The sequence below is a fragment of the Erythranthe guttata genome, chromosome 4 (genome assembly GCF_056151865.1).
Source record: "Erythranthe guttata isolate IM_541 chromosome 4, IM_541, whole genome shotgun sequence".
Lineage (NCBI taxonomy): Eukaryota > Viridiplantae > Streptophyta > Magnoliopsida > Lamiales > Phrymaceae > Erythranthe > Erythranthe guttata.
The window spans coordinates 7,296,244-7,417,047 of NC_142536.1; the positions used below are offsets into that span (position 1 = coordinate 7,296,244).

At 36.3% G+C, this 120,804-nt stretch overlaps 11 protein-coding genes and 1 long non-coding RNA gene across 17 annotated transcripts; 7 read left to right on the plus strand and 5 right to left on the minus strand.

Annotated features, from left to right (window-relative positions):
• The first annotated feature begins 17,474 nt into the window (after nt 1-17,474).
• LOC105966227 (uncharacterized) lies at nt 17,475-19,196 on the plus strand. Its single transcript, XR_016030790.1, has 4 exons — nt 17,475-17,585; nt 17,777-17,826; nt 17,894-18,028; nt 18,742-19,196. It is a non-coding gene; the product is annotated as an uncharacterized LOC105966227 (long non-coding RNA).
• Nucleotides 19,197-20,584: 1,388 nt separating this feature from the next.
• LOC105951689 (transcription factor GTE9) lies at nt 20,585-27,918 on the plus strand. 2 transcript variants are annotated; one of them, XM_012975138.2, is made up of 11 exons: nt 20,585-20,817; nt 21,420-22,821; nt 22,943-22,991; nt 23,089-23,256; nt 26,070-26,131; nt 26,251-26,311; nt 26,400-26,474; nt 26,563-26,678; nt 26,872-26,938; nt 27,067-27,197; nt 27,291-27,918. In XM_012975138.2, the coding sequence occupies exons 2-11, from the start codon at nt 21,478-21,480 to the stop codon at nt 27,606-27,608; spliced, it is 2,391 nt and encodes a 796-aa protein (XP_012830592.2). In that variant the 5' UTR covers nt 20,585-20,817; nt 21,420-21,477; the 3' UTR covers nt 27,609-27,918. The 2 variants fall into 2 exon arrangements, with proteins under 2 accessions (XP_012830592.2, XP_012830591.2); XM_012975137.2 differs by having other exon boundaries at nt 20,800-21,086.
• A 69-nt stretch (nt 27,919-27,987) lies between these two features.
• On the minus strand, nt 27,988-31,275 carry LOC105951690 (uncharacterized). Of its 2 annotated transcripts, none has more exons than XM_012975141.2 (8): nt 30,552-31,275; nt 30,044-30,211; nt 29,759-29,857; nt 29,522-29,623; nt 29,322-29,405; nt 29,034-29,174; nt 28,598-28,942; nt 27,988-28,440 (listed from the first exon to the last, which is right to left on the minus strand). In XM_012975141.2, exons 1-8 carry the CDS (start codon nt 31,086-31,088, stop codon nt 28,189-28,191), a joined length of 1,728 nt encoding a protein of 575 aa, XP_012830595.2. In that variant the 5' UTR covers nt 31,089-31,275; the 3' UTR covers nt 27,988-28,188. The 2 variants fall into 2 exon arrangements, with proteins under 2 accessions (XP_012830595.2, XP_012830594.2); XM_012975140.2 differs by having other exon boundaries at nt 29,504-29,623.
• A 7,368-nt stretch (nt 31,276-38,643) lies between these two features.
• On the plus strand, nt 38,644-41,692 carry LOC105951654 (limonoid 7-O-acetyltransferse). The gene is made up of 2 exons (XM_012975104.2): nt 38,644-39,066; nt 40,482-41,692. Exons 1-2 carry the CDS (start codon nt 38,662-38,664, stop codon nt 41,382-41,384), a joined length of 1,308 nt encoding a protein of 435 aa, XP_012830558.2. The 5' UTR covers nt 38,644-38,661; the 3' UTR covers nt 41,385-41,692.
• Nucleotides 41,693-45,839: 4,147 nt separating this feature from the next.
• On the minus strand, nt 45,840-47,515 carry LOC105951655 (GRAS family protein RAD1). Its single transcript, XM_012975106.2, has one exon. The coding sequence runs from the start codon at nt 47,487-47,489 to the stop codon at nt 45,966-45,968; it is 1,524 nt and encodes a 507-aa protein (XP_012830560.2). The 5' UTR covers nt 47,490-47,515; the 3' UTR covers nt 45,840-45,965.
• A 3,238-nt stretch (nt 47,516-50,753) lies between these two features.
• Nucleotides 50,754-52,187, minus strand: LOC105951656 (uncharacterized). The gene is made up of 2 exons (XM_012975107.2): nt 51,709-52,187; nt 50,754-50,868 (listed from the first exon to the last, which is right to left on the minus strand). The coding sequence occupies exons 1-2, from the start codon at nt 52,185-52,187 to the stop codon at nt 50,754-50,756; spliced, it is 594 nt and encodes a 197-aa protein (XP_012830561.2).
• Nucleotides 52,188-53,921: 1,734 nt separating this feature from the next.
• Nucleotides 53,922-55,381, plus strand: LOC148771031 (protein FAR1-RELATED SEQUENCE 5-like). The gene is made up of 2 exons (XM_088817451.1): nt 53,922-54,611; nt 54,697-55,381. Exons 1-2 carry the CDS (start codon nt 53,932-53,934, stop codon nt 55,379-55,381), a joined length of 1,365 nt encoding a protein of 454 aa, XP_088673577.1. The 5' UTR covers nt 53,922-53,931.
• A 114-nt stretch (nt 55,382-55,495) lies between these two features.
• LOC148771032 (uncharacterized) lies at nt 55,496-56,068 on the plus strand. The gene has a single exon (XM_088817452.1). It carries the CDS (start codon nt 55,496-55,498, stop codon nt 56,066-56,068), a length of 573 nt encoding a protein of 190 aa, XP_088673578.1.
• A 216-nt stretch (nt 56,069-56,284) lies between these two features.
• On the minus strand, nt 56,285-59,574 carry LOC148771033 (uncharacterized). The gene is made up of 3 exons (XM_088817453.1): nt 59,504-59,574; nt 56,835-57,378; nt 56,285-56,749 (listed from the first exon to the last, which is right to left on the minus strand). Exons 1-3 carry the CDS (start codon nt 59,572-59,574, stop codon nt 56,285-56,287), a joined length of 1,080 nt encoding a protein of 359 aa, XP_088673579.1.
• A 7,436-nt stretch (nt 59,575-67,010) lies between these two features.
• LOC105967773 (uncharacterized) lies at nt 67,011-70,891 on the minus strand. 2 transcript variants are annotated; one of them, XM_088816752.1, is made up of 7 exons: nt 70,711-70,891; nt 69,847-70,011; nt 68,416-69,313; nt 68,220-68,297; nt 68,067-68,138; nt 67,713-67,834; nt 67,011-67,495 (listed from the first exon to the last, which is right to left on the minus strand). In XM_088816752.1, the coding sequence occupies exons 2-7, from the start codon at nt 69,979-69,981 to the stop codon at nt 67,247-67,249; spliced, it is 1,554 nt and encodes a 517-aa protein (XP_088672878.1). In that variant the 5' UTR covers nt 69,982-70,011; nt 70,711-70,891; the 3' UTR covers nt 67,011-67,246. The 2 variants fall into 2 exon arrangements, with proteins under 2 accessions (XP_088672878.1, XP_088672879.1); XM_088816753.1 differs by lacking the exon at nt 70,711-70,891 and adding an exon at nt 70,230-70,669.
• Nucleotides 70,892-77,583: 6,692 nt separating this feature from the next.
• Nucleotides 77,584-79,399, plus strand: LOC148771034 (uncharacterized). Its single transcript, XM_088817454.1, has 2 exons — nt 77,584-77,802; nt 77,915-79,399. The coding sequence occupies exons 1-2, from the start codon at nt 77,584-77,586 to the stop codon at nt 79,397-79,399; spliced, it is 1,704 nt and encodes a 567-aa protein (XP_088673580.1).
• A 17,811-nt stretch (nt 79,400-97,210) lies between these two features.
• On the plus strand, nt 97,211-101,570 carry LOC105967772 (putative late blight resistance protein homolog R1A-3). 3 transcript variants are annotated; one of them, XM_012992386.2, is made up of 3 exons: nt 97,211-100,085; nt 100,253-100,348; nt 100,978-101,570. In XM_012992386.2, exons 1-3 carry the CDS (start codon nt 97,374-97,376, stop codon nt 101,242-101,244), a joined length of 3,075 nt encoding a protein of 1,024 aa, XP_012847840.2. In that variant the 5' UTR covers nt 97,211-97,373; the 3' UTR covers nt 101,245-101,570. The 3 variants fall into 3 exon arrangements, with proteins under 3 accessions (XP_012847840.2, XP_088672880.1, XP_088672881.1); XM_088816754.1 differs by having other exon boundaries at nt 97,264-100,088; XM_088816755.1 differs by having other exon boundaries at nt 97,265-100,085; nt 100,256-100,348.
• Nucleotides 101,571-120,804: the final 19,234 nt, after the last annotated feature.

A 120,804-nucleotide genomic window follows, 5' to 3' on the forward strand; every position in this document is an offset into this window, starting at 1 on the left:
AAAGTTCGCCTCTATTTGTTATCTTACCAATGAGATAATCATGATTCAGTATATGCTTGGATTTCTTATGAGGTCTTTTGAAAATACACACTCAACACTTGAATGTAATTTCGAATCCAAACTGCTACATTTGCGTCATTTAATGCCGCAATATATTAAGCTTCGGAGGTGGAATCCTCCGTCATGTTTCACTTGGAACTCATAAGGCACCTCGTTAGTAAGAATGAATATAAATCCCGACGTCCTTTTTGAGTCGTCCACTTCCGATTGAAACACTAAAGTCGCCGAACGACTTTATTTGCGATTCGGAAGCCCCATGGACTATATATGAACAAGTTCTTAGTAATTCACAAGTATTTAAGAATTTGTTTCATAGCTATCCAACTAATTTGGGTGGGGTTAGACTGATATCTACTGTGACGCTTCACTGCATACATTATATCATGTCTATAATATGAATTGGGATAGCTAAACTGTTGGGTTTCAGGCACGTGTACGCAGCGGTAAACAAAAATTTTATGCGATTTAAACAACTTTAAAAAACATAAACACATGCCCATTAAATGAAACCAATTAATTGTGTACATTTGCGCTTCCAGTAGCGAAATTAAAAACAACATACATGCTCAATAATTTAACCGGATTTAAATCAATTAGCATGCTCGCGTTTAAATCAAATAACATGCTCGTTACATATAATTCAATTCCATGTATTTACATAAAATCATACAAGAACGAACATGCACATATTAATTTAAACGTCACCGAATCGAATGACAATAGATTCGAAACATTACCTCTTGAAGCGTGAGGTAGGCGCACTAAGCAAGACGAGATTGCTACGGAAACCAATCCGTACAATCCGGGGCAGCAGCGGTGGAGCGGCAGCAGCGGTGGAGCGGCAGCAGCGGCGAGACGGCCACGGCGGCGCGTGTAACTCACACGCGGTCTTCGGGCGGCGCGTGGGGTTGCGTGCGGCTTCGGCTCGTGTGCTGCTCCTCGATTCCTCGATCTTCGATCTTCCTCCTCTCGGATTTCACCTCGTATACTTCGATCTACTTAACACGTGGCACTAGACACGTAATAGTTAGAAATAACGGAAGAAAAGAAAGAGGAAAAAGAATACCGAATGTAATCGGCCAATGAATGGCCGTTTCCGGCAAAGCGGCGACGGCGACGGCGGTGGTGGCCGTGGGAGAGGGTGGCCGAGAGAGAGAGAGAGTGACGGCTAAGGTTAGGGTTTTGTTGTTGTGTATGTGCAAGAACTATAAATCTTGTATTTATAGGGCCTTGCATAAAACCCAAGCGGGCTAAAGTTGGACCGGGCCCAACAGCTTAAGTTCGCTAGTACTTTTACTTGCTCGTCTCTCTCAATTCAATGACCGAAAAATTGCAACGATTACATTTTCGGAATCATTATAAAGTCCTCGTCATTACGAGTGCCAATTCTCAATTCCCAACTTTCCAAAAGTGGAAACCCTAATTCAGTGCACTTTCTAAATTTGGAAACTTCCCGATTTAGAAAGTCCACTACAATGTTCGCCTATTCTTTTCCCTTTTCTTATTCTCATTCGTAATTCCAAATTACGAATGTTGGACCCAATCGTATTGACTTCCAATCATGCAAAGATAAACTATTTTATCTCTGACCGTTTATTCAAAGATCTCATGTGCACGAGCAGTGTGACCCTCGATGGTTAAGGTGTAAGCTAGCCGTGGGCCCACAACTCTTTGTGGTCAAAACTCGTCCCTTAGAGTTACGATTAAGATGAAACTCTTTTCACCTTAATCACCCAACGAATCAAGATTGGCGTCTAGCAACTACGCGTCATGATTCCCTAGATACAAATGAAGTGCCTGCAAGAACCTTCAGATATAGTTAACGTACAGTACGGTCTCTTCGATTCATATGTCCCGATTGAACTAGAGGCATTGGTTCATCGAGACCTCTCTATATGTTCAATGACGGTGCGATCGTTCTAAGTGTTGTAATCGTTGCGTGCATGAGTTAGAGAATCGAATTCTCTAATCATCACTTAGTCAGCTCTGGCCAGAGACTTAGAATGATTACAACCTTTCAGAACACACATGACATCCAAGACTATTCTAGCGATCGAATCCCCGACTACAATGCACAGACCTCCCACTAGATTTCGGACTGCACGAACACTGGCCCTTGGGATGGTCCTCGGTGGAACTCAGGGACAGGTCACAATACAGCTGGTCCTCTAGTGAAGTCACGGTGATGTCTAGGTCATAAGGACTAATGGTGTACAACTATACCATAGATATCTCTACTCGATTATTGGGAACCACTTAGAGATTTCTAGGGTGAGGGAGTTCAGTGAACTCGTCAACTTACGAGCACCCACTTGTGCATGCCGATATCACTACCGTTTACTTATGAGATGCAATACACATACATTAAGTGCTAGTCTCTTAATGGGAAAGGCCGATATCTTCATTGGTGGCGTAACCCTTCGACTAGGAACACGTTTAACAGTTATAATACTTAAGTAAATATCTCACGATCCTAACGATCAATTACTAGTACTTGTAATAACTGTAAGGGCTATATCTATGCTTGTGACAAAGGGACAAAGATATAGAATGCCAAGGTCTTTTATCATTGATACGAATAAAGGTTCGTTTATTACAATAATAAATACGAAAGACCACAGCCACATGTTGGCTTGTTGGTCACCTACTCTAACATAAACGACCTCTTATATTTATCTTTGTAGATACGTATCCTCTAATACGTAGGAAGCTTATCCCAAATTCATTTGTTGAGAAATGTGTGGACCATTGTACTTTAGTTGATTGTAGCATCCCTACACCATTCCGCATGAGTAGGATGCGATCAACACAAAGTACTGGGAAATGTAATGGCACGCCTACTAACCTTCTTGTAAACTTAAGGCTCTTTCGAATTCGTTACTAAATCAATTGTTGATTTTGTGTCGAACTAAACATTCTAATTTATGGGATGCTAGGTTCAATCCATAAATGGATCGCTGGAATTTTCCAAACCTTTTGCTAATTTCCGGAAGATATGAAGCCTTTCGGCTACACCACCCTAATTTCATCAATCTTGCCACTGAGGAATGTGATCTTCATATCCATTCTCCATATCTCGTAGTCATACTATGCAGAAATGGCTAGCAAAATCCTAATGGAATTACAGCATAGTGTTTGGTGAAAAATTATTTCACAGACAACACCTTGTCATAGAGTATAACTCCTTTTCACGTATCTAGCTTTATAGGTTGATACCTTTCCATGTATTCCAACTTAAAGATTATAGATCCACCTACATCCAACGGGAAAGATTCCCTCAGGTGGATCCATCAAGTTCCATGCCTTGTTGGAGTACATGGAATCCATTTTGGATTTCAAGGCGTTAAGCGAGTGTCCCTTATATGCATCAAATGCAACCTCATTGAAGGTTCTTGGATCACATCCCTCGTCAAAATCACTTTGACTACCTTCGATGAGGATTAGCCTATAGAGTTCTGTACGGATCCTTTCGAATCTCCACATAGATGGTTGATAAGGTACATTAATGGGTGATTTGATTTAGGTTGGCTCTGGTCCTATTTATGGTGTTGGAACTTCAATTCGTGGTTCTCAAATTTCTTTGAGTTCTACTATACACCTATTCTATCGCATAGAACCTTCTTCTTTAAGAATGTGACATCGGCTCCGGTGTTATCACAGTACAGCGGTAATGGATCATTAGCATTAGGAACGACACCCAACTCCTGGATGAACTTCCTTATCCAAGTCTCTTTTTTTGCAGCTTCGGACGCTGCAATGTATTCCGCTTCGGTAGTGGAATCGGCCGTCGTGCTTTGCTTGGAACTCTTCCAACACACGGCACCACCATTAAGCGTGAATATAAATCCCGAATTCGACTTTGAGTCGTCCACATCCGATTGAAAACTAGAGTCGGTAAAGCCCTCTAATTTCAACTCGGCACCCCCATACACCAAAAATATAGCCTTAGTTCTTACTTGAGGATATCTTTCACGGCTTTCCAATGAGCCGGGCCGGGGTTAGACTGATATCTGCTTGTGACACTCACAGCATACGCAATATCAGGTCTCGTACACGGCATGCCATACATTATGCTTCCTATGGCAGAAGCATAAGGCGTCATTTTCATCTCCTCGATTTCACTAGGTGTTTGAGGGCACATAGATTTCGAGAGACGAACCCCATGGGACATTGGCAAGAATCCTTTCTTCGATTCTTCCATGCTAAACCGTTTCATAACGGTGTCTATGTACAGGCTTTGGGATAATCCAAGCATCTTCCTTGCTCTATCTCTATAGATGCGTATTCCTAATACATAAGATGCTTCTCCCAAATCCTTTATTGAGAAACGTGTGGACAACCATGCTTTCGTTTGTTGCAACATTCCTACGTCATTCCCAATGAGTAGAATGTCATCAACGTAAAGCACTAAAAATATCACTGCCCTCCCACTAACCTTCTTGTATACACAAGGTTCCTCCGGATTCTTCTCAAAATCAAACTCTTTAATAGTTGAGTCGAACCTAATATTCCAACTTCGGGATGCTTGTTTCAATCCATAAATGGATCGCTGGAGCTTGCAAACCTTTTGCTCACTTCCAGAAGATATGAAGCCTTCCGGCTGCGCCATGTAAATTTCTTCCTCAATGTCTCCATTAAGGAAGGCGGTCTTCACATCCATTTGCAATATCTAGTAGTCGTACCACGCAGCTATGGCCAGCAAAATCCTAATGGACTTCAGCATCGCGACTGGCGAAAAGGTTTCCTCATAGTCAACACCTTGTCTTTGAGTGTATCCTTTCGCTACCAATCTAGCTTTATAGGTCGATACCTTTCCATCCACTCCAATTTTCTTCTTATAGATCCACTTGCAGCATATAGGAACAATTCCCTTAGGTGAATCTACCAAGGTCCACACCTTGTTGGAGTACATGGAGTCCATTTCGGATTTCATGGCAGTTAGCCAATGTCCCATGTCCGCATCCGATACGGCCTCATTGTATGTTCTTGGATCTTGTCCAAGATCAACATGATCTTCATCATTCTCGAGAAGGAATAACCTATCCGGTATTTTCCGAACTCTTTCGGATCTACGTACCGTAGGTTCAGGAGGTATATTAGTGGTTTGTTGTATTGGTTCGATTACTTGTTCTTGCGCTTGAACTTCACTTTATGGTTCTTGAACTACTTCAAGTTCTATCATGCTGCCTTTTCTATCCGATAGAAACTTCCTTTCCAAAAATGTGGCATTTCTCGAAACAAACGTTTTTGCTTCCTTGACATAGTAGAACTCGTATCCCATTGAGTCTTCGGGATACCCCACAAAATAGCACAAGTCGGATTTACTATCCAACTTGTCTCCCACTAATCGCTTCACATAAGCGGGACAACCCCATATCCTTATATGTTTGTAGTTGGGTTTCCGGGAATGCCAAAGTTCATAAGGTGTGGATTTAACTGCTTTGGTGTTAACTCTATTCACCAAATACGCGGTAGTACGAAGTGCGTGACCCCATAAGTATGCCGGTAACTTCGTGAACCCCATCATTGATCGAACCATATCCAATAAAGTTCGATTCCGACGTTCGGAGACTCCATTAAGTTGAGGAGTTCCAGGTGGAGTCCTTTGAGATTGTATTCCATTCTCTTTTAGATAGTCAATGAACTCGATGCTCAAGTATTCTCCACCACGATCGGATCGCAGCTTCTTAATACTTCGTCCGAGTTGCCTTTCTACTTCGTGTCTAAAATCTTTGAACCTTTCAAAAGTTTCAGACTTGTACTTCATCAAGTACACATACCCATACCTAGAGTAATCGTCGGTAAAGGTAGCGAAGTAGTTGTATCCACCCTTTGCACTAACACTTAGTGGACCACATACATCTGTATGGATCAAATCCAAAAGACCCTCGGCTCGTTCCATTTTTCCTTTGTAGGGTGACTTGGTCATTTTCCCTTTAAGGCAGGATTCACAAGTTTGTAGTGATTTCACGTCCTCTAAAGAGAACAATCATTCACTAACAAATTCGTTCATCCTTCTTAAAGAGACATGACCTAATCTAGCGTGCCAAAGTTGTGCGGGGTTTTGATCTATCTCCTTACGTTTTGCTGATATAACATTAATGGGTATTTCATTTGGATTTAGTTCATACAAGTTGTTTAATAGTCGTCCTTTGAAAATCAAATTCTCATTCTTTTGTATAATGCAAATCGAATTTCCAAAAACAAAAGTAAAACCTTCAATATCTAATACAGGAATAGAAATAAGGTTTCTAATGAGGGACGGAACAAATAAACAATCGTTCAAAACAATAGGAAAACTAGAATCCAAAACATTTAAATAAATCGTGCCAATGGCTTCAGCAGCAACTCTTGCTCCATTCCCCATCCTTAGGTAGGTCTCACCCGCTGTAAGCTTCCGACTTCTTGTCATTAGCTGCAAATCATTGCACAAATGTGAGCCACAACCCGTATACAATACCCAAGAAGAAGAATTGGCAGACAAATTTACGTCAATGAAATACGTACCCTTTTCAGAACTTTTCTGCTTTAGGTAAGCCTTGCAGTTACGGCGCCAATGTCCTTTCTTTCCACAATGACGGCAAGCATCATCAACTTGCTTACTGACATTTGCCTTGGGGCCCCCACTACCTTCACCCACTTCGAACTTGCTGTTTGGGAAGGGAACTCTTTCATTTCTCTTCTTTTGGGAAGAACTCTTATTTCCAGAAGTAGCAGCAATGAGAATAGATTTCTCTTTCTTAATGGTGGACTCGAAACTGACCAACATGTTCATCAACTCATCCAAGGGAGGATCTAGTTTGTTCATGTTGAAGTTCACTATGAACGATTCATAGGAACTAGGAAGAGACAATAGGATCAAATCCAACGAGAGCTCGGCCGGGAGGGTGACATCGAGATTTACTAGCTTTTCAAGGAGAGTGATCATTTTGAGACAGTGCTCGTGGACCGAAGTCCCTTCGCGCAGTCTCGCCGTGATCAACTCCTTTGTAGCAGCGTACCTCGATGCCCTAATATTCTCACTATACATGCTATCGAGATGAGCCTTTATATCGAAAGCTTGCATGTGAGACTCATATTTCCTCGCAAGCGCGGGCTCCATGGCGGCTATCATATAGCACCTAGCATGAGTGTCATCTTTCTTCCAAGCTTCATAAGTTTCCTTTTCAGCATCAGTCGCTGTGGCAGGTATAGTGGCGGGAAGTCTCTCGTTCAAAACATAGAGACGCCACTCAACGGTTAGCACAAGCTTAAGACTACGCAACCAATCTAGGTAATTAGGGCCATTGAGTTTATTGTCGAGGATTGACATTATGGGATTCTTATACATGATTATCTGAGAGGTATAGAGAAGAGGATTATTAGAGATTCGCGTTAAATGATTGTTACAATTAAATGTTTGGACTTATGTTATTTAATTGTTCTCCCACTAATTTTATCGAGTTCCACTTCCCTCTAGTAGACAAACGAGAAAACTGATTTTTCTTAATGGGCTTTAGGTCCAATAGACAAATATAACCCATAGTTAATCTAGCCCGATTATATTTGCCCAAAGGTAGATCACAATCAATCATATCCACAATATGACCCTAAATTAATTTTCCTCACACTTGATAATGACCTAAGTTAATCTCGCGAATATCAAAATCGTCGTGTGTCAAGTCTAACCTACCAATCCAAGATGCTGATAGAACTTGATTATGCCAAACTAATGCAGTCCCTAGTTAATCTAGCCGACCACGTTAATCCAACATAACCCTTTTCTATGGCTACCTTCATCGTTATGTCAATTGAATTACAGCTTACTCCACCATAGCACTCCCCGCTAATACGGCTTACTGCACTACCGTGAAGGGCTACACATAATCCAACCGTTGGCAGAAGGAAAGAAATAACTCAACAGATTGGGTTTTTCTTTATAGCTTGAAATGATTCTTAATTAGATTAAGAATGAGGGATTTTTATTAAAAGTTTTATCTCATCAGAAGGTTCGGATAGGTCTATGTGATTCCTACATCTATGTTCTCTAAAGGTATATGAAAACGCATATTGTCCTAAGAGGAACATATGACCTAACTACATAATTAATTACATTAATTAATTATCGGGTTTTTTCAAAATAATTATAGAACCTCAACTTAGCATCATAAATCATTCAAATAATGTTGAGGTACTACTAATTAAGTTGAACTTATAATCAATATTATATATGTGTTCTATTAATTGAAATCAATTTAACAATTTAAATTAATTTAATTAATCGAACACCTATTTACTAAAATAGATGATTGTTGACTCGATTATCTAATTGGGATTAATTGAAAATAACTTTCCAAAAATTAAAATCAATTTGTTTTAAGTTTAATTTTAGAAATCTGATTTTTTTTTTTTTTTCAGTGAACCGGTTCGGCCGACCGGTCTGACCGGTTCTGCCCGGTCCAGTTGACCCAAATCAGTGGGCCGGGTCAGTCTGACCGACCCGAATCCACGTGGATTCGGTCGATTGGATCGTGCATAACCATCGAACCGGCCGGTCCGACCGGTTCGATCCGAACAATTAAAAACCGATGTTTTAAAAACAATTTCAGATCCGATTTTCCAATTTTAAACAATTTTCAAGCTGGAAAAATTCTAAATAATATTTCAAAAATATTTTAAACTTACGAAAACTCCCAATTACGTAATACAACAATCACTACTTTAATAAATCGAACATGCATAAAATCATAGCATATTAAAACGAACGCAATTAATTGCGCAACCCGGCTCTGATACCACTGTTGGGTTTCGGGCACGTGTACGCAGCGGAAATTTTTTTTTTTAGCGAGTTAAACAACTTTAAAACACATAAACACATGCCCATTAAATGAAACCAATTAATTGCGTACCTTTGCGCTTCCAGCGAAATTAAAAACAACATACATGCTCAATAATTTAACCGAATTTAAATCAATTAGCATGCATGCTCGCGTTTAAATCAAATAACATGCTCGTTACATATAATTCAATTCCATGTATTCACATAAAATCATACAAGAACGAACATGCACATATTAATTTAAAGGTCACCGAATCGAATGACAATAGATTCGAAACATTACTTCTTGAAGCGTGAGGTAGGCGCACTAAGCAAGACGAGATTGCTACGGAAACCAATCCGTACAATCCGGGGCAGCAGCGGTGGAGCGGCAGCAGCGGCAAGACGGCCACGGCGGCGCGTGTAACTCACGCGTGGTCTTCGGGCGGCGCGTGGGGTTGCGTGCGGCTTCGGCTCGTGTGCTGCTCCTCGATTCCTCAATCTTCGATCTTCCTTCTCTCGGATTTCACCTCGTATACTTCGATCTACTAAACACGTGGCACTAGACACGTAATAGTTAGAAATAACGGAAGAAAAGAAAGAGGGAAAAGAATACCGAATGTAATCGGCCAATGAATGGCCGTTTCCGGCAAAGCGGCGACGACGACGGCGGTGGTGGCCGTGGGAGAGGGTGGCCGAGAGAGAGAGAGTGACGGCTAGGGTTAGAGTTTTGTTGTTGTGTATGTGCAAGACCTATAAATCTTGTATTTATAGTGCCTTGCATAAAACCCTAGCGGGCTTAAGTTGGACCGGGCCCAACAGTTTAAGTTCGCTAGTACTTTTACTTGCTCGTCTCTCTCAATTTAATGACCGAAAAATTGCAACGATTACATTCCCGGAATCATTATAAAGTCCTCGTCATTACGAGTGCCAATTCTCAATTTCCAACTTTCCAAAAGTGGAAACCCTAGTTCAGTGCACTTTCTAAATTTGGAAACTTACCGATTTAGAAAGTCCACTACAATGTTCGCCTATTCTTTTCCTTTTTCTTATTCTAATTCGTAATTCCAAATTACGAATGTTGGACCCAATCGTATTGACTTCCAATCATGCAAAGATAAACTATTTTATCTCTGACCATTTATTCAAAGATCTCATGTGCACGAGCAGTGTGACCCTCGATGGTTCAGGTGTAAGCTAGCCGTGGGCCCACAACTCTTTGTGGTCAAAACTCGTCCCTTAGAGTTACGATTAAGATGAAACTCGTTTCACCTTAATCACCCAACGAATCAAGATTGGCGTCTAGCAACTACGCGTCATGATTCCCTAGATACAAATGAAATGCCTGCAAGAACCTTTAGATATATTTAACGTACAGTACGGTCCCTTCGATTCATATGTCCCGATTGAACTAGAGGCATTGGTTCATCGAGACCTCTCTATATGTTCAATGATGGTGCGATCGTTCTAAGTGTTGTAATCGTTGCGTGCATGACTTAGAGAATCGAATTCTCTAATCATCACTTAGTCAGCTCTGGCCAGAGACTTAGAATGATTACAACCTTTCAGAACACATAGGACATCCAAGACTATTCTAGCGATCGAATCCCCGACTACAATGCACAGACCTCCCACTAGATTTCAGACTGCACGAACACTGGCCCTTGGGATGGTCCTCGGTGGAACTCAGGGACAGGTCACGATACAGCTGGTCCTCTAGTGAAGTCACGGTGATGTCTAGGTCATAAGGACTAATGGTGTACAACTATACCATAGATATCTCTACTGGATTATTGGGAACCACTTAGAGATTTCTAGGGTGAGGGAGTTCAGTGAACTTGTCAACTTACGAGCACCCACTTATGCATGCCGATATCACAATACCGTTTACTGATGAGATGCAGTACACATACATTAAGTGCTAGTCTCTTAATGGGAAAGGCCGATATCCTCATTGGTGGCGTAACCCTTCAACTAGGAACACGTTTAACAGTTATAATACTTAAGTAAATATCTCACGATCTTAACGATCAATTACTAGTACTTGTAATAACTGTAAGGACTATATCTATGCTTGTGACAAAGGGACAAAGATATAGAATGCCAAGGTCTTTTATCATTGATACGAATAAAGGTTCGTTTATTACAATAATAAATACGAAAGACCACATCCACATGTTGGCTTGTTGGTCACCTACTCTAACATAAACGACCTCTTATATTTATCTTTGTAGATACGTATCCTCTAATACGTAGGAAGCTTATCCCAAATTCATTTGTTGAGAAATGTGTGGACCATTGTACTTTAGTTGATTGTAGCATCCCTACACCATTCCCAATGAGTAGGATGCGATCAACACAAAGTACTGGGAAACGTAATGGCACTCCTACTAACCTTCTTGTAAACATAAGGCTCTTTTGACTTCATTACTAAATCAATTGTTGATTTTGTGTCGAACCAAACATTCTAATTTATGGGATGCTAGGTTCAATCCATAAATGGATCGCTGGAATTTTCCAAACCTTTTGCTAATTTCCAGAAGATATGAAGCCTTTCGGCTACACCACCCTAATTTCCTCAATCTTGCCATTGAGGAATGTGATCTTCATATCCATTCTCCATATCTCGTAGTCATACTATGCAGAAATGGCTAGCAAAATCCTAATGGAATTACAGCATAGTGTTTGGTGAAAAATTATTTCACAGACAACACTTTGTCATAGAGTATAACTCATTTTCACGTATCTAGCTTTATAGGTTGATACCTTTCCATGTATTCCAACTTAAAGATTATAGATCCACCTACATCCAACGGGAAAGATTCCCTCAGGTGGATCCATCAAGTTCCATGCCTTGTTAGAGTACATGGAATCCATTTTGGATTTCAAGGCGTTAAGCGAGTGTCCCTTATATGCATCAAATGCAACCTCATTGAAGGTTCTTGGATCACATCCCTCGTCAAAATCAATTTGACTACCTTCGATGAGGATTAGCCTATAGAGTTCTCTACGGATCCTTTCGAATCTCCACATAGATGGTTGAGAAGGTACATTAATGGGTGATTTGATTTAGGTTGGCTTTGGTCCTATTTATGATGTTGGAACTTCAATTCGTGGTTCTCAAATTTCTTTGAGTTCTACTATACACCTATTATATCGCATAGAACCTTCTTCTTTAAGAATGTGACATTCCCCGAGACAAACACTTTTGTTTTATTGGATAGTAGAATAAGTATCTAAAACCTATGCTGCACGGACACGGCAATACGCGGATACGGACACGGTGATACAGCATTTCCAAGAAACTAGGATACGAACACGCGGGGGATACGCGTAAGTATAAAAAAATGTAGGGATATATTTATAAATAATAAAAATATAGAGGTACATTTATAAATTGTAAAGAATATGTATAAGACGTCATCGCATAAGAGAACCGCTCACCCTTGTTGCCCGTGTTCTTGGTTGCCGTCGCATGCTAAACTTTTGGAGTTTTGGGTGGACTCACAAAGAAAATTGAAGAAATGTGTATTACAGAGAAAAGAAAATGCGCATTTTTTTATTAGGGCTCTCTCTTAAAACGTAAGAGAAGTGTCCCAACTTTTTTAAAATTGTGGACACTGCCCGACACGGGTGTCCTACTTTTAGCAAAATTACGACACGACCCGACACGGGTGTCCGAGAAGTGTCCAGGTGTCGGATACGAGGACTCTTCGCCTTCTAGAAGTGTCCGTGCAGCATAGTCTAAAACAATTTTTGAGATACCCCACAAAATGGCATAAGTTGGATCGACTATTCAACTCGTCTACCACTAGCCACTTGTAAGTGGATTATCGGCAATGTCAAAGTTCATATGGTGTGGAACTAACTGCTTTGGTGTTAATCCTATTCAACAAATACGTGGTGGTATGGAGTGCATGACCCTATAAGTACGTCGGTAACTTAGTGAATTACGTTCTATATGAGATAGTCGATAAACTCACCATTTAAGTATTTTCCACTACGATCGGATTGTAGTTTCTTAATACTTCGTCTGAGTTGCTTTTCTACTTCATTTCTGAAATCTTTAAACATTTCATAGATTTCAAATTTGTACTTCATCTAGTTTACGTAACCATACCTTGAGTAATTGTCAGTAAATGTTGCGAAGTACTTAAAACCACCCGTGGCACTAACACTTAGTGGACCACACACGTACGTTTGTATAGATAAAATCCAGTAGACCTTCAACGTTCCATTTGTCCCTTAAATGGCAATTTGGACATTTTATTTAAACAAAATTTACAAGCCCACGGTGAGTTCATATCATCCAGTTGTGAATAATCGCTCACGTGCAAACTCATTCATTCGTCTTAAAGAAATATGTCCTAATCTAGTGTGACGAAGTAGTGTAGGGTTATCTTCTATATCGAGTTCAGGTTAAAAATTTCATTGTTTTTACTTCACATAATTTCAATGAAAAACGTATCTTTCTCAGAATGTTTCTGATCAAGATACTTCGTGCAATTTACAGAGCCCAATGGTCTGTCTTTCCACATTGAAAGCAAGCATCAATTATATGCTTGTTTTCCTTAGCCTTGCGAGTACTCGGCCCCTAGTCTATCGTTTGCTCGACTGGAAACTATTTCCCTTTTACTCTCTTCTTCGACTTCGAACTATTCTTAGTAAAAAATACAGAAAGTGCCGAAGGCAAAACATATTTGTCTTCCTTTATAACCGACTCGTATTTCAACATTTTGACCAACTCCTTCAAAAGGAGAATCAACCATATTCTTGTTGAAATTAATTGTGAACGTTTCATAAGAGGTAGTTAGTGATGGAATCATGAGATTCACCAAAAACTCTGGTGGGAGATAGACATTGTGGTCACACAAGTTCTATGGGAGCGAGTCATCTTAAAACCATGCTCATGGACCGAAGTCCTTTCGCTTAACCTAAGAGACATCAACTCTTTAGTTGTCAGAAACATCATTGTCGTAATGCTCTCACTATACACGATCTCGAGGTGAGCCTTTGTGTTAACAACATAAAGGTCATTCTCATAATTCATCGCTAACTTGGGCGACTAGGTGCTATCATATAACACTTCGTCAAAACTGACACCCTTCTTCCACTTCTAATTTGTGGTGGTCTCCTACTAAGTCGAGTTATCATGAAGTTTGGTCAGGGTATATTTGAGTATGCACAATTGCTCTTGGAGCAAAAACACCAAAAGAATGTTTATTGAGCTAATCAAGGTTATTATTGCCATTAAGTATTGTTGGTATCGAGAATTGACGATAAATGATTCTTAGCATTTATACTGAAAAAGTTGAAGTAGACTTATAAAAGATAATTCATTATTAATGATTGCAATTAAAGATTTGGACTTTTATCATTAATTGTATTTCCACTAAGAGCCTGTTTGGCTAAGCTTATAAGCTCCTAAAAATATCTTATAAGATGTTTAAGAAATTATAAGTTGTTTAAAAGTGTTTGGTAAAAAAATTAGAAAGGATCTTTTTTTTTTCAAAAAATAAGCTATTAGGGAGCTTATAGGATGTTTTTTAAAAAAATACATCCACCCCACTTTTTTTCCTTTAAGATCTGATTTGATTATTTACTAAAACACTCAAAATACAAAACTATCCTCAAATATTTTATTATATTACATGAATACTAATAACGTTTATATTTTTTCAAAACAACGTATTCTTGTAATCAAGATTAATTATTAGTTAAAATATAATTATCATAATAATTGTAAAAACGATTGTTCTCTATTTACATTTTATATGTATATAAAACACTCGAATATTCTTATTATCTCAATAATAAATTATATTTTATTTTATCTATCAAAAAATTACATTTTTTACAACCTTTATTTTATATTATCATACTAATTTTATATTATTATTTTTATTTGAAAATTTAATTTGTAAATATTATAATAATATTTTAGGATCAAAAGTATTTGAGTCAAAATAAGTTTAACAATTATAATGGCGTCATGTACTTTTCTGTCATTATAGCGATAATCAGACTTTTTATTTCCAAACACCTGAACAACTTATAAAAACTAAAAGTAACTTATAAGCCACATATCCAAACACCTTTAAAAATAAATTTTAAAATAAGATTTAACAGTTTATCAGCTATGTAGGAGCTTATAAGATGTTTTAAATAAGCTTAGCCAAACGGGCTCTAAATTTTATCGAATTCTACCACCCTCTAGCAGAAAAACGAGAAAACATATTTTTCTTTAATGGGCTTTAGGTCCAATAGGCAAATGTAACAAGTAGTTAATCTAGCTCGATTACATTTGTCCATTGGTAGATGTCCATCAATCATATCGTTATATGACTCTAAAGATTTATTTACCTCACACTTGATACTGACCTAAGTTAATCTCACAAATTAAAATCTTCGTGCGTCAAGTCTAACCTACCAATCAAAGATCCTCATATAACTAATTATACCAAACTAATGCAGCCCCTAGTTAATCTAGCCGACCACGTTAATCTAGCATAACCCTTTCTATGACTACCTTCATCATTATGTCAATTAAATAATAGCTTACCCTACAATAGCACTCCCCGCTAACATGGCTTACTGCACTGTTGCAAGGGGCTACACATAATTTAACCGTTGGTAGAAGGAAATAAAAATTCAACACATTGGTTTTTCTTTATATATAACTTGAAATGATTCTTAATGAATTAAAAATAAGGGATTTATTATTATTTTGTTGTTATCTCATCAGAATTATTGGATATATCGATTGGATTCCTACAACTATGTTCTCTAAAGGTATATGGAAACTCCATAATCTAGTATGCCTTCCCACAGACGGCGCCATAATGATGATTCTAAAGTTATATCACCTTAAGTAATTAAGGTAAGATGAGTTGGGAGAGCAAAGTGGATCACTGGCTCACGAGCTAGATTGTCCTGGGTACCTACGTTCAGAGAACTCGTGAACTAGGTGGGGGTTGATCCGGCGGAAACCACTCCGACGCTCAAGTCAGACGTACAAATAGTAGAAGTAGTTGAGATAATACAAATTGTAGTATTGCTTAGATAATATGGCGTACCTTAACAAATGAGTTATAACATTTATTTATACCTCGTTGATTGGGTTGGAGTTGGTTAATTGAGATTATCGGACCCAAACCTTATCTGAAGGTGATTGGGCATTCGATGTAGTGAGCTTCAAACTTGGGCTCGTGACCCAGTAGGTTAAGAAATTATAGGCCCATTGGTTTGGTCCAATTAGGCATATCAGCAACGATAACAATGGTAAGATTAGATGTACTATAATGGACGTTTCTACCCTCAAGAATCTCACATGCCACTCATGTGTAAGGGATTCCGGCTAAAATTGAACGAAAATTCAGAAATTAGGGCACCGCGCAACCAATTATTGAGTTCAGGTAAAAATTTGCACAAATTTGTAATTCAGGGGGAAGGTGCAAACGGGTGATAGTTTGGGTGGCAAAGTGCCATTAACCCTATTCTAAATGAATTCTCATTATCCTGGGTAAAATTCATTTTGCACTCATGTATTATGCGAAATGTATCTTTTACTCCCTGAAGTATAGAAAACATCAACCACCCCTTCCCGTTAGCATTTTTCCTAATTCCGTTAGTCAAACCCTTTGACTGACTATTGCAAAGAAATGTTGGCTTTTTTTTTTTTTTTTTTTTTACGAAAATACCCCAAAAAAATTATACATATAGGTTGCTTAGTTTTCACAAATGTTCACCAGATTTTTTCGTTTTTTTCAGTCGTTTTTTTTTTCACTTTATTCAGTCATTTTTATTTTACTATTTTCAACTATTTTCTTTATAAAAAAACTGAAAGGCAAATAAATAAGAATGAAGCTTTGCAAATTATGAATGTAAAACCTATAGAGAAGAAAAACTAAAAGCCCTGAAAACTAAAAGAAACCCTAAAATTGGAATAAAACCGGATGAAAGAATTGCAAATTAAAAACAAAGCTTTTCATATTATAATGGAAAAATCCTCAAAAAAGAAATCTGAAAATCCCTAAAATCAAATACTAAAAATCTACAAATAGCGCTAATTTGAACGAACGCTAAAAATCGTCAACAATCCACAAAAGATACTCCTAAAAAAATTAAGGATTATATCAGACATAAAGCATGGCAACAGAGTCATTGGCTCAATGCACACTCAAATTTAACACCGTTAAAAGTTTGACCATTGACTGTTAAAAATATGGGGGGTTTTGATGTTTTCTATATATCAGGGGGTAAATGATACATTTCAAATAGTACAAGGGTGCAAAATGAATTTTTATTATTTTTTCATAATGTCTATCTATATGTGGCAATCCAAAATTATTACATGGGAAGAAGTAGGGCCCAGTTTGGTTGGGCTGATCCGGGTGGATAGTTCCTCTAATCCACTCGGATCTCAGCTTTGGTTCGGCCCAATTGGGTTCTGGATTGCACTTGGGCCCGGGTCCGGATCTTGGATTTCCTGGATCTCCCATCAGACTAAAGGAGGTGAGATTGGGTAATCTCATCCACTCTCAACCCAATCAAGCTCAGTATATTACCTTTATGCCCTGAATATTTATTTCTAATTACAAGACTACCCCATATATATAGGAATTACCCCAAAAATTATTGAGTTAGCCCTAGAATTTTACCGACATGGCAATACACGCCGTTCTTCGTTCTGCTTTTCTCCACTGTGGTCGGTAGTTTTTTCACCGAGGTAATTTTTCCGATAATCAACTCATCTAGGTTCTCTAACACGCTTCTTTCTTCGTATTTTAGGCCCCCTAAACCGGTTGAAGAATAATCAACTCATCATAGATTGATTTCTTATTTTTCATACTTCACTAGTTTTTTCTTTTTTTTATTTGGTTTTTCCGATAATCAACTCATCACAGATTGATTTCACAGATTTCTTCAAACGCATCCGAGTATTGCTGAAGAAGTTTGGGTTCATATGGGTATCGATTTTTTTTATTGTTCTAATTATCCATTCCTTCATCTCGTAATTAAATTTCCGTTTCGCAGGTGATTTTCGATTTTGGTTTCGAAGTAGTTCGTAGTTTGGCCGGGCTGATTCTGTTCCGGCCGAACGATTCCGGTGTTGCAGCTGGTTGACAGTTGGCTGTCGATTATCCCGGTTCTGCTACACGACGATTTAAGGTGAGTTCTCCAATGGGTTTAAGCTCGTCTTTTAGATTACAGATTAAGGATTGAGAAAGGTAGCATTTATTTGGAAAAAATATTGTATCTTTTTTTTTTGGGAAAAAATAGTACATTAGTGAAATAATATATGGTGTTACTCAGTATAAATTGTTTGGCCTTAATATTGTTTGGCATAAACAGTATATAAAGAATGCAATTAAGTTGTTTTTTTTGTAATAGTTTACGATAGTTATTTCATCTTTGCTTGCTCTAGGAGTTGGTTTATATGTTTCATATGTTTGAGAGAGGTTACAGGGTCTGGAATGTGAAATTTAGTTGTGAATGTGTTTGAGAGAGGTTGCATGGTCTGGAATGTGAAATTTAGTTGTCAACGATCCAACGGTCTTTAACTCTATACTCGATGAAATCGCCGCCGAAATGCGACTCACTACGGTGAGACCTTTACGAATGACGTTGTTAAACGTCGGACCTTCCTACTAAAAAATCGTTTCAATGCATTTGTCAAATTCATTGGACTACCCGGTGTCAACTACAACCGTAGGACCGAACGTGTATCGGTTGACCGGACGTATGTCACGAGTCCAAAGAACAAAGTATGTAAACCTATTTTTATTGCATAAAATGCACGGTAAAATTTTTGTTGTCTTATTCTATGAATATGCAAATCATTTAATTGTGTATGACCCTATACTTTTCCCTTTCACAATTAGAAAAAAACGGAACATGCATTGCACAACTATTTCGCTGCTAACGGGTTTCCCTACTACGACACTTTTGAGTTGGTATTTGTGGAGAAAGAAGCAGGGACGATAGAGTTTAGTGATAAACAAGGGTTCGTAAAAGATGACCCAATCACAATTGACGAAGGAACTCGACCGGGTGTTGAGGGTGTGAACGATGAATACGCTATTGTGCCGTATGAGGGTGTGAACGATGTTGTGCCCGTGGGTTACTATACCGGCGAGACCGACGGGTTCTCGGGGCGTATAGATGGTTGACAGCGAGTCAACTAGCTTGGTCATTGTGATTTCTGATATTTTTATGACTTTATTCTCCGTTTACCGTATTTTTCATCGTTGTAATTGTTTTATTGTCTTCGTGTTTTTTTATTTTATTTCATAGTAATTGGTTTATGCAATTGCGAAAGTATCGTTGTGCTCGGTCATTGGTTATAGTGTGATCAATTATTCAATTATAACTTTAAATTCTATATGAACAAACATCTGTATCAACAAATTTAAACAAACAATGTTAAATATATAAATGTGTATTAACTAAGAAAAACAGTAGTGTGAACAAAATGTAAACAAACAATATTAATATATATTATCGCCCATGGGTACGAAACATGAAAATTAAAATTACAAACCAAAATACAAAGTCAGGAAAATCAAATACTAATACCGAAAATCTTGCCGACTACATGGAAGTGGGAAAATAATACGGGAAATACCAATAATAATAATACGGAAAATATTAGGAAAAACTAGCCGAGATAATGGAGATTGGAAAATTTGAACTTCCATTGATCAATGGAGTCAGTACAACACATGCGTCAAAGTATGACCTAGTAATCGTTTTCCCCGTCGATTGGCCCCTTGCCGTTACACATATTCGAGGGACGGTTTGACCCGGACGAACTCAATCCAAACAAATTTGCAATATTGCGGGGCCTCGGCATTGATTTATCTTTCGGCTTCAAAGGTGATGGGCCCGAAACCGGACGCCGAACTCTCGAATTAGCGGTGCTACCCTCGGTGTTTAACGAACCCTCGGAATCCGAAAAGTGATTGAGGTAGTCCCACACATTGAAGTGTGTGCTACTAGAATCCGAGGAAATATTGACCACCGTTGTTGGTGGCATCGGGTTACCGAAACCAAGAGTGTTGTCGTTGCCTCGAAGATCAACCATGCTTGGAATCGGCACCGGCGGAGCCGCTTCATCGTCGTCCGATGACAAAACAATCACCTCATCGCCCGGTTTTTGTTCGACGACACGGGGTGCAAATATAGTCTTTAGTTCCTCCCATTCGCTATCCCCATATGTCCGATATGCGAAAGCGAATGTGTGTGCCTAAGAAAGGAATGGAAATGTAATTATACGAAAATGTTAGGGCTGATTTTGTAATTAAAAGTGAATGGGAGGAAAAGAATGGGTGCAACATGTAATATTGTAAAAAATACTGGGGTAATATAATAATAAAAAGGGATTATGAGGGGTGGAAATGTAATTATCCGAAAATGTTAGGGCTGATTTTATAATTACAGGAAAATGAGAGGAAATAATAAGTGCAGTTGGCAATAATTTAAAAATTTCAGATGTATAAACTAATAATAAAAATACCTTCTAAGGGGTGGTAATGTAATTAACCAAATTATCCCACCCAATCCTCCCAACCATTCCTGAGATTGGCTCATTTGGATACAATCCCACAGATCCATATCCAACCAACCAAACCCAAGATACCATCCATACTTTACTAATCCACACAGTGTCATTTTCTAATTAAGCCCCAATCCCATCCCACCCCATCCCTCCAACCAAAAGGGGCCTAGGTGAATTTCCCGTGTGGATAAAAGTCAACAATAAAAGGCGTCTCGCATAAAAGAGTAGTACTACTACTCCTCACTCGTTCAAATCAGATCCGTGATCACTAAACCAATCAATCTGTAGCCGTTGGATTTTACGGCACAAAAAATCAACGGTCAGATTTGATGCAACTCCTTTGTCTTTAAATTACCGTGTTCCTGCACAGCACAGGCGCCTCAATGCGATTCCTAAACTCGTAAGTCTCTCTCTCTCTCTCCTCTCTCTCGCGCTCTCTATCCCTCCCCCGTTTCTCTCTCTCTCTCTCTCTCTCTCTCTAAGAGATGTATGTATATGTGTATTTACTTTTGTATCTATAGGATTATGCCATTTCCGGAAGATTTTCCACTTCCTTTTTTACATCTAGGGTTCATTTGAAATGGGTCGGACCATCCGATTCCGACTTTTCTCTCTTCTGGATCCAAGAATTTCATTGTGCTGTTGCTTGCGTGAATTTCCGTCCTTAGGGTTCGATTCCTCTCTGCTTCATGCTCTCAAATCGGACCAAAATGTGGAATTTTTTAGTTTGATTAGGGTTCGGAATGATTTTTCAAGTTTAGGTTTTCTTCAAATTTTAAGCCTTTTTCCCTTGTACTGTATTCGCATTAGTTCAATTGAAGTTTTTAATTATTTTGAGAAAAATGAAAATATTAGAATTCTAAACTGAATGAAGTAAACAAGGAAATATTTATAGATACTTCAATTTTGAGCATGTCATAGCGCTATTCATTGGTAAAAATTGGGGTGTTTAGTACGATTTTTTTAAAAGATTTTTAATTTTTTGTTTGTTGAAATGGCCAGAGGATACATTTTTTGGATGAGGAAGAGTTGATATGTGCAGAATTTCGGGGTTAAATATATGGCACCGACTATCCCTATAGATTACACAGGACAGAGGGAATCAAAACGGTTCTCAAAGACGGGATCTGGGGATATAATGGGGAAAACACGCAAAGTTTCCAAGGGTTTCTCCTCGGCGCCAGTGCCAGATTATAGGCTTTTATCAGACTCGATGGAAGCAGGAGGTTTTGGGAGCTCAGGCCGATTCGATGCAGGATTGACTGCTTCGCAAGACACTTTCGTTCCTAATAGGAAGTACATTAGCTTGGGTGGGGATGGTTACGATAGGTCGGTCGTGCCAGTTCAGCTCCTTCCACTATCGAAGATGTCGTCCTTTGAGAGGAGGGAGTCGGAGGTCAGGTTGAAGAGTGAGCTTGAACAAGTGAGGAAGCTTCAGAGGAAGATAGATTCTTTGACCTTTGATGCGATTGTCCGCCCCCCGTTGAATTCCGATGTTCACAGTTCTCAAAATGGGCCGAAGAGACCTGCTATGGTGGAAAGCTTGCCGGTTTCTACTAATAACGAGCCTGTGGCTTCAAGGAAGAAAAAAGGTCCTCCCGGAAGAAATGGGGCCCGCACTAAAGGCGGGCCTATGGTGAGTGGGCGCAGTGTTTCGGGGAAGCAGGGCCCGCCTCAGTCCAACAGTTCTGTTATGTTGATGAAACAGTGTGAGACCCTGTTAGCTCGTTTGATGGTGCATCAACATGCTCGGATGTTTAACGAGCCTGTTGATATCGTGAAGCATAAAATTCCGGATTATTTCATCATAATTAAGCATCCGATGGATTTAGGGACGATAAAAGATAAGTTGGCTTCGAATCAGTATTCCAGTCCAATGGAGTTTGCTGCGGATGTGAGACTCACCTTCAGAAATGCAATGACGTACAACCCTCCTAAACATGATGTTCATGTTATGGCGGATGTGCTTAGTAAATACTTTGAAATGAGATGGAAAGTAATCGAGAAGAAGATACCATCAACAACGGATGAATCCACGGCTTCGAAATCAAGTGTCGTTATAGAACCTGAAAACGTTAATGTGCCTCCTCCTGCTAAGAAGCAGAAAACTGTTTCATTGGAAACCAAGGCGGTCAAGCATGAACCAGAAAAGCGTGTAATGAGTGATATTGAAAAACAGAAACTGGGAGCAGAGTTGGAGGCGTCAGTGGCAGAACTCCCTGACCATATAATCATGTTCTTGAAAGAGAACACTTCGAATGGTAGTCAAGCGAGCGAAGATGAGATTGAAATTGATATCGACGTTCTTAGTGATGATACCCTATTAACGCTACGGAAACTTTTGGATGCTCATCTGTTGGAGAAGCAGAAAAGCCAAGTACCAGTAGAGCAACATGAAATTGAGGTAGATGTAGTATGTGTGTGTACGCTGCTCTTATACTTCGTATATGGATATAATTATCTCAGACATAATGCACGTTGTATGTATATCTGATGCATATTGTTTACGTATATACTCTGCGCAGATGCAAAAGGAACCCGGATTTAGCAATTTATCTTCCCAGCCTTGCAAAGGTAATCTTGGTTTTGTGCAGATAAATTTGCATTTGGACTTCAGTTGTCTTTATACCTTGTTTGATAGATCATTCGTTCGTTTTTTCACATTAATCAGACAACGATCCAGCTGATGAGGATGTGGATATTGGTGAAAATGATCCACCACATATATCAAGTTCTCCTCCAATAAAGATTGCAGAGGATGCCGACAGAAGGAACAGTAATTGTACTAGTTCAAGGAGCTCCGCCTCCACTAGTGGTGATTCAGGCTCGTCATCGACTGGTCAGTGTTGTTATGAACCTTTGATGCGTTTTTTCCACATTTATTTATCTTGTTTTCCATTTCTTTTTGTTCCGAAACACATTTCAGTTCATTATGTTTGGCATATAATTGACATAACCTGGATGTGAAGTTCTTTCGTAGTCTGGATATGTGTGACTGTATTTTTAGGACAGATCTGAATTTCACCAGTTTGAAAATTGATTGTTCTTTGTTCCTTTTGGCTACATTGTTGTGGCCATGAATATGCTTATTGTTTCAATTCAGTTAGTATTCTTGAACTTTTGGGAGTTATCTAGACCCATGCCCCGCCTTTGTTCTGCATGAATTTTGTAAGAACTATTTTGAAAGTTAAGTTCATATTGAATCGTATAGATATATGAATAGAATTATTCTAGCTAATTCTGGAAAAGATTGAAGCAAGGAACTGCTTACTAATTTGTTGAAGTAGGACCAGCCATGAGAAAGATTAGCTGCATGGATATTAGTGTAGTAAAACGATTGATTTTATAGGCTTTGAGTTACAATCATTGCTTTCCTTGGTTTAACAGTAATAAGCTTATTAAAATTATATCTGTTTAAAATGATGAAAATAAATTTTGAAAAAAATATGGAGCATTTGGAGCTTGTTAAATCTAATTCTTGTGCAGAAACAAGTATACCAATTATTTGTTGAAATTTTTATTATTTTGGTTATATTATTAGAAAAAAACGGTTATGTTGTTCTCTGGGAACTGTGGCCGGACAGTAAACCAATTCAATGTAATATCGAAGCAGTGCCAAACATCACTACATGATGAGCAACTCCATTGAACTTGTTGAGTTGAATGGTAACTTCATTCTTGATTACACGAGAATTAATGAAAGCCTTTCATTTGCTTCTCTTGGATGAAAGTATGATTTTCCCGGAATGTCTATGTTGCTATAACAATTGTAGGAAAACTTTACTGTGGATTAAGAGTGTAATTTGATCTTAATCACACTTCATACTCAATGCCAGTTATAAGCTCAGAATTTCGGACACGAGTATTCACGATTCTCATATATATTTGGTTGTCTCCACAGAAATAATAAGCAAATTTGTTTGCTGGACTTCCATATATACCATCTTATATGGCAGAAATATAGTTTGCATAAACATTTCATCTGCCTATATGCTTTTCCGGAGAGGATTAAGTGTTGAACTTCAAAATTTATACTACATGTAAATAATGAAATATGTACTTCATCCTTCTAACAAATCGTTCAGAATCTTGTAATATTTGACAAATCTGAAGTATTTTAGTTATGACTTGAGGTGTTGTATTTTTTTCCAAGTTGTCGGTTGTCCAATATCAGTTTTGTTGAATGTCTTGAACAGTCGATTTTTTCAACTTCAACAATGATGCTTCATATATTCTACTACTCAAGACTTATTGTATAGTCATGGATTATAGTTCGACACTTTTTATTACTTCTACTTATTAGTGATTCACTAATTGTGCCTTTCCCACCTAGTCTTATTAATTTTTACTTGCAGCATGTGTAGAGTTATTTCAGAATAATTGCATTACGCTAAGACTTGTCCATTGTTTTCATGAGGAAGTGAAGAAAATAAAACCCCGACTTTTTTTAGTTCAATTAATGTTGTTTATACTATTAATGAGCCACACATAAGGTGATCACTTCAGAATAATGCAAGATTTGAGGATTACCATATACAATTATTGGGTTTAATAATTTTCTCTCCGTTCCTTCTATTCCATATTTCCTCAAGAGGAGTGTCATGTTTAGCTTATAGGATAAAAGGTTGAAGTAGGACTCGTTTTATTGGTATTCATCATATGGCTGGCAAACTAAAGATGTCAAAGTAGCCATCAAACTGTCATTCGAGAAAACTGTAAAGCTCAATCTCACTTTGCTTCTAAATAGTTCAAAGTTATTTACTGTTCATGATTCAAATTGTTCTTTATTTTATTTGATTTTTGGGGGAAATATATAACTTCATTTTTTCTAGTCTGTTACCAAGGTTGATTTAGATATTTGTGTTTAGCAAATTTATAGTTAATTGCTTTATGCCAATGAATGTTATCTGTATTTCAGCATATGCGATGGTGTAGTGGATATTTTTTTTCCGTGCGGACGTGCCAAAAGTCTTAGCCTAATTTTCATCGTCTTGGCAGTTATGCTTGTTATTGGTTTGATTTTTTGTACTAGTGTTATTTGGAGGGTGTTATAGTCTAGCTACTTGACAACATACAGTCTATGGTTTTCTGTGCAATATTATTTCTTTTCCTTAGTTTCTCTCTTCCTTATGTTGATGCCATTGCTTCTTCTCCTTTCTCTAAAGGTCAAATATGCAGATGACACTTAAGGTTGCATGTATAAGAATCATGCTAAAATAAATTTATACTATTCTCGTTGAGAATACATTTGGTTCTCTGGGCAGTACTTCTTTTTGCTCGTCTCCTTTGTATGTCACTGTCGCCTTCTTCCCTTTCTTTAAAGAAGGGAAGATATGGAGATAACAAATGGAGACACATGTATAAGAATCATGCCATGAAATAAATTTATACTATTCTTTTGATTTCTGTGAAAGGAAAGAACTATGCCTTAAGTTATAACTTCTCAGTCTTATGAAGTTTGTTAAAAAACCATGTTAGGTGCATTGACATTTTTAACTGTGTAATCAATAACCTTCATTGTATAGCTTAATTCCTTAACGTGCATTGACATTTTTTTTATTCATCGTTGTTATTCCAAAAAGAGTAGAAAAAATAGCTACCTCAGCTGGCATCTTTTCTGTGATTTAATATTCTATATTCCATTTTTCTCAGATAGCGACTCTGACAACGAACAAGCCGGTACCAAGAACCCCGTTCCTGCAAATGCTGTGACTGTATGCTTTTGTTTTAAACATTTTTCCCCTTTTCTCTTTAAGTCTCTTTAAACTTTCCCTTCTTTAATGGTTTGTTTTTCTAGTACTGACATAAATTGCCTTAATTTGTACTACTCCAGGAAACTGCAGATACTAGAGCGGGGAGAACGGAAAGTGAGCTAGGCGATCCAAACATTGGAGGTGAGGCTCTTTTGCAGTTTGTGAGATATTTTGACAATGTTGTTACTCTTACATTTTAAGGTTGTAATATCTTTTGAATTATTTGTAGATTTTCGGAATGCGAAAGCTGAGCAAAATTCAGTCTCGAACTCATCTTCTATCGATCCAAATTGTGGCCAAGAGGGTAAGCAGTGATCCCATAATGCAGAAAAAATGTGTGTGCTATTAAAATGTACAGCATAATCTCACCAAACATGCTGTAAACATCTTAGGGGAGAGTGCTCCATCAGAAAGGCAAGTCTCCCCTGAAAAGCAGTACCGCGCAGCTTTGCTGAGAAGCCGATTTGCTGATATTATAATTAAAGCTCAAGAGAATACCATCGAAAAAGTATGTAACTCTGATTTACTAGTGAAATTGCTTCAATGTCGCCTCCCTCTCTCTCTCTCTCTCTCTCTCTCTCTCTCTCTCTCTCTCTCTCTCTCTCTCTATATATATATATATATATATATATATATATATATATACACACACACACACACACACTATGCGGTGTTTGATTGTCGCATTTGAAAACTTTCAGGGGGAAAAACCAGATCCTGAGAAACTGAAGCTCGAGAGGGAGGAGATTGAAAGGCGAAGAAGAGAAGGTTTGATAGAGTTAAAATGAAATGGAATAGTTCATAGTTGGCGAATTTGGTTTCAATTGTGTTTGTAAAAATTTGTTATGTAAGTCGAAGTTTCTCTCACTATGATGTTATCAACCTGTATTTAATAGAGAAAGCTCGATTACAAGCAGAAGCAAAAGCTGCAGAAGAGGCTAGGAAAAAAGCTGAAGCAGAAGCTGCAGCGGAAGCCAAAAGGAAAAGAGAACTCGAAAGAGAAGCCGCACGACAAGCTCTGCAAAAGGTAAAAAAAGAATATGATATATTTTCGTGGTATGGCAAAGAAATTTACTATTTTATACGCGTTTAGCTTAAAAGCATTACATTGTGAACGCAGATGGAGAAGACTGTGGATATAAACGAGAATAGCCAGTTCATGGAAGATTTAGAGCTGTTTAGGTCTGCTGGTCCAGATGAGCACTTACAGAACCTGCTCATAGAGCAAGCCAGCCCTGAAAATTCCGAAAATGCCCTTCTTGGTAGTTTCAAGTTTCAAGCAAGCAGTAATCCTCTGGAGCAACTTGGACTGTACATGAAGAACGACGAAGACGAAGAGGAAGAAGAAGTTGAGCCTCAAACTGTTCTAGAAACTTCCGATAATCCAGAAGAAGATCCAGATGAAGACGAAGATCCGGAAGAAGGGGAGATAGATTGATCGATCAATCAGCTTCCGATTTTCTCGTTTCATGTTCCTTGGTCTTTTCCTGTTGGAACATCGAATGTGGATTTTAAAGGTTGATTAGATGTGATTGCATCGTATGAAGTTGTACAAGAATTGATGCCCCGGCCTATGTTCTGTTTATTGTGAAATGATTTTGGTGTCGGACTTGGATTCAAAAGCGTATTATAAGGCTATTCCCATATTAGTCTTACTTGTGGATCCCTCCATATTATGAAAATTTGTAGCTATATAACTTGATTTGGTTGTATATGTTTCTTTTAAAAAATCCATGTTTTTAAGAAAAGCCTTAGGTTTATGTTTTCTAGATAAATACATCGAGCTCAATCTGGAAGTATCGACGAAGGGATCAAACTGGGCCACCCTTGCGGGTTTTTAAAATACCTTATTAAATGGGGATTTTATTGCAAATACATACTATGTAATGAACCCCCCATGCAAAACTAATTTCCACTGCTGCAATATAACAACCATGTGCTGCTGTTACTACTTACTTATTTTCAAACACTACTTAATAATCGATATTCAACGAGTCTTTACAGAAGCTTGGAAGTAATTAGTAGTGGATACCGCCACCACAAAGCAATAGACCGCCTGAATTGATTCTGTTCCGTTGTATATACATTTCAAACAACAATTCTTCACTGTTACGGAGTTTAACGTACTCATCCATGTCGAAGCTGGCGATTTGTCTAGTTTTGCTTGCGTCTTCTTTTTTATTCATCGGAGGACTATGGAAAATACCTGGGCTCCAACTACCATGACTGCTCATGGAATAACTACTCGGATCGTGTAACGGGACAATATCCTGAAAACAAGACACAAAGTTCATCGAAATCTAGGTATAAGAATAAGATCATCTAGGCAAAACAAGATCAAGAGACCTTAATTAAGACAAAAGCAACAAAAATCAAACGAAAACTCGGAATCATCATATTCAGACACTGGGAGTAAGAGAAGCTAACTTTTTCCGAGTCTTTCTTTAGAGATTTTGGAGTCACAGGACTATGTGCCCTGTTCTTTCCTAATGGAGAACCATCATGAATAGTTTCCCACTGCAACCATGGCAGAATAACACCATCCATTTCAACAGGGCGACATGTAGACCCTTTGCTAGTCTTGTTAGTTTCAGCTTCTCTTATTGCAGCATCTCTTGTCTTCTTCGTCCCTCCTAAAGTCGAACTCCCGTCACTTCTTTCCCCGTCGAAGGAAGATATGTCTGTATCTTCAACATTGGAAATGAAATCCTCAATGTATCTTTCTGCCTCCTCAACCAATCGTTTTGACACCCTATTTCTGTCGTTGCTTCTCTTTTAAAACCAAAAGGCAAGAGAGCATTGAATTAAAACCAAGAACTGAGATGTGAACAATTTATTTGAACACATGGAGAAGAAGGAACACCTTTCTTGCACGCAATGGCTTCTTCTCCACTGCAGCTGAATTTATTGAATTAGGAAGTTCTTCGACCATTTTGGAGGCCTCTCGACCTCCTTGCTCCTCAAGCAACATTTCAGTGAGAAGATCTTGCTTGTGCTTCTCCAACTAATATACAAGGTTATTCCATCTCATGAGAATCCCGGATAATTTTTCAACAAAGCTTTAAATAATTCATTAAATGGAACGTATGTTTCTGAGAATATCAAAAGATACGAAACATTAATTCTTGCATGCATGAAAGCAGAACATCACCTGTTCCAATTTTGATTCATATTTATCTCTGATTCTAGAATTTTCTGCACCACCAGTTGAATCTGTTTGATTTTTTCCCATGACCTGCACGCAGAAAAAGGTAGTCGAACATATAAAACCAACCATGTTTTACCACCATAAAGAACATTGAAAAGTATAAATCCATTATAGTTTCAGCAAACTGAATTGTTTTGGCGGACTTGATTTAGTTCAGTTCGGATTTCTTCAACAGCATATCTGAGTTCTTTCCGCATTGCTTCGTACAATCCACCATTTGCAGTATCTTCAGAAGGGTGTTCGGCCTGAAAGCAGTAATAAATAAATAGGAGAACATAAAAAGGGACAAATAGCTTTCATGGAGTGCCTTTTGAATAAAATGTTCATGCTATTATTGTAAAAAGATCTAAAAAAAAAGAAAATAAAGAAGACAAATTAACCTTCTTATTAGCATAAACTTCCCGGATTATCTTCTCAAATCCATTTTTTCCAAAGTGAGTATCCTTTGATTCGTCGTCAGTTAGAGCAGAAGAGTGGCTCTGAGAGATCCATATGTTAAAGTCATAAAAATGGTTTATATTTTAATTAATCATACTTGTTATTCACAATACTGTCAGCATCAGCTTTGTATATTTCCAAGAAAAAACTCAGAATGCCACAAATATAAGAATAAATAGAAGAAGAATGAAAAAATATAAAAATTTACAAAGATATTCGGATCTTACAGAATAACCATCGTGCAAAAGCGAGATGTCTTTGTGGCTTCGAGATCTTCCCAACCTCCGATTGCTTGAAGCTATTGCATTCGGCGCCAACGGCATTTGGCTGTTCCCACTTTTGGGAGTTTTCACAATAGCATGATTGCTTGAATTCCGAGAATGATCCACCTCACTCTGTAATTTGAACGCAAATTGACAGTTCATATTCTCCTGTTGGGATACATAACTACGCATACAGTTCCTAAACAATCTATTACGCGGATACTAATATTCTCTCTTATGAATGTGCACATCTAGTAATGATCCAATATAGATGTTTAATTTAATTAAATTTCTATATTCAAATAGCTTCTATCCTCAACTTAATGATTGCCATTTTAAGTTTCAATTATTATTTTCATCAAATATTTTAGATTGATATATTTTAAGTGGAACAACAAATTTGTTCTTCATCGAGATTATAGATACAACTATTTATTCACTACAGGAAAGTAAATTAGGGAAGAAAACCTACCTCAGAATCGCTAATTTGGTACCTCGCAACCGACAGGGACCTCCGCCGCCGCGAACCGGCATCAGACGAGATGATTTTTTTGGCCGTTGAGGCGGAGCTAATTGAAGCAACATCACCACCACGGCTCCTCGACACCGACCTCCCCTTTCTGCTAGACGACACCGTATCGCTCGCCCACCGCCCTATCTCCCCACGCCGCGAGACCGACCGCCCCCGTCTCTGCTTCAGCTCCGCCGCTCCTCCGTCGCTCTCGTTGTCATTCTTCGAGGAAGAAGAGGAGAAGAACTCGAGCGCCAGATCATCCAAGCTGATCTCCGGGAACGGCGACGCCGATCCCCTCGTAGTGTTCACGAACTTCCCCCTGGGCACGTTTTTGTTGTAGTCCGCCTCCGTCACCGGAGAATCCGGCGCCGTGGAATGGGAGAATCTGCTGTGGCTGCGGGAACGGCGGAGGGAGCGGCGGAGGGAATTGTCGGAGCTGGAGTTTCCGCCGATTGAGTCTCTCTTCGTGGTTGATCTGAAAGCCGAGGTAGCCATTAGTGAATTAATTGGTGGAATTAATCACAAATGAGTTTGAAAATTCAAGTGAAGAGGGAATTTGAATTGGGTGAGAATTCGAACATTTTTGCAGAGCTACAGAGGTTTATCGGAAGAGAGATATATATCTAGAGAGAGAGAGAGAGAGAGAGAGAGTAGTAAATGCGAGGAGAGAGGAAGCTTTGGCGGATTAATCGAAATTTGAGAACATATTTGAAAATTGAAAAGTAGGCCGATACGGCTAAGCCCATCACTTTGATTAGTTTTATTTATTTATTTATTATTATTATTTTCTTTTTAAATATTTATTATAGATAGAATCATAGAATAGTAGTTGTTTCAAATTTCAATTAGTTGAATTCTACACTTCAATGTAACAAAATTTCCCCTTAAATTATAAAATATACAAATTTTATGCAATTCAAAAAAAAAAAAAAGAAATTGATGTATTTTTTTTATGAGTATACAAAAGTATTTAAATAGATGTATATTCAAATTATTTTTGAAAACCGACTACACACACACACACACATATATATATATATATATATATATATATATATATATATATATATATATATATATATATATTCAATCCATTATATATCTTCAATCAATTTATGCAACAAACCATTTTAATACAAATAAAAAATTTTGGTTAGTTTTACAATGCGGATTTTATATAGGGTAAATTCTACTGTCCCCCTTGTATTTTTGTTCGGTTCACTGTACTTCCTTCTACTCTTGATTGCATCGATTTGCCCTGCACTTGAGAAATTGTCTCAATGTAGTCTTTGTTGTTAGTTGTCACACATTTGACCTTAATACCGTTTGGTCTAAGTTCTGAAATTACAAAAAACCCACCCCGCTTAGTTTAAATAATTATTAAAAAACAGATAAACAATAAAAACAACAAGACAACGAGAAAACATTTTTTTTTATAATTATTGAAACTGGGAGGGTTTTTTTTTTTTGTTATTTTCAAACTTAGATCAAACGGTGTTAAGGTCAAATGTCTGAAAAATAATGGCGATGGCTACATTGAGGAAAAAAATTCAAGTGCAGGGGGAAATCGATACAATCGAGAGTAGGAGGAGAAAGTGATACCGAGCCAAAGTACAAGGGAGAATGTGGAATTTACCCTTTTATATATCTAAAATGTTAAATGTAGTTTCAACTTTACTAATGTCGTTTTGACTTCGAACCCGATTTTGACATATTTAAATTTTGATTTTGGCAAAATTCGAAACACGAAAACTGTAGTCCTTTGGGTTAACTTTCTAATCCAACTTAAATCCGCTAGATTGGATGTCGTGTGACAAAGTTATGCATGAATGAGTCATATTTTGAATTTTAGATACATCAATACATCAAAGTTGTGGGCAGTATCAATTGATTCATGTATATCTTTCTCGTCCGACATCCAATTTTGGTGATTCAAGTTGGATTAGAAAACTAACTCATAATACTACAATTTCTATTTTTCGAATTTTACAAAACTTGGAATTAAAAATGATCAAAATCACGTTTAAAGTCGTAACGATATTATTAAAGCTCGAACGACATTTATCACATCCCTAATATTTTAAAAACACTTATTTTCATTTTTTTTTCTATGCTTCTCACTCTACTCAATTTAGGTTTAGCTCAATTTGATATAACACCTCAAAGACCTATTGAACTTATTTTTAAGTTTTTCTTTATAAGCTTGATTTTGGAAAAGTTAATCGAAAGTTTTTATTTATTTATTTATTATTTATTAAAAAAAGAAAAAAACACTTTCTCCAACGTAGGTATGAAAGTGACAAGAAAGCGTGATATCATTAATATTAAATATTAATAGACGTTGTTTGAACAATCACGAGATCCTTAAATTAAAATGCATAAGGTTGCTCAATAATTCCCTAGTCTTCAAGGGGAAAATTTAATTGTCGACCCGCTCCTTGGCACAATTAATGCTAATTCGTAATTTAAATATTTACATTTACTATTATTTTATTAAAAGATTTATCATGTTTTAACCTTTGAATTTGATCATAATTACACATAATTACGTCCGTACGTCGCAACCAAATCAATTGGAATTTTTTTTTATAATCATATAACATGAATTTGAATTTTGAAAATCAACATTTTTTTTTCTAAAATAATATAATGGTGGGTAGATTCTAATTTGTGGGGATTTGAAGCCATCACACCTTTTTTTTCCAGAGAAATTCATTACAAAAATGAAAAAAAAAAGAAGTAAATATAATGTTAAATTTTATTTAAAATAGTATAAATTTCAGCTATAATATTTTATATTGTAACGATTAATATGCATAAATCAAAATATATAGATTTGATAAACAGTACGGAGGAAAACAAAAAAAACATAATGGGCCACAAATCGTATTCTGAAAAAGTAGGGGACCAAAATCTATATTTATAAATTATTACTTAAAGATATAGGGCAAATTACGAGAAACCCTATGAGGTACGGTCTAATTATGAAAATCCCTAGCATGTTTGAGTAATTACGAAAATTTCCCACCTCGATGAAATGTTTATGCGTTGGGTATACATTTGCAAACTCTTGTTCTGCAACAGTTTCAAAAGCTTGAGCATTAACTCCGAGTCGGTCTGGATCGGTACCATGGTTTGCATTTCCAGGATTGACGCCGTCTCGGGTTGTGCGTTATCGTCGTCAGTTGATACCACGATGATTTCTTCATCGGCATTAGGATTTTCGACGGGCTCCGGGATGAAGATACACTCTAATGCGTAGGTTTTCAACAGTGGCGGTAAACAAAAGCAAAATTACTTGTCTGTATTACCCAAATAAAAATATGAATTTTGCTTGCCAAAACAAAAGTAAGCGAATGGATGAATTAATAATTACTAATTTGGATAATGCACTAGCATATGATAACTGATTTCCTTCAATATGTGTGTTAATAATTTTTTTATGCGATTTGTAGGTGACGAAGGAAGAGAGAACGTTTAGAATCAACGGTTTTCCAGTGTATGAAGATTGCAACTTGTGTTTGAAGTTAAACATGCTCCGGTTATCAACTTTTCGCGGTGTTAGGGGCAATGATCCGGATTGCCAGTTGGTGATCGACGCTATAGAGGACGAAGAACAAGATGTTGCTCCTAGACCACCAAGAAGATCCATATGTACAAGTCGGGATCCGCATTAACTACCCGATCTATTTGGACCTTCTTTATAATCGGATCTGAAATGGCGTTGGTGACAACAATGGAAATGAAGGCGATGCGAATGGAGTGGTTGAACCAGCCATCAGTTTCAACGACCACATTGATTCCAGTGACCATTCCGATGCTCTTTGAATGTTTAGTTTAAGGTTATTGATCTTAAAAATAGTATCTAAAATGGACATGAATAAAAAGCACTGCCGGAACTTAGAAGGGGAGGGGGCTGTGGACCCCCCAAGATTATTTTTTTTTTCTTTTTAGGTATTTGACATTGTATTCTTTGAATATTACTTTTGACCCCCTAAAGTTTTTGTAAATATGTCTCTTAACTCTTGATTTTTTTTGTTTCTTCTCCATAATCTTTTATATATATATATATATATATATATATATATATATATATATATATATATATATCAAATTTAATATAAAAATATAAAATAAAATGGTTAAAACATGACTTATTTAAATAAAATTTATGAATGTTTACTTATTTTCGAATTTTTTTATCAATGCTCTAAAAATTAAAAAAATATTAAATGCAATATATTATTAGAATAATTTGGAGTAATTTAGAAATTTTTTTCATACTTAAAATATGATAAAATTATAATATATATGCTACTTTAATTAAAAAAAATAGCAATATAGACTTATTTTTTACAATATTTTGTGAACCAATTTTTTTTTGGGGCGTTGCCCTGAACACTACTATGTTTTGATTCTGTTTATGCCGGCGACAAAAACCGAGCACGTGCAGCGAAATTGGGGTGGAAATAATTATGGCAAAGTCCCATCCTCAAAATAGAATTAAATTACCCAGAAAAGCAAAATAAAAAATATCAAATACTCAAATTAATAATACTAAGGCACGTGTCGAGCAACTTTTATCCATCTATTTCTTGTCCCTTGTATTTGATGGTTTCCGCTGAGCATAGGTTCTCTCGTTAAATATTGCATGATATTCTCTAAGAAACAAATTTCATTTTGATCCTCTAAGTTGGCATATTTACAGATTTAGTCCTTTAAACCATTCTATTTAGTTTTACGTATAATCACTTTGTAAGTTTTGTATTTTCAGCCAATTTTACTTGAAATTGTATTACTCTCAAGTCTTACCATTCAATACATTATTAACTCTGGATGGCAAACAAAGTCGTGGGACCAACTTTATATAAACACTTCAAAAATTATAAATTTATCATATAACTTGGCCTGGATAGATAATTATCCATCTTGAAAAAGATGACAAATATATAAAATTAATTAAATTGTAAAAATAAATAAAAATTCAACGTGTGTAAATGATACGATATATATTTAATATATCGTATATTTATTCGTTAGTTAGTATTTTATTATTTAATATATTATTTAAGTATTATTTTAATTAGTAGTTTATTGATAATTAGATTAGATTAGTATATTTAGATTAATATATGGCGTGAGTAGTAGTGATTAGGGAATTATTAAGTATTTTATTAGTATAGGTAATTATGTTTCCTAGCTAGATTAGGATTCTAGGGTTTTCTTATATTTAAATAGTCGTCTTGTGCTAGGGTTTTATTATGAAGAGAAATAATAAAGAAGAGTTTTCTTACGTTTAGTACAGAAATCTTATGATACTCAAGAGATCGCATCAATTGGTATCAGAGCGAAGTTGCGATAACACCAACGCTTCGCTAGCAAAGCAGAGATTATATCAAAGCTAAGCTGGAGCAAAGTTGAGATCACATCAAAACTTTGTGAAAATCATGATGTCCGAAACAAGACGGTTAGAGCGATTGGAGAAATCCGTAGAGAGATTACAGATTGATTTTCAGAAATTGCTCGAACAAAGTCACAGACGACGTCAACACCAACACAAAAGTCGAAGGGACCGCCGCCCATTACCGCCAACGCCACCGCCGCTGCCGCTGCCGAGCCTATCGCCGGAGGAAGAGGAAGAGGACGACGATGAATTTTTCAAAGAGCCACCGCCGCCGCCGCTGCCGAGCCTATCGCCGGAAGAAGAGGAAGAGGACGACGATGACTTTTTCGAAGAACTCCAATTTTTTGTGAGTTCGCCAGAAGAAGAGGAATCAGATTCAACTGAGATGAAGTGGGACGAAGAGCCGAAAGAAGAAGAATCGGAGTCAACCGAGATAAAGTGGGACGAAGACGAGAAATTAACCAGAGAGGAGAGCGAAGAGTTACTATGGATATTGGGAGATTTCCATGGTGTTCAAAAGAAAGGAGAAGAAGAACCGATGGTCAGTTTGGAGGAGACAAAATCTACAAAGACGATTGAAAAAGTTTATTTATCGGGAAAAAGATTGGATATTTTCGCTAAAGTAGCCTTTGGAATTTCGATGGATCAGCATGAACAATGTATTAAAAAGCTCGGTCGTTCATCGTGTTTTTCGGAGTCAATCGTGAAGCAAGTCAATGAAGTCAAACATAGGTGGAAACGCAAAGGAGAGGGATCAAATTGACTCGAACCTTGAGGACAAGGTTCATTTCAAGAGGGGTGGTTTGATACGATATATATTTAATATATCGTATATTTATTCATTAGTTATTATTTAATTATTTAATATATATTATTTAAGTATTAATTTAGTTAGAGCCGTAGGTTTAATGATTATAGGATAGATATTAAGTATTTTATTAGTTTAGGTAATTATCTTTCCTAGTTAGATTAGGATTATAGGGTTTTATTCTCTTTAAATAGTCGTACTGTGCTAGGGTTTTAGAATGCAGAGAGAAATATTAAAGAATAGATCTTACGTTTCGTAAAGAAATATTTATGATACACAAGAGATCGCATCAATTGGTATCAGAGCGAAGTTGCGATTAACACCAACGCTTCGTTAGCAAGGCAGCGATTATATCAAAGCTACGCTGGAGCAAAGTTGAGATCACATCAAAACTTTGTGAAATCATGATGTCAGAAACAAGACGGTTGGAGCGATTGGAAAAATCCATAGAGAAATTACGGATTAATTTTCAGAAATTGCTTGAACAAAGTCAAGGACGACGTCAACGCCATCATAAAAGCCGAAGGGACCGCCGCCCATCACCGCCAACGCCACCGCTACCATCACCACCGCCGCTGCCGAGCCTATCGCCGGAGGAAGAGGAAGAGGACGACGATGAATTTTTCGAAGAACCCCAATTGTTTGTGAGTTCGCCGAAAGAAGAAGAATCGGATTCAACTGAGATAAAGTGGGACGACGAGCCGAAAGAAGAATTATCGGATTCACGTGAGGTAATTTGGGACGAAGACGAGGAATTAACAAAGGAGGAGAACGAAGAGCTACGATGGATATTGGGAGATTTCCATGATGTTCAAAACAAAGAAGACGAAGGAGAATTGACGATTTTCAAGGAGAGTAAGAAATCTAACAATGCTATTGAGAAGATTGATGTATCACTAAAAGTGTCAAATATTTCCTCGATGATGTTTAATGAATTGTTTGACCATAACAAACAATACGTTAAAGAGTCAACGATGGTGGAGACATGTGATGAAGTAGTCGATCAATTGATTGAGATTCGTGTTCTCAGCATCCTACATGAGAACAAACTATTTTTGAAGAAATTTGATGGCATCAAGCATAGATGGAAGCGCAAAAAAAAAGAGAGAGCTGCAAATATTCGAAGAGAGAGCTGCAAATATTCGAACCTTGAGGACAAGCTGCAAATATTCGAACCTTGAGGACAAGGTTCATTTCAAGAGGGGTGGTTTGATACGATATATTAAATAATATATCGTTTAATTATTAGTTTAGTTAATAATTTATTATTAATTAAGTAGATTAGTATATTTTATATATATTATTTAAGTATTAGTTTATTTAGTTTACATAGGAGCCGTAGTATTCTAGGTATAGGATAGGTATTTAATATTTTATTAGTATTTTATTAGTATAGGTAATTATGTTTCCTAGTTAGATTAGGATTCTAGGGTTTTATTCTCTTTAAATAGTCGTATTGTGCGAGGGTTTTGAGAATGAAGAAAAATAATAAAGAAGAGTTTTCTTACGTTTCGTAAAGAAATCTTATGATACACAAGAGATCGCATCAGTAAAATTGTAAATTAGGGCGAAACAGAAACAAAAAGGGTAAATTGACAAAGTTGTTGCATGTAAAACTAAAATAGCACAACTTAAGTGACCGAATCCAAAATAGTCAAAATTTTGAAGGACCAACAAAATAATAAGATCATTTCAAAAAAAAACCCTAGATAAAATAATACAAGCTGATTCCTCTGATCTGCAACTCTGCATGAGTTCACGTGATTTTTTTTTTTTTATTCTGGTTAACTATATTGAGCTCAATATATATATATATATTTCAAGTTTACAACAAAATTAATTAACGAGCAAATAATATGAAGATCGAAATATTGTCGAAAGAACTCGTGAAACCTTCTTCTCCAACACCAACTAAGCTCAGAGAATTCAAACTATCTTTCATTGATGAGAGAATACCTCATTCTTACATCCCTCTAATTCTTTACTATTTTGGAGACAATTATAATATTAACATTAATAATATTCGGGTAATAAAGAGTTCGTTATCAGATGCTTTAGTCCGGTTTTACCCTTTGGCTGGAAGGATGAAAGGCCAGGCTTTGCTCGATTGCAACGACCAAGGCGTTTTGTATATCGAAGCTAATGCTGATGCTGCGATAACGGATGTTATCAGATCTGTGGATTTGGATGTACTTGACGAGCTTGTGCCGTTTAAAAATAACGGCTATTTTTCGAGTGCGAGAGTGCAATTAGCTGTTCAGGTTAGTAAGGATATGTATTCATTCAATTATTCACTACCAGTTCATAGAAAGTTATTGTTTTTTTTTTTTTTTTTTTTTTTTTTTTATGTTTTTTTTCCATTATATAAGAAAGGCAATGGGAAGGGTATATATAAGAATTTCTGAAATTTTGATTTTTAAAATTTTCAAAATATTTATCAGAATAATTAAGTTAATTTTGTATCTAAAATTCCTTAATTTTTTTTATTTCATTATATTTTTTTTGAAATGTTTCCGAAATCTCTGAAATATTTTTTAGAAATGGAAATTAAAAAAAAAAATGTGTCTCAATTCCACCCAAGATTTGGGTCCTAAATTTCCAATCATATTTTATCTCGTATTCCTAGAGTCGGAATTGAAACGGAATTTTGAATTACGCTAATTCTATTTTGGAAAAATATTTTTATTTCGACTTCTAACACTCCATTTGTGACTTTTTTCAATTCTAGTTTTTTTGGATTGAATACATAAGAGATTTCAATTTTCGATCCGATTTTATTTTCTAGAAATAAATTCCACCTCCTCCCCACATCCAAAGAGAAAAGTACAGTTATAATATTTTCCGATTATAGGTGAATAAATAACAGAATTTCCGATTTCCACGGATTCCATTCCAAAATTTGGACAATTTTTTTTTTTGTATCCAGAAATTCAATTTCCATTTTTTCCTCCTAATTTTCTTAGAAATGAAATTGGAATTAATTTTTCAATCTCTAAAAAATGGAATATCTTCAAAAATGATAGTCCCGGTACGATCCATCTGATTTTCATCCCTACGCATTGAAAATATTACAACGACATGATAATAATATTATACACTTCTTTTTCTTGAGAAAACCTTATACATGTTAATCCCTATGTGCGTATGTAAGTATGGGTGTAAATTGGCCGAATTAGATTGAAATTAGCATTTTCGGGAAAAAATATATTGGAAAAGGAAAACTAATTCAAACTCGTTCGATTTTTTTTTTGGAAACATGGAATTTCAGAAATTGAAATGAAAAAACTTGTTTCAAATAATAATTAAAAAAAAAAAAAAATCGGATTGGACTCGGTGAATACCGTAATTGTTATTTTCTTAATCGCCCATGACATGAAATTCGGAAAAAAGCGAATTTTAATGTATTACGTATTGCAACTCCATAAATTAAAATCTAATTTTTTTTCATAAAATTCGAACTTCCAAAATTCGGAATGAAAATTTTGTATCTAATTCGTATATATTTGGCATAATTCGAAACTATGTTCCAACTTCGAGATGCCGCCATTTTATAAGATCAACTTTCATTTATATATATACATATATATATATATATATATATATATATATATATATATATATATATATATATATATATAAATAAAAAATCAATCAAATATTAGTTGAATCTCTGCAGGCAACCTCATTCAAGTGTGGAGGAATCGCAATCGGAGTATGCATCTCACACAGAATCGCCGACGCCGCCACCCTCAGCTCATTCATCACCCACTGGTCCGCCACCGCCCGCCGTGATCAGCCCAACCTCATCTCCCCTCTCTTCAACTCCGCCCTTCTTTTCCCTCCCCAAAACACCCCTGATTTCAAACCCAATTTCTCCAGCCTCTCCGTCCAAAAACCCCTCTCCCCCAAATTCACCACCAAACGATTCACCTTCACCAAATCATCCATCGATTCACTCAAATCAATAGTCACAGAATATTCCCCCAAAATTCTCCACCCATCCCGAATCGAGGTCGTCACGGCGTTTCTGTGGAGCCGCTGCGCGGCGGCGAAGGGGCTCGGCGGAACCCACCGATCCCTCGCGTTCCACCCCGTTAACCTCCGGGGTAAAATCCCCTCACTGACGGAATATTCCTTCGGCAACATTTTCCAGATGGTGAGCGCCGAGAGCGACGGCGGCGGAACGGCGGATTGGGTTACGTTGGTGGCGAAATTGAGGGCGGCGTTCGGGAGAATTGATGCGGATTACGTTCAGAGGCTGATGGGGGAGAAGGGTTTCGAGATGGGTAAGGAGAATTTCTTGGAGATCAGTAAATTGTTGGGACTCGGTGGGAATATTGATGTGCTGAGATTCAGCAGCTACTGTAGATTTGCGATGAAGGAAGCTGATTTTGGGTGGGGGAGGCCTGTTTGGGCGAGCATCGGTAGCTACGCGAACAAGGATAATGTTTTCTTGTTCGAATCTTTGGAGTTTTGTGGAGGAATCGAAGCGTGGATTGTGCTCGATGCTCGAGTAATGGAGAGGCTTCAACGGGATTTCGAGCTTCTGCGTTTCACTTCTTTGTGTTTTGCATGTTGAGGGTTTGAAGAATTCAGTTGTCGCTTGCGCATTCTGATTCCGACTCCGGTCGAACGGTTGTTAGGGTGGTTGGGATTTTATTGGCGAGTTACAATATCATGCCATTTCGATCTGGCGAATTGTCGATCGGTACTATTTTTGCGAATTTTCAGTGACATTTTGGCGACTTTCTGTTAACTTTTCGATAGTATTTATAATATCAATGTTATTATGTGTTTTCAATTGCTAGCGAGCACCACCCTATGCAAGCGATTAGCGTATGATTTTACTTAATATATAACTGATTAATTACTAAAAGTTACATATTATATTAGTATATTTTACAAGCAAATATTTTTAAATAAAATCAAATAAGTACATAACTTCATGTTCTATTTAGAGATAATTACACTTTTGGTCTCTCATGTTTGGCCCGATTTCACTTTTTGTCCTCCTTGTTCCAAAGTGAACAAAGTTCACCTCCAAGTTTCAATTTTAAACACTTTTGGTCCCCGCCGTTACATGTCCGTTAGCAAGTAACGGAAAACACTATTTTGGGGTGAAAATTAAAATTTTAAATTGTTTTGGGGCTGGAAAATAGTTAGAAATTTAAAATAGACTACTTATAATTAAATCTTTAATAATATTAAGTATAATGAAATTTATTTAGTTAATTTATTTTTTTATTATTAAAAAATAATCATAAGTAGTATAATTAAAACTAATATTAAGTATAATTCATATTAATATATTTAATTCATTTTTTTATTATTATTAAAAAAAACTAATTATAAGTAAGTATAATTATAATAATATTAAGTATAATTATAAAAAAATTGTTTAGCTAATTTATTTTTTTATTATTAATTTTTTTATTATAAGTAGTATAATTAAAAATAATATTAAGTATAATTAAAAATAACTTGTTTAGTTAATTTACCTTTTTATTATTAAAAAGTTAATATACGTAGTATAATTATAATAATATTAAGTATAATTAAAAATAATTTGTTTGGTTAATTTATTTTTTTGGTATTAATTTTTTTTATCATAAGTAGTATAATTAAAATAATATTAAGTATGATTAAAAATAATTTTTATAGTTAATTTTTTTACTATTAAATATTTAATTATAAGTAGTATAATTATAATATTATTAGGTATCATAAAAAATATTTTGTTTCGTTAATTTTTTTTTTTTATTAAAAATTATAAGTAGTCTAATGTAAATTTATAATTATTTTTCAGCCCCAAAAATTTAAAATATCAATTTTCACCCCAAAATAGTGTTTTCCGTTACTTGCAAACGAACATGTAACGACGGGGACCAAAAGTGTTTAAAATTGAAACTTGGAGGTGAACTTTGTTCACTTTGGAACAAGGGGGACCAAAAGTGAAATCGGGCCAAACATGAGGTACCAAAAGTGTAATTATCCCTTCTATTTATGTATCAAAACTTATGACTAAAAAAATTATTCTAAAATTGAAATCAATAAGAATATAAAATCAGAAGAAAATAACTAAAATAAAATGTTATATATTAATTCATGCATTGGAAAATGCTCATATAAAAATATCTCTTATTTTGTTGTGATAGTTGGGTAATTTTCATTATCATAAATTTCTTTGCATAAATATTGTTTGAAACAATTAAGTTTTTTTTTTTTTTCGTGTTACTCATATGTTACAGAAAGTGTATAGTTACAACATCAAGGCCCTAATGTTTGGTGTAATTACAACTAGATTGTCTCTAATTTGAAAAAAAATATGTATATCTCCCTTAAATTTGGATATAGCTAAGACTCTACTCATTTGATCATTTACTTTTCTTAAATTATTATTTTACCCCTTACCAAACTTTGAGTAAACTATATTGACCTCTCTTCTGTCTAATTATATGTATACATTCTTATATTTACTTTATTTCTTTGATCTCAAAATTTAAAATAGTTTTGCACTTCTATTACATAACTTTTTCTTTATTTTCAATTTTTTTTTTTAATATTCTTTTATTAGTAGTGATGTTTGAGTTACAGTATAATACTTATAAAATATAAGTAAGTAAACAATAAGACTAATTATTAAGACTATAATAAGACTAATTATTACATCTAAAGATTAAAAATACATTAAGCGAATAGCCTTCAATTTAAAAATGGAAAGTCATTTTTATGTGATTACCTATCTATATACATACTTATGATATTATGATCATTGGAAACCTATTGATATGTAGCTTTAAAGAAAAAACATTATTGAAATTTAATGTATAAAAATAATTATGATTATTTATTTATTTTTACAATTTTTAACATGTTTTATAGTATACTAAACATGTATGTGACTTTAAAATTATATATTATTAAAAATAAGTAATACATTATCATTTATTTACTTATTATATTTTAATGTGTTCTTTTTTACATAATCTACTATGGTTAAATCATGTTATCACTTATACTAATAAAATTTATAAATAACGATAGTAAATAAAATTTAAGATCTTATTTAACCTCAATAATTATAATCAATCTTAATCATTCACAACTATTCTTTCTTATTTCTAGACATATTTCTTATATTTCTTAAATTTTTGGTTCAAATGGTCATTCAATATGGTATCAAAGCCATGTCAAATGAAAGGTCCTTAATTTAAATCTCAGCCACCCACTTTATATAATTCAAGTGCAAGACTTCGAATGTAATTCATCTGCAAGCACCGGAGAGACCGTATTGAAGATTTAAGAATTCTTTGTTTAAACTAGACTATGTCAAATTGATGGTGATGCACAAGGGAAAATAGTTGATAATACCTTATTATAGAAAATCACCAAAAAAAAGTGGTGTGATCAACATAGGGAAGTGTGATATGATTTGTGATATCTTGTTGATATTCGACTACCACATTTACGATTAAATGGCACATCAAAACAAGTAATCAACTTCATCTAACAATTAATTATATGACATTTTCTTTTAAAGAATCATATATTAACCATCTGAAATGATTTGTGCAGGCACATATTAAACAGTCAGACACATTTTTTACCATTCTTCAAAAAATAAAAAGTGAAAAAACTCAAAAACTCTCTCAACCTTTCGATTTTCTTTCGCAAAGCCCGTGCAAATCGTCAACAGATCGGAGGTAATTTTTACGTTTTTACGATCCTCTTGTTATGTAGATTACGAATCCGAAAAAAAAAACGAAAAAAATCGGACTTTGGCCTGCTCGTGTGAATTTAGACGAGCGCATCCACTGCGCTCGTGTAAATCCACACGAGCAGGCCTTGTTAATTTTTTTTTCTTTTTTTTTTAATTGCTCGTGTGATTTCACACGAACAGAGACGTTCTGCTCGTGTGATTTCACACGAGCATACCTTCTCTGTTCGTGTGAAATCACACGAGTGGGTTAAAAAAAAAACAATTTTTTTAGAATTTAAAAAAAAAAAATTAAATAGCTCGTGTGATTTTAAACGAGCAGGTGCCACCTGTTCGTGTAAAATCGCACGAGAGAATATTAAAAAAAAAAAAATTGTTAATGTGCTCGTGTGAATTTACGCGAGCACTTGGCAAGTGCTCGCGTAAATTCACACGAGCACTTGGCAAGTGCTCGCGTAAATTCACACGAGCACATGAATAAAAAAAAAAATTCATCTCCTCGTGTGAATTTACACGAGCACTTGCCAAGTGCTCGAGTAAATTCACACGAGCAGATAAGGTTGTGGGAAAAAACGAAAATTTTTATATTTTATAGGATTGGGTAGGAATAGTACAAAAGGTAAATAGTTATGGTAAAAAAGTAAAAAAATCATAGTAAAAAAGTGCCGGAATGTTTAATTTGGCCTGCGTATATTATTACCCATTAACCATTTAAACATAAACACCTAAATCTCCAATGGAGTCACTATCACTATGAAAGAATGAATAAAATGTTACACATCTCTCTCTCTCTCCATATTAGACTTTTATGCACACCAAACTTAATTTATTTCACTTCCTAAAGAGATCAAACTCAATTCCGGATTAATTAGTTGACTCCAAAAACATCTTCAATAACTGAAAAAAATATATTATTTTCTGTGGGCATTAATCTCCCACCCGAGCAAAGATAAATTTTGATAAAAGGGAATCGTTTTCTTATTTTTTTTTCTTTTCTTTTTTTTATTTAAATTCTTAAGGCAGTTTTTGAAAGCGTTTTGAAACTTATTTTGATTTCATTTTGAGGAAATATATTTTTGGAGAAAAAAATTGAGAATGAAAATAATGTTTGTTTATATTTTGGAAGGAGAAAAAATACACTATAGCAGTCAAATCGTGTTTAAAAGTGTTAGAAAAAGATATTTTAAAAGAAAATAAATTGAAAGATGAAGTGATGTTTATTCAATTTTAGTGAAAACATTTTTTTAATGTAGCAGCCACATCATGTCTGAAGGAGAGAGAAACTTTCGAAATTATTTTGAGAAAATTATTTGAGAAGTTAAATAAATAAATTTTGTTTTGAGAAATCAATGAAAACAAAATAAAAACACTTCCAAACATTGCCTTAGTTTTTTATTCACTATTATTAATTTTGTTTAGGTATTTTTTTTTGATAGTTGTGTTTCAGCATTTCCAGCAAGAAGCAGCCACAATGGGCTTGGATTTCCACCCCAACACAAGACAACCTTTCTCCTCCACAATTGTATAACCCTCACAAGCATTGATGCTGCTAAGCCACTGCTTGACTTGTGCCAACATTTTCAACGGAGAGGGCTGAAACCCGGCCCGACTCATCCTCCTCCGCCACTGATCAACCCTCTCGTGCCTCTCGACCCTCGCGGGCCCCTCGCAACTCACGATGTTCTTGATCTCCTCCGCAAAGTAGAATTGCTCCATCTTGGCCCGTTTCGTGTCGTACTTGGGCAACACCGCATCGAGCGAGTCGAATATCGCGGAATAATAGTGCAACGCCTCCATGAACCGTCCCAAAAAGAAGGGCCCGTTGTGGCTCGAGTCCTGCTCGACGAGGGCCAGAACCCTCGGCGAGAGCCCGTGTATGACTCTGAGAACCGAGTTCAACGCGCCCCGGCTCTCCTTCACCACGCAATGCAGCTGGAGAATGCTGTTCACAACGAGCACTTCTCCGGGGCGAACGTCTATATCTTTGTGGTCGAGGTTCTCCAAGTTGCTCTCGACCACCGAGAACTCCAAATTGAGCCCTAACCCTACCGCGTAGGCCTCGAGCTCATCTCCGATAGCCCGAAACTCGTCCCCGCACAGCCCGACAGCTGTGATACGGAGACGGGGAGTCGGGCCCGGCCGGTCAGCAAGGCTGCGGACGAGCCCGCGCCACTGGTGGCCGTGGGGAAGACCTAAGGTCATCCCCAGATCCACCACGTGGACTAATCTCTCTCCCTCAAAGGCTTCCAATATTGAAGAATTGGCCACGAAGTGACCGAACTGGATGTGCGGGCAATTCTCATAAACCAGGCGCAGTGCCTCCTCCCGTTTCTCGGAGGCAACGCTCGTCGTCGTCGTCCTCGTGGGGACGACGACGTAGCCGACGGCGCCGAGTGGTTGAACCAACGCGAGCCGATCGGCTAGCCCCTGCATGAAACAGGACGCCACGCGCTGGAAAGCCGAGCCGAATACCAAAGCGTTGGATCGAAGCTCGGATAGCAAAACCGACGCATGGGATTTGTCCCGACACGCGACGGCCTCCGCGCACGAAATCAACAATTGGACTAGTTTCATTCCGTCGGCATTGTTTCCTTCTCCGGCAACTCCTCCTCCTCCTTGGCCGCCCTCAGCCCCGACAAGGGCGACGCTGGCGGCTCCTTCCTCATCCTCCTCCTCGACGGTGAGATAACGACGAGTGTAGGTCATTATGTGGTCTCGGAATTGAAGCTTCGGAACGCTGCTCAAGCTACTCGTGCTGCTAGTGCGAGGAATGTGGCTAGAAACGTTACTGCTGCTAGAGTTGCTATTCGTAAACTCACCTAAACTTACGGTTCTCTTGATCCGTTTAAAGTTACTACTTTCGTCGTACAAGGGAGGTAACCAGATAGGGGCATTTTCGTCGTCTTCTAAAATTGGATAACTTCTTCGATCATCGTAGGAATCTTGATGAAACAAATTGTAGGCCATGTAAGTGTGGAGACAAGGAAGATCTTTGGATACTGAAAAACCTTGTTCTGCAGCAAGACTCTTGAAAGAACCACTTACCAAAAGAGGCAGATTATATAGGAAATAAAAGGGCCCCCTTTTTTTTTCTTGTTCAATCGGAGTGAACAATGTTTATTTGTCACCACATGCATGTGAGAAGGGAAGATAAATAAAATAAAATGGTTTTGTAATGACTGTTCCCTGCCTGGAGAAATTCAGAGATATCTGTCATAGATCAATCAAAACAATTCCCTATTTGTATATTATTATTATTTGCTCCATAATGCTTGGAGTTGTGCATTTGGCACATTGATCACATTTCATCAGCAGCCATTTAATTTAAATTTTATCTCCAAAACCTTAAAGATGTTACTTTGTGAAGTTTCTTATGCTTTTTTTTTTTTTTTTTTTTTAATAAGGTGTATTGGGTAAACCTACATTCTCGTATAATTTCTTGCAAATCATACGAGAGATGTAAAACACACTAGGCTAACAGGCAATGGGACTTGAACCTGGGTCAATTGACAAAGAACCACTTACTCCAACCGCTAGCCCCATCCCTTGCGGGACTACTTAGCTTTACGATAAATCTTAATTTCTTTTAGCAATTTACAATTTAGTACTTTTCATTACATTCATGACTAAGAAGTATAATTAAGGTCATGATCTCCCATAGAGCCCCCCAGCCCCCCTCTTTTTCCGTGTACGTTGCGTTTTCAGAAATTGTGACGGACCGGGGCAGGTTTTATAAATTTACTAGCAGGGTGGGTTCGGGTAAAATGGGACCCTTCCCGAACCCGCCCCACCATCACTAACCCATGTAGCTTTTTATCGAAGTACGAAACTAGTAACTAATGTTATAGGTGAACGGCCACGCGATTCCAAAATCTAGACGAACAAAACTCAAACGCTTCGCTATGTTTATATATAAAATAAATATATACTATAAATTTGAGAAAATGGTGGAAGTTGCTTTATATACAACGGATTCGTGGAAAATCTCCGAGTGCTCGGAAATTCAATCAAATTGGATGGATTATATAGTGAATAACTTGATGAATAAAAATTCGAAACTATGATTTTTGACCAGTTATCAAAACTTAAAACTAGGGAGGTAAAAGAAGATGCTTTCACTTTCACAAACTGATTAAATAATGAGCTAGGAGAATGCAGTTTTAGACTTTTTCTTAATGGATTATCTATTTGATTAAACATTTCCCTATGCTCATTCGGCATCAGCATATTCCCCTATGTACATCCGGCCAACAAGAATAAGCACACCAATTACCATTTTTTCTCTCTTTTTTAATCAGCACACCAATTACTGTATAATCAAGATAAACTAATAACCCTCGACTAATTAATAATTTTGTTCCGGTCCTGAGCTTGTATTGATTTATTGAGGTTTAATTGTAGATTTTTTTTTTAAAATTTCCTTTTTTCAAGCATATTAGTTATTTTAATGTGTAAATTACGGTCACTCCCTGATGTAAGGTCAAATTACAGAAAAAAAAACCCCTTTTGTTTGAATAATTACAACCATCCCTTAACTATGAATTTTTTACACGTCCACCATTGTGGTGTTAATTAGTAGAATCTTCTAGATTATGTAGAATATTCTTCAGTTTCTACCCGTTATATCCCATTCGAGCTCCACATTTTGAAACAAGATGATCCTAAGACATGTTTCATGGCATGTAAATATCATGTTATGGTATATCATAAACTGCCTTTTCGACAAAACGAGTACAAACTAGAGAACATACCACGAAATCTAGAAGATTATGTTGAATTTGACACCATAACGATGGACCTATAAGAAAACTCACAGTTGATGAGTAGTTAAAATTATCCAAACATGATGGATTTTTTCGTAACTTTATCTCACCTCTGAGGTAGCCGTAATTTACCCTATTTTAAATGACCCAAAAAAATTCCAATCCGACCTGTCACCAAACTCCAATCTGTGTGATATCATTACTTTTTTAATTGGCCGTGTAAATGGTCTTACAGTACAACCAACCGAAGGGATTCGAACCCGAGTTCCCTCCAAACCCTACCGACGAAGAGACTCCATTAACCCTTACGCTAGGTACGTAAGCCTTGGTGAAAACTGATAAGCATACTTGATATGCCAATTCGACCAACCGAATGAGCCTACAATTTCTTTACCTATTGGGTCACGAGCCCAATGTTGAAGACTACTACAATCGATGTCCAATTACCTTCAAATAAAGTTTGGACCCTACAATCTTAACTAATTAAACTTAGTCCAATCATGATGTATAAATATAGTTTTTAACTCATTCCTTAAGGTACGTTCAATATTCGAACTATATAACTGCTCGTATTCTATCTACGACTTTTGCTATCCACACACCTGACTTGAGCGTCAGAGAATTTTTCAAGGTCATCAAGCTCGTGAGGTAGTGATTCATTCTTCTCTTCCAGCTAATCCTACTTCAACTATTTAAGGTGATCTAATTCTAGCATCATCAATACCAAATCCGTAGTCTATAACTTATAACTTATTAGCTTTTTAATTCATAATATCCCTTGCACTTTTAATGCACCTATTCTATAATCGTGTCCACTTTGCGCACATCCACATTCATGCATGCATGCATGAATGATCATGAATAAATTTACGGTACAAAACCACCCGATGTATTTTACCAGGTCAATCATCTACAAGACCGGTTTTCACATCTTGTTTTACTTTGACGTACTCGAGGTCTGTCATTGTTTTTGAACTATTCAAAGAAGATATTTTGATGCTCTGTTTTCTATTCAACAAAGAATCTTATAAACAAACCAAGCAAGTACTATACATGTCTGAGACTGAATTCAGTGAAATCAAGAACAAATACGAAACCATAGCGTGACGGAGAATTAGGAACCGATAAAAACACCATTAGTGCGATAAAGAAATTTTTAGTCGTAGAATCATTTTGGTCGATCAAGAAAGCACAGCAACACGTTAGTTAAATGGTTATAATAGCATGAAAATTAGGATAAATTCTAACATTAGATTTCCCGAGTACCTAAAACAAGGATGAACAAAAGAGTTAAATCGGCATTGCCACAAATTTTAATCCTAACGCACAAAAAAAAAAAAAAGACGAGCTGTTGTGTTGATGATGGTCAGTGGGGTTCGTAAGCCAAAAGTCACTTTTAATAGTTGCTTTTGGTTTTTTCTACAATGTTCAATTTCGAGTTTCCTCTACGAAATTACGTATTAGCAAGTCAACAATAGGGTAAATCTATGTCAAGATATTCCCAATTGTCATCGGCAGAATCTTCCGTATTCATCTTTGAAGTTTCCGCTTCGACCGGTTTCGGAACTCTTTTGTATGGGCGCCTGATTATACGCAGAAATTGAAATGGATTACTTATATAACTAAGAGTGGTTATTTCAGATAAACGAAAAAAGAATATATATTGCGGAAGCAGAATAGAAACTATGTATGGATTGAAGTTAAATAACAAAAATCCTAAGAGAAAGCAATAAACTTGATGCTAGCTTCTAACTCGACATACATAAAACTCTGCAGGAAATTAAACTATTGGGTAAATTACGGTCACCCTGAAGTAAGGTCAAATTACAAAAATACCCCTCTTGTTTGGGTAATTACAATCACCCTCAACTGTGAATTTTCTAACACATCCACCCTTCCTTACGGTATAAAATTCAATATAATCCTCTAGATTTCATGGAATTTCTCTACTTCGTACTCGTTTTGTGCAAAAATGCAGCTTTTGATGCACCGCAATCTGATATTTACAAGCTAAGAGAAACATTCTATGATCATCTTGTTGTTTCAAAATGTAGAGCTCGAATGGGATAAAACGGGTACAAACCGGAAAATATTCCACATAATCTAGAAGATTCCGCTAAATTTGACACCGTAAAATTGGACATGTAAGAAGATTCATAGTTGAGGAAGGTGGTCGTAATTAACTAATCAGTAGGGTTTTTTTTTTTTCTTCGTAATTTGACCTTAACTCGGGAGGTGACCGTAATTTACCCTTTCATATAATATTTACGAGTTTTCGGTTCAAAAATTGCAAATACACAAATGATGTGAGCAAAAATGACATGGTATACATATGAACAACAACCAGCCCGTGATGCTAATACAAAGAAAACCCTAATTCCAACGCGGAATTAGAAACAAAAAAAAAAAAAAAAAAGACGGACCTTTTCCGGTAACGGCGTGCGGCCTCTTTAGCTTTTCGTATCCGCTTCTTCTGGTTGCACTCGAAAAACAGGCGCCGCCTACACTCCCGGAGAATGCCGTACCTAGATATCTCCCTGCGGAACCGGCCGACCAGTGCCTCCTCGGACTCGTCTTCCCCCACTATCACCTGAACGTTGTACGCCGCCTTGAAGAAAAGTGTGTTCGAGAAAGCGAGTGAGGGGAAACCCATAGACAACGGAGAATCGGAAATTTCATGGTGCGGGCTTTCTTCTACTTCATCGAATTCTTCTTGTTTTGTAATGGTTTTGAGTGATTGTTTTGGCTGTAGAAATGGGATCATGGGTTCGGTTTTGAGATGGAGTGTTATTAGGGTTTTTTTGAAAGGGGCAACAGGGAGTTGTGAAATTGGGGGTTTTGGGGTGGGGGGTAGGGTTAGGGGAGGGAAGAAGGAGAGGGGATTAAGCTTTGAGAGCGCCATTGATTTTGATTGCTGAAGCTTTCTTTGGGTTTGCGGAGAAGAGAATTTTGGAGTGGCAGAGTGAGAGGCGTCATCTATTTTAACAGCTTGTGGGGCAATTAATTAAGAAATAATTAGCTAAAAGTCCTATAGTTTTATTAGGGTAAATTCCACTTTACCCCCTTGTACTCTGCCCAAGAACCACTTTACCCCCTCGTACTCTTAATTTCGTCGATTTACCCCCTTGTACTTATACAATTTCCCAATACAACCCTCTTCATCAACTTTTTTCGATTTTGACTCTAACGCCATTTGGTCAAGAGTCAAAATATTGACGTAAATATTGAATTTTTTCGATTTTGACTCTCGAGATTAGAAAAGAGAAAGTTTCACACATTCATATATTTTTTTCTTTGCACTGGGTGGAATCGATCAATTTTTGGGTCTTGATTTTTACTAAGTTAGGGGTTCAATTTGGGGATATCTTGGAAGGGGAACTGGTGGGAGAAGAAGAAATGACAATATTGACGGAGGAGAAACGACGCGTTATAGGCAGTGGCAATTTTGTAATTTACAGAGTTGACCAAATGGCGTTAGAGTCAAAATTGACAAAAATTGAAGAAAAGGGCTGTATTGGGAAATTGTACAAGTACAAGGGGGTAAATCGATAAAATTGAGAGTACGAGGGGGTAAAGTGACTTTCAGGCAGAGTACGAGGGGGTAAAGTAGAATTTACCCGTTTTATTAAGAATAAGAACAATTGATTTTATGTTATTTATAAAAGACTTTCAATCATTCAATATTTAAAGGGATTTGCTTTTTACCGTTTGAAAAAGGCTATTTACCGTTAAAAAAAACTCTCTCTCTCTCTCTCTAAAAAAAATTGCTCTCAAGACAATTTCTTCACAAATCATTCTTATTGGTGTGATATACGAACATAAATGAATTTATCGAATGAAGATCGGGATAGCGAACACAGCGAGGTAAAAATTCCGTCTTTTCGATCGAAAAAACTGGGCTAAACATTCAAAAGCTCAACTTGGGCGCCCGACACTGCAGTGCACGCCCATGTTGGGCGTGCAGTTGGCTGTTACACGCCCATTTTGGGCGTTTGTAGGCCAACTGCACGCCCAACATGGGCGTGCACTGCACTGCCGGGCGCCCGACTTGGGCTTTTGAATTTTAAACCTTTTTTTTTTTTTTTTTTTAAATCAATTTTTTTATGTTTTTTTCAGGACGATACGACTACATTTGAAGTTGATCATACCGATTATTTTACCACTACTCAGTTGTTTGACTCAAAGGATGAGGTAGTGGTTTGGGTGAGGTTCGTTGCAAGAGGTCTTTTTGTGAAAATAGTAAAAAGAAGCAGTCCTAAAAAAAAGATTTTTTTGACTTGTGACCTATTCGGGGAAAAACGAGAATGTCCATCAACTAATCCAGAAGCGCGCCCGAGAAGGACCGGTAGCAAAAAGATAGGCTGTGGTTTTTATATTGTCGGAGAGCTACGATGGGATGATAAATGGGAGGTCAGAGTAATATACGGGAAGCATAATCATGTTCCGATATACAAGTCCGAGCATGGGATGAGTGCATTGTCTCAGGAGGAGGCGAAGATCATTAGTGATCTGTCACAAAGTCATGTGCCGCCCAAGAAGATTTTGGCTAACTTGAGACAAAATGGTTTGGGCCTCGATGCTTATTCAAAACAAATATACAATCAGAAGGCGAAATTGAAAAGACTATCTAGGGTGACCGTACAGTGATGCAACATTTGATTGGGTTGCTTGAGGAGCATAACTATTACAAGTGGTTCCGTACTGATGAAACTACACATGCAGTTACTGATTTGATGTGGGCTCACCCTCAATCTGTGGAATTGTTAAGTAAGTTTCCGTACGTATTACTACTTGACAGTACTTACAAAACAAATCAGTACAAATTGCCTTTGTTGGAGATTGTTGGTGTTACTCCTGTCGGGAAAAATTTTACTGTTGCAGTCGCATTTTTGCGCCATGAAAATGAAGACCATTACACATGGGTGTTGCAAAAGCTGAAGAGACTTTTCCCCCCTCAGACTCTACCTAGTGCCATCGTGACGGATCGAGAGTTAGGGCTCATAAAGGCGCTAGAGAATGTATTTCCGACCGTACCTCATCTATTATGTCTTTGGCACATTAACATGAATGTGGGGCGTCGTGCTTCAAGATGTCTCGGCAATAGTAGGCGTCGCGGCACGGCTTTTGTAGTTGGCGTGTGGCAAACTTTGGTAAAATCAGTGTCTGAAGAAGATTTCGCCAGGAATTACACAGCTTTGACGGACGAGTACGCGAATTATCCAGATTTGATTGAGTATCTCCAATACACTTGGCTCGTATACAAAGAGAAATTTGTAAAAGCATGGACGGATCTAATTTTCCATTTGGGTAATACATCGACAAGCAGGTATTTATTTATAAGTGGTTAAATACATATACTTAACTTACTGTCATGTAGTTTATTGAAACATAGCATATTCTAAACATATTAGGGTGGAGAGCAACCATAGAGCATTGAAGAGATGGTTGGAATCGTCCACGGGTGGCTTCGACACATTTTGGGCACAGTATCACTCAATGATGAAAGATCAATTTAACGAGATACTAGCCGATTTTGCAAAATCAAAGAGGATTCGGGCCCAGACGATCAACGTGCCCGTATTTAAAATATTGTCCAGTGGAATTGTAACACATAATGCTCTGCAGATGTTGGACGATGAGAAGGATGAAGACATAGACGGTTGCGTCTGTTATATGAGGAAATGTCTTGGACTCCCATGCAGACATGAAATTCGTGCAAAGATGAATGCACGACGTGGTGTGTTTTATGCAGAGGATGTCCACATTTTTTGGAGGACATTTATTTCGGGATTCGGGGATTCCCTAGATGAAAGTGTTGGTTCTGTTCCCGACCACAGGTCACAGGCTATTGGCAGGCTAGAAGGGTTAATGAATGATTTGCGTGAGCGGTCAGAAATTGAGATCACGGACGTGACAGATGCCATTTTTGAACGAATGCATCCCGGGGCCATGGAAATGAATGCGCCACAAGTACTAGACTGCCCGAGAGGTAGACCGCGGACGAACTCTACACAGAGGGATTGGTCAGGGCATGAGTTTCCATTATTTCCGGGAGAAGGTGAAGAGTCTGGACGAGGGCGAGGACGAGGACGATGACGATCACGAGGCAACAGAGGGCGTGGTTCATCTTCTGAGAGATCTAGCCGTGGTCGCGCTCGTTCATTGACCGTGAGTGGACCCGCAATAGGTCAAATTCCCCGACCCCCTTGGATGCGACAACTTCATTTCTGCCTTGTTCCGGAGGTTGTGACGTGGACGGACGTTGAAGGGGATGGTAATTGTGGTTATCGAAGCGTCGCGTGTGCAGTGAAGAACCACGAGGATGATTGGATGGATGTTAGAATGGATGTTTATAACTGTATTAAAACACACGAAGAGTTCTTCAAGGATTATTTCGGTGGTGGTAATTTAGTGTATCGGGTATTGGCGAGTGTCGCTTATTGGGACAACGCCCCAGCACCCTATGAGAAGTGGATGACTATCACGGACGTGGGCGTGGTTGTGGCAACATATTACAACGCGTTGGTCTTGTCGGCTAGCAGCTTGGGCAATCAGACTTATTTACCACTTTGGGCTCCCGAAGGTGTTTCACAGTTATCTTACGAGATGACTATACTATTTCTTGAATCAGGAAGCCACTTTGTGTATGTGAAGATGAATGACAATTGTCCGCTTCCTCCGTTTGATAGACAGTGGGCGAGGTATAGCAACAATAGTGTTGCATATCTACCAGAGGCGTTGCGGAGTCGACGTGAAATGTGGGATATTCTTAATAGTGTTTGATTTAGTTTTGTTTATTTTGTTGGAATGAATGTGTTACTATTGACATTGTATGTTATTATTATTATTATGTTATGATGTTATAATAATAATAATAATAATTATTAACCTAATAATAATAATAATAATAATAATTAAAAAACGAAAATCAGGTCCTGAACACTAATAAACGGAAATCAGGTTATGATTACAACATATTTTATTAAACATAAATTTAGCTTAAAAAACGAAAATCAGGTATGCAATATATGCTCGTACTCGATACGCGGAAGGAAAGGTAGAATTGTCGCCATATTTCACCTCCAAATCATCTAACCGGGGTCCGCCACCATACCACCAATGCTCCATAAGTGCGGGGTCGACTCCGAAAGCTCTCGCACCAAGCTGGATCGCGTCGGCCTTATCCATCCAGACGTTAGGGCGAGTTCCACTAACTCGCAAACCCATGATGAAATGCACGTCGTGCAGGGTAATTGTCATCTCACCGAATGGCATGTGAAAACTGTTGGTGTCCGGCTGCCACCTCTCAATAAAAGCCTCTATTAATGGGTTATTGTGCTGAGGCAGCGAACAATCACGCAAGTGATACAAGCCGGTACTCTCAAGTAGTGAGACACAATCATCGTCGTCGGGGCCCGGCCAAGTACACTTCGCGTGCGACCGTAATTTAACCATATGTCGTCCCTGTTCAAGATATATTCATATATAAGTATACCACAAACAAGTGTAAATATTATAAACAAAATTTATTAATATTAATAAGTATTACCTTTCCCTCCCAAATGTCGTAGGCAATATGTGCTCCAAAACTTGGAATCAAGTGAGCGTATTTAGGTCCACCGGGTGTCTCACCGGTCAACATCCAAGGTCGAGAAGGAAGTTTTTTTCTCGGAGCGGTGCGGGACCTCGAGGCAGGATTAGAACCACCGAAAGTACCACCCATCGGGACAGGAGGCGGAGTCGGAGTCGGAACATCCTCGTAATCGTCATCGGATGGAAAATCCGGCACCGGAAACTGATACTTCTGCTGAAAGCGTAGTTGTGGATCGTACTCGTACTCCTGCGGCTGCATATATGCATCCATGGGTGCATCCATCTCCTGCTCGGCCTCTGTCTCTGTCTCCTCCTGAATCATCGTACGTGGGGGTACAAAAGCACCAGTGCGTTCCCCACGACGTTTAGAACTAGTCACATTTCTATTATGTGTCCTTCCCTCCCGTTCCGCAGTAGTCTCCACCACCGGATCTGCAGGTGGACGAATCAGGGGTCCTTTCCCTTTTCCGAGTCCGATTTTTTTCGCCCAATTAGACATCCTGTAAACATAAAATTATATTAAATTTACTAACTTATTTTAATTCAGAAAAAAAATATTTCTTTTAAATCAAAAAAAAAAAAAAAAAAAAAACAAAAAAAAAAAAAAAAAAAATTTAAATCGAACGCCCGGTTTGGGCGTTTCCCGGCCGAACCGACGCCTGGACCGGGCGCCGGTTCGCCCGGGAAACGCCCAAACCGGGCGTTGAAACACTCATTTCACGCCCAAACCGGGCGCTGGCAGCATGAACGGACGCCCACTTTGGGCGTCGGTTCATGCAGCCAGCGCCCGGTTTGGGCGTTTGGCTCTAACATCCGAAAAATTCAAAAGCCCTACAAATCGATTTGTAGGGCTTTTAAACATGAAATTGGTTGCAAAATCGAGTTACCCATTGCATATAACACACGTAGGTGTTGAAATTACCTGAAAAAATCGAAGCCCAAGCTCGATTTTGGTTGATTTCGAAATTTTTCGAAAAAAATAAAATTTTCTGAAATTTTTGGAATGGGGGGTAATTGGAGAGAATTTCGAATTTTAGGGGTTTTAGAGAGATAAACTGTTTTTTACTTTGAACGGTAAATAGCACTTATTAGCCCGTAAAGAGCATTTTCTTATTTAAAGTGGCTATTTGAACCAACCCCTCGTTGGCTGGCAGACTTGGTACCTAACATTTACCAATATGGTAAATGTCTATGCTTCGAGTACTCTCTTCCCCTACTTCCCCTTGTAATGAACTTGAATTTACTCAGAAAAAAAAGGGGCTATTTGATAAAACAATAAATTAAAAAACAAATTATATTGATAAATTCAAATTCTGCCCCTAATCTACACCCAAAAATCTTCTTAAAAAATTATGCTCCCAAATCAAACTTCAGATTTTATGCCCCAAATAACGCTCCCAAATCAACTCTAAGAATCTCGTTTTTATTTTATTTTATTTTTCATTTTTTTCTAAGAAAAGTTTGATTTTGTTTTTAAAATAATTATTTTTCATTTTTTTAATTTTGATTTTTTATTTTTTATACTTCTGTTTTTAAAGTTAAATTAATTTTTAAAAAATTGAAATCTACTGTAAAGTTACCAAAACCACTATGAGGTAATAGTATTTACAAAAATTCATTATAAACTTAAGGAAAATCATTATGTAATTAACAAAAGGTAAATTACAACCACCATCTGAGGGATGCTCAATTTACGAAAAAAACCCTCTTGTTACATCTATCCTCTCAACTATAATTTTTTCTTACACCTCCATCCTTATGGTGTCAGATTCAACATAATCATCTATATTTCGTGGAATGTGCTCTAGTTTGTACTCGTTTTGTGTAAAAATACAGTTTATGATGCACCACAATCTGATATATACAAGCCAAAAAACACATATCATGATCATCTTGCTTCAAAATGTGGAATTCGAATAAAAAAACAGGTACAAAAGTGATAATATCCATATAATCTCGAAGATTCCACTAAATTTAAAACCGCAAGGGTGGACGTGTAAGAAGATTTATAGTTGAGGGGGTGGTTGTAATTACCCAAACATGAGGGGTTTTCGTAATTTGACCATACCTCAGGGGTTGTTGTAATTTACCATTAACAAAAATCACTCTGTAATTAATGAAAACCACTATGTAATTAACGAAAACAAGAACAAATTCCATTACAAAAATTCACTAAAAACTTATCAAGTAACAAAAACCACTTTGTAAATAATGAAAACCACTCTGTAATTAACGAAAACCGCTATGTAATTAACGAATTTCATTACGAAAATCCACTATGTGATTAATGAAAACCACTCTGTAATTAATGAAAATCACTATGAAATTAACGAATTCACTATGTGAACAAACATGTTAATACATCTACGATTCTCCGAGATAACTCCTGATTTAGATGTTTGGCTTCGATAATCCATTGAAGACTGATATTTTTTGGGGTCGATAACTCTACAAAGTGAATCGAACAACATTAACCCCTAATGCCGCCTGAGATCTCTATAGTGCCAAGCGTAGCTAGAATAGAGAAAAACACACACACACACACACACACAGAGTTGCCCCCGAACCCTCGAAAATTTAAGTCCACTGTGTAGTAAATTCATAGACACACCACAGCTAGTATACCCTGAATTTTCATCATGGATCCGCCACAGAGTATGAGTGAGAGAAACTAAAGCCGCATAAGCTGCAACCATCTTTTTTCGATAAACAGTTTTCACAGAATCGATTAGGAGATTATGGAAAGTAGATTATGGTAAAACAAAATTTTGATTTCTTAGACACAAACAAGAAGAGAAAAGTCAAAATGATAATTAAGCTGTAATGATTTAATTTGGTGTGAATTAAGTTGTCTAATTAACGACTTAGAGGGTGTTTGGCTAAGCTTATAAGATGTTAAAAGGAGCTTATAAGATGTTTTAGAGCTTATAAGCTCTTCCAAAGTGTTTGGTAAATTTTTAGAAAAAGATCTTAATTTTTTTTAAAATAAGCTGTTGGAGAGCAAATAAGATCTTTTTAAATAAGTACCTCTACCCCACCTTTTTATTTAAGATCTTTTAATGAGTAAAAATAGGAAATAAGCCCATTATCCAAACACTCTAAAAATCAATCCTAAAAATAATATGTAACAGCTTATCAGCTCTTAAAACATCTTATCAGACGTAAGAGTTTATCAGCTGTTTAAAATAAGTTTAGCCAAACACCCTCTTAGTCAGCAATTGGCATTTTGATAACAATAAGGTCTTCATTATAGGAAAAATAGAATATGAGAAAGATAAATAATAATACGTAGAATAGAAACCCCCATTGTGTTATGGGTTGATAACATGGAATATATATAGAGAAATATTGTAAGGTAATAGAGTTTGACTAGGCAACTAAATCCTAACTAATCTAGGTAACCGAATCATACTATAATCCTAATATCCTACAATATCTAATATAATAATATACTCTAATACGCCCCCGCAGTCGAAACGTGACGAACGTGAAGACTGGACAATCACTTGCTAGCACGCTCCCGCAGTCGGAACGAATAAACTTCAAACGTGAAGACTGGACAAAAAAAACCCGCAAAATCCAGCAGTAGTGAAATCCTAGGCGAAAGTATCTGCCAAATTAAATAGAAAAAAAAATAATAATAATAACAATGGAGATATATATATATATATATATATATATATATATATATATATATATATATATATATATATATATATATATATATATATAGATAGAGAGAGACGTATATTAAGGGAGAGAGTTATTTAAAATATATATGAAAATATATTATATATCTTTTAATATCAAAATTTTAGTTAGGGGTATAACATTGATAATTAAGTGTTTTTAATTAATAAAAGTTGTTTTAGATTTATCTTAAAAATGTAAAATAAAATTGGGGTCGTTGTAATGACACTTGTGTAATAAGGGTTTTTTGTCAAATTTTCCCATATTTAAATTTACAAAAATCAACCCATTTTTATTAGCTTTTTGTATGATATAACTAGATTTGCTTCATTTAAGTACAAAATAATTAGTTTTAGGGGATTATTTGACAAACCCAGTATACATTGTCCTATTAAGATTCAAAATTATGTTTGCCATTTTAAGATAAATTCAAAATATTTTTTAATTGATCATAAATAATTTAATTCACTATTATACCCTTCACCTAGCCTAACCCTATAAATCACGTTTTCAATCTTTTCCTTTTCTCCAGATCCCTCCCAACATTCGTCATTTTTTTCCTCTCAATTAAAATTCTCCCCCGTTCTTTTCTTTTTTCTTTCACCGCCGACACTGCCCAATCCTTTTTTCTATATGTGTTTTCGGTTGAAACGGAGCAGCTCAAGAGGCGCAAGAGAAGCACAACGGTGCGCGGCTGCTTCGTTGAAATTCGTGCTAGGGTTTCCGCGCAAAAGAAGCACAACTGTATCGGATCGCAATTGGTTTGTATTCTCATATGATTTGTGTGATTTGTGCAATAAACTACAATTATAAAATTCTTATTGATTAGTATATCATTTTTTTTTTTGAGATTTGAAATATTATTTGTGTGGATAATATGTGTATTGCTTTTTTGCATATTTTGATTTCCGGCTTGTTCTCACCAGTTGAGTTTAATTAATTTGATAATTGTTGTTATTTTAACGGTTGATTTTTGTTCTTTTAGTTTTGGCAATGTTTTTATTTTTGATGATTTTTTTGATGAAATTGCTGATAGGAGGAAGAAGCTTTCTGATTTCAGGGAACCAGGAACCAAAAATGGATTGAAAGAGTGGATTAACTTCTTTTTTGTTATTTTTTAGTTGTAATTAGTTGTGAATTACATTAATTCGTAATGCAATATGCACAGTTGTAGTGTTTTTCAGTTTTTTGATGAACTCTGTTTTCAAAAATTTCGGGGAGGCGTCGGTGGCCATGGGAGATGGAAGACGAATTAGGGTTAGGAATAGTGGATTTCCTTTTTTTTATGTGTGTTTTTAGTGGATTACTTTAATTTGTGGTGAATTATATAGATTTCGGTAAGTTTGTAGTGGATTACATTTATATTAGTGTGGATTACATTAATTTTACAGTAATTTTTATTTCAATTCCATAGTGTTTTTCGATAAATTTATAGTGGTTTTCGATGAGTATGTAGTGGATTTCAATTTTTTGTAAACATAAACCATTAAAAAAAAATCAATTTTTGTTTTACATCGAAATAAAGAAAACCATTAAAAAAATTAAAAAGAAAAGAAAAAACAGATATTAAAATGGCGTTAGATAATGGAAATTAGGGGGATTTGCATATTCAAAAAAAAATCTACATAATATAATATGTAACTTTCAGTAATATTAAATAGGGGCATTTTGGATAATTCGAGTCAATTGAATTTATAACAAATATTAATTAAAAAACTAGATTTATCATTTTGGCTAAGCTTATTTTAAACAGCTGATAAGTTCTTACGTCCGATAAGATGTTTTTAGAGCTGATAAGCTGTTACATGTTATTTTTAGGATTAATTTTTAGAGTGTTTGGATAATGAACTTATTTCCTATTTTTACTCATTATAAGATCTTAAATAAAAAGGTGGGGTAGAGGTACTTATTTAAAAAGATCTTATTTGGTCTCCAACAGCTTATTTAAAAAAAAATTAAGATATTTTTCTAAAAATTTACCAAACACTTTGGAAGAGTTTAGAAGCTCTAAAACATCTTATAAGCTCCTTTTAACATCTTATAAGCTTAGCCAAACACCCTCTAAGTCGAAATTCAATGAGGGATTTATGTCGAATAACCCCTAGTTTTAGTTGCCTCACTAGTAGGATCAACAAAGTTTGTTCCAATCGGAGTTTTTTGAGTCAATTGGACGTTTTTCTCCAGATGCACCTAAATGGTAGGTTTCACATTCTTTCATTAGATAAAAAAGGCATAATTAGTTTTAAATTCATTTAAATATATTCTAATGGAGTATAGATTTATTTTCTTTATTTTTAGTTTAATGCATCTACTTTTACTTTATAGAAAAATAAGATATTTGTTCAAAATAAAATTTAAAGGAAAAGAAAGATAATATAATATAAGGGAGTGTTTAGAATAGGGACTTGATAAACGCGGTACCATATTTACCAATACGATATTCAATAATCCACTCTCTACACTTTCTTCATCTCTTTGGGAAGAAAAAAACCTCTCGAGCATTTATATTATAAATCATTCCGAAACGCATTTTGGTGAAGTGATTTACAAAGGAAAATGAGTGCATCAGATGAGGATCAAGATACACAATACAATGAGGTAAAATTTATTTGTTTTCGTTTAATAAATCTGAAAAAGGCGGCTCAAGACCAAACAAGCGCCCAAAATGGACGCGTACAAGTCCGATCCACGTCCAAGTTGGGCGTGCGGACTGTCTCGGGTTTCAGACTTGTACGCGCCCAACCTGGGCGTGGATCGGACTTGTACGCGCCAACAACCTCTGTCGGTTTTATTTATTTAGTTTATATTTTTTATAATTATTTATTATTATACTTCTTTAACTTTATTTTATTTGATTAATTTTTCAGGAAGAGTAATAAAATTCATCTACATTTGAAGTTGAGCATATTGAGTATTTTGTAGTAACAAAACTATTTAACTCGAAAAATGAGTTGATAAATTAGGCGAGCCGCGAGAGCGGCCGTCAAGGATCTTGTTGTGAAGTTGGTGAAGTGTAGTAGTCCTAAAAATAGAATTTGTGATCTATTTGTTGGATCATAGTCAAAAAGAGAGTGTTGATTCAGTCCCCGATCATAGGACACAAGCACTTTGAAGATTAAATGGATTGATTGATGAGTTGTGTCAACGTTATGACATTGAGATTAATGATGTGGCGGATGTAGTTTTTGAAAGAATGCACCCTAGAGAGACGGAATTAAACGAGCCATCAGTACAACGGCCAAGAGGCAGATCAAGTAACAACTCCACACATAGAGATTATTCAATGTGGGAGTTCCCACCTTTTTCCACATCTGAAATAGTTCGACTCTATTATTCAACAGGCGTCCGACTCTATTTTCGAAGCCCACTTTGAGCGTGTGAAATAGTTCGGACGCCCGTTTTGGGTGTCCCAACAGCGCAGTTCAAAAAAAAGAAAAAAACCCCTAGAATTCTATTTCTAGGGATTTTGAACATGTAATTAACAAAATAAACTAACTATAATTAACATATAAGTAATATATAGTAGAAATTACCTTCAAATTTGGTGAGTTTTTCGGATTTAAGATGATTTTGGTGTGTTAATGTGAGTTTTTGTGAGATTTGGGGTTTTTTGGCAGGTTTGGATGGGTTAGAGAGACAAAGAAAGGTGTATTGTGAACGATATTCGTAATTTTAGTACCGCGAAAATCATTTGAGTAACAATATGTGGCTTCTTCGACCCTACACTCGGTGATAAACACTGAGTGAGTTTTTTGCTGCCACGTGTCTTTTTTGTATTTTTTTAAAAACACCTACAGGTTAGCCCTAGTGGAGAAATATATTATAAAATACAAAAAATGACACGTGGCAGCAGAAGACCCACCCGATATTTATCACCGGGTGTAGTGTCGAAGAAGTCAATATGTAGTGGTGCGCCTAACAAAGTCCGAGAAAAGATCCTTATATAAAATAGTTTCCAATTTTATTTAAATGGAACACAAATACTTTTTGCGTGGATGAATAATTATGGGTATTCATTCGGTTATTACACTAATCGAATCGAATCGAACCGAACTAAAAATTCAGTACATGCCGAATACCGAATCGATAATCAGTTCGGTATTCGGAGTTTTGGTTTCCGAAATTCCGGTAATTTAGTTTTATCGAATACCAAAATTTTATTTTTATTTATTATTTTATATATAATTATATTATAATATATTATATTATACTACAATTTATAAAAATAAAAAAGAATCAATTGTTTTTAAATGTTTTTAATAAAAGTTTTGTAACTTGGTTATTTATGGGAACCACATATTTCGGTTCAGTAAACGGTATGAAACTTTGGCATAATGAAATTTTGGTACGATTCGTACGATTTTATCGAATGGACACCCCTATTAATAATATTATAACATTATAGTTAAATTGTGTTTGTTTAAGAATAATATAAATAGATTGGGTTTTTCTATTTATTTTCCAGCCACGGCCTAGCACCGATAGGCAACGAGTGCCTTCGTGCTCCCTAGAGCAGAAAAATGCTAGGATAACTTGGTCAACCATCCAACGAGCAGCCACTGGTTGTAGGCGGCAAGCACCACCAGCCAGCGGCGGTCCTCCAACAGAAGCCAAAAATATTTAGGGTTATTAGTGAGAACCCCTATAGCATTTGTTTAATAAGGGTGGATCCGGTTCCTTTTCTCTTATTAGTGATAGGTCCAATTTTTTCTTTATTCCAAATTTAAACTTCCCACTTTTTTTTTTTTTTGATAGGCAGACCCTTCCCACTCTTAACTACTCAATACTTTAATTTTAATGATTTTTTTTTTCATTTTTTTTATTTTAATTGCAATTTTCGTTTATTTTTTTTATGAATAATATTTTTGAACTTTTTTTTTTTTTAAAATATTATTTTTGAGAAAAAAAAATCAACAATATTATTTTAAAAAAAAATTGTTTTTTTTTTCATTTTTTTTTTCTTTTCAGTTTTTAGTTTTCAGAATCAATTATTTATTTTTCGAAAACAACTATAACATTTCCGAAACCAACTATAAAATTTCCGAAATTCACTATTAAATTTCCAAAATCAACTACAAAATTACAAAATCAATTATGAAAACTACTAAAAACAACTATTTTTTTTTTCATTTTTTTCCTGAATCAACTATGAGAAAACTGTAACACAACTAAAAAAAATAGTGGTTTAGTTTACAGTCAACTACAAATTCACGAAATCAACTATAAAAAAATCGAAATCCACTATAAAATTATCAAAATCAACTACAAAAATAAAAAACAACTACAAATTTTCAAAATCAACTACAAAACAAACAACGCCAATTTTAGAGAAAACTTCTATAAATTCATTTCTTCTATTTTGCCATGGCTGAGATAGGAGTTTTCTTCCAGAGATAGGGCCAAGGTACAACTCCGATCATATAAGTTTTCTTCCACTGATCTTCATAGATTTCGAATGTGCTATGCATAAAATAATCCTCATGTCCCCAACTATTTCATACATAAAAACAAACACAAAACAATTCAATAAAAATTCAAATCACAACACACAATAGTATCCAAAATATGTAATAACATCAACAAATTGCTGACTTTCTATTTAAACAAACGCAAGACTCAAATCACAAAATAAATCAACAAATAAGACATGATAGAAATCGAATCCTACTGTTATTTGACAATTGAATCAAGATAACAATATCATAACAATTAATCTAAAAAATCAATCAATTGCAAAATAAAAACGATTAAATAATGAAGGAATTTGATAGACAAACCTAAATAATCTCACTTGCTTCGATCCGGATCTCGTCGTCACCGGCGTTACGCCGTCATGAAGGCTAAGAGGTTGTCGACGTCGTATCGGAGTCAAGTGATGTTGGAAGTTGTCGCCAAAAAACGGCGGAGAAATGGATTGGAGAAGAAGCTTCGTCATCTTCTTCACAATTGCCCTTGACCATGGGATTCACACATAAAAAGGCCGTTGGGAGAGAAGAAGAGGGATGAGGAAAAATAGAGAAGATCGTTAGGCGGAGGTGGGGAAGAGGTGGCAGGGAGAGGCGGCGTGGCGCAGGTTCAGAGTTGTGGCGAGAGAGAGAAAATGAGAGAGATACGGCTTGTGAAGAGAAGTGAGGAGAAAATATGGTTTAATGATAATTAAGGGTAATATAGAGATATCCCTAAATTTCAGATTTATGGAAAATTGAAATATATAATGAGGGAGTTTTCAGTAATATGCAAAATGATGTTATATCCATCCTAATGTAACTAAATGTGTTAGAGGTTTTCACTAATACTTCCAAAAAATTTCAGTAAAGAAAATAAAAAATAAAAAACGACCCGTTCGGATGGGGCTCGGTCCCTACCCCTATTATCAAAATATCATGGAGTAAAAGAAGAAAATGCAAACAATCAATCAAAGTAACCAAATACAGGCAGAAAGTAAAAACAAACAATGGTGCACATTAGTCCAAAAAACAACAATCCAAACACGGCCTTACAAGTCTTGAAATTCCTACAACATCAAATTCACAACACAATTAAAACAACAAACCTAGGAAAAAACAAAAAAAAACATCCACATTCCAATCCACATTAATACCTTCCACAATTCCAAGTTCGTTCATTCGTTTTTTTTCCTCCAAAATAGGCAATTCGTAACCGCATAAAGATTCACCATTAATTACGAACAATATCAACCCTGTAAGTGTAGAGATCATCATTTTCGGGTTGAAACCTGCACTCGTCTCCCAGCTTGATTCCATTTGCGAGGCAGAATTCGGTCCAATTACCGGTCAATGCTTTCAGAGAGAATATTGCCGGGTTGAGAATCATCCAGTGCCTTCCCATTGGATCTCTCACCCGCACAAATTTCCCATACCCGCTCTCTCTCCTCATCGGATGTGATGGAATGTGAATCGGCAACTCCTGCATTATATATATATGTATATATATATAGAAATCGCAATAAATCCAGTTGTGCGGGAATTTAAATGTAGATAAGTCTTTTTAATGATTTGGATTTGACAAAGATTTTCTCGAAGAAATTTTCGAAAGACTCCAAACGAGATTTGAAATTCGTTCCAAAATAGATTCATAAGGATTTATTATTATTATTATTATTATAAATCAACAAATAGCGTACCAGGAACGATAGGCTTTTTACAATTGCTGAAAATTGACCGATGGCACCGAATGGGACTGCATCGTATAGCAAATCAGGCTCGGGTTTTACCACTAGAGGAGCACTGGTCACCTTTTCTGCATCTTGCGAACAAATTACAGACGATTAAAATCGGGGTATGATTCTTCTATTTTTTTACTTTGAAATATCGAGAAATAAAACGCACCACAAGATACTCCAAGAAAAGGCTCGGGTTTTACCACTAGAGGAGCACTGGTCACCTTTTCTGCATCTTGCGAACAAATTACAGACGATTAAAATCGGGGGATGATTCTTCTATTTTTTTACTTTGAAATATCGAGAAATAAAACGCACCACAAGATACTCCAAGAAAAGGCTCGGGTATATCTTCCACCTCTACCAGCTCTTTCTTGATTGCGCACTTACCTGTTTATAATTTTGGAAACCAATATTTAAGTTACGAGAACTATCTTAAAATATAAAACGGGACAAACTTCGATGTCATACCAAATAGATCTTTGAGCGCTGAGCTGGCGAATGGAGAAGCATATTCCTTCTCAGCGAATACTGCGCTCTTTTCCAACACTTCAGATTATCATCGGTGAAGAAGAATTAGCTCGCGGGCAGATGTATTAAAATATGACCCCAAAAGAAATATTAATAATAATAATAATAAAGAAAGAAACAAAACGAGTTGTCTAACCATCACGGAAGCTGGAAATAATACTGTCGATCGCGTTCTTGCACGAGTTACTTTTATCGGAAGGTTCCGCTAGAAACTTATCAGAATGGACATTGACTTGAGTGGCATCCGCCGTAATTTGAGCATGACAGGGGGCTATTTCTTCACCTTTGATTGGAGTGGCATCCACCGTAAATTCAGCATAACACGGGGCTATTTCTTCGCCTTTGATTGGAGTGGCATCCACCGTAAATTCAGCATCACACGGGGCTCTTTCTTCGCCGAACCCGTTTCCCAAATCGCCCTCACAAATCACATCCATTTCAGCACGAGAAGATTCTTCATTCGTGTCCAACTTGTTAATCTCAACATCCATTTGAACGGGACCCACAATCTTGTTTTCGTCGAGTGCTTCTTTCTTCATCTCGAAGTTCGATAGATCGAATAAAAAACCCCTGTCTTCTCTTTCATAGTGCCCGTTATCTCTATCAACCATGCAAGTTAGATCAACCATGCAAGTTGGATCTGCCACGTCAGCATTTTTCTTCTCCACTGGATCGGTTTTCCGTTTACGAAAATCCGATCCACTAAGCGGTTCCTCCTCTTGGGGGAATGTTGGTGGGTCCGGCCTCGGCCTTTTCTTCTCTCGTGGCCTTACTTTGTTGAAGTTGATTCTCTCGAAGGCGTTTCTCCCGTATATTTGAACAACAAAGTGGCTTCCCTCTTTGTAGTTGAATACGACGAAATCTCCCATTTCCATACGATGGTCTTGATAAAACCTGTTCCACCCCTTATGGAACGAAAGTGAACCATCGAAGTACGAAATTGTTACGGGCCATTTTTCCCCGTTTGAATTCTCGATTTCAGTTTCTTGATTAGCCAAGTGCACCACTTTTCGAGCAAATTTCCGAGGCAAGTACTGCATGACAGTCACAAATGTTATAATATACATAAGTCATTTTTATCTAATAGAGAAAAAAGGACAATTCTTAGACGGCAGAACTTTGTCTAGGGAAAGTGAAAAGTCGGGTTTGTCTTAAATGATGATCTAAGACGCAAACCGAAAAAGTATACACGCAATCAATAAGGAGTAATATCACCTGCCAAAACAAGCTTTAATGTTTTATAAGGCATTGTAATTAGTTTAGACAACGATAAAGATGAATAATAAATGACCAATATTACACTTCAAGTTAAAGATCTTAAAGATTTCTAGCGAATTTTGTTACGTGAAGTTCAAACGTAGTCAAGAATACACATAAGACGCATACTATTATATTTTATAAAAATCTAAATAAATACAAAGAAGTAACAGTATATCTTAGGCGCATTTTCTTAAAAAAATTACCACTCGGAGAAAAAATAAACAAGCTTGACGCGACATACAAAAATCAGTATTATACGAGAGGAGACAACAAAAAAAATAAAATAAAAAAAGAGAAACTTTTTTACCAGAACTTCTGTGTGGTCTTTGCCTATCATGATTTTGATGAATCGAGTGACTATCGGTGAAACTTCTTTCCGCTTTTCATGATATGCCTCACGGTTTTTCCCGCACGAATCAGGTGCTACCACTCGTCGAACCATCTTCTTTTCGCCTTTGGTTAAATTAGTTGCCTAATCGACGCCTTCGTGTACGATCTTACAATCTAGATACACAGGTCAAATAAACGAAAATGAGATTTGTAGTTCGACCAACCAACACAGAAAGAAAAAAAAGACATCATTAAACAAGAATCAAGAATGTATTCGAAGCATGCGACATTTAACAAGATTATAGTTGTGCATGTGTAACCAAATGCGATTGAAATTTACGGGTCGGAAATGGATCGCACATTTCGTCGTCAATTTTCCCGGAAAAGATGAAACAAATATAATCATCCTTAATCTGAACATTTTCAGACAACTCCAATTCCAAAAACAAGGATCAAGAATGTGTTGACATTAACAAATTGCGGTTCGATTTAGGGTTTGAACCGGGATAACACATTCAATTACTTTTCCAGAAAAATAGACGACAAATTTAAGCATCCTTATCTCAGACAAACTCAAATTCCTTAAACAAGAATCAAGAATGTGTTCAAGAGATGTGACATTAACAAACTTATAATTGTGTGTGTGGCAAATGGGGTTAAATTTAGGGTTAAAACATTAAAAAAAAAAAAAAAAAAAAAGAACCTTGCTTTGATCCCACAACTTGAACAAAACCTAAAGATTGCAGACATTTAAAAACAATTAAAAAAAAAAAAAAGGAAACAACAGAAAGAAATAGAAAACGGAGCAGCGAAAGAAAAAGAAAGAAAAAAAAAGACTCACCTTTGAGTGTGTAGAGTAACAAGAGAGAGAGAGAGAGAGAGAGAGAGAATGGGAAGAGGCGTTGATTGAAGGTTCACAGGTGAGAGAAAAAACCCTTTGCAGTTTTTGTACTGTTTTTTCTGTTTTCGTGTCTGATAGCAAAAGTTTGCCATCAATGCTACACGCCACCCCAACTCACCCTGGAAGATTTTTCCTTTTTTCCTTTTTCCCTTTTTCCTCTTTATTTGTTTATTTATTTAATTTTTTTTTTTAACCCTTCTGCGGGGATTAGGGGAATAAGTTGGAACATAAATTTCAATTTTCGTCGATTTGAGACAACTTTTTTCATTTCGATTTCCAAATTTTTCCGATTTTTTTGGATTGAAATCTGAATTGTACTAGAAAAAAAAAATGGAACTTCCAATTTCTAAAATTATTTAATTTCCAAAAGTAATTCAGAAAAATTCTAATTTTTATTTTGAAAAATGGTTAAATACACTTATAAATAATATATATTATGTAACACTTATTTTACATGATTCAAAATAAACTAATGATTTAATTGTATTTATACTTTATGGGCATGTCAATGACTTTCTTATGCTATATGTCACCTAAAAAAAATTAGTTTCTTTTACGTTTGATTTTAATTTTGTTTTAGGATTTTGACATATTGAATTGCTGCATGAAGATTTATTTATTTTTTTCAACTGAAATTTAGTAGTTATTAATTTTACTTTTTATCGATGTGGAATATGTTCTTATTTTTTATGCACTTTTCAGAAAATTTTCACTAAGTTGGAAATTTTAAAAATTATGTGATTTTTTGAACATTACGGGCCTTTTGGAATTGGGTATGAATTTTTAGATTCTAATTTTTTGGAATTGAAGTTGAAATTCATTTTGTACCTCCGATTTTTTTGTTTTTTTTCTAAAGGCTAATTCCAGTTCGATGGATCCGACTTTCATCTTTAGTGGGGATAACAATTTAATGTTTTAGTCCGTTCCAATTTTGAAGGTATAGTACCTCGTACCAATCTATATGTCAATAAATAGGGTAGTTGAGTGTTTCAAAATTCTAGTAGTATATTATGAGTTATGGGCATCTGGAATAATGACTAACGATGGGCTATTTGGTCATGCAAGAGTTGACCTAGTAGTTGGAGTAAGTAAACATTTGTCAATTGACCAATGTTCAAATCCCTTTGCAAACGGTCGCTAAGTGGAGCTTGTCACACATGGTTAGCCTAGTGTAATTTATATTCTAGTGTTGTTTGAAAGCTATTATACGAGAGTGTAGGTTTATTCAGTGCACCTACATAGTTGGTTGCGGGTTACTTCATTACCAAAAAAAGAAACAATGGGCTATTCGTTCCCTCACTCTTATTTTTTCTTCATCTCCACTATAACCATGTAGTAATAAATAATAGTATCTGATGACAAGCAATGAGATAAAATATGTATATATTCTTTTCAATAGAGGTATGAGTATATATACACAAATTAATAAGGTATACAAGGAAAACCTAATTACAATTAAATTAAATTTCTAAATTACATTTTAATTAAATCCCATAATTACGGATACAAATTAAAAAAATAATAATAAATAAAAGTTGCTATACTAAGAGCATCTTTAATAGGGAGATCTTTCTCATAAGTGCTTGGTCCCGGTTCTTCTCAACCTACCAAAAGTACAAATGTTGCAGGCGAGTCGCCTTCAAACAGAGCAATAGAACGGCTGACCTTGAACAGGAGTCGTCCCACGTGACACTGTCTTGAGAGAATGATTGTGTTATCTCGTGCATGCATTGATGGCTGATCATACTTCTAAGATAAAATCCAAATGGCCTCGCCGATGCTTCTTCTATCAGCACGATTATAGGAAGCTAATGTAATAAACCTTATCTGCAAAATGCCCAAGTATGTACAAAATATAAAAGATGATGCATGCGTTTTGTATATATGTGTGCAGTGTTCTATGTTATATTCTGTAGCAAACTAGCTAATGACCCTATTTATGGGATACAAGAGACCTTAGGCTCAAAATATTTTAATGTGCGCATGCTTTATTGTCATTAAAGGAGATGTTACAAAAATGTTATATAAAAGTAATTAAAATATTAAAAACGTTCTTTAAGCATTAGATCTCCTTCAAATTTCCAACATAAACGACGTGATTAAATCGACTTCACTGAGTAGAGAATGGGTGCGTCTTGGGCGGATTAGCCAAGTCGTGTGACGAAAAATGCGTATCTTGGTTCTCTATAAGTTGTAATTAATACATCAATTATATTCTTCATCGATTGAAGCGCTTACACTTCTCAAAGCTATGGAATTTGCCCGCGATCATCAATGGAATCATGTTATTATTATAACTGATGTTGTTTATGGTAACATTATATGTCGATGACATTAAACAGATAGTTGCTTGTTTTGAAGAGTTTAGAATCCGGTAGATATTGAGAGATAATAGTAATTGAGCTACGGATAAAATAGCTAAATTGTCTACTAGAATCCCGTTCTCTCCCCTGATCGAGATATCCTCTGTTTCGCCCAAGGAAGAAAAATTGAATCATAAAAAAATTGGAGCATTAAGAATCTCATTTACATCTAGTGTTCTTGCTGATCATGTTATGGATATTATAAACTTATAATTGCCTCATTAATACAATTCCTCTTTGCTCTAAAAATAATGAACGTTGTTATATTTCACTACCCGGAAATTAGTTGTTGGAACGGCATAAATTGTCTAAAATGGTCTATTGTGACGGTTAACCTATGGGTAAAGCTACACAAAGGTGTCACATAGAAGCAGAGCCGGCCCTAGGGTCTCCAGGGCCTTAGGCGAGATTAAAAATCGAGGCCCTAATCGTTTCTTTTCTATTAAAAAAATAATTATCTATATATATATTAGGCTTTCTTTTATTTAATTTTGGGGCCCAAATTAAAATGGGGCCCTAAGTGATGGCATCTCTGGCTTCCCCTCAGGACCGGCTCTGCATAGAAGATGGCAATGGCAGTATACTGTGGCTTTATCCCGCTTTGCATATTTGAAATATAGTTTTTTGGCACTTTGCACCATCGAATAAAATTAATAGCACTTTGGATCCTCGAAACACGATAAATCATGAATATATACAGTTTAATATTTGAAATACAATTTAAAACTAATGAATGTAATTCAATATTTTAGTGGTATTTTTTTAGAATGCCAAATGTCAAAAATCATCTTTTTTGTATTTACCAATCCTTTCAAAACTACAAAATGCAAAAATAAAAATCTTCTCATCTACAAAAATAAAAATCTTTTCATTTGAAAATTATATTTTCTTCCAAATATTTCTCCCAAATATTTTCATTAATTACAATAAATGATCCATCAATCAAATAATTTGGTGAGAAAATTATATCTTTTTAGTAAGAAAATATATTTTTTTCAGTAATTCGTTGTGATTTTCTTTTTTATGCATTTTGTATGATTGAAATTATGTTGAGGTAGAAGAAAATAACATTTTAATTAGTTATTTTGCACCCTAGAAAAAAAAATCAATAAAATGAATTTACCCTCATTAAGTTTTTAATATTCAATAGGGTGTATTCTGAAGGATTTATTATTTTTCGATGGTGTAAATTGCTATTAATTTTTTTCAAGAGTGTAAAGTGACAAAATGCTAAATTTCGAGGGTGCAAGGTGGAATTAAGCCATATATCAATGTGACGGTTTTGGCGCGCCTTAAAAGAGAATTAATTGTATAGCGACTGGGAAAATTACAGTTTATGTCCCTAAACTTTACCACTAAAATGATTTATGTCCTCAAACATTTCAATCCACGAAATATGTCCTCAAACTTGCCAGTTTTGATCACTTTATGTTCTGTCGTTAACGTCAGCAGCTAACTTCGACGGAAATAGCACGCGTGGCTCACGTGACGTCTATGTGGCCGTTAAATGTGACGTGGCTAATATATTGAATATTAAATGTTGATGTGGCACAAGAATATACTAATTACCTCGGGTGAATATTAAAAGCGAATCCTCTTCTGGTTCTGAAAAAGATTTTAGAGGAAGCTTTAATTCTTCTCCCAACTCCGTCTTTAGAACGTTGGGGTCGTGTGATTCTTCACCTGCTTATGCTTGTGCCCCTTGTGGTCTCGATGAAGCGAGCACAAGGATGGTGAAGATGGCACAAATTCTACCCAACTCAGCAGTTTCAGAACCTGCCCAGAAGGTGTTCGACAAAATGTCTGAACCAATTTCAGAACAAAAAAAACATGCAGCACCTGTCAAAGCTGCATATAATTCTTTTTTCGCCAAGAATAGAGTGCCCAAGAACGGATTCCAGCTCCCCAACTTCCCCAACGAAGTGGAAGAAGACATGATATTTCAGCCCGAAGATGAAAATGAAATCGAGGAAACATTCGACATTTGTTTATTGGGCTATTTTGCTGGTAAAACACCACGAAAAATGGACATGGATTCACAGACAATTCTGCTATTTTTGAATTTCACCTCAATTGAAGGATTCGAAATGGGGTTTTAAGGATTGGATTTACGGGTTCATTGGGGATATGGAGAATTAGGGATTTTATAATAAAAATAGGGGAGGAGAATGACGTGTCGCTCCACATCACATTTCGTCGACCAAGTAGGCACTGGGTGTTGTACAGCTCGACATTTCAGGGCCACATAGACGTCACATAAGCCACGCGTGCTATTTCCGTCGAAGTTAGCTGCCGACGTTAACGGCAGAACATAAAGTGATCAAAAGTGGCAAGTTTGAGGACATATTTCGTGGATTGAAATGTTTGAGGACATAAATCGTTTTAGTGGTAAAGTTTAAGGACATAAACTGTAATTTTCCCTATAGCGACTCAATTTTTGGGTAAAATTAGAGTTTATGTCCCTAAACTTTACCACTAAAACGATTTATGTCTTCAAACTTTTTCATCCATAAAATATATCCTCTAACTTGCCACTTTTTAACAATTTATTTTTGCCGTCAATTTCGTCAGTTGACTTGGACATAAATATCACGTGTGGCATACGTGATGTCGACCTGGCTGTTAACGTGATGTGGAGTGACGTTCTCGCTGACACCCCAAGATGATGCGACCAAAAACAATGACGTGGAGTGACATGTGGTTCTCTACCTAAATTTCAATTTAAAATTCCGAATTTGTGATCCCCCCTATTTCATTGAACCGAAGGCAAAAACCCTACCCCCAAATTCCTCGTATGAAGCATCGAATTGAGGTGAAATTCCGCAACAACAAGATTGCCCAAACCTAATTTCGCAAAATTTGAACATTGTGGAGTTGGACATCACAATCGAGCAACAATTTTCGATTTTGGTAAGTTTCTTTAAGGGTAAATAGCACTTTACCCCCTTGTGGTTTCAACTTGTTGCACTTTACCCCCTGTCATATCAATATAGGTCTTTTACCTCCCTGTGGTTTGCACAATGTAGCGCCCGTCAGTATATCCGTTAAAGGTTAACGGAGGATGGTTAATGTCTAAAATACCCTTCTAATTTCTTACAATTTACATGCCCTAACCACGACCCTCATACATGTGGTAAATCGTTTCCCCCAAATTCACACAACTCACCCAAAATTCCCAAATTAACTCTTCTGGATTTCACAAACTTCTATCGTATTCAACCAGTTCTTTGCAAGATTAGGGAGTTAGTGCTCAAAGAATGTGATTACGACAATAGATGAACTAGGTGAAAGAAGGTGTTTGCGACAATACATCGAATTGCGAACGAGTCATGGAAGTTCCCAAGTAAGTTATTCATTTTAATTCCTTCTTCGTCAATATTTATGCTTATTTTTGTTTTTATTACGTTAAATAGAGATACCCATGTTTTTTTGTCCACAACTTTTTAAAATGATATGGCTCGAATCCCTAATTTATCTGGGTGAAATACTGAAATTTTTTATTGGTCTCATGTTTTGTGTTCAGATTTTGCCCTATTTATATTGTTTGAATTGTCCCTTTTATGTCATTTTGTCTGCTTTCAATGTGTATTGTGGTCCCTGTTCGATTTTTTTATTCTTTGGAAGAATGGTCCCAATTTTGGACCAATTTTTATCCACTTGCAGTACATAATTAGCCATTATCTGGAACTTTTTTTTATATTCTTTCAGCTTTAATTATGTACTGAATATTATGCATTATGAAATTTCCCAATTTTGGACCAATTTTATCCACTTGCAGTACATAATTAGCCATTATCTGGAACTTTTTTTTTATATTCTTTCACCTCTAATTATGTACTGAATCTTATGCATTATGTAATTTTTTCTTATTATAGGAACCCTGTGACTATAGGATTCCATTATGGAGGAAATTTTATGTGGAAACCTATGATCAAGTATGTTGGAGGAATGGTGGAGTTTTTAGAAATTGAAGATAGAGCCACACTGTCTTATATGTACTTTGAGTAGTTGTATCACTCTCGGTTGGGAATCAATGAGGGATGTTTGATCTACTATAGAGTGGCTGGTGAAACTTTAGATAGATGTTTGAAAATTTTGAAGGGGGATGAGGATGTAATTCAGATGGTTACAACTTACAGCTTATGAAGGCCGAGATGTCATTTGCATATATGCAGAAAATGTTGAAGAAGAAGATGGGAGAAATATTGATCCAGAAGATGAAGATATTGATAAAACTATTAATGAAGTGTTTTCAGAGATGTTTCCAGAAGCTAATGAATAAGAAACAAACCACCAAGAAGAACAACAAGAAGAAAATCAGCAAGAAGAAGAAGATGATGATAGTGATGATGAAGATTATGAAGAAGATGAAGATAGACCACCATCTGAAGTGAGTAGTCATCCTAGCTGGTTTGAGGAAGGCCTGGAGGTCCTACATGATGACATTTTTATGACTGAAACTATTGGAAAAGAGGCAAGTAAAGGTCCTGATGTGCAAGTGGAAGAATGGTGGTCTGATTGTGGAGATCCTATGGAAGCTGAAGACATCTTTAATAGTGATGCTGAAGGTGAACAGTATGAGGAATTCAATGAGGCTACTGGCATGAAGAATCCTGTTTTGTCTGTAGGGTTGAAGTTCTCCACACCACAACTGTTTAGAAAAGCTATGGTCAGATGGAATGTACTGAGAGGTCATGTTATCACCTATATAAAGAATGAGAATAAGAAAATAACTGCCAAGTGCAAGCAAGACTGTGGCTGGCAATACATCAACATTTCAGATCAAGTCATTCATATCAGAGTACAAGTATGGAAGAGTACATGAAAATGGACATGTAAATTCCAGATTCTTAGCTGAAGAATATCTTGATGATTTGAGAGACAACCATGAAATAAAAGTAAAGTCCATGAAGAGAAAGGTAAGGAAAGACCTTAATGTTGATATCAGTAGGTGGCAAGTCTATAGAGCCAATCATAAAGTAAAGAAGCTTGTGGAGGGAGACATAAAGAAGCAATATGCATTGCTGAGAAACTACTGTGCAACAGTGCTACACCACAATCCATGGAGTTGTTTCAAGATTCAAACTGCAGAAGCAAATAACAGAGGAACTCAACCTAGGTTCTTAAGGCTGTATGCTAGGTTGGTTGCACAAAAAAGTGGGTATTTAGCAGCATGTAGACCTATAGTGGGATTAGATGGATGTTTCCTCAAAGGATCAGTGGGTGGTCAGCTTTTGAGTGTTGTTTGCAGATATGGGAACGACAATCTCTTCCCATTTGCAATTGCTGTTGTAGAATCTAAGTGCAAGCAGACTTGGTCATGGTTTCTGCTCCAATTACTCAATGATATGGGAAGTGTTCAAGAAAGAGGGTGGGTGCTTATTTCTGACAGACAAAAAGGTCTAGTTGAGACCATAAATGAACTCATGCCAGGTGTGGAGCACATATACTGCATCAGACACATGTATGCCAATTTCAAAATGAAGTATAAAGGCAAAGAATTGAAGGATCTATTATGGAAAGCAGCATCTACTGCAAACAAGAATGAATGGCAGTACTACATGAATGAGATAAAAAAGGCTGATCCACCAACTGTTGCTGAGAATGGAGAGGAAGGTCCTTGTGCATTTAAGTGGTTAATGAATGCTATTCCTCAAAACTGGGCCAGGTCACATTTCTGTCCAAGAGCTAAGTGTGATATACTTGTGAACAGTATGAATGAAAGCTGGAATAACTACATCATAGATGCCAGAGATATGCACATCATTTCTAGGCTGGAATGGATTAGAAAAGCTCTAATGATAAGGTTTCAAGTAAAAAAAAATGGTATGCTGAAGCATGTGGGAAAGCTTGGTCCTAATATCTTCAAGAAATTGGAGAAAATTAAAGAAGCCAGTGCTTATGCTTTTCACTTGGTCTGGGGGATGCTATATGAAGTAGAGTGCCATGAAGGGCCTCATGTTAGACAATGCTCAGTTAATTTTGAAGCCAGAAGTTGCACCTGTAGGATGTGGGATGTGAGTGGACTGCCATGTAAGCATGCAATCACTGCAATATATATGAACAAGCATCAGCCAGAGGACTATGTGCATCCATGCTATACTAGGGAAGCTTATTTGGCCACCTATAACTTTCAAATATGTCATGGCATAGTGCCAGGAGAACATGATTATGTCATGACTGGATTGCCACAACTTCTGCCTCCAATTATTAAGAAACAACCAGGAAGACCTAAAAAGAAGAGAAACAAAACAGCTGATGAATAAGGCAGTAGAAATCCTTCTAAGGTTTCAAGAAAGAAATTGGCAGTGACATGTGCCAAGTGCCTCCAAACTGGACATAATAAAAGAGGATGCAAGGGACAAATGCATCCTAATTCTAAGTTGTTGAAGGTAATTTATTTACTTAATTTGTATTTTTCATTTTCATATTATTTGGATAATACTAATTTTTTATCTATTCATTTATTGCAGGCAAAAAATCCCCAACCTCCCAGAGTTAAGAGGGCATCAATTCCTACTGAAGTACCTGCAAACAGTAAAGGCATTTCTCAACTTGTTCCCTTTGAGGTATTTGTTTTGTTTCAATATTTTATCATTGAGTATTTGTTTTGTCTCAATATTTTATTATTGAATATTTTTAAATTTATATATCTAACTAGTTTTATTGTTTCTGCAGAATTCATTTGCACAAAGTCCTGCAATTCAAGTACCTGCAGCACTGCATTCAAGTCTCTCCTCCCAACTACCTTTATCACATTCCACTTTTGAGGTTAGTTTGCATTTCACATTTATTTCATTTTTCAGTTAGACCTGATTTGTAAATATTTAACCACATTTTATGTTTTTTGGTTTAGAATTTATTTTCCCAAACTACCTCTTCTCAACCAACATTACTGCATGGGCCTAATGGAGCATTGTTCCAGAGATCAAAAACAGCTCCAGTTGGTAGTAAAAAGCAGGGAAAAAGGCAAGTGAAAGGGAAGAAAAAACCAGTTTGGATGCCTTGATTCCAAACTGAGTTGAAGTAATTTTATGATTTTTATGTTTTCCATTGAGAGCCATGTTTTTGTTAGTTAATCTAAACTGATCAATTTTTTGTTAGTTGGCTCAGTGGATCTTTTGTTCTCTGTTGAACAATGAACAAGTTGTTTGTTTGGTTATTTATTTTGGCCACTTATGCAAAACAATGTGTTTGTTTGTTGAAACAGTTGGAAAATGTTTTTTGTTGGTGAATGTTAATTTTGCTGATTATATTTTGCTCAGTTGTCCAAATGATTTGGTAATTGATATATGCAGTTTATGGAAACAGAGGCATTAGTAGTCATTAGTAATAACTTTTGATTTCAAAACTTACAAACAAGAATTGCAACTGAAATTAAATACAGAAAAAGACATCCAACCACCATTTGTTTCACCATTTCTTGTTTAGCTTCAAGAACTTAAACCCTAGTCTTTATGCCTACAACCATTTGCTCAATTCCCTCTCCAGCTCTAGATGATGTTGTTCCAGTTGATATGAAATTGATTGAGTAGGGAGTGCACCATCCTTGAAAGCCACAATTTGAATCGGAGCACCCAAAATATAATCGACCCTTTGATGGCTTCTCAGTTTCAACAATTTTTATGATAGCTTTTCTTCCACAAGAACATATCTTCCCGTGGTATCGTAGATCGACAGTTTCATAGTTGTTTGAAGAAGAAGAAGAAATCACAAAAAAAGGGGGGGTTGGGGGGCGTTGTTCAGCAGCAAAAAAAAATTGTAGGGTTTAAATTGAAAAAGATGGTGGGGTATTTATTGTAGAATGAGTGGTAAATATTGAATGAAAAGCGGTTGAAAGGTGTAAAAATATTAATTTATGGTAAAAAAACTCAACCAAGTCATTTTCGAGCGAGTGAGATGCACTCTCCGTTAACCTTTAACGGATATACTGACGGGCGCTACATTGTGCAAACCACAGGGAGGTAAAAGACCTATATTCATATGACAGGGGGGTAACGTGCAACAAGTTGAAACCACAAGAGGGTAAAGTGCTATTTACCCTTACTTTAAAGTTGATATCTTTAAACTTCGATTTTGGGAATTTGGAAGGTGATAGTTTCGATTTCAATCAAATTGGATATTGTAGTGTAGAATATGAGTAGAAGATCAAATTCTAGCTTTCGGAGCCCATCTTCAATTAAAAAGAAAAAGAAAATGTAATAATGTACCCATTAGAAAGAAAAAATGGTCACATACTCATTTTAGATAAAACACTTGATAAGCTTTATCAAGCACCAATAAAAAAGAAAAAGAAATTGACTCGAATTTAGAGTTATGATTTTGACCATTTAAAGTTAAATGTTTTGAATCGTAAGAGTCTAACTATGCAAATTTCATTTCAAATACATATTTATGGAGGTACGTACATGAATTTTTGTATGAATTCTTGATAGAATTGGTTTTAAGTAAATTAAATTTCTATGCAAACGAAAAAAATAAAGAAATCCAATTTTCTCAAACCGGCTGATATTAGAATTTTTTGAAATTCACAGTTTACTCCTTTAACTTTTCAGATATTTCACTTTAGCCCCAAATTTTGAATGTTTTATAGTTTAGTCCATACATTTTTTTCTGAAACAGCAGTAAAAGTCCGTGGTTTTTCGTATATCCTCACTGCAGTTTTGACCCTAAACTTTAAACAATGTACAGTTTGGTCCCTAAAGTTTACAACAGTTACAGTTTGGTCACAATTTTTTATTTTTTTTAAGTTTTGCAATTTAATCTTTAATTTTCAGAATCTGTTAGATTCTCAAACAAAGTTATTTTAGACAACTTGCACAAGGCTGGTTTGTTATTTTCTTCCATAACGGCTTTTGAGATCCTACACCGGGTGAAATACACCGGGTAGATCTTTACCATTCATATACACACAAACACACACACACCCACATTGGTATGTGTAGATCAACGGTAAAAAATCACCCGGTGTAACCTTCACCGGGTGTAGGATAGATAAAACCCTTCCATAACTTTGAGAAACCTATATATTTTTAAAGTTAATCACAAATACCACCCATGTGTTATCTCTAATTATCAAATACCCCCTGTCAAATTTTAATACCAACACCCCTGTGTTAACAAAGTCAGGGCATCGAGACCCCTGGAGGCAAATCGTGTTACTCACTCGCGGGTTGTGCGATTTTTTATGTTATTTTTACGGTGAAATGTCATAATTACCCCTTTATAAATTAAAAACAAAATCTGATTGATTAAATTATGAATAACCTACATTTTGAGGACCAAATTGTAATTTCTAAAATTGCAAAATAATGAAAAAAAGAGAAAAGAAGAGTTATCACGTCTTTTTCTTTTCTTTTTGTCTTTTTGGTCTTTATTATGTAATTTAAATGTAAAAAAATAAAATTAAAAACATATAAAAAAATTAATATCACAAAATTAAATTAAAAGAATAATGCTTATAAAATTCAAATTAATTAAGTTATAAAATTTGGTGTAATTAAATTAGTTACAAAGTTTAAAAAATTGATATTATTAAAGCTCGAACGACGTTTATCGCATCCCGTATATATTTAATAAATTATTTTTTCATTCAACATAATATGAATAAAAAACTAATTTGGCAAAAATCTTAAATACAATATTAAATAGGGTAAATGGCAAATAGGCCCATGACAAGGGCACTTAATTAAAAGAGGGACATCCAACTTTTTTGTCTTTCAAATAAATCCAGCTCATTCAAACTTATTTGCAAATAAGGAAAATCCTTTTATATATACCAAAATTACTCTCAATTCATTGAAACTGAATTCAACTCCAATTTCATGATTTACATCCCAATTTAGCCCAATTTCATCAATTAACCAATTTTAACCATAATTTCAATTTTGACTCCAATTTTGACCCGCCACCACCGGAGACCGCCGGTCGCCGCCGTTGACCGGCGTAGACTTTTTTTTTTTTTTTTTTTTTTAAAAAAAATTTTTTCCCGAAATTTTTTTTCCGACCGGTCAACTGCCATTGACCGCGGTCTCCGGCGTTGACTTTTTTTTTTCTTTTTTTTTTAATAACTTTTTTTATTCTTCAAAAAAATATTTTAATTAATATTACTGTCATGGCTGCTAAATTACTGTCTCCGACAGTTATTTAACTGTCGGAGACAGTATTTTAACTGTAAATTGACTTTTTTTTTTTTGTTCAAAAATATTTTAATTAATATTATTGTATTTGCTACCAAATTACTGTCTCCAGCAGTTATTTAACTGTCGGAGACAGTAATTTAACTGTTAATTGATTTTTTTTAAAAATATTTTAATTAATATTACTGTATTTGTTGCTAAATTACTGTCTCCAGCAGTTATTTAACTGTCGGAGACAGTAATTTAGCTGTTAATTGACTTTTTTTTTTCTTAATTTTTTTTAATTAATATTACTGTATTTGTTGCTAAATTACTGTCTCCAGCAGTTATTTAACTGTCGGAGACAGTAATTTAACTGTTAATTGACTTTTTTTTTTTTTAATTTTGTTTTCTTAAAAAAAATTATTTTAAGTAATATTACTGCCTTGGCTGCTAAATTACTGTCTCCAACAGTAATTTAACTGTCTTAGACAATAATATTAATAATATTACTGTTCGGGAAAATAATATTCATAATATTACTGTCCCAAACAGTAATATTACTGTCTGAGACAGTAATTTAGTTGTCAAGATAGTAATATTAATTAAAATATTTTTTTTCTAAGAAAAAAAAATTCAAAAAAAAAAAAAAAGTCAACGCCGGAGACCATCGGTCAACGGTGGTTGACCGGCCGGAAAAAAATTTCAGGAAAAAAAAAAATTTCAAAAAAAAAGAAGAAAGTCAACGCCGGAATCTGGCCGGAAAAAAAAACATTTCAGAAAAAAAATTATTTTCTGAAAAAAAAAAATTGGGGGTTAATGTGATATATTTGTTTAAATCCGGGGTCTATGTGTAACATTAAGGAAGTTAGAGCATAATGGGTGGAATTGATAAGAATTATATTATGGAGGGTATGTTAGACTAAAGACATGGGTATAGGTTTAATTGAGAGACAGTTTTTTTTGTTGACTAAAATGCATTTAAGTCCCATGTGATGGGCCTTTTTGCCATTCGCCCTATTAAATAATTTATAGAGGATATAATTTACTACTTAATGGATTACTCAAGTACATAAGAATTTTCGTATCATTCCAGTCAATTGTGTATCATAAATTTCATACTTCAAAATATATTTCCAATATCTTTTAGTGGATATTGTTGTTTTAATCATCATTTTGTTGCATTGAAATATCAATTTTTGTGAAGTTTCTCTCTTATCTCTCTCTCTCTCTCTCTCTCTCTCTCTCTCTCTCTCTCTCTCTTTTATAACTAAAATGCATTATTAAGGAAAGGAAAAGATATACCTCTCCTATATGTTAGACACATAAAATGTCCATCTTATTTTACATTTTGTTTTATTCGTTACATACAATTTTTTTGGGTTAGAATTTATTTTAAAATAAAAAATTTATCTCTTTTTGGGCTAGAATTTATTTTGAAATAAAAATGATCCAAACAAGCATTAATTTTTAATAACAATTCATTTTATTTCATTTTACTTTGTATTTTTATCTATTATTTTTCCTTAAGAACCAAACAAAACTAAGGAAGATGATTTTCCTCAAAATTATTTTAATCAACATTTTTCTTAGGAACCAAACACAATTGGGATTTCAAAAGTCCTTGATTTCCTTTTTCTTTGCATTTTCATTTTCCTTATTTTGAAATCCATGAACAAATCGGAGCTTTAATGTACAAGAAAGACACATTAAAAATTGTGATTGTTTGCATCGTGGATTCCCTAAACTTGTGAATTGTAATTACGGTAAACTTACAGTCAACTAATTATAATTTATACATATAACATGGTATATATATATATATATATATATATATATATATATATATATATATATATATATATATATATATATATATATATATATATATATATATATATAGTTTGAATGATTATCACTCCAACAAGTAAGTGATTATCGTTAGACTAAAGTCTACTAGCGCTAGTAGCATTATTCTCTTATCCTCTTAATTATCTCATTCGATGAAAGTATTGGTCTTAAAAATTTCAGTCTATGGTTACGAATTTTACTTCAATCGAATGGGACGTAAGAATCGAGGTGCGGGGCAAGAAGTGGGAAAATTGCTGACCTAATCAAAATAAAATAAGATAAAACAAATCCTAATAGAATTTGAAAGGGTAAAAATGGTACTTCCTCTGTTCCACAATAACTGCCTCTTTTAAGAATTTTTTTGTTCCATATTATCTGTCACTTTACAATTCCAATACTGCATTAATTAAATATTTTTCAATTATACCCTTATTAACTCTCCAACACTCTTTCTGCATTAATTAGTAAACAAGGGTATTTTCGTCTATTTATTTATATTTTCCTAAAATAAAGATATATTTATTGAGATTCTTAAGACTCGTGCCAAGATGAAAAACGACACATATTTAGGAACGGGGGGAGTAGAAGCTAATTATTTGGCGTTGATGATGTAAAAAATAAATCACCTAATGTGTTGAAGCTGGGAGAGCAAAGTAGGTCACGTGCTCACGAGCTAGATAGTCCTGAGAACTTTAATTTGCTCTAGGGTCCTGCGAACAGAAAACACGTAATCTAAGCCGGGGGTTGATCCGGCGGAAACCCCTCCGACGCTCAAGTCAGACGTGAGGATAGTTGGTAATTGTAGAGAGAATTTCTCAAGAAGAATTGATTGAATAATAATAACGTACCTTTATTCAATGAATTTAAGTTGTATTTATACTTTATTGATTGGGCCGAGATCAGTTTATCAGGCCCAACTTTCTTTGGGTGTGATTGGGCCTTCGTATAAATAGCTAATAAGTTGGGCCTGTGGCCCAGTAAATATGGGTCTATTGGGCTGGGCCAATAGGCATATCATTAAGCCCCCCACTCTCGAGTCGATGTGGGAGAGAACTGGTGTGAAGTGCCGGATCGTGTCGAGAGTAGAATTGTATTTCGTTCTTCGTGTTTGTGTCGTCGACGGGGGGAGAATAATAATAATTAATTATTATTATTGTGTGTGCCGGAGTCGTGGGCGGATTTATATTTACAGTGCATAAATATAAAAATTTGCTTAGTAGTAGGTAAGTCCTTGTGAAATCAGTAGAGGAGAGTATCAAGAACCCCGCCGAATAAATATGGGTGAGTAATCAAATTTATTCTTTTATATATCTCTCTCTTTTATTTTGCTCCATATACTTCGTTTTCAGAAAAGAATTTATTCTCTGGTTGAGAAGATCAGCATATAAAATAATTATATGTCCCAAGTGGGGAAGGCGAAACAGTTGAAAATTATTCTGCGAAAGTCGATTGTAGAGACCGAGATGACCTTTGGCACCGTAGGGAAAGTACTTGGGTCGAGTTCCGGTAAAAAAATTGCACCGGAGAAAGAAGCCGCGCGTTCCGATTGCACGCGATTAGGGTTATCCGGAGAAATTGCTGCGGAACCAGTAGAAGAAGCCGCGCGGCTCGAGGTTGTGAGAGGAGCCGCGCGGCTCGGTTCCGCGCGAAGTGGAGCCGCGCGATCGGTGTGTGTGGGTGAAGCCGGGCGCGGAGCCCGGAGTGGGATGGAGAGAGAAGAGAGAGAGAATGAGAGAGAAAAGGGGGTAGGTGGGTTTGTTGGGTATTGTTCACGTGGGGGTGGAGGAGAGAGAAGGTTAAAGGTGGGTGGGGTGGGTGGTGGTGGGGTTGGTAGGGGTAGGGAGGAGAGAGAGAGAGAGGAGGAGAGGGTAGGTGAGGCTGGTAGGGGTGGGGGTAGGCTGGAGAGAGAAAGAGAGGAGGAAAGGGGTAGGGGGGGTAGGGCGGGGTGCATCGCGCGGGGGGGGGTACCCGCGCGGCGCGCGGGAGGGGGGGTTTCAGACGCGCCCGCGCGTGGGGGCGCGTTGGGGGGCGCGTGCGGGCGCGTGGGGGGCCCGTTTTCGGCCGTTTTCGAGGAGCATCCTCCCGTTTCTTCTCCCGATGATTTTTTGGCATCAAATGTTGGTATTCCTAATATTGGTGATGATGTTGGTACTAGTAGGAGACGTATTCGGTCTCAATTTGTGGACTTTGGGAGTGATAGTGAAGAATCGCTTAAGTCGAATTCTTCTAAGGAGTCGGAGGGATCTGAGGGATCCGAGAGTGATGTAAATCCGGATGGAGACGCGGGAGATGGTGATGATATTCCACGAGAAGATGTCATTATAGATAAAAATAAAGGGAAGAAAATAAAACCACTTAATTTGAGTTTGGTGGATTATGATACTTCGTTAACCGAATCTCAATTCGGTATTCTCCGTCAGCTAGTTGGGGCTCCGAGGAATATTGAGATGCTCTTACCTAAAAAAGGTGAACGATTGTATGCACCCCCCGTAGGGTTCCACACCCAATACGTCGCATATTTGACATGTTCCTCGCAGATTGTGCCTCACTCCACTCTTTTGAATGTATGTGAGGAATTTCGGATAGGATATAGTCAATTAACTCCGAACGTGATTCTCACGTTCGAAGCTTTTCGACAAAGAATGATCGAAGTAGGATTACCGATTAGTGTTGAGATGTTCAAGGCCTTGTTTACCCTACATCGTTCAAGTGATTTACCCTTCTTCTGCACACATCCTCGGGTTCCTTTCAGATTTTTGAAGAGTATTGGCTTGAAGTGGGATAAATGGAGTACTTTATTTTTTTATGTAAGGGCTCCGACGTCTGATGTTCCGCTTGTTTGGAATCCGGTATGCGAATCTTTTAAGGTAATGAAGAATATGAAGAAACGTATTAAGGAGTCGGGGTTGTGTGCTTTGGAGTTCGATCCGAGTTGTCTTATTCCAAAGGGTCGGGCGCCTACACCGTTGCGTGTAGTCTACATGTTTTATGCATTTGTGTCTTATTTTGTGTTGTCTCTGCTATTCTAATAATTTTTTTTTTTTTTTTTTTTTTTTTTTTTTTTTTTTTTTTATAGATGGGTGTATTGATTTTGCGGCTCTTCGGAAGAAAGCTAGTGGAGGTGCGAAAAAGCAAGCGAAGAGGGATCCTTTGAAGCAAGCGAAATCAAGTAGTAGCAAATCGCGCGAAGTGACCCGCGTGGAGGCTCCGCATGCAAGCGGAGATGATCGTGATCATAATGTTGAGGGGGATGAGTTGGATCGATTGGTTAATAATGGGAAGGATGAGATGGTTGAGATCGAGTATGTGCCTGCACCGAAACGGCCTCGAGTGGATCCTGAGGTTTCTCATGTGCCTCCAGGGGGTGCAGGCAAATGCTTGTTCACGTATGGGGTGAACCGAGAGGGGAAGGATTCTTTTTGGGATACGACCGATCATACTATCGCGCTGAAGAAGACTGAGGGTTTCGTTGGGGAGTATGACCGAAGTCGGATGTCGGGTAAAGGTCGTGCTCATATGCTTTCGTTGGCTGGCGGAGACATGTGTCGGGTAAATATTTGTTTAATTTAATATGTTTTCGTTTTAGATTATAAGTCTCCATACTCTAATATTTTCTGTTTGAATTTTGATATAGCTTATAGCTACGTGGAGGTATCTAGTGGAGCAGGAGGAGCAAGTCGAAAAGACCCATGATGAGGAGCGTGCTGGTTGGGAGGCAAGGGAGAAAGAGCTAAAGGCTCAATTGGAGGCTGCGGAAACCAAACTAGAGGTGGCCGAGACTCTGCTCATTCAGAGGACCGATGAATTGGAGATTAGTAGGAGCGAGACCGAGGCGAGTAAAATTGAACTGATGAAATTAGATCGGTGCTATGACGAGCTGAAGGAGAAGTATGATGCCGAGAAGTTTACGGGGAAGAGGTTTTTGGCTTCTTCGGCTGGAGCAGCTTATAAGGAATCGGTTATGTTAGAAGGGGAACGTCGCTTTCAGAAGAGTGATATCTGTCGAGCTATGATCGAAGATCGAGCAATAGCTGGGGTTTATGCTCCTTTGGTTAGGACGTGTCGTCAGTACTTACGCAAGGTTGGAGGAATTGACGAGAAGATTATTCGAGGTATGGAGGAGGACATTCCTGATGATGGGGAGGATATTGATGTCGAGTGTACTGAAATTGCCTCGGATGCGGAAGCAGATGATCGAACTACCGAAGCTACTTCTGCTCGTAAAGTGTAGTTTGGTGTGATGTTGTTTTTGTTTTCCTTAGAAAAAGACTTGGTTTTTTATTTTTATTTTTATTAAGTGGGTATGTCCACTAGTATTTTTGCATGCTTCATGACTTGGTATTTGTTTGCACCTTGAGACGTTGATTTTGCTATCAACGTTATTGTTTCTTTTTATTCATTGATTTCGCACTAATGTTTTGCATATAGCATTGTTCGAGATATTCTTGATGAGGGGATCAGTCTCTCAAGATTTTTTTATAATTTTTTGGGATCGTGCCCTTTATTTTGGACCTCGTAGGTCGGAGTATTATTTAGTCCATGGCCACGTTTTAAGCATGAGGACCCTGAAAATCAAAATAGAGAGACGCAGATAATCCAGCTGGCCAGGCTATATGGACTATCTTAATTTCTCTAAGTGTTTTTAGGGTTGAAGTGAGATGAACCCGTCGTAACGGTTAAGTAGTATATGAACAATAACTTTGAGAGTAAAGTAAAAACTTGATTTAATCATTAATAAGAAATGCGAATTGTCATAAGCTTCCGTGAGGCGAAGGGAAATAACTTGTAAAAAACAAATAAATCGAACTATTGAAAAGTAATCTATGTGACTATAAGAGATTTTATTCTTCTTCCATGTCTTCCTTGTGCTCATCCTTGCTTGGTGTAGGGTAGTATGTCTACTGTCTTTTGGTGTCTCTTTGCCTGAAAAGTATCGGGGTAAAAAAAAATTCAAGTACTTGTATTGAAGACTTAATAGTTTCATAAGTTGGAGTGATGCGTATTTGGGATCACGTACTCAATATTGGGACTTTTTCTGTTCCTCGCATTCCGAGATATGAGAACAACTCATGAGTTGCGGTGGATTGCTGCGCGACCCTGCCTGTCAAAGGAGATGGCGTTATTGTTTAGTATAGAGACCCACTAATGTGCTTGTGATATGACTTAGTAAAAGTGGTGTTACCCTTAGTGAGATAGTACAGAGTATCTTCTCTCTTTGGGTGAATGGTGGTCGGTAAGCATCCTCTCGTAATTGGCTCTTAATCTGTAAGAAGATGATGAGACGTGTTATGGAAGGTTGATGTAGATAATATCACTAGTCCCCCAGTTTGGGAGGGATGTTTACACACCTCGTTATGGAGTCCCTTCTCGAGCTTTTAGAGACATTTTTGCATGAAGAGAGACGTGGAAGGTTGTGAAGCCTGCAAGGCGACTTTCGTATGAGGAAGATGTAGATGTAAACTTAAACAAATTTGATTTAAGATGGATGTATACCTCAAGCGTAGAACCTTTTGAGATTCCCTATATTCCAGGTTCTGGGTATAGGGTGTCCGTCGAGGTTCTCGAGACGATATGCTCCATTGTTAATCACTTGTGTGATTTTATATGGTCCTTCCCACTTCGGGTCGAGTTTACCGATTGGGCGTGAGGCTTCGGCTTTGCGGAGAACTAAATCTCCTACTTGGAAAGAGCGAGGGCGGACTTTGGAGTTATAAACTTTCGCCATGCGACTCTTGTACATTTGCTGTCTGATGGATGCAATCTCTCTTAGCTCGTCGACGAGATCGAGGTTAGCCCTCATTGCTTCTTCATTCTCCTCTGGTGAATAATTGATGACTCTCCAAGAGGGTTCGCCAATCTCTACGGGTGCTACAGCCTCTGTTCCAAAAGCTAGGTTAAATGGAGATTCTCCTGTTGCTGTTCGTGGGGTTGTTCGATATGCCCACAGAGCATTGGGTAATTCTTCAACCCACTTTCCCTTGGCACTTCCAAGCCTTGTCTTGAGATGTTGAAGTATCGTGCGATTGGTTACTTCAGTTTGACCATTTGCTTGGGGGTTTGCCACCGAAGTGAAGAATTGCTTAATAGATAAGCCAAGGCACCAACTCTTGACTTTGTCTCCACAAAATTGTGTTCCATTGTCCGAAATAATGGAACGGGGAATGCCGAAGCGGCACACAATGTTTTTCCAAAGGAATTGGATGACATCTTCTTCTCGAATGCGAGCTAAAGGTTCTGCTTCTACCCACTTGGTGAAGTAATCTACAGCTACAATGAGGAACTTGCGTCCTCCTGTTGCTGGTGGAAAAGGACCGACCAAGTCAACTCCCCATTGAGCGAAAGGTATGGGACTGTCAATCGGTTGCATCAATGCTGCGGGGAGATGAAGGATGTTAGCGTGTTCTTGGCAAGGCTTGCATCTCTGCACTAGTTTTTTCGCATCTTCATGCATGGTGGGCCAATAGTAACCTTGTCTCAATATTTTGAGAGCTAAGTTTCTTCCACTTAAATGATTACCACAAATGCCTTCATGTACTTCCCGAAGCACATAGTCTGCTGCTGATGGGTTAAGGCATTTAAGATAGGGGGAGGAGAACCCTCGCTTGTAGAGATCTTCACCTATCATTAGGAAACGGGCCGCCCTTACCTTTATTTTCTTCGCTTGGGCGATGTCAGTCGGAAGTTCCCCGCTTTTGAGATAGTTTGTAATGGGGGTGATCCAACAGGGTTCGCTCTCTTCAGCGCAATTCACTCCGTCGGTGGAGACTATTTCTGGTTGGGAAGCCGTGAGAAGGGTGATTTTCCGGCTTCCAATGCTTGCCATGGAACTACCAAGTCTAGCCAACTTGTCTGCATCAATATTGTTGGCACGTGGTACTTGCTTTATCTCGTAGCTATCCAATTTTGAGAGGAGGGTAAGTGCAAGAGCAAGATACTTTGCCATGGATTCTTCTTTGGCCTCATAGTTCCCAAGGACTTGGTTGACCACCAACTGGGAGTCGCTGTGTACTATGAGTTTGCGAGCTCCAGCTGCTAAAGCGAGGCGGATACCAGCGATCAAAGCTTCATATTCGGCTTCGTTATTGGAGGCTTTGAAATCAAACCGTTTAGCATACTCGAATTCATCGCCATCTGGGCTTGTTAGTACAATACCCGCGCCTCCTCCTGTAGCGGTAGATGATCCATCAACATTGATGGCCCAAGTGGGTATGGATGTGCTCTCTTCCGATGTAGTCATCTCTACTACAAAGTCTGCTAGGATTTGAGCTTTGATGGCTGGGCGTGGTTTGAACTCAACCCCATATTCACTTAGCTCTATAGCCCATTTAGCTAATCGTCCGGAAGTCTCGGGACTTCTCAATATTTGTTTAAGGGGATAGTTGGTGAGAACTATCACCTGGTGCGACTGGAAGTACGGACGTAACTTTCTGGCTGCATTGATGAGCGCGAGAGCAAGTTTCTCCATATTGGTGTAGCGGTGCTCTGGGCCTTGGAGAGCTCGGCTTATGTAATATACCGGTTGGTGACCTTTTTCACCATCCCGAATGAGCACTGCGCTAATGGCATCAGCAGAAATGGCCAAGTATAGGAAAAGAGTGTCTCCCGGCTGGGGCTTCGTTAGTAGAGGTGGGGAAGTGAGATATGCTTTCAATTCTGTGAAAGCTCTTTGACAGTCTTCATTCCACTCAAACTTTTTCCCACCTCTTAGTATCTTGAAGAAAGGAAGACCCTTATCAGCCGATCGGGATATAAATCGGTTTAAGGCTGCCAAACAACCATTAAGTTGTTGGACCTTCTTAATCGATGTGGGAGGGGCCATGGAGGTGATAGCTTCAATCTTTGCTGGGTTGGCTTCAATTCCCCGTTGTGATATCATATACCCTAAGAATTTTCCGCCTCGAACTCCAAAAGAACATTTTAGGGGATTGAGCTTCATCTTGTATTTACGTAAGATGGAGAAGCATTGACTTAAATCGGTTAGGTGATCCGCGACTTTAATACTCTTGACAAGCATGTCATCAATGTACACTTCCATGTTCTTACCAATCAAGTCCGCGAACATCGTGTTCACCAGGCGTTGGTAAGTAGCTCCTGCATTCTTGAGACCGAACGGCATAACTCGATAGCAATAGATGCCTTGGTCAGTAATGAAACTAGCTCTCTCTTGATCTTCTGGGGCGAGCAATATTTGGTTGTATCCTTGATATGCATCAAGGAAGCTGAGAAGTTCGCACCCTGAGGTTGAGTCTATGAGCTGGTCGATCCTTGGTAAGGGAAATGGATCCTTCGGGCATGCCTTGTTGAGGTCGGTGAAGTCTACACATAGCCTCCACTTGCCTCCGGGTTTAGGTACTAATACCACATTGGATAACCACTCGGGATACTGAACCGATCTAATGTGGCCTGCATCTAAGAGTTTTGCCACTTCCTCTTTGATATGTTTGTTGCGCTCAGGACCGAAAGTCCTTTTACGTTGCTTGACCGGTTTCAATCTTTTGTCAACGTTTAGTCGATGCAATGCTACTTTCGGAGGAATTCCCGTTAGATCTTGAGCTTTCCAAGCAAATACGTCTCCATTTTGCCTAAGGAAGTTAACTAGCTGATTCTCCACTTCTTGATCTAGATCAGAGCCGATACGGAGAAGCTTAGAATTATCTCCGGGTATGAGTTCTACTGATTTTAGTTCTTCAACTGCGGCTAGCTTGGCGGTGTCGTCGGGTACGCTGATTAGGATTTCTTTATCAGCTTCGATGACCGCGTTGACCCATTTTCGCTTATCTTGTCTCGGGGTGTCGTCTCCTTTCCCTAAAGGATTAGGTCTCTTAGAGGGTTCACGTAGAGCTCTTGCATAACATTCTCGAGCGAGACGCCTATCTCCAAGTACCTCTCCGATCCCGTAAGGAGTGGGGAATTTCCACTTTTGGTGGTAAGATGAAGGCACAGACTTGAATGTATGGATCGCGGGCCTTCCCACGATGATGTTATAAGGGGATGGCTTGTCGACGATAAGGAATTTTATCATTTTCGTTACTCGGCAAGGATCTTCCCCTAAGGAGATGGGTAACTCTACTTCCCCCATGGATAAAACACCTTCTCCCGTGAATCCTTTCAGTGGTGTAGTGATGGGATTGAACCGTGCGTTGTCTATGCCTAGCTGCTTGAATGTGTGGAGATACATAATGTCGGCTGAGCTCCCACCGTCCACTAGTATCTTTTTAACTATGAAGTTGGCCACCGTTGCAGTTATCACCAACGCATCGACATGATCTTCATCTGGTCCTTCAAGGTCTGAGGAGTTGAAGACTATGCCATGATCAGGTCTTCGTATTTGATAGACGGATGCGGATGGAGAAGCATATTCTTGATTCATGCGTGCTGATCGAGCGAGGGTGCGTCTCGCATTTTGTGAGTCGCCACCTGCCGGTCCTCCGGAGATAAAAGAGATGATTCCTCGGGTGGGTTGGTTATCATTGTTATCTGGGTCGCGCCGATGACCCCCATCCTCTCGTCGTTGTTGTTGATCTCGATTGTTATCTCGGCGTGGAAGATCATCACGACGCTTATTTCGAGGCTTATCAATATATTCGCTTAAGTGGCCTTGCTTGATCAACCTCTCAATCGCCAATTTGAGTTGCGCACATTCCTCAGTAGTATGCCCTTTATCTCTGTGGAATCGACAATAGCGATCCGATTTTTCTCGTTTCGCATTGGGTTGCATTGGGCGTGGAGGCTCTGCCAGACCTTTTTGTTCAATCACATGAAGTATTTCGGTGAGGCGAGTATTGAGTGGAGTGAATCGATTATAAGTTGAAGATGATTGGCCTTGAGGTGGGGGTGGAGGACGTCGATCATCTCGTCTCCTAATGTCAGGGCGGTCATCTTCTCTCTTCCTCTTGGGAGGAGCATTGGCAGAAGCTTCTTCTATGCGTATATATTTTTCAGCTCGATTTAACAGCTCATCTAAGTTGCCAGGAGGTCTTCCTGCGATAGATTCTTTGAACCTACCCGACTTCAGGTTTTGCTGCATAATCCCTGAGAGCATATCTTGTCCTACACTGGGAACTTCATGAACAGCCTCCACAAAACGCCTGATGTAGTTGCGGAGTGTTTCATTGTCTCTCTGTACGATAGAGAAGAGATGTGCTGGAGTTTTAGCATATTGCTTATTGATGGCGAATTGGTTGGTGAAACGCAATGACAACTGAGCGAAAGTGTCAATTGATCCTGTGGGCAGAGCGTTGAACCAATTCATGGCTCTCTTGGATAGAGTGGTGCGAAACATCTTGCACATTGCTGCATCTGTCGGGCCATATAGGTCTGCCATAGCGTGGAACTTCTCTATGTGTTCCTGCGGGTCGGTAGTTCCTTCGAACTGAGGTAAGCCCGATACTTTCACTCCTTGAGGCAATACCTCGTTGAGGATGTTTAGGGTGAAAGGACTGCGCCTTGTTGGGACTGGCGCTCTTCCGTCAATTGGATTGTTCAATCTGGGGAACTGGTTTTGGCGAGATACTCTACTATTTATCTCGTCTTCCCCTTCATTAAAGAGATGAGCTCTTCGTAGAGACGCATCACCCCGTTGGAGCGAATGGTGGCGTTGTTGTCTGGGTTGTGGCTCCCTGTGATTGGTAGATAGCTGCATCCGGGATCTTGGATCTGAGGTGGATGAGGATACACTTATCCGATCGTCATTGTTCTGGGCCGGTTGCTGTACCCTGGGTGGCATTGCGGGTGGAGCATTAGCTGGGATCACGGGGGGAGCGTTAGCTGGGATCGCGGGGGGAGCATTTGCTGCCATCGTGGCGATATATTGCGCCACCGCATCAGTGGCGGCGCGAGTAGAAACTTCTGTTATCATTCGTTGGAGTGCCTCCTCGGTTATTTGAACCGTTCGAGAAGCAGGTAGAGGTGGAGCCTGTAGTGGAGGATCGGCGAGTGGTGGATCCCGAGGGGGAATCACCTGAACCTCACGTGGTGGATCCGGAGCACGTGGAGGAGGTGGCAAGCCAGAGCCTCCTCGAACTGGGAGGTTGTTAGCTGTGTCATTCTCTCTCCGAGTGGACTCAGGAGGATCTTGCTGGCTACGTGATCTGGTCTGCATTCCCACAGACGGCGCCAAAATGATGATGTAAAAAATAAATCACCTAATGTGTTGAAGCTGGGAGAGCAAAGTAGGTCACGTGCTCACGAGCTAGATAGTCCTGAGAACTTTAATTTGCTCTAGGGTCCTGCGAACAGAAAACACGTAATCTAAGCCGGGGGTTGATCCGGCGGAAACCCCTCCGACGCTCAAGTCAGACGTGAGGATAGTTGGTAATTGTAGAGAGAATTTCTCAAGAAGAATTGATTGAATAATAATAACGTACCTTTATTCAATGAATTTAAGTTGTATTTATACTTTATTGATTGGGCCGAGATCAGTTTATCAGGCCCAACTTTCTTTGGGTGTGATTGGGCCTTCGTATAAATAGCTAATAAGTTGGGCCTGTGGCCCAGTAAATATGGGTCTATTGGGCTGGGCCAATAGGCATATCAGGCGTATATCAAATGAAACTTAGAATTAGGGGTTTGAACGAGCCGAGCTCGCCAGTTTTGGCAGGCTTGAGCTCGAGCCCAAGCTCATTTGGTGTTTTTTTGTAATTATTAAATATAATTATTTAAAAGAAGTATTTAGATTATAATAAAACAATAAACTATAGTTGTATATATTTTTTAATATTTATATATTCTTTTTATATTATTTCTATATTATTTTATATTATTATACATTATTTAAATAAAAAATAATATTTAAAAACGAAAAAAAATAAGGCTCCAACAACTAAAAACAAGCTTGAGCTAGAAAAGCTCGAGTTCAAGTTCGAGCTTTTTTGAGCCAGCTCATTAAACTCACGAGCGGCTCACCTCGTTTACTACCACTACTTGGAATTAATGGATTTTACTAAAAATATTTGATTTTTTCCAGCATTGTGTAAGCTAGTGAGGTGCTGTCTCAAATAACCCCCGATAAGGGTAATAATAATGCAGGCACGGAGCTTGCCGACAAATACAATCAATGAATCTTGACTTATAGTAGTAAAAGAGAAACAAGTGGTGCTGATAAAAAGTAAGCAAAACACATAAGAGCCACAGCCAACAAGTTTCTTCGCAAGAATATCTTTAGAGAGTAAATATTTGATCCTACTTTTTTCTTCTTACTAGAAATCACACATACAGTATGAATATCTGAAGAGGCAAAGACTGTGTATTGAGCAATCAGAATCCTCGAGATATGGCTGCAGCTTATGCGGCTTTAGTTTCTCTCACTCATACTCTTGATCAGATCCTCCACCCTCCTCCTACCCTTCATATCATTTTTGATACAGATCAAATTGTATCTCTACGACAAAAAGCCGACTTTTTCGTAGATTTTCTCAAAAATCACTCAAGTACTAGCGGCGACGACAAACGGATCGAAGACTTGCAGAACAGGATCGGCGGTGCAGCTTATGCAGCAGAACATATCATTGAATTCAATGTGCGCAACCAAATTCTTGCTGAATCTGCTGTTGATAGGGAAGAAACCTTTAATCTCTTGTTTGAAGGTGTACATAATTCAATACAAGAGTTCCTTTTCATTGAGAAAGAGTTGGTGGAATTCAAGAAAGATCATGTGCAACATAAAAACTCCACAAGTACAGAAGCGAGTTCATCATCATCATCATCATCATCATCATCATCATCATCATCATCATCATCATCATCATCATCATCATCATCATCATCATCAAGGCCTCTTCTTCATATCGGCGAAAACACCATGGTGGGATTCGATGACCACATGGTTGAAATTATGGGCGCTCTCTCCACTTATGAGTCTAATCTTCGAGTCATCTCTATTGTTGGAATGGGAGGCATAGGTAAGACTGCTCTTGCCACTACTGTTTATAACAATCCCTTTATTGTGGAAATGTTTGGGATTCGTGCTTGGTTTACGGTCTCCCAGGAATATACCGAGAAGGAGATTATTCTAGGCCTTTTGCATCAGATCAATAATACATATCGAAATGCACATGACATGATAGATGATGATGAACTTGGAGATAAATTGTACAAAACTCTATTTGGGAGGAAGTATTTACTAGTAATGGATGACATGTGGGATATCAAGGCCTGGGATATGGTAAAAAGGTTCCTTCCTGATAATAATAATGGAAGTCGAATCTTGGTAACTACTAGGCTATTGAAGTTGGCTGCAGATCTTGGATCTTGTTGCCCTTATCAATTGAGTTTTCTAGATGAAACACAAAGTTGGGATCTACTCTGCCAAAAGATATTTGCAGAAGGACGTTGCCCCATTGAATTGGAGGGAACCGGAAAAAGTATTGCGAAAAAATGCAGAGGGCTTCCATTGGCCCTTGTTGTGATTGGTGGGCTTCTTGCAAAGTCCAAAGCAGAACATTGGAAGTATGTTGAAGAAGATGTAACCTCAGCAGTATACAACCAAGATGAAGAGTTCTGCATGAAGATATTATCTTTGAGTTATAATCGCTTGCCTATATATCTCAAGCCTTGTTTCCTTTACTTTGCCGTGTTCCCAGACGATTATACTATCGAAGTGCCCAGGCTGCTCAAGTTGTGGGTTGCTGAAGGATTTATTAGGCAGTGTGGTCATAAAAGCTTAGAAGACATTGGAAGAGAGTATTTGGAGGATCTTATAGATAGAAATCTCATTTTGGTAAACTCGCGATTGATTATTGGAGAACTGATATATTGCTCCATTCATGACCTTTTAAGTGACCTAAGCAGGAGAGAAGCTCAGAAAGAAAATTTTATTCTCAGTGGAAAGCTTTATAACCACCTCGATATTTTATCAAATACGGAGATCAGACCAACACGGCTAAGCATTAACGGTGGCAGATGGAAAGGGACAAAACTTATGCCCTATAGATCACTCGTACCTACTCGGTCTTTCTTAAGCTTCTCTAAGGGGGATTTAACTGATTACAATGCTCATCAGTTTCCGTTACTACGGGTATTGAATGTGGTTGATAGATATCCTAAACATGTTGTTCTACAGCTAATTAACTCAAGATATGTTTCTTGCATGGGTCCCATGATGTTGATGTCGTCTTCTACATTATCCCGATTGTGGGGTCTACAAACCATAGCTGTTGAGGGAAAGTTGATTCTACCTATTGAGATATGGCAGATGCCCCAACTTCGACATATTGAGGGCAACCGTATTAATATGCCCGATCCTCCGTCTCCAGATGATGTCCAAAAAATCATACTTCTTGAAAATCTGCAAACACTTTCGATAATCAGAGATTTCAAATGTTGTGAACAGCTAATCAAAAGAATCCCAAATGTGAAGACGTTGCGAAATGTTTGTCAAACAATTGGATATAATAATTGCTTAAGAAATATTGGCCTTCTTCATAAACTCGAAGAACTTTACTTGGAGTGTCCTCCTTGTGGTGGAGAAATTGTCTTCCCATGTTCACTTAAAAATTTGAGCTTAAGTGGATGCAAGATTCCTTGGGAAGATATGTCCGTTGTTGGTTCTCTGCCCAACCTTGAAAGTCTCCAATTGTGGAAAAATGCTGCTGTAGGCCAAAAGTGGATTCCAAAAGAAGGGGAATTCGCTCGACTCAAGTACTTGTTGATTCATAAGTGTGAGTTGGAGATATGGGAAGCAGAAAATACACATTTCCCATGTCTTGAGATTCTACGTCTTGGATACTTAAACCTCAAGGAGATCCCATCGGATTTTGCCGAAATATTACCAATTCGAAGGATTGACTTAGATAATAATAGCACCAATGACCTTTTGGTATCTTCTGCAAATGAAATATCAGAGCAGCGAGAGAACATAGGATACGATAGTCTTCAAGTTCAATATAGTACGGTTGGAGCGCTCATAACTTGGGTGAAGAGAGGTACTAATCTTGTTGTTTGTGGCGACGGTCACATCGGAGTTATTATCACGAGTGGCAATCAGGTTGTTTGTTCTTACTTTGTGATGGTGTTTTCTGTTTATATATGTTATCTTTCTTTCTCCCTTTCTTCTATTTAATGTTCAAGGATCTTGTTGTCTTACCGCATTTAAACATTCTGCCTTTAGAGCGTTCAAATTTACACTTTCGGTTTTAAATCTTTATGACACAGAAGGTGGAGACTCGTGTTGCGACGAAGGATGTTAATCCTGAATGGGATGAGGAACTCACAATTCTTAATCCAAATGAAAGTCATCCAGTTTCTCTGGTGAGGTTCTTTAATTCATGATAGCGTAAATTACACCTATCCTTGAGGTATGCTAAAATAACTTTAAAGTTCCTGTAGTATTAGTAATTATAGCCACACCCCTTAAACAATCACCACAGCCATGATTTCATGTCCTGTGAACAATATGTACTATATTTGTTTCCCGCCGACCATTAATGCTACCATAGACTAAAATTTATAAATGATATATAAAACAATAAGGATTTAAGAAATATTGAGATAATCATGTCATCCCCTAGCTCTATGTTGTCTCCATTACTACCTGAAACTAATAGTCCGTCATAACCCTAATGGAATAACTTTTCTAATGCGTTATTCCGTTAGGGTTTATAACTATGTTTTAGGGGGTGATTGCATTATCGATACCACAAGGACCTTAAAGTTATTTTTAGCATACCTCAAGGTTGTTGATGTAATTTTCCCTTCGTAATAATAACAAATAAAAATTCTGCAATAGTTGTTTCTCACCGTTTTTTCATTGAGTTAAAAACATGAAATTCAAACAGGTTTGGAATATGTTTATCATAGATTTGAAATATGTAGTTCCAAATCAGTACGTAAAAGTATATATATGTTTATGTTGATTCATATTGTACGTATGGTTGTAGATAGTGTATGACGACAACAAGTTGAGCGATGAGAAGATGGGAGAAGCAGAGTTTGATATTGGACCTTTGGTACAAGCAGCAAAGATAAATCCAAATGGCCTTCCGAACGATACAATAGTCACACGAATACTGCCTTCAAGCTCCAATTGCCTTGCTAAAGAAAGTTCCATTTTTTGGGAAGACGGGGTAGTAAAGCAGGACATGCGCCTGAGACTGAAAAATGTCGAATGTGGAGAAATAGAAATTCAGATCCGGTGGATTTTTTAATAGAAGGAGATGTGCGCGCGGCAGCTTTGAAAAAAACATCCGTGACCCGAAAAAAGCTGCTATGAAACAACTAGACAATAGAGCAATATATATCACACGTGTTAGGTACAACCAGTACATGAATTTTCCTTAGTTTAAAAGGTCATCGAGAAATCACGCCCCCGTTTAAGTATTTTGTCTTATATCTTGGGCGGCTTTGCGAACATTGATTGTTCTCCCATTCATACTCTTCTTTTAATTTCCAGCATATATACAGCATTTGGATTCCATGGGTGTAATATTCAGTCCTTACCTAGTTGATATATCAATATTCAGTTCACTATTCCGAAGATCTTTCGTTTGTCTACCTAGTTGATATTATTCTTAGAACATTTTATTTGCCAATGACATGACTATAGATTTAAGAGGGTAATAACAGGGGAAATAATAAGAGAAATTGAATTGGTGAATTGGTCTTTAATTTTTAGTAGATGATAAGGAACGTCAAATTGGATTCGAATTGGAAAATAACTATTTAATTCGTAGAAGAGTTATTGATGGGCATCGGTGGAGATACCGAAAGAAATTATGGAAAAATAAGGGTTTTCAACGAACTGAAATTGTATTTGAGTACGAAACGAACTCTATCTCAAGTAAAACGGCGCAAGGAACAAAACTCATGAGCAAAGCTCATGAATCACGTCAAATTTCAGCAATCCAACGTCGTTTGGACTCCTAAAAGTTCGTTTTTGCTATTTTAGGTAAGTTTTAGAAAATTAATATCAAATCATAGAAAAATCGGATTAGGATTCCGTAAATTGGGTTGTTCCCAAAATTACGAGATCTACTAGAATCAGACTCTAAATCGTTTTTGCCGTTTTTGGTAATTTTTATTATTTTCTTAGTTTAATTAGGGTTTTCAGTTTTTTAGTATAAATAGGTGCCTTAGGACTTTATTTTAAAGAGAATTTCGAATTTTAATAAAATATTTAGAGTTTTCTCTATTTTTCTGGTGGATTCCAGAGTTTTCGGTGGATTCCGAATGTTATTTTGTTCTATAGGATTAATTCGTAGAAATTAATTCTTTACCGTGCTTCCGTTCTGCGTCAGTTGGCATCAGTAGCGAGGTTTTTCCTGGTTAGATGGCGAAAGGTGCGAGACATGGAGACAACAACTACGTTGGCGATGACCGCGGGGTTGAGAAACTGCAAAATCTGCGGTTGGTGCGCGAGGGATTTGCCCTTGACAACAACAACAGAAGAACTGGATCTATCATGGGTATTGCCGACGGTGTAGCCCGAGGTGCATATGTTAGACACAATTATCATGGATCTGTTCAACTTCAATCAAGGTATGACGACTATTCAAAGGTGAGCGGCAACTCTGAGTTTGAAGAAGACCCGCCTAGAAGGAGGCAAAAAGATCGTGATAAATATCTGGTAAGAGCTGAAATTCCTTCTTTTAGTGGAAATTTTCTTGAAGTTGAGGATTTTATTGATTGGGTGTCAGAAGTCGAAAATTATTTTGAATTGATGGGCATTTTGCCGAATAAGATGGTAAAATTGGTTAGGTGTGAGTTAAAGGGTTGTGCAGCCGCATGGTGGGATGAAATACAGAGGAAGAGAGCTAGACAAGAAAAATTTCCAATCCAATCATGGAGGAGGATGAGAAAAATGTTGATGGATCGTTTTTTACCCCTAGGTTATGAGCAACGTCTATTTCAACTATATAGTAATTGTTCGCAAGGGAGTAGATCTGTTAACAAGTATACTGCTGAGTTTATGAGACTAGCAGACTTAAATAACCTGCAAGAATCCGAAAGTATGAAAATTTCAAGGTATTTGCAAGGATAGGGTGGCGCGCAATCGACTCCCTTGAAGAGGCTGAAGAGTTAGCATGGAGCGAGGAATATTATCAGAAGCGAAATAGTTCTTCTAGAAAAATCAAAGATGTTCCACCCGTTGTCAAAGTTAAGGAGGTACAAGATACTTCGTTTGTTATTGAAGCACCCAGTTTGGTGGGAGATCATGGCGTACGAGTTAACGAAGTTGAAGACGAAATTGTTGATGCAAAAGTTAAAATTAGCGTAGCTATGATTAACGATGATATTAACGAAATCAAGGTGAAAGTCGATGAAGTTGAAGGGAGAGTCAACGAGGTTGAAGAGAGCATCAACATAGTCGAAGAGAGCTCCAACGGGGTAGAAGAGAATGTTAACAAGGTTGAAGAGGGAGTCGATGAGTTTCAAGAGGATGTTAAAAATAAATTTGAGGAAGAATTTGAAGTTGTAAAATTTGTTCAAGAAGAGGAAGGTTCACGTGAAGAGAAGGAACAAGTGGATTGCGTTGAGGTATGTGATCTAATTGTAGATAGTGTTTGTTGTGAAGTTCCTGTATCGGAGAAATTGGTGGAGCCATTGAGATTTTCGATTAAGAAGCCAATTTTTCCAACGCCTCGTTTGGATGAAGATTTTGTAAGCGAGATTTTTGTGCCGGGAATATTGGTGGAGCACTTGAAGTTGTTTGCAAAGAAGTATGCATTGTTATATTTTGATCATAGCTCGAGGTCGAGCTCTTTTGAAGAAGAGGAGATTGATAAGGAACGTCAAATTGGATTCGAATTGGAAAATAACTATTTAATTCGTAGAAGAGTTATTGATGGGCATCGGTGGAGATACCGAAAGAAATTATGGAAAAATAAGGGTTTTCAACGAACTGAAATTGTATTTGAGTACGAAACGAACTCTATCTCAAGTAAAACGGCGCAAGGAACAAAACTCATGAATCACGTCAAATTTCAGCAATCCAACGTCGTTTGGACTCCTAAAAGTTCGTTTTTGCTATTTTAGGTAAGTTTTAGAAAATTAATATCAAATCATAGAAAAATCGGATTAGGATTCCGTAAATTGGGTTGTTCCCAAAATTACGAGATCTACTAGAATCAGACTCTAAATCGTTTTTGCCGTTTTTGGTAATTTTTATTATTTTCTTAGTTTAATTAGGGTTTTCAGTTTTTTAGTATAAATAGGTGCCTTAGGACTTTATTTTAAAGAGAATTTCGAATTTTAATAAAATATTTAGAGTTTTCTCTATTTTTCTGGTGGATTCCAGAGTTTTCGGTGGATTCCGAATGTTATTTTGTTCTATAGGATTAATTCGTAGAAATTAATTCTTTACCGTGCTTCCGTTCTGCGTCAGTAGAGGTTGAATATAAAAGCTAGCTAATGATTCCGACTTGGTTTTAATTATGATTTTTGTCGGAATTCCACCACTTGACATGTGCATAGTGTCTTATTAATTACTTATCAAAGAAAATAGTGTCTTATTAATTTTCCCTATGTATTATTACTTTTGCATTTCTCTTAGTTATGTTTTTATCAAAATAATAGTACAAGTGTAATTTATGTGAATACATGGTGACATCGATAATTTCTTTTCGTAGATATAACCTAATTTTATTTAAGGAAAATTAACAAGAGCCTCCATTTGGAAAATTTATGTAGAAGAGGACCCCCTATTTTTCTTAGCTTTTTCTTTTTTATTTTTTTTATTTGAGAGAACCCCCCATTTGCCAGTTTATTCTATGCTACATCTGGTGAATACACCAGTTAGATCTTTACATTCATATACACACAAACACACCCACACCCACATTGGTGTGTGTAGATAAACGATAAAAAGACACCCGGTGTAGTCTTCCCCGGGTGTAGCACAAAATCCCCTTTGCCTTTAATACAACATTCCTTGCAAATTTAAATTGTCTTATATACCCTTCCCATAACCCTAATCTCATTATGCTTCTCAGTCTTCTTTCTTCTCTATTTTTTTTCTCTTTTCTCTATCCATAAATTATTCTCTCTCGATTCAGAGATGAAAAACCAATTCTACCGGCGCTGCCATAACAACAAATATGCTTCTCTTTCTCCTTCGCCGCCTCTAGCCCAATGTTTCGTGCTCTTTGTCGCGCCATCGTACGAGATCGACCGCCTAAGAAGCCAATGGATCCGCCACCAAACAAGCAGTCCCACCACCACCATCTCCTTCGTATCCATCTAGAGTGCCTTGGAAGAGAACATACGTGTGCATCTTAGAGTATGAGAAACAGACATAGGGGAAGCAACGGCGGCGAGAGCACTTGAACTTGACGACGACGAATCTAGGGTTTTTTCGCTAGATTGCATTGAGGACATCGTCGGCGGAGGTGGGGGATGGTGATGGTGTGGTGTGGCGACGGCGTTGTGACGATGGGGAGCAAATCTAGGGTTTTTTGGGTAGATTGGATCCTTACTCAATTGCTACTGAAAAACATAGTCGATTAAGGTTAATCAACTACCTTCATCAGTCGATTAAGGTTAATCGACTGCATTTTTAATTAATTTTTGGATTTTGTTTATTGATTCCTTATGTTGTCACATGTAGTTGGACTTGGAGCATAGCGGTGGTGCATTTTTGTTCTGCCATTGTCAATCCTTCATCCAATTTGTATAAACTGATTACGATTTTTATATATTTGTTTTCTTTGTGAAAAATAGTTGATTTTTCGTTTTTTTTGTAGTTGTGTTTTGTTATTTTTTGTGGTTGGTTGTTTGAATTTTCTTCTTTTGTAGAATTGTGTTGGGTTTCATTGACGGTATTATGGTTGTTTTTGTTACTTTTAGTAGTCAATTTCGTTATTCAACAACGATTTTAGTTCTGAATTCCTTAATCGACCATGCCTTAGTTGATAGTCGATTAATACATCTGACAATAAAAAAAAAGTTAAAAAAAGAAAAAAAAATTATTAAAAGATAAAATAAATAATAATAATAAATAGAAAATAAAAAACAAAATTAAATTATAAAAAAAAAAAAGGAAAACCGAAAATGGGGATGAGAGTTGTGGGAAGAAGGTAATGGAATGGCAATTTTGGAATTAGAGAAAAGATGTAAAGAGTATATGTTTATATCAAAGAGTGAAATATGGATTGTGCTTTTCTCTATTACTGAAAAGTTTTAGGAAGTTTTCTCAAATATTGAAACCTGTTGAGAAACTAGTAAATAATATACAAGAATAAGAAAACAAAGTAGGGAGAATATGTAATATGTTATTTCATCTCTTCAAGTGTACAAAATACAATACATTGCACCTAATTTATAGGTGTAGAAAAGCTAGTCAAAGGTCATGTGTTACAAGAATTTAATGATGAATAATGGTGGAGGTAATGTGGGTTTAATGGAGAGTGTAATGGTGGTCATCAATAACCTCCAAGAATTTATAATACTCCCCATTGGATGTCCACCATTTATGGAATATGCCTCGCTAAAACCTTGTTAGGGAAACCCGATGGGACAAAACCTAAACGAAGGAAAAAGAGTACATATCCATCTGAAGCTTCTGCGCGTGACACTGCCTCGTTAAAACCTTGCCAAGAAAAACTCTATGGGACAAAAACTTGGACGAAGGAAAAAGAGTACAGTGTTGCCGTTACTGATCACGCTCCCCCTGATTTCGACATAGATGACTTTTAATCATCTTCGCAATGATATAGTTGGCAATACTCCGATAAATGAGTATGGTAATTTATTGTTTGACGTTGATATAGCCAACTATATCCGCTTTAAGATCCACGAAATTTTCCATAAAGATAGTGTAATACACATTTTACACTTTTTGCAAATTTGTAATTCTTTCATTATCTTCTCGAGGGCTTAAAAGATCTTCAATTATATCAAATGATTGGACAAACATAATATCACTCAATAGATGAGTCTTATCCATTTCTTATTTGTATTAATGGATACATTTCATTTGATATATCTTCTTTTCGAGATGCATTTTGCCCTTCCAATATTTTTCATATCAAATTATGTCACCAAATAATTGACCGTATTTGTGAGCTCTTCGTGAGTCTCCACAAGATTTAGATCATTCACATCTATACCATGATAATGGTAAGTCAAATTATTTGATCATTCACAAGGTATTCACTGAGGCGAATGTACCATATTTTGAAGATAATATGTAAATGGATCATTTCTAGAGTCTAACTCACGAGACCTCTGATTATATGCACAACGCATTATCAATTCTTCATTAATTTTATGATCCATATAGATATGTGGTAATTGCATCCATATGATGCATTCCAAGTATTTTGAATGCCATCATAAAGTGATTGCATCATAAAAATATATTTCTCAAAAGGCATTCAAATTTACCGCAATGATTTTACCCACTTTTGTACTAAAGGCTCCACAACTTATGTGTGTTGACTTCAAATCAATGTATAATTCATTTCATGTATAATTTCAAATACTCATGGTCAATTGCATTTGTTAATGACCAATTAGATGTCGACATCTATTTAGATTTATGAGCTTCAAGCTCTTCACATTATAGAAATAATTGTACATGTAGTTATTCGATAACATCTTTAGTACTCCCCATAATTCTTTATAATCAATCAAGAGCTCACTATTTTACTTTCCGGTACCAGATTCTCCTTAGAGAATTATATTCATATAAATGGGGATTGTAGCCTTTGTGGGTACGATCTCAAGCTTGTAGAGATCCATATCTTTTCATGTACCATGTAATTTTCTTTTATAGAGGATTTTCTATATTGCATCAATAAAGTTTTCATAATACTTTATGTGCTTGAGCTCATTATTTATTTCAATAAAAATGTCCTACATGGACAAAATGCGCGCTTTTGAGTTTCACAATGTGGAAGGAGTATTGAGGACTACTTGTCCACTTTATTTTCAAACTCAATATAAACAAATTCAATTTGGTACATGAATATTCATTCGAAAAGAATTTTCAATTCTTGAAGATAATATATCGGTACAACAACAAAATTGAGAACTAATGTCTCAAATGCCTCTCTATTCACTAAGAGAGCAAGCTAACCATGATTTATTTGCCAATCAACTCTTTATTGGCACATAATGGTTCGATTTAAAATGATCTCGGTAGCTTCCATGTAATCATCAATGATTTTCTCATCCAAATATGTATTTCATTTATGCCACCATAAGTGGCAAGTATTCTCATATCATAGTGATGGATATTGGTGTTGAGGCGTCCCCCAACATCGTCTTTAAGACGAATCCTTTCATCGAATGAGATAAGTATAGATGAGAGTATGAAGCTACTAACGCTAGTAGACTTTAATTGAACGGTATTCACACCACTTATAAGTGTGTTAATCATTCGAACCAACATATATATCTCCCCCTCTTATATGCATAAATTATAATTGGTTAGTTGTGTACCATAATCATTTTTCACCCATTTAGGGGATTCATGATGCAATCACAATGTGAAATTTGTCCTTCGAGGACATTCGTTTATAAGCCTTTCATGACAAAATCTAATGTGCAATGTGTCCTTCTTGGAAATTTTCTCTTGCACTCATTTGCAACATATGTAATAATTTCAAGTTGTCATTTTGTCGATAAATGCTGCATCTAGCATTTTACACATTAAAATTGTTGCAAATGAATTCTTTTTTCTTTTGTGCTTAAATATTTCCATGCACAAATCTACATGAGACAAAGATCATTTCATATAATTCATGCCGTTATACAAGAACCGGCTTCTTATCTCCCCCTTAACAGCGGGAAAATTGTCTCATTAAATTGGCAATTGATAATGTATGCCATAGAAATATCTCCCATTAGGGGTGCAAAATATTGCATAGCATAAATAATAAATAAACCATGTGATATAGCATGTTATATAGATGAAAGTAACTACGTTTGAGAATGTTACAGGTTTGGTACACAAATGATCAAATTTCTAAATTTTGAAAATTCAAGGACCAAACTGTAAATTTTGAAACTTTAGGGACCAAACTATAAATTTTGAAAACCTCAGGGAAAACTGAAAATGCTGAAATAGATTCATAATTGCAGATAATGAAAGGAACCGGCTGCATATTCTGAAAAATACTTGGATTGAATCATAAAATTTTCAAATTTTGGGGGACTAAACTGATATTTTTGAAAAAATTGAAGGAGTAAACTGTAAATTTCGAAAAATTAGAATATGCAGAGGGTTTGGAATTCTAACAAGAAAATCAGATCCCCTTTTTTCGTTTGGTTAAAAATTTCATCTCATCTAGACCAATAAAAAAAATACATATACATACCTCCATAGATATGGATTTGGAGTGAAATTTGCATCACTAAAATTTTGTGATTCAAAATATTTAATTGAATTGGTCAATATCGTGACTCCAAAATCAACGCAATTTCTTTTGCTTTTCTATTGGTGCTTGATAAAGCTTATCAACATGCTTTATCGTAAAATGGATATGACCAATCATTTTTCATATTTCTCATCTCTCTTCCACTTCTAATGATGAGATTAAATATTTATGGTGGATAAACTTGAGGACCTCGATAGCTATTCATGCCAATATATCTCTTCGATTTTTTTTTTAATATTGTTGTTTTCACTTTCAAAGAATAACAACAGTTGAACGAGCTTTGTATCATTTCAATTTTAGCTCACATCTCTCGCTTTATTACAATATGCAATCAAATTTCTTGATTTTGCTATTATAAGTGCAACTTGAGTTTTTATGTTGCCACTTCATGATCATAATATAGATCCAAAATATTGCTACTGCGGTAGCATTTCAATTCACAAACTTAGAGAGTTTTCTCTCTTATATATCTCCACAAGTAACTTTATTTTATGTTACTTTTACAAGACACATAACAAAATATTTACTCGTTTCTTGAAAATGAAACAATAATTTTGCTCGGTGTCTTCTAGACACATTTTCGTTATGAAATATTTGGCTTGTATTTCCAATACACATATATGGATCTTCAACCTCAATGATCCATAACTTATAGTTACATTTGTTCTTGAACTATCGAATATATAATTTCAAATTGCGTGATATGACTCATATCATTGAATCACAAATGAATAGTCTTTTCGAGTACATATATATATATATATATATATATATATATATATATATATATATATATATATATATATAATCTCAAGTTTTGAGTTTTATTGCTAAAAATTATGTACTCGATTTGAGCCTGAATGCTTCATATAAATCATTATAGTACTTGATATGAAATAATAGTACTATAATTAACTCAAATTTTCATATATATCATTGAACCAGAAACTGAATAGTTCTTTCGAGTACAATATATTATTCAAATATCAAGGATTGAGTTTTATACCTTGAATTTATATACTCGATTTAGGCCTCAAGCCTTTATATTTGGTACTTAATCGTAAAATAATGGTACCTTGAGCGGAAAATACCTAGTAACTCAAATATTCAATTTTGAGTATCATCACTTAGACCCTGAGTCTAATGTATTCAATCGAGATATCTAGTCTTCAAATTTAATCTAGGCCTCAAGCCTTTATATTTAATATTCCTCCATATAAGCTTTCAAGCTTTCATATTTAAACTAGGCTTCGAGCCTAAAATTTATGAACTTCGAGTTGTTTTTCGATTGATGGAGCTTTTCAAGTTGCATAAACTAGAGAGAAAGTGGTTTTTTTTTTTTTTTTTTTTTTTTTTTTTTTTATAATATACCACTCAAATCTTCGAGACACTTCATTGCACAAGCTCGATTCGGGCTTCAAGCCTCAATATATAATAAAATTGTTATAGTACATTGATCATGAAAGAATAGTACTATAAATGGGGAATACCCTCTAACTCAAATGTTCAAGAGTCTTATCATTTAGACTTAAAGTCTAATATACTCAATCGAGATTTTTAATCTCGTATCTAATCAAGGCTTTATGCCTTTAATCGTCCCTTTTGTTTTTAGAACATCATGTTCAAAATTCGCACAAGGGACAGCTCTGGCAGAGTTGAGTATTGTAAGCATATCTCTCTCGATCGAGATCCGATTTCGATGATTCAAAATGTTCCGAAAAGCTAAAAGAAAATTCTACAATTTTCGTATTTCGAATTTTCTGTAATTCGGACAGTATCAGGTCCAAAACAGACATCGAAGTACAGACTCGTGAATTGCACGAAAATTCACCTACAACAAAATTAAGATGATTAATATTTAATCAATTTAAAACAACAATAAAATATTTGAAATCAACTCCCTTTTCATCTTCTATGGTTGAGAAGTAACTATCTTCTTTGGATCATCTTTACTTGAAAGTGAAAATAGAACAATCGTGCTGATAACGTGTTGAGAAACTAACAAAGGATATACAAGAAGAAGAGAACAAATTAGAGAGAATATGTAATATGCTATTTCATCTCTTCAAGTATACAAAATACAATACATGATGCTCTATATATAGCACTAGAAAAACCTCTCAAAGGTCATGAGTTACAAAACCTTAATTATGAATAATGGTGGAGGTAATGTGGGTTTAATGGAGAGTGTAATGGTGGTCATCCATAGTAAAGATGGTCCACTTTAAGAGAGCAAGTGTGTATGTATTATATTCTTATTCAAGTGTGTCTCAACTCCATACAATGGGGTCCTTTTTATAGTACAAGAAAGCCATTCAAAAGGTCACGAGTTACAAGAGAATGAATGGCCTTAACACCCACCATTATCACCTCTAATTCCACACACTAATGATTTTGTAACTCCTATAGACATCCATCATAGGTTACATAATACTCCCCCTTGGATGTCTATGACTATTGAGTGTGTGATACACTGCCTCGTTAAAACCTTGCCAAGAAAAACCCATTGGGATAAAAACTTGGTCGAAGGAAAAAGAGTACAGTGTTGGGTTATTAATCACACTCCCCGTGACGCTGGCAATAGATCGTTAAGCCAACGCATTCCAATGTTGTAGATCATCTTCTTGAATTTTGAAGCCGGCAAAGCTTTAGTAAATAAATCAGTGAGGTTATTACTTGATTGAATCTGACGAACTTCTATTTCACCATTTTTTTGTAGTTCATGGGTATAGAAGAACTTTGATGATATGTGTTTTGTTCGATCTCCTTTAATATAACCATTCTTGATTTGAGCAATACAAGCCGCGTTGTCTTCATACAATAAAGTTGGTGAATTCGTCAATGAAGATAATCCACACGTCTCTCGAATATGATGAACCATAGATTTCAGCCATATGCATTCACGACTTGCTTCATGTAGTGCCAAAATTTCAGAATGATTAGATGAAGTGGCTGCTAATGTTTGCTTCACTGAACGCCATGATATAGCAGCACCGCCGCAAGTAAATACATATCCACTTTGAGATCTACCTTTATGTGGATCCGAAAGATAACCTGCATCAGCAAAACCCACTACATGCGATTCTGAACCTTTTGAGTAAAATAAGCCCATATTTGTTGTTCCTCGAAGGTACCGAAAAATATGTTTTACACCATTCCAATGTCTTCGTGTTGGTGAAGAGTTGTACCTTGCCAATAAGTTAACAGAAAATGCTATATCGGGCCTTGTGCAATTAGCAAGATACATTAATGCACCGATAGCACTTAGATAAGGTACTTCCGGTCCTAATAATTCCTCATTTTCTTCTCGAGGACGACATGGATCTTTCTTTACATCCAATGACCGGACAACCATAGGGCTACTTAATGGATGAGCTTTATCCACATAAAATCGTTTGAGAATCTTTTCTGTATACGTTGATTGATGTATAAAGATTCCATTCGACAAATGCTCGATATGTAGGTCGAGACAAAATTTTGGTTGTCCAAGGTTTTTCATTTCAAATTCTTTCATCAAATAATTTATGATCTTTGTGAGCTCTTAATGAGTCTCCACAAGATTTAATTTGCCCCAAATGCTAATGGAAATCAATTTATTTGATTATTCCTTTTGTAAACAAGGTATATACTAAGGTGACAATACCATATTCTTGAATATGTAAATGGATCATTCGTAGAGTCTAACTCATGAGACCTCTTATTATATGCTTCAAGCATTTTCAATTCTTTGTAATAAAAAGTTATGATCCATATAAGTATGATAAACGGTTATTGCTTCCATATGGTGCATGTCAAATAATTTTGAATACCACAAATTGAATGCATCAAAAATATATTTTTCAAAAGGTATTCAAACGTACCGCAATAATTTTACCCACTTTTGCACTAAAGGCTTTCACAACTTTATATGTGATGACCGCAAGTCAATGTACAATTCATTTCATCAATAATTTCAAATAATTATGGTCAATTGCATTTGTGAATGCATATACTAATGACCAATTAGATGTCGACATCTATTAAGATTTATGAGCTTCAAGCTCTCACATTATAGAAATAATTGTACATATAGTTATTCGATAACATCTTTAGTACTCCCCATATTTCTTTATAGTCAATCAAGAGCTCACTATTTCACTTTCCGGTACCTGATTCTCCTTAGAGAATTATATTGACATAAATGGGGATTGTAGCCTTTGTGGGTACGATCTCTTGTAGAGATCCATATCTTTTCATGTACCATGTATTTTTCTCTTATAGAGAATTTTCTTGCATCAATCATCAATAAAGTTTTTCATAATACTTTATGTGCTTGAGCTCATTATTTATTTCAATAAAAATGTCATACATGGACAAAATGCGCGCTTTTGAGTTTCACAATGTGGAGGGAGTATTTAGCAGTGTTCTAAAAATCGGCCGAGGCGGGCGATTAATCGGTCGCCGAGGCGGAGGCGGTCCAAAACCTTTACGATTTTAGTGTAAAGCTTTGAAAAATTGGTTTTTTGCCTGTGAGGCGGTTTGAGGCGATCCAAGACGGTCTGAGACGGTCCGAGGCGGTCAAACCTTTAAGGCGGGTCAAACTTCGGTGGCAAAAATCGGCAAAAAATCGGTTTTTTTTTTTTTTTTTTTTTTTTTTTTTTTATAAATCAAAATAAAAGTTGGGATTTTAATAAAAAAATGAGTTTATGCTTTATTTTGTTTATGTTAATTATTATTGTTAAAGAACTAATGATGTATGCCAAGAATGTATGTAAATTCAAAAAAAAATTGCCTTTTTATTTATATTTTATAAGGATATTTATGTATTATGATCTTATTATTATTAAACTTTTATTATGTTATTAGAATATATACATGATCGAGATATAACTATGTTTAAATATTTTTTATCTATGTTTTGAGTATTTATAAATAATATCTACAAATATATTATATTAAATTTTAAAAACGATTTATTTTCGATTTATCACCGATTAATCACCGTCGCACCGATTAATCGTGAGTCGGTGCCTGACCGACTCGGACCCGATTACCGATTTTTATAACCTTGGTATTTAGTACTACATGTCCACTTTACTTTCAAACTCAATATTATCAAATTCAATTTGGTACATGAATATTCATTTAAAAGAATTTTCAATTCTTGAAGATAATATATCGGTACAACAACAAAATTGAGAACTAATGTCTCAAATGCCTCTCTATTCACTAATAGAGCAAGCTAACCATGATTTATTTGCCAATCAACTCTTTATTGGCACATAATGGTTCGATTTAAAATGATCTCGGTAGCTTCCATGTAATCATCAATGATTTTCTCATCTAAATATGGATTTTATTTATGCCACCATAATTGGCAAGTATTCTCATATCATAGTAATGGATATTGGTGTTGAGGCGTCCCCCAACATCGTCTTTAAGACGAATCCTTTTATCGAATGAGATAAGTAATATGATGAGAGCATGATTCTACTAGCGCTAGTAGACTTTAGTTACACAATATTCACCCACTTTTTCAGGTGTTAATAATTCGAACCAACATATATATCTCTCCCTCTTATATGTATAAAGTATAATTGGTTAGTTGTGTACCATAATCATTTTTCACCCGTTTAGGGGATTCACGATGCAATCACAATGTGAAATTTGTCCTTCGAGGACATTCGTTTATAAGCCTTTCATGGCAAAATCTAATGTGCAATGTGTCCTTCTTGGACATTTTCTCTTGCACTCATTTAATTTGCAACATATGTAATAATTCAAGTTGCCATTTTGTCGATAATTGCATCTAGCATTTTACACATTGGAATTGTTGCAAATGAATTCCTTTTTTTCTCTTGTGCTTAAATATTTCCATGCACAAATTTAGAGGAGACAAAGATCATTTCATATAATTCACGCCGTTATACAAGAACCGGCTTCTTATCTCCCCCTTAACGAAATTGTCTCATTAAAATCGCAATTGACAATGTATGCCATAAAAATATCTCCCATTAGGGGTGCAAAATATTGCATAGTTCAATTTCAATGATCCATAACTTATAGTTACTTTTGTTCTTGAACTATCGAATATATATAATTTCAAACTTTGTGATATTTCTCATATCGTTGAATCACAAAGTGAATAGTTCATTCAAGTACTTATATACTACTCATATATCAAGGTTTGAGTTTTATACCTTGAATTTATGTACTCGATTTAGGCCTCAAGCCTTTATAATTGGTACTTAATCATGAAACAAATAGTACCATATATAAATGGGAATAGTTGTTTAATATACTACTCAAATCTTCGAGTCATTTGATTGCACATGCTTGATTTGGGCCTCAAGCCTCAATATATAATAAAACTCGTTATAGTACTTTGATCATGAAAGAATGGTACGACAAATGGGGAATGCCCATTAACTCAAATGTTCAAGAGTCTTATCATTAGACTTAGAGTCTTAATATATTCAATCGAGATTTCTAATCTCGTATATAATTTAGGCTCTAGGCCTATAATCGTCCCTTTTATTTTTAGAACATCATGTTCATCTCAAAAAAATCGTACAAGGGACAGCTCTGGCAGAGCTGAGTATTTTAAGCATATCTCCATCGATCGAGATCCGATTTTGATAATTCAAAATGTTCCGAAAATCCAACATAAAATTCTACGAGTTTTGTATTTTAAATTTTCTGAAATTCGGATATTATCATGTCCAAAACTGGTCTCAAAGTACTAACTCGTGAATTGCCCAAAAAATCACCTACAACAAAATTAAGATGATTAATATTTAATCAATTTAAAACAAAAATTAAATATTTGAAATCAACTCCCTTTTCATGTTATGTGGTTGAGAAGTAATTATCTTCTTTGGATCATATTTTCTCGAAAATGAAAATAGAACAATCGTGTTGATAACGTGTTATAAAACAAGGGAAAGACAAAAAGAGAACAAGTGTTCAAGAGTTATGAATTCTTAAAGGTGTGGTCGTTATCAGCACGATTGTTCTACTTTAATTTTCGAGTAAAGATGGTCAACAGAAGATGACTCCTTAGCCATAGAAGATGAAAGGGAGTTGATTTTTAAATATTTTATTCTTGTTTTGAATTGATAAAATATTAACCATCTTAATTTTGTTGTAGGTGAATTTTCGTGCAAATCACGAGTCTGTACTTCGATGTCTGTTTTGGACCTGATAATGTCCGAATTTCAGAAAATGCGAAATAAGAAACTTGTAGCATTTTCTGTTGGCTGTTCGGATATTTTGAATCATCAAAATCGGATCTCGATCAAGAGAGATATGCTTAAAATACTCAGCTCTGCCAGAGCTGTCCCTTGTGCGATTTTTTTTGAGATGCACATGACGTTCTAAAAACAAAAGGGACGATTATAGGCCTAGAGCCTAGATTAAATACGAGATTAGAAATCTTGATTGAATATAAGTCTAGATTAAATACGATAAGAATCTTGAGCATTTGAGTTAATTGGTATTCCCCATTTATAATACTATTCTTTCATGATCAAAGTACTATAAAGATTTTTATCATATATTGAGACTTGAAGCCCAAATCGAGCACGTGCAATCAAGTGACTCGAAGATTTGAGTGGGATATATTAAAAAAAAAAAATTTGTTCTCTAGATTATGCAACTTGAAAAGCTCCATCAATCGAAAAAGAACTCGAAGTTCATAAACTTTAGGCTCAAAGCCTAGTTTAAATATGAAAGCTCGAAAGCTTATGTGGAGACATATCAAATACAAAGGCTTGAGGCCTAGATTAATTTTGAAAACTAGAAGTCTCGATTCATTAGATTTGATAATAATCAAAATTGAAAATTTGAGTTAATGGTATTTCCCACTCAAGGTCCTATTATTTTACGATTAAGTACTAGTTTAAATGCTTGAGGCCTAAATCGAGTATATAAATTCAAGGTATAAAACTCAATCCTTGATATTTGAATAGTATATTGTACTCGAAAGAACTATTCATTTTGTGGTTCAATGATATATATATGAAAATTTGAGTAAATTATAGTACTACTATTTCATATCAAGTACTATAATGATTTATATGAAGCCTTGAGGCTCAAATCGAGTACATAATTTTAAGCAATAAAACTCAAATCTTGAGATTATATATATATGTACTCGAAAAGACTATTTCTTTGTGATTCAATGATATGAGTCATATCACGCAATTTGAAGTTATATATATTCGATAGTTCAAGAACAAACGTAACTATAAGTTACGGATCATTGAAGTTGAAGATCCATATATGTGCATTGGAAATACAATTCATAATCAAAATGTGTCTAGAATACACCGAACAAAATTATTGTTTCATTTTCAAGAAACGAGTAAATATTTTGTTATATGTCTTGTAAAAGTAACATAAAATAAAGTTACTTATGGAGATATATAAGACAGAAAACTCTCTAAGTTTGTGAATTGAAATGCTACCGCAGTAGCAATATTTTGGATCTATATTATGATCATGAAGTGGCAACATAAAAACTCAAGTTACACTTATAATAGCAAAATCAAGAAATTTGATTGCATATTGTAATAGAGCAAGAGATGTGAGCTAAAATTGAAATGATACAAAGCTCGTTCAACTGTTGTTATTCTTTGAAAGTGAAAACAACAATATTAAAAAAAAATCGAAGAGATATATTGGCATGAATAGCTATCGTGGTCCTCAAGTTTATCCACCATAAATATTTAATCTCATCATTAGAAGTGGAAGAGAGATAAGAAATATGAAAAATGATTGGTCATATCCATTTTACGATAAAGCATGTTGATAAGCTTTATCAAGCACCAATAGAAAAGCAAAAGAAATTGCGTTGATTTTGGAGTCACGATATTGACCAATTCAATTAAAGATTTGAATTACAAAATTTTAGCTATGCAAATTTCACTCCAAATCCATATCTATGGAGGTATATATATGTATTTTTTTATTGGTCTAGATGAGACGGAATTTCAAACCAAACGAAAAAGGGGATCTGATTTTCTTGATAAAATTTCAAATCCTATGCATATTCTTATTTTTAGAAATTTACAATTTACTGATTCAATATTTCAAAAATTTCATTTTAGTCTGCCGAATTTGATAATTTTACGATCAAGTCCAAAAGTTTTTCAGAATATGCAGCTCGTTCCTTTCATGATCCGCTACTATGAATAGATTTGAGCATTTTCAGTTTTCACTGAAGTTTTTAAAACTACAGCCTTGTTCCTGAAGTTTTCAAAATTTATAATTGGGTCTCTAAATTTTCATAATTTACAGTTTGGTCCCTAATTTTTAAATTTTTTGAAATTTGATCATTTATATTCAAAATCTGTAAGATTCTCAAACGAAGTTATATTCAACCACATAACATGATATCACGTGGTTTGTTTATTATTTATTCTATGCAATATTCTGCACTCCTAATGGGAGATATTTTTATGGCATATATTGTCAATTGTTCGAGACAATTTTCTCGTCGTTATGGGGGAGATAAGAAGCCAGTTCTTGTATATCAACGTGAATTATACGAAATGATATTTGTCTCATCTAGATTTGTGCATGGAAATATTTAAGCACAAAAACAAAAAAAGAATTCATTTGCAGCAATTTTAATGTGTAAAGTGCTAGATGCATTTATCGACAAAATGGCAACTTGAAAGTATTACATATGTTGCAATGAATGCAAGAGAAAATGTCCAAGAAGGACACATTGCACATTAGATTTTTCCATGAAAACAAATGTCCTCGAAGGACATATTTCACATTAAGATTGCATCGTGAATCCTTAAATGGGTGAAAAATGATTATGGTACACAACTAACCAATTATACTTTATACATATAAGAGGGGGATATATATATATATATATATATATATATATATATATATATATTGTTTCGAATGATTAACACCCTTATAAGTGGTGTGAATACCGTTCAATTAAAGTCTACTGGCGCTAGTAGCATTATACTCTCATCCTATTAATTATCTCATTCATGAAAGGATTCGTCTTAAAGACGATGTTGGGGGACGCCTGAACACCAATATCCATTACTATGATATGAGAATACTTGGCTAGTTATGGTGGCATAAATGAAATACATATTTGAATGAGAAAATCATTGATGATTACACGGTAGCTATCGAGATCATTTAAATCGAACCGATGTGCCAATAAGGAGTTGATTGGCAAATAAATCATGGTTAGCTTGCTCTCTAAGTGAATAGAGAGGCATTTAAGACTATTAGTTCTCAATTTTGTTGTTGTACCGATATAATATCTTAAAGAGTTGAAAATTCTTTTCGAATGAATATTCATGTACCAAATTGAAGTTGTTTATATTGAGTTTGAAAATAAAGTGGACAAGTAGTCCTCAATACTCCATCTACATATTGTGAAACTCAAAAGCGTGCGCTTTGTCCATGTAGGACATTTTATTGAAATAAATAAGGAGCTCAACCACATAAAGTATTATGAAAAACTTTATTGTTGCAATATACAAAATTCTCTATAAGAGAAAAATACATGGTACATGAAAATATATGGATCTCAAGAAGAGATCGTACCCACAAAGGCTACAATCCCCATTGATATGAATATAATTCTCTAAGGAGAATCCGGTACCGGAAAGTGAAATAGTGAGCTTTTGATTGATTATAAAGAAATATGGGGAAAACTTAAGCTGTTATCGAATAACTATATGTACAATTATTTCTATAATGTGAAGAGCTTGAAGCTTATAAATCTTAATAGATGTCGACATCTAATTGGTCATTAGTATATGCATTCACAAATGCAATTGACCATGATTATTTGATATTATTGATGGAATGAATTGTACATTCACTTGCGGTCATCACACATAAAGTTGTGAAAGACTTTAGTGCAAAAGTGGGTAAAATTATTGCGGTACATTTGAATACCTTTTGAAAATATATTTTTATGATGCAATCACTTTATGATGGTATTCAAAATAATTGACATGCATCATATGGATGCAATTACCGCATATCTATGTGGATCATAAAATTAATGAAGAATTGATAATGCGTTGTGCATATAATTAATAAGAGGTTTCGTGAGTCATACTCTAGAAATGATCCATTTACATATTATCTTTAATATATGGTACATTCACCTCAGTGAATACCTTGTCAAAGGTCAAATAATCTGACTTACCACTATCATGATATAGATGTGAATGACCTAAATCTTGTGGAGACTAACGAAGAGCTCACAAAAATGGTCAATTATTTGGTGACATAATTTGAGATGAAAAATATTGGAAGGGCTAAATGCATCTCGAAAAGAAGATATATCAAATGAAATTTATCCATTAATAGAAATAAGAAATGGATAAGACTCATCTATCGAGTGATATTATG

Excerpts from the sequence above, each read along its gene's own strand:
- LOC105967772 (XM_088816754.1), top strand. The coding sequence starts at position 97,374 with ATGGCTGCAGCTTATGCGGCTTTAGTTTCTCTCACTCATACTCTTGAT. Across the intron at positions 100,089-100,252 it reads TCACGAGTGGCAATCAGGTT|AAGGTGGAGACTCGTGTTGC; the intron begins GTTTGTTCTTAC and ends TTTATGACACAG. Across the intron at positions 100,349-100,977 it reads AAAGTCATCCAGTTTCTCTG|ATAGTGTATGACGACAACAA; the intron begins GTGAGGTTCTTT and ends GTATGGTTGTAG.
- LOC105967773 (XM_088816752.1), bottom strand. The coding sequence starts at position 69,981 with ATGGTTCGACGAGTGGTAGCACCTGATTCGTGCGGGAAAAACCGTGAG. Across the intron at positions 69,314-69,846 it reads AAGACCACACAGAAGTTCTG|TACTTGCCTCGGAAATTTGC; the intron begins GTAAAAAAGTTT and ends ACTGTCATGCAG. Across the intron at positions 68,298-68,415 it reads TATTTCCAGCTTCCGTGATG|TGTTGGAAAAGAGCGCAGTA; the intron begins GTTAGACAACTC and ends GATAATCTGAAG.
- LOC148771031 (XM_088817451.1), top strand. The coding sequence starts at position 53,932 with ATGCAACATTTGATTGGGTTGCTTGAGGAGCATAACTATTACAAGTGG. Across the intron at positions 54,612-54,696 it reads GGTAATACATCGACAAGCAG|GGTGGAGAGCAACCATAGAG; the intron begins GTATTTATTTAT and ends TAAACATATTAG.
- LOC105951656 (XM_012975107.2), bottom strand. The coding sequence starts at position 52,187 with ATGGCGCTCTCAAAGCTTAATCCCCTCTCCTTCTTCCCTCCCCTAACC. Across the intron at positions 50,869-51,708 it reads GCACGCCGTTACCGGAAAAG|GCGCCCATACAAAAGAGTTC; the intron begins GTCCGTCTTTTT and ends GCGTATAATCAG.
- LOC148771033 (XM_088817453.1), bottom strand. The coding sequence starts at position 59,574 with ATGGTTGCAGCTTATGCGGCTTTAGTTTCTCTCACTCATACTCTGTGG. Across the intron at positions 57,379-59,503 it reads ATCCATGATGAAAATTCAGG|GATGTCTAATTGGGCGAAAA; the intron begins GTATACTAGCTG and ends TTATGTTTACAG. Across the intron at positions 56,750-56,834 it reads ACGACATTTGGGAGGGAAAG|GGACGACATATGGTTAAATT; the intron begins GTAATACTTATT and ends TATCTTGAACAG.
- LOC105951690 (XM_012975140.2), bottom strand. The coding sequence starts at position 31,088 with ATGGCTACCTCGGCTTTCAGATCAACCACGAAGAGAGACTCAATCGGC. Across the intron at positions 29,858-30,043 it reads TTTTGCACGATGGTTATTCT|AGCCACTCTTCTGCTCTAAC; the intron begins GTAAGATCCGAA and ends TGGATCTCTCAG. Across the intron at positions 28,441-28,597 it reads TAAAGAAAGACTCGGAAAAA|GATATTGTCCCGTTACACGA; the intron begins GTTAGCTTCTCT and ends TCTTGTTTTCAG.
- LOC105951689 (XM_012975138.2), top strand. The coding sequence starts at position 21,478 with ATGGCACCGACTATCCCTATAGATTACACAGGACAGAGGGAATCAAAA. Across the intron at positions 22,822-22,942 it reads TAGAGCAACATGAAATTGAG|ATGCAAAAGGAACCCGGATT; the intron begins GTAGATGTAGTA and ends TACTCTGCGCAG. Across the intron at positions 26,312-26,399 it reads AGGCGATCCAAACATTGGAG|ATTTTCGGAATGCGAAAGCT; the intron begins GTGAGGCTCTTT and ends AATTATTTGTAG.
- LOC148771032 (XM_088817452.1), top strand. The coding sequence starts at position 55,496 with ATGCGACAACTTCATTTCTGCCTTGTTCCGGAGGTTGTGACGTGGACG.
- LOC148771034 (XM_088817454.1), top strand. The coding sequence starts at position 77,584 with ATGACTGAAACTATTGGAAAAGAGGCAAGTAAAGGTCCTGATGTGCAA. Across the intron at positions 77,803-77,914 it reads AACTGTTTAGAAAAGCTATG|ATCAAGTCATTCATATCAGA; the intron begins GTCAGATGGAAT and ends TCAACATTTCAG.
- LOC105951655 (XM_012975106.2), bottom strand. The coding sequence starts at position 47,489 with ATGGCCTACAATTTGTTTCATCAAGATTCCTACGATGATCGAAGAAGT.
- LOC105951654 (XM_012975104.2), top strand. The coding sequence starts at position 38,662 with ATGAAGATCGAAATATTGTCGAAAGAACTCGTGAAACCTTCTTCTCCA. Across the intron at positions 39,067-40,481 it reads GAGTGCAATTAGCTGTTCAG|GCAACCTCATTCAAGTGTGG; the intron begins GTTAGTAAGGAT and ends GAATCTCTGCAG.